Here is a 129,926-nt window from a genome sequence, read left to right on the forward strand (position 1 = left end):
TGCGGGGTGGTTGTTGGGGTGCCCGGGTACCCTATGTTATTTGTAGGGTCAGAGGAAGTTTGGTCCCAATAGCTCAAAGGGTGTAGGAATGTATAGGGAACAGACAAACAAACGGACGTTCAATTTTATATATATAGATAGCCAGCACTTTGTTTTTTGCCTGGAAACATATTGGCACCCAGTATAGTTCTTTCAAAACGAGAGTGATATGGTTTCTTTAGGACAACCCAGAGACCAACCTGGCGGCAGCATTCTGCAACAATTGCAGTTTCCAGACTACCTACAAAAGCAGCCCCACATAGAGTACATTACAGTAGTCGAGCCTGGAGGTGACCAGCATGTGTACCACTGTCTTAAGGTCACACTCTTCCAGGAAAGAGCACAGCTGACGTATTAGCTGAAGCTGATAAAAAGCTCTCCTGTCCACCACCTCCATCTGAGATATCAGAGAGAGACTTGGGTCAAGAAGTACTCCCAAACTGTGAACCTGTTCCTTCTTGGGTAGTGTAACCTCATCTAGAACAGGTAGATCTATCCCATCTCCTGAATTGCGGCTCGCTACAGTGAGCACCTCCATCTTGTTTGGATTCAGCCTCAGTTTGTTTTCTCTCATCCAGCCCATTACTGCCTCCAGGCAGGCACTTAGGGGAGTTATGCCATTAATGGATGATGTTGACACAGAGAAACAGATTTGGGTGTCTTCAGCGTACCCATAGCAACCTGCATCAAATCCCCTGATGATCTCTCCCAACAGTTTCATGTAGATGTTTAAAAAAAAAAACATTGGAGACACAATGGAGCCCTGAGGAACACCATATAAAAACTCTCACTTTGTAGAACAACAGTCTTCAAGCAACACTCTCTAAAATTTGTCCGAGGTATGAGCAAAACCACTGTAAAACAGTGCCTCCTACACCCACCCACCTCAGACGGTCCAGAAAGATACCATGGTCGATGGTATTGAAAGCCACCAAGATATTTTAGCCCTGGAATTTGTTCTTGATGCTGAACTAAATTCTGGAATTGGAATATAATAATACAAGTGAAAAGTCCCTTTGGGCGTGTGTCAAGTTTATTTCCCTCGTGATAAAATGTGAGATTAACTACAAACTATGCACAAACCCATTGTATGTATCAGAGTATAGTGTCTTTTTTTTTTTTTTTTAAGGAAAACTTTGAGTGAGGAATTTAGGGTGGAGAAGCTGCTAGAGGGGCAAATCCATAAAACACCATTAGGGCTGTTATATTAATTTGCTGGTAAAGTGTAGGCAGACATACAGCTGACTTATGAAGCTCTGTGTTTAGGAGCCAGGACCTTCAACTTTCCTTTAGCCCCAGCACTTAAAAATGAATTGCGAAGAGGGTCGGAAGGTTAAACTGGAGAAGAATTGCTGAATGTGCTAGGTAAAGTGACAGGGTGTGAGGGGTTGAAGAGATGGGACTTCTCTCAGAAACCTGTTTTCAGTCCTTTGACCTAACCATACAAGCAGGAGAACCTCTGAGTATGTGCATAACACAGTTCTGCATAACTTGGTAACTACTGCAAGTCCACATCTAGACAGGCTTACATCTAGACAAGCTAGTCTACAAGACAAGGCTACCCGTAAAGGGGAACGCTGCTAATCTCCATTCTTGGCAGAATAGAGAAATATTTGTTTGGGAAGTGTAACAGCAATGGGATAATTTAGAGGGGCCCACCCAAGGCAGCCATTTCAGCTCTTTGGTTCTATTCAGTAGAATGGAAGGAGGCTTCGAAGAGAGTGTGTTTGTTTGAATGGGGCAGGACCAAAGGCAGTAGTATAATCTTTGTCCTTTTATTGCTCCAATAGATTGGCATTGTTCGCTGTTCCTTCCTGTAGATCCGGAGGTCAACAATGAGCCACCCCACCCAAGCATCGAGGGTGATTGCTCACTCACTGGATGTAGTAGATGATGGAGGCTGATGACAAGATTGTGGTGCTGGACAGCGGGAAGGTGGTCGAGGAGGGGACACACGTGCTGAGCCTATTACAGGCTGCTGCAATGGAACTAGTCAGAGTACATTGTGGACGGGGCAAGAACACTGGGCAGCTAATTGGCTAAGACTTTTTGGCTGCCAAATTTTGGATGGGCCATCAAATGCTATTTGGGCTCGGACTGGCCCAGAGGGCATATTCCTGGTGCGCCCCACACACGCCAGGGCGCCCCTGCGGCACTCGGCAGCGGTTAATACTCCCACCCTTAGGTACCCATTCTGCTCATAACCCGGCAGGGGCCCTCCCCCCATACATTCCACCGCCCTCTCAGTGCCCCCAGTCCAGCTGGCTAGAAGATTCAGTACAGGACTTCTTTTTTGGAGGATTAGGGTAAAGGAAAAGTGTGGTGCCACTGCCTAGCGCTCCAAGTAGACATCACTGGGGTTACACGCCATCAGAATAGCCAAAAGACTGTTTTTAAAAAATCTGGGTGTGTTTTTAAATAACATTTTGACTGTGTGTGTGTTTTAAATCACTGGTGTGGCACTGGTGGCTTTTAGTCGGCCACTGATGATGTTTCGTTCCTTATTTTCCCCTTTATATAGATTTCATATTTTATGTATTTAATATTGTAAACTACTTTGTGCAAAATTGATTCAACAAAGAGGCATGGAAACAAATAAACGTTAGACACCATTTTGTGCTATTTGGGTGGATGTAACTGCTCATGGCGGAACAAAGGCCTCAGCTCTGACAGCACTCCAGGACTTGTAAAGCATGTTGGCTTTTTCTAAAGAGGAAGGCCCTGAGTTGCTAAATGGGCATTTCCCTTACTCTGGGGCCACTTTGCACCTGCTTCATGGGCAATGAAACTCACCAGGGGCTTCAGAGGTTCACAAAGGAGGAAACACATGACCTGGCCTCAATCCTCTGGCCAAGAGATGGCAACAAGTGGGCAGATGTGGGGAAAAGGCAGAGATGGTGATCTTCTCCGGGGTGAGGAGGAATTGTGTGCTGCCTCTTCTTAAAATTTATTTATTTAATCCTGCTCTTCCTCCAAGGAGCCCAGAGTGGTGCACATGGTCATTTATCCTCACAACAACCCTGTGAGGTAGGTTAGGATGAGAGAGAAGTGACTAGCCCAGAGTCACCCAGTGAGTTTCACGGATCAGTGGGGATTTGAATCAGATCTCTCTGGTCTTAGTCCAAGGAGTGTTTTTTTTGTTTTGGTTTTTTAAAGTGCTAACTTTCTATGTTTTATAGCTGAGTGCAGGTGTGATAAAATGATCAATGCTGCATGGAGCAGAACTATTTTTATGTAAATTAGCTTGAACATAGTGAAATTGTCAATTACGAGTGGCAGTTGGAGGTTGACAGTTGGGAGTTAGTGGAGAGAGGAGTGGATTTTGGGGTCTGGTGAAAAAGTCTCTAAAGGAGATGCTTTATACAATCAAAGTATTAAAACCAGTCCATGATAAAGAGGGTAAAAAGGATAGTTCTAGGAAGGAATTGGGTTAAAGTTTTAAGTACTGAGTGAAACGCAACCAAGCTCTTTAGAAAGAAACAACATCAATACTGCAACCAAGCAAGTTAACAGCTTTACTTAATAACAGTGTACAAAAACCTCAGAAAGCATCTTTAATAAAATTTTATTCTTGTTAGCCTACTTTCCAGTAGACTTAAGAGATCACCAGGTATGTGTATATATGTGTGTGTGTGTGTGTGTGTGTGTGTGTGTGCACGCGCCCCTGTCCATGTGCCCACCCCCATCAACTTGGCAACAACCGGACCAATATGAACCAAATCAGGTAGAGTTGTAGGGACACCTCAATGGCATAGTTTGTGATGATGTCATCCACCCCGATCCAAGATGGCGGACGTGTAAACTTTTGAGGTGCAAGTGGGCTAACTTGTGAACCGCCTAACCGATTTGAACCAAATTTGCTGCAGCTGTAGGGACACATAGGGATGCCCAAATGGCATGGTGTGTGATGTCATCTACCACAATCCAAAATGGCAGATGTGTGATCATTTGAGGTGCAAATGGGCTAAGTTGTGGACTAACTGATTTGAACCAAAATGGGTACAGGTGTAGTGAGTGATACAAAGGGACACCTCAGTGGTGTAGTTGTGATGATGTCACCCACCCTGATTCAAGATGGCAGAATCGTAAACATTTGAGGCACAAGTGAGCTTGCAAACCGCTTCACTGATTTTTCAATCAAATTTGCTACAGCTGTAGGGACACCTCAACGGTGAAGATTGTGATGATGTCACCCACCCCAGTTCAAGAGGGCTGTCATGTAAACCTTTGATTTGAACAGCTGTAGTGAGTGGCACACAGAGACACCTCAGTGGTGCAGTTTGTAATGACATCCACCCCAAACCAAGATGGCGGACACATGAACATTTGAGGTGCAAGAGAACTAACTTGTGGACCTCGATTTGTACCAACTTTAGTCCAGATGTAGAGATAGTGAAAGTAGGCTGATTAGTTCTTACTAGAACAACTTGTTTTTGTTTGAAAAATTGTTGACTGAATTTATCTAATTCAGAAGAGAGCCAGTGTGGTGTAGTGGTTAGAGTGCCGGACTAGGACCGGGAAGACCCGAGTTCAAATCCCCATTCAGCCATGATACTTGCTGGGTGACTCTGGGCCAGTCACTTCTCTCTCAGCCTGACGTACTTCACAGGGTTGTTATGAGGAGAAACTTAAGTATGTAGTACACTGCTCTGCGCTCCTTGGAGGAAGAGCGGGATATAAAAATGTAAATGTAAAATGTGAATGATTCCTGTCAACAACCTTCCCCACCTCTGCAAAGTCACATTCCAGGATAAGAAACCCTAAGCATTACAAGGGCTTCATCACAAACAAATGGTGGCAGTAGTGACATAGGTGAACAAGCCTAGGTAACCTTAAAATGTGGAAAACATCTGGAAATAAACTCAACACACACAACAGAATCAGACATATACCCACGTGTGAAAATGTAGTAGCTTCACAAGCACGTGCACACACCCACTTCCCTTGCCACCATCTTGTGCTTCCTCATAACTCCCTTTGCCCTACCTTGAGTTGCCTTGCACAGCCCCTTGATGCCACCTTGCATTCACTTGTAGGTTCATGCACCACTCCATTGCTGGCATGGGAATGGCTGATCATACGTCCCCCAGATGTCCCCCGGCACTTTCCCAGGGTTCCCATGTGCTTTTCAGTCAGGCCCATGGGCTTTGGTTCCTGCAGAAAAGGCCCTCCTGGCACCAGGAATGTGATGAACTGCACAGAGATAGCCATGGTGTGGGCATCTGCCTCCTGCAGCAGCAAGGGGGTGCTACAGCTTCATCAGGGTCAATGATCACCCCTAGTATGCAACATTTTCTGGCATTTAAACAGTTTTTAAACTGCTGCATCTCAGCCATTTTACATCAGGTCTGCACCAGATTTGAAGGGAAAGTGTCATCTAGCTGGTGTCTGGAGACTTTCAGGCACATTGGACAGTTTAGATTTTACCACCAAAAGAATATCCAGGGCTTATAATGTTAGAATGTGAAAGCACCGTGTCATCCTAACTATACAGACACTCCAGTGCCATTAGGGAATGCTCTTTGGTAGGCATTTCCTCCACTACAGAAAATCACTCTGAAGTCGTAGGATAAATTTTCCTTTCAGCTGAACAACTGCTGGTTTTGGAGGGTACTGTAGTGTCTACGCCACATAATGGTACAGTGGGAAAGTAACTTGCCTAGGGAGCAAGAGGTTGCCAGTTCGAATCCCTGCTGGTATGTTTCCCAGACTATGGGAAACACCTATATCGGACAGCAGCAATATAGGAAGATGCTGAAAGGCATCATCTCACACTGCACTGGAGATGGCAATGGTAAAACCCACCTGTATTCTACCAAAGACAACCACATGGCTCTGTGGTCACCAGGAGTCGACACCCACTCGACGTCACAACTTTACTTTACTGTAGTGTCTTAAGCCTTGTTTGACAAGAGTCACTACCCATGCATCTCCAAATTGCAGGCCTCAATAACTGGGCACACAATTACCTTCAAACTCACAGAATACCATTCTCACTTTAGTATCACATATATTTTTTTTTTTAAAAACTGACGACACATAGTTACTTGATAAATATTTAATGCTGCATCCGGCAGTTGGCAACACTCCACTTAGCCCAACAAAGCAATCAGAGTTCAAATTGTAAAGGTTTGAAAGTTCTATTTTCATTAAAGTTACTCTATAAATTGCCTGCCAAATAACATAACTGTTTTAAGTCCTCAGACCACAAGGCAGCCCTCCCCCATGTTCAATGTCAGGATTTTTTTAGCCCTTTCAGCTAAAATGAATTCATTTTTTAAAAACAAATCTACAATTAAGTGAAATTTGTGTTCAGTAAAAGTGGTTTGAGCCCACATTGTGATTCTCAGTAAATTGCTACAGCAGTGAATGAAGCAATTTTTGTTCATGTCAGATTTTTACTTCATTTTTTTCCTTTTAAAAAACACAAATGTATTGGGCAGTGAAATAAATTCTTTAGACTCCGTCTCCAAAACTAAGAATTAGCTTCCTAGAAATATCGTGCACATTTCATAGTTCTCCTGTTTCAAATCCCTTCAGAATGGTGTTGAGATCAGATCTTTGCTGCTGCCTCTTGAAATAGTTAACATACAGGCTAATCAAATTCCTTAAATCAGACTGCTCTCTACGTCTCCTGTGTAAAACGTTCTGCCTCAAACATTCTGAATGGAGCTTTTAAAAAAGGCCACATATGGTAATTCATACTCTGCTATATAACCCCCTAGATAGAGAACAAGCCCCCTAATTCTTGGAAGCCTAACTCTTTTAAGGTTTGTAAACCTATGAGCCCACCAGGACATGCCAGTCTGAAGCAGGCCCTGGAAAGGCAGGGGAAGGGGCGCAATTTCCTTCTGGCCCTTCAGAAGCTGATAATGTGTGGTCCTCTCTGGCCTTGGCTCTTTTTCTTCTTTCAGTAACGTAGCATGCTTTAAGGACACTTATTAGTGCCAGTCTTTCTTTCCATTTCTAGAATATAATCTATGTCAAAAGCTGTACATGGGTGGCATAGCCTCTGAGCATACACAGAGCAATTTCTCCAAGCCACAGGCTTCCACTTAACAGTTACTATCTCTTTCTTGCTGTATTCTCGGCAAAGCATGAAAAGGCAGGTTACTGGCATTCTTGTTTTAAATATATTAATAGCTCTTATATCCTTTGGGATGAAGTGGACGATGTTAGGTTCTGTGAACACTCTGTATGCCAGGTGGGGTGCTGGTAGTCCTACATGGCAGGATTTTTACATTTCCCCCCAACTACATTTTAAAGAGGATTTTTCCAGTAGTCTTCCCCCAAACACCATTTTCCAGGGATTGTTCATTATTTATTTTGAAGCAGGTCCCACTGAGTTCAATGGAGCTTACTCCCATGCAAGTGTCCATACAGACTGGATCAATTAACAAAATGCTGCTTGAAAAGGGATTCGCTAGGTGCATACTTCAGTGCAGCATTATCTTTCTCAGCTACGCCCAAAGAATGGAAAGCCCCAAAGAAGTGCAGCGGTACAGTGTTCAAAGGCAGTCTGCCACCACTGTATATGCCCCCACAATATGAGAGACGATGAGGAAGGAGCAAGATGGTAAACAGCCTGGCAGGGCAGATGAGGTGACACGGGGCACAAGCAGTTTTCCCTCTAAAGCTTGCACGCATGTCCGCACAGAAAAGATTTTGGATGTCTGCTCAAGTTAATTTTGGATCCCATTCGGATTGAATCTGGAAGGTCCCACTCTGAATATATGTGTGCGCGCACTGCCTTGATACTGCCGCCCAGAACAAAACACAGATGAAAAAAATTAGAGAATGCTAGGCACAAGACAGTGAGTGTGCGCTTTGGAACAAGGAGGTCCTATATCAGAGGTATAGTGCCTATGAACATGGAGGATCCATCTAGCCAGCATGCATTTGATACACTCTTACAATTCTCTTTCCCAGAGGCCTAATCAGATTTCCCTTTTTTTAAAAGGCTGGAAATTCAGTAATCAAAAAACCTTCACTTTAAAGAGTTGCTTTAAGCTCGTGCCTTAAAAAGTATAGAAGTTGCAAGTTAAAGTGCCCATCAACCTCTGTGCTATATATGGTGATGACTTTACAAATGAGGCTTCCCTTTGCCTTCACTGTTCAGCTGGAGACTGAGGTGAGAAGAGATGCATCCAAGCAGAAATTCAAGAGGTGAACCTTCCCCAATCAGCTGCTAGAAATGCCCCCAATGAATTTCTGCTTCTTGCATCTCGACAAGGCACTGCGTGTCCCCAAAAAGGCTACCTATTTGCCTCATTTGTAAAATCAACATAATATGCAAGACTGTAGGAAGTCTTTACAGCTTACCCAGCATAGAAGAAAGGACCAGCACTTAAATTGCAAGTGCAACACTTCTTGAAGCACAAGTGAGAATGTAAAGCATCTTAACTCTCATCTTACACCAAAGGAACATAGGAACATAGAAAACTGCCATATACTGAGTCAGATTATTGGTTTATCTAGCTCAGTATTGTCTACCCAGACTGGCAGAGCTTCTCCAAGGTTGCAAGCAGGAGTCTCTCTCAGCCCTAACTTGGAGATGCCAGGGAGGGAACTTGGAACCTAGATGCTCTTCCCAGAGCAGCTCCATCCCCTCCAACCTCCATCTTACATCAAGTCTCCCATTCAGATGCAACCAGGGCAGACCCTGCTTAGCTAAGGGGACAAGTCATGCTTGCTACCACAAGACCAGCTCTCCTCTCCTTTCAGATTACTGAACTAAAGATTCTTCCACACTCGAAACATTTATATTGTGTTTCCCCCTACATGGCTTGTTTGTTGGGAAGGAAGGTTTGAATATTGGGAAACAATCTTTCCACACTCCAAATACCTTGATTGACTGATTGACTCAGTGAATCTCATGGCAGTTAAAAGCAAATATCCTCTCTCACAAGTCTGAGTTATTTCACGTAGCAGAAGATTTGAGCTCCTACTGAAGCTCTTTCCATTCTCCAGACCAGGCATCCCCAAACTGCGGCCCTCCAGATGTTGCTGAACTACAACTTCCAGCATACCCAGCCACAAAAAATTGTGTCTAGGGATGCTGGGAGTTGTAGTTCAGCAACATCTGGAGGGCCACAGTTTGGGGATGCCTGCTCCAGACGTTTAAATAGTTTCTCTCATGTGAGAATTCTTTGATAAGTAGTCTTGATGAGGACAGATTTATAATCTGAATTATCATTGGATGTACTCTGACACTTATGACAGGCAGTATAAAATATGCTAAATAAAATTTATTTTAAAAATAACTGAAGCTCTTTCCACCCTCCAGACATTGGAATGGTTTCTCTCCTATGTGCATTCTTAGAAGTAGTGCAAGCTTTGAGCTTGGATAGAAGGTCTTTCCACACATCAGACATGCGTATGATCTCTCTCACCTGTGTGAAGCTTCATGTTTTGTAAGATGTGAACTCTGAGTGAAGGTCTTTCCACACGCCAGACATTTAAATGGTTTCACTCCTGTGTGAATTCTTTGATGTTGGCTAAGATTTGAACGCTGATTAAAGCTCTTTCCACATTCTAAGCATTTAAATGGTTTCTCTCCTGTGTGAATTACTAGATGTACATTAAGCTGTCCACTCTCCCGGAAATGCTTTCCGCACTCCAAGCATTTATAGGGTTTCTCTCCTGTGTGAATTCTTTGATGTACACTGAGGTGTTTCTTCTGGTTGAAATTCTTTCCACACTCCAAGCATTTAAAAGGTTTCTCCCCTGTATGAACTCTTCGATGTTGTGTAAGATTTGAGCTCTGGAAAAAGCTCATTCCACAGTCCAAACATTTATATGGCTTCTCTCCTGTGTGCATTCTTTCATGTTGTATAAGATTTGAGCTCTGGCGAAAGGTCTTGCCACACTCCAAACATTTATATGGTTTCTCTCCTGTGTGAATTCTTTGATGTGTCTTAAGAGCTGAGCGCTGAGTGAAGCCCTTTCCACACTCCAAGCACTTAAATGGCTTATCTCCATTCTTGGTTTTATATTGACGTTTAACTTTTGATTTATCCCCAAAGATTTTCTTACACGAGAGTTGATTCTTTGTTTCATTTCTTACGACTATTATGTCTTGGTCTGGGGTTTCTTCATAGTCACCAGCACGAAGAGCAGAGATTTCATTTCTCCTTTCCTGCTTTACTTCCATTTCCTTTCTTTGCTCTTCACCTTCTGTACATCCCACTCTTTCCGCCAACACTCCCTCATTCTTTCTCTTCCATCCATCACCTGTTGGAAGGAGAGAGTAAAGAAACCTAGTATGAACTGCAGGGAGAAATGGAGCCTCAAATCAGGCAATTAGCCCAAGTAACTGCTATTGCAAATGATGAAGTGGACTTCAGAATAAGCAGTAGATCGTGACACATTCCAAATAGCAGATAGTGACTGGCAACAAATGAAGGCTGGTATGTACACATAGTACAGTGTACTACTATGGAAACCTGGGTTTAGTCCCCACTCAGATGCTAAGTTAAATATGTGGCCTTGTCCAGTCACTATCCATCAAACAAAATGACCACCTAAGGATGTATCCAAAATAAATGGAACTGCTCTGTCACTGTTGAGAACCCTTTGAAGGAAGGGCAGGAAATGAGGGACATAAACCAGAGAAAGCGCAAAAACGCAGCATGCAGAATCTTCCAGGATTAATTTTCAACATATACAGTTGAAGGATCTTGTGATGGGGGCTCAGAACTCCTCTGCAGGAGACAGGGAAGTGGTAAAATGCAATTCGGCTGTCAGAATGGTGGGCAAATCCCTTTAAAATTTAAAATCCCTTTAAAATTTAAAAAGAGGGCTTACACAGCCCCTTTAAAGTGGAGGAGAGCAGGTCAGTACCTGCTCCACTTGGCACCATTGACATCATTCTGGCACGCCATCCAGCTATGCCCATGCACCGGTGAGGTGTCTGTGCATGTGCAGCGGCCATTTTCATCGTCAACATGGTTGCTGACCATGCGGAGGCCAAGTGCATGCCAGCGGCCACCAGCACACGGGCATAGCTGGCGGGAGTGACAGGCATGGCAGCGAGTTACGGACATGCTCTCCTCCGCTTTAAAGGGGCTGTGTAAGTCCTCAATTTTAAAGGGATTTGCCCGCAATTTGGACAGCCAAATGGTTCACCACATCCCTAGCAGGTGACCCTGAAGAGAACCTGCACTGCCAGGCTGTGCAGACAGGATCCAGCTAAATAGCTCAATAGCAGCTTCATATTGTTGCATGGTGAAGAAATCATCAGAGAGTATGGATATTTTCTCCAGAATCTGGAACTCCAGATGTTTCCCAATTATAGTAGATCTTTCAGAGTTGGTACTAGCTTGTCAAAAGGATGCCAAATCAGGCCTCCAAAGGAGCTCATCACAGCCTCCACCATGAGCATCCTGAACCATTCTCAAAACCAAAGCTCTCTCTGAGATCAGCCAATCAGCTGCAAAGAACTATTCCCAAACATAGGGCCTACTCTGGGAATCATGAGCTGGAAGCTGCCAAACAGCTGGTGGGTGATGGCATAGTGCTTGAACCATGAAGCACCAATCATGTGCCAGAATGCAGCAGCTTGGCTTGAAGTGTGACTGGTGAAGCCAACCTTGGAGAAGAATCTAGCCAGGCTCAGGCACAAAAAGGGAAGCACTTTCTTAGAACATTCCACATCCTTCAGAGGCACGAAGGATAATAGACTAACACTGTATTGTGGTTCTGAGGAAGGGCTGCTGGGTAAATATTTCCCCACCAAGTGGAGACCTCCACAATCCTGCCAAAAGAACTGACCAAGAGGGGATGCTGCATAATGAGAAGGAAAGAAGCAGCAGCAATTTCTGGATAAAGAGGGAGCCTTACCCAGGGAGGCCACATTCTGACAAGTCTCCTCTCTGTCTTCTCTGCACAGGGTTCTTTGGTCTGCATTCAGCACAGCCCAATCCTTTTGGGTATAATGCCCAGTCACTTCCTCAAAGGATAGGGGATCCTGAAAGAATAAAATATTTTCAACAGGGATAACAAAACAGACCTTACCCTTTGCAAGATGAGGTCATTCACACAATCAAAATCCGTGTTCTATCCAGGTTTGGGAGATGTGTGTTCTCCCAATTTCTGGTTGTGTAGAAGCAAGGTATGAGAAAAATCTGGGTAGCTTTTCCTCCTACCTTGCTTCCATAAAACCGAAAACTGGGAGCACACACAGCTCCCAAACCTGGGTAGAACACAGTTTTTGATTGTGTGGATCACATCTCTCTCTTAAGGATATCTACGGTAAAGCAGCTAAGGGTTCTCAGGAAGGATTCATGCTGTCACTCTCTTTCTAATGGGGGGCTTTGACAGATGCAAAGGAGAAGAGACAGTTTATTTCAGATTCAGAAAAAGGCAGCCATGCTGCCCCCTTTCCATTCCCTGATGAACCCTCTCTCCTACCTGGTCAGGCTACTATGGAGCCATTTCTTCACCACCACACAAGGAAGACAACCTTGTACACTTCATCTAAGAGATGTGCCTAAAAGGGATATCTCAAAAGTGCTCACATGTAGTCTCCCATCCAAGTGCAAACCAAAGCAGACTCTGCTTAGCAAGGGGGACAATCCATGCTTGCTACCACAAAACAAGCTCTCCTACCACAAGACCAGGTTAAGCATTCTACCATGATGAAACCATCTCACCTGCTGCTCTTCCTGCTTCTCGTCCTCTGCCTGGCTCAGGAGGAAACCTTCTGCCAAAGCCACTGCCTGCGAACAGGTCTCTGCTCCACATTCCCTGACCCAGCTCTCCATGTCTGGGGGTAGGATGGTCAGGAACTGCTCCAGAATCACTAGGTCCAGCATCTCGTTTTTTGTGTGTTGCTCTGGTTTGAGCCACTGATAGCAAAAACTGTGGAGTCGGTTGCAGACCTCTCGGGGCCCCTCAGCTTCCTGGGGGCAGAACTGTTTGAAGGGCTGGTGCTGTATAAAGAAATCAGGGGTCACTTCTGCTAACATCCGCAGTACCTGAAACACCAACAATCATCCCAAACAAGGAACGGGGAGGGGGTATTGGAAGTGGAATGAGACAGCCAAACATGAAGTGGGGTGGAGGAAGGAGGATTGAGAAATGTCCACCTAAGGGGCGTAGCCACCATTGTGAGAATGGGTTCAAAGATCCCGGGCCACCAATGAAGAGGGCCACCAAAGCCCTGTGGCTTGGGCTCTAGAGGAGCCCAGAGTGAACTCCCCCTTCCCACACCCGGGCTGCCAAGAGCCTAGGCGAACTCTTTGTTATTTCAGGCAGCGCTGGCTGCCTGACAGGACCTTTTTCCCATTCTCTCCCTCCGTGCACATGACATCAAGCGCATGAGTGTAACTGGAGGGGGCCGCCGAGCAGGGCTGGACCCAGGCCACTGTTCGGCTGCCTCCATGGCTGATCCACCTATGAAATGGATGCACGACTTCGGACCCCACCTATTCTGGACTACAACTCCCATCATCCCCTGCCATGATGGTCAGGGATGATGGGAGTTGTAGACCAACACTGGCAGGAGGGTCAAAATTGTATAACTCTCACCTACAAGGACTTTGAAGGAAAGCTGGAAGCCTTGAGGAATTCATATTGGCTCACATTTTTTTATTTTATATTTCAGTAATTGGCCTTAAATATTACTCAGCTGCACTTGTTTGCTCTTAACAGTTATGAGATGACTTGAGCATTTACAGAAAGTGTCTAACACAGACACTTTGAATTTCAGAAGAGGAAACTTCCCCAAAATGAGGAGTATGGTGAAAAGGAAGCTGAAAGGGGAGATCAGGAGAGTAACTTCGTTCCAGAATGTGTGGAGTTTACTCAAAACCTCAATACTAGAAGCCCAGTTAGATTGTATACCAAAAAGGAGGAAAGGTACCACTTAGTCCAGGAGGATGCCAGCATGGCTAACAGATAAAGTCACAGAAGTCATAAAGGAGAAGAAGATTTCCTTCTGAAATTGGAAGGCCGGTCCAAATGAAGAGAACAGAAAGGAACACAAACTCTGGAAAAAGAAATGCAAGGTGGCAATAAGGGAGGCAAAAAGAGAGTTTGAGGAACATTTAGCTAAAAGCATCAAGGAGAATAACAAAAACTTCTTTAAATACAGATGCAGGAAACCTGCCAGGGAGGCAGTTGGACCATTAGACAATGAGGGAGTGAAGGGATTATTAAAGTGGATATGGAGATTGCAGAGAAGCTAAATGAGTTCTTTGTGTCTGTCTTCACAGCAGAGGATACTGAGCATATACCTGTTCCTGAAACAGGCTTTTCGGGGATGGAGGCTAAAGAACTGAGTCAGATAGAAGTGACAAGAGATGATGTTCTAAACTGTCTGGAAAAACTGAAAACTAGCAAATCGCCAGGGCCAGATGGCATCTATCCAAGGGTCCTCAAAGAACTCAAATGGGAAATTGCCAACCTCCTTGCTAAAATATATTACTTATCCCTGAAATCGGGCTCTGTACTTGAGGACTGAAAAGTAGTAAATGTAACACTGATTTTCAAAAAGGGATCCAGGGGTTATCCGGGAAATTACAGGCCAGGTAGCTTAACATCCGTTCCAGGCAAATTGATGGAAAGCATCCTCAAGGATAAAATTGTAAAGCCCATAGAAGAACAGGCCCTGCTGGGAGAGAACCAGCATGGCTTCTGCAAAGGTAAATGTTGCCTCACGAATCTTTTGGAGTTCTTTGAGAGTGTCAACACGTTTGTGGATAAGGGTGATCCTGTTGACATGGTATACCTGGACTTCCAAAAAGCTTTTGATAAAGTTCCTCATCAAAGACTCCTGAGAAAACCTATCAGTCACGGGATAAGGGGACAAGTACATATGTGGATTGCTAACTGGTTGAAGGACAGGAAAGAGAGGGTAGGGATAAATGGAGAGTTTTCACAATGGAGGGAAGTAAGAAATGGGGTCCCCCAGGGATCTGTACTGGGACTGGTGCTTTTTAATTTATTCATAAATGATCTAGAAGCAGGGGTAAGCAGCGAGGTGGCCAGATTTTCAGATGATACCAAACTCTATCAGGTCGTGAAATCCAAAACGGATTGTGAGGAGCTCCAAAAGGATCTCTCCAAATTGGGTGAGTGGGCAACAAAATGGCAAATGCAGTTCAGTGTTGGCAAATGTAAAGTGATGCACATTGGGATGAAAAACCCCAAGTATATGTTGATGGGTTGTGAGCTGTCAGTGATTGACTATGGAGGACAGATCTATCAACGGATACTAGTCAAAGGCCTATAGACCACCTCTAGCCTCAAAGGCAGGATGCCTCTGAATACCAGTTGCAGGGGAGTAACAGCAGGAGAGAGGGCATGCCCTCAACTCCTGCCAGCAGCATCTGGTGGGCCACTGTGTGAAACAGGATGCTGGACTAGATTGGCCTTGGGCCTGATCCAGCAGGGATGGTCATATGTTCTTATATCAATTTTTAATCTAGATTAATCAAGAAGTAGAGCTCACTTGTTCGACCAGGATGAAACGACCTCACCTGCTGCTCTTTCTGCTTCTCGTCCTCTGCCTGGCTCAGGAGGAAACCTTCTGCCAGGGCCACTGCCTGCGAACTGGTCTCCGCTCCACATTCTCTGATCCAGCTCTCCACCTCCAGAGGCAGGAATGTCAGGAACTGCTCCAGGATTACCAGGTCCAGGATCTGGTTTTTGGTGAGCTTTTCGGGCTTCAGCCACTGATGGCAAAGTTTGTGCAAGTGGGTGCAGACCTCTCGAGGACCCTCAGCCTCCTGGTAGCAGAACTGCCTAAAGTGCTGGCGCTGTATTTCTGAATTGAGCATTTCCTGATCCAGAGTCTTCTGCATAGTGCCTTCCCAGAATTCCTCTCTGCTTCCTGCCATGATGGTACCTGGACCAGCCAGGTCATGTACATCCATCTCCAGTTCTGTGCTCCAAAGGGAGTCTCCAACAAGGCTGAAGTTCCTCTTGTACAACTCTTCCTTTCAACAGGAACTGTAACAACTGTTGGGTCCACTAAATTCTGCAAAGCCAACACTTTGTTCTGCGAGTGAAGTATAATAGGGTCAAATCAGGGAGGTATTTTACAAAGGAAGAGAAATGATTCCCACTGCTGACAGAGACTTTCCTCTATATCAGGGCTGAACAACTTTGACCCTCCTGCAGATGTGGGACTACAACTCCCATCATCCATATTAGTCACTGTGGTCATAGCTGATGGAAGCTGTAGTCCAACAGTAGCTGACGTTGCATTAAACCTAACCCATCATCCCCAGCTACAGTAGCCACAGTGCCCAAGCCTTACATCCCTGCCCTACAGGAAGGAGATTCCCTTACAAGTCAAAGACTTCTCATCTGGTTGAGGGTTGCACAATGCAGAGACTCTTCCCAACAATCTTTTTTGACTTCCTAGGGCACATGTCCAAAATGGGAACAAGGGCCACATGTCCCAAATACTGGCTTGGTTCTCTAAAATCTCTTGCCTGCCTGCTCCATCCCATACCCCACAACCTTAAGAACATAAGAACAGGCCCAAGGCCTATCTAGTCCAGAATCCTGTTTCCCACAATCCAGACTTATTTGGACTAAGCACCAGGAAACGGTGAGAGGGCATGCTTTGTTTAAAAAATCCATTTCAACAGGAAATCCCCATCACTGCTTCCTCTGTCCTTGAGCCTCCCCCTCCCGCTTATGCACACATAAAGGAAAAGAGGAACAGAGCCCATCACCTTCTCCCCATTTCCTTTTTTACTCTGTCCCTAAAAGGCTCTCAGCCTCAAGCCCAGCAGTACCATAGCTGCTGTGCTCAAGGAGGTAGAGGTCAGGTGGCCAAATTTGCAGATGATACCAAACTATTTTGGGTAGTGAAATCCAAAACGGATTGTGAGCAGCTCCAAAAGGATCTCTCCAAACTAGGGGAGTGGGTGACAAAATGGCAAATGTGGTTCAGTGTTGGCAAGTGTAAGATGATGCACATTGGGACGAAAACCCCCAACTTCAAGTATACACTGATGAGATCTGAGCTGTCAGTGACTGACCAGGAGAGGGATCTTGGGGTCATGGTGGACAGCTCGTTGAAAGTGTTGACTCAATGTGCGGCAGCTGTGAAAAAGGCCAATTCCATAATAGGGATCATTAGGAAGGTGACTGAAAATAAAACCGCTAATATTATAATGCCCTTATACAAAACGATGGTGCGGCCACACCTTGAGTACTGTGTACAATTCTGGTCACCACATCTCAAAAAGGACATTGTAGAACTGGAAAAGGTGCAGAAGGGGGCAACCAAGATGATCAGGGGCCTAGAGCACCTTCCTTCTGAGGCAAGGCAACAACACCTGGGGCTATTTAGTTTAGAAAAAAGATGACTACAGGAGACATGATAGAGGTCTATAAAATCATGCATGGTGTGGAGAAAGTGGATAGAGAGAAATTCTTCTCTCTCACACATAACACTAGAACCAGGGGTCACCCCATGAAATTGATTGCCAGGAAATTTAGGACCAACAAGCAGAAGTACTTTTTCACACAACGCATAATTAACTTGTGAAATTCTCTGCCACAAGGTGTAGTGACAGCTAACAACTTGGATGGCTTTAAGAGGGGCTTGGATAACTTCATGGAGGAGAGGTCTATCAATGGCTACTAATTGGAGGGCTGTGGGCCACCTCCAGCCTCAAGGGCAGGACGCCTGAGTACCAGTTGCAGGGGAGTAACAGCAGGAGAGAGGGCATGCCCTCAACTCCTGCCTGTGGCTTCCAGTGGTATCACTGTGTGAAACAGGATGTTGGACTAGACGGGCCTTGGGCCTGATCCACCATAGCTGTTCTTATGTTCTTATAACCCAGGAAAAGGAAGTGGGTAACTTAGAAATATGTGGCAACAAAGCTGCCACCAAAGAGGCAGAGAGTGTTGGAATAAGAATGCACGGTAAGGCCCCTCCCCATTTCACAAGGTGGAAATGCCACTGCAAGAAGTGATAATTTGCAAAAGGGATGGAATTCTGAAAACAAAGCAAGCACTGTGGGCAAGGGATTCAATCTTAATAGGTCGCTAGCTGCACTCTGCCACACCAGATATAAGGATATAATAAGGATGGAGATAAATGGCTTCAAAAAACGGAAGAGTGCTGCATTTCTTTAGAGAACACGAAGCAGATTATTGACTAACATGGAGGGAGGCGGAGTGCTCAAGTCCTGGATTTTTAAAGCCCTTGGCAGCTCCCCCACCCCACAAAGACTACCCCGCCCCAGTCTGGTCTGCTCCGTCCCCTTTGCCCTCCTCCTTCAGGGACCCCTGCCTCTCTCTCTCCCCCTCCCCGCAGGGCACCCCAGAGTTATACAGATACATCAGCCTCAAGCTGGCTTCAACCCCCCCCCGCCCCATCCAAGGGGTCTCCAAGGTTTTTGCACAGAGACCGACAGAAGCTCGTGTTGGCTTTGGAAGAATCGCGACTGGAATGGATCCGCGGCACAGGCAGCCGCCCTGAGGCGGAAGCGGATGCCGGCGGGGGGGAGGCTTGCTTTTGCTCTTCTCCCCCACCTTTCAGCCCCTTTCGCTTCTGGGCTTAGGACTTCCCCCGGGTCGCCCAACCTGCTCTTTCGCCTGCCTGCCACCCTCCGCCGAGACTCCCCTCCGCACCAAAAGGCGACCTCACTCAGACTCACCCGCTCGCGGGACCCACTTCCCAGACCAGGGGGGCGGGGCAAGAAGAGACTCACCCAATCACATGCCCCGTTTCCTATTTTATCCTCTCTAGGATTCACGGCTCTCTCCCCCTGGTGGGAGTGGACTCGAAGAAGATGCGAAGAAGGGAGGCGTTGTCTTTAGGATCAGCCTCTCTGGAGACGTTGCTCTGGACAGAGATTCAATACGCACAAACGCCTTCCATTTTCAAATGGAATAGTTCCCCGTCTGGAAATGCCCTTCCTTTCTCTCATAATGAGAAGGGAGGCTAACTGTCCGCTGACTGAGTGCAACCACTACTGTCTGTCAGAGTCCAACCCTTTAAAAAAGAAAAGCCACTTTGAGAGAGAGGGCAGTTTATGGCAGAGAATCTGCAGGTGGGGCAAAAACACAAAACAGCGTTCAGCTTTATTCTATGAAATTTCTGGAAATGTGTTGCTATACCCATGCAAACCATCCACGTTGGGAGGGCAGTCTAACCTAAAACTAAGGCCTAGGGAACCACAGCACAGCCATCTTAATATGAAGTCCCATAACTCTCTATGCCTCTTCCACACTGGAAACTAAGGGGTTAATTCCCCCAGCCCTCTCTGCCCAGGGAGGTAGCCTTTAACTCTTAAGGATTAAATCTGCTGCAGCTGTTGGTATCTTACTCTTCCGCGAAGAGAAACATAGACAAGGGGCCCATATAACTCGCTGACACTTCTAGGAAGATAAGGGAAGTGGCAAGGAACAATAGACGGCAGATGTTGGGAAACTGATACAAGTTAAGGGATGGCCAATTGTTTCGTTCTGATGTAAACAAAGGTGGATCTGCACCGATGATAAGCTTTGCATTCCTTCTAAGCCTTTTGTTACACCATGGTAGATGACTAAGCTACCCTCTGTGTATAAATACTTACCTGTAACTGGGGGTCTTTGCTCTCGATTTGGGTGTGCCCCAAAAGCCTTACTTGCTAGCAGTAAACATCCCATAAGCTTTTCCGTGTGTGTGTTATTTGGCGTCGTGCACCACCCAGACAAGAACCAGCTTTCACGGTTATATCAGTGTAGTCATATCCTCCAGATAATATACCAAGATCTGGGGGATGGGAGAAGGACCTTCAGCCATGCTTTAGCCACAGCACCTATCACCATAAAAATGGGGAAGAATTCCTTCTATGTGCTGGATAATGTGGCTGTCCATTGCGGGGGGTGGGTGTGTGGATGGGGGGCATCAAGCTTATCCCAAGTGTTTTCAGTTTAGGACTCATTTTGGTAATATGTGACACAATGAAGAGACTGTCTAAGCCTATGCAGATAGTGCTGCATAACTTGATAACTAGTGTTAGTCTATATTTAATGGACCAGCTTACAAGTAAAGGAAACCTTTTCCTTGGATGTTTGGAGAGAGATCTCTTCAGGAAAGGTGGGGGGAGGGGTGTAACCTAAACAGGCCAATTTCAGCTCTCTTTTATACTATTCTATAACATCTGATAATAGAAGAAGGTGTCTGAGTGAGTCTAAGTCTGAACAGGACTTATAGGAGTGAGGATAATGCTGGTTCTTTCAATTCCTACTAGTCTAACATTGCCCATTGTTTCTTACTGTAGATCCAGAGGTCAGTCATGAGTTCCCAGGTCTGGGTAGCGCTGGTGATCACTCACTTGATACAAATGGTGGAGAACACAGACAAGATTGTGGTGCTGGGAGGATGGAAAGTGATGGAGGAAGGAACAGTTAGTCCTCTGCTAACTACACAAGGGGCACTTTTTAAAGCAGTGGTTCTCTTATGTCTAGCAGTGGAAGTTCAACTGGTCCTATCCAACCCAGTACAGCATCCCTTCAGTGTCTGTTGCTTGTGTCTGTCTTATAAGATTGTGAGCCCCTTTGGGACAGGGTACCAGCAGGGAAATAACTTGCCTAAGGAGCAAGAGGTTGCCAGTTTAAATCCCCGCTGGTACATTTCCCAGACTATGGGAAACACGTATATCAGGCAGCAGCGATATAGGAAGATGCTGAAAGGCATTATCTCACACTGTGTGGGAGATGGCAATGGTAAACCCCTCCTGTATTCTGCAAAGAAAACCACATGGCTCTGTGGTCCGCAGGAGTCAACACCAACTTGACGATGCAACTTTACCTTTACCATCTTATTTCTTTTTCTATGGAAACTGCATTGAGAACTTTTGTTGAGAAATGGTACATAAATATTCGTAGTAGTAGAAGTAGTAAACTTACAATGAGCTGATAGGCTCCCTATTACAGTCTGATACAAAGGAGCCAAGCAGAGTAACTTGTAAAGAAGATGAGCAACTAATTAGCTAGACCTTTTGGCTGCCAAATCTTTCATGGGGCATCAAATGCAGTTGGCAAGAAGTTTCAGTCTAGGACTACTTTTTTGGAGGAACAGAGTAACTGTAAGCAGACTGTACAGTACTTAGCACCCTATGTGTACCATCCAGTTAACAGTAAGTAGTCATCACTGGAGTTAAGGGATATTAGAATGGCTGAAAGACATTATTTTACTTCTGGCTGGGTTTTAATTAATCTTTTGGCTGGTTTTGCAACTCATGTGCAACTACCAGCTTATATACTACTGTTTATTATGTTGTTTTAGGAACATAGGAAGCCGCCATATTGGTCCATCTAGCTCAGTATCATCTACACAGACTGGCAGTAGCTTCTCTAAGGTTATAGGCAGAAGTCCTTTGGAGATGCCAGGGAGGGAATTTGAAACCTTCTCCAGCTGCTCTTCCCAGAGCTGCCACAACCCCTAAAGGGAAATCCCCTAAAGGGAATATCTTACAGTGCTCACACATGTAGTCTCCCATTCAAATACAAACCAGGGCAGACCTTGCTTAACAAAGGGGACAATTCATGCTGGCTACCACAAGACCAGCTCTCCTCTCCTCTTGTGTATTATCTTTTTTCTTTTATATGTACTGTATTTCATGTCTAATACTGTAAACCCCTTTGTGAAAAATTACTTTAGAAAAGCCGTATGGAAACAAATACTAGAAGCCACTGTGTGCTATTTGGGTGGACATACATGATAATGCCTGAAACCCGGCCTCAGCTCTGATAGAACTTCAGGACTTGTTACAGAATTTCAGTGGTGTTTTTTTTAAAAAGAGAGACCCTGAGTTACTAATGGGTATTTCTCTGGCTCTGGGCCACTTTGCACCTGCTCCCTTGGCCTGGCCATGATGTTCTGGGGAGCATGGGGGTGCTAATAGGAGGAGCTTTCATTGGTATTGGAGGGCTGGCTCCTTAGCATTACAGATACAACCCACCCCCTTGTGCCCTATGAGTGGTTCTTTGGCAACCATGTGGCAAAGCAGGTCATCAGCTCTTCTGACTGTTTCTGTCTCTTTGCCCTTGTAGTTGTCCAAGAAGGGTACTTCCCTGGCCCTTCCATACACAATTCCTCTTCATTTAGTCACGGCCAGCTCCTGGTTTTCTTTTAGCATCACCTGTGAGCATGCAGCCTGAGCTGCATCAAAGTCAGACAAGACACCTTGTGGTTGGGGGGGGGACTCCCACACAATTCCTTTATGCCATCTTTTTGGGTAGGTGGATCTGAGGTGTGAGAGGTGCCCAAGATGACAACGATGACGACAGATATTTATATATCGCTTTTCAACAAAAGTTCCCAAAGAGGTTTACATAGATAAATAAAAATAAATAAAGATGGATCCCTGTCACCAAAGGGCTCACAATCTAAAAAGAAACACAAGACAGACACCAGCAGCAGCCACTGGAGGGATGCTGTGCTGGGAATGGATAGAGCCAGTTGCTCCTCCCCTTGCTCTATAAGGGAGAGAAAACAAATCATTCTTCAAACAGGTATGATGAAATCGTCTAAATATCTGAACAAATTTTACCAACAAAAATAAATTTCAGCCATATGAGAGATGCATGTTTTGGACGGTATATAAATACTTTAGATAAATAGATAAATAAATAAGTTAATCTATCCAGTTTTATGGCAACTGATCTTGTTACACTAACAATATAAACCTAACTGTACACATTGGACATTACTACTGTTTATCATGTGGATTCCTTTTTCTTGTATGCTTCGAGTCTTAATCTTCCCCTTTCATCCCCACCACCCGCTTCTCTCTCCCACCAACAGACAATTCCTAACTGATACCCTCGTCTCAGAATTCCATACAGGGTTTCTCATGCTATGCACAAAGCCAACATCACCAGGCAGATGAAAGCTTCAGGGCCTCACTCCTGAGTTAAATGGGGGAGAGAAAGGAAAGATGGTCTTTGGCGGGAGGGCAAAAATATCTTTTGGAAATTGAGGATATGGGTTATTAGGTTTGGTTGGGGGGAGTTCAGTAAAAAGAGAGGGGGGAGCACTCTTCAAATGCTGGGAGGGGATCTGCTCCCCTGAACACCACTATCAATCAAACTTCAGAACTTGAGACCATATCTCAGCCAATTAATTATTCAGTTAACAAATAACTCTTCAGTTTAACATGTTGAATGAAGGGCTTTCAGTCCAAAATGCCAGGAAATTATGGCTGTTAAGGACCACATTATTAACACACACATGGGGGGTGGGGAGCATGGAATGGTTAGTTAAAGCTTCATCACTACCTTGGAGCTGGATGACTGGGCAGCTGGATGAGTTGGGCAGTGTAGTGGACGGTACACCAAAAGAATCCCCAATCTATCCCCAGCCTCAGGACTATGCACTCAATGTAAGTCAACTGTTTCACAGGGGCCCTGGTAAGGGAGGTGGTATTCTTAGGAACAACAGCCACTCCACCCCCTCGCCCACTTCCCCTAGCCTGCTCCATGACCGAGTAGCCTGGTGGGAGAAGCCAAGCCCACACTGGACCACTCGCCTCCCCCAACTCCTTCATCCACGATCAAATCGTGGACAATTCTGGTCTTATTCTGAACTGACCTGGCATTGCAGAGGAGCAAGGCCAGACTCTGTGGATGGTTGGAGCTGCTCCCCGAGGCCTGAGAGATGACAGAGCAGTTGGAAGTGGAAACAGTTACTAAATTACTGATTTCCCTTCTCCTCTAACGGCCAGCTGCTCTGCTAATGCCAGAACTTCTTTTCCCCACCATTACAGTAATAGCAGCCTCAGAACAGCCAGACGCACCCACCACATCATCTCCCTCAAGAGAGCCCAGACACACAGCTGCAAAAAAAGCCTGGCACAACCCGACTCCAAAGGCCCAGTAACAAAAAAACCCTTCAGTTTAAAGATTAGAGTTGCTTTAAGATCGTGTCTTAAAGTATAGAAGTTGCAAGTTAGAGTGCCCATCTTAACCTGTACTATCTATCTATCTATCTATCTATGATGCTGACTTTACAAATGAGGCTCCATGCACCCACACTTTGCCTTCATTCTTCAGATGGAGACTGAGCTGGGAAGAGATGCATCCAAGCAAAATTCAAGAGGTGAATCTTCCCCAATCAGTTGCTAGAAATGCCCCCAATGAATTTCTGCCTCTTGCATCTCAACAAGGCACACCGTGTCCCCAAAAGGCTACCTATTTGCCTCATTTGCTAACAAAGTTGTTTATTAATTATTATTATCTTACACCAAAGCTTTTTAAATAATTGAACTGAAGCTTCTTCCACACTCAAAGCATTTATACTGTATTTCCCCTGCATGGCTTGTTTGTTGGGAAGGAAGATTCGAATACTGAGAAACAATCTTTTCACACTCCAGATATATCTATGGACTGCTTTTATATTAACACCACTCAGTGAATTTCATGGCAGTTAACAGCAAATATCCTCCCTCGTCTGTCTGAATTATATCATGTTGCAGAAGATTTGAGCTCCAACTGAAGCCACTGTGTGAAACAGGATGCTGGACTAGATGGGCCTTGTGCCTGATCCAGAAGGGCTGTTCTTATGTTCTCTTTCCAACCTCCAGACATTTAAATGGTTTCTCTAATGTGAGGATTCTTTGATAAGTAGTCTTGATGAGGACAGATTTATAATCTGAATTATCATTGGATGTAAACCACTCTGGGACTTATGACGGGCAGTACAAAAATATGCTAAATAAAATTAAATAACTGAAGCTCTTTCCACCCTCCGAACATTGGAATGGTGTCTCTCCTATGTGCATTCTTAGAAGTAGGGCAAGCTTTGAGCTCAGACAGAAGCTTTTTCCACACACCAGTCATGTGTATGATCTCTCTCACCTGTGTGAAGCTTCATGTTTTGTAAGATGTGAGCTCTGAGTGAAGGTCTTTCCACACGCCAGACATTTATATGGTTTCACTCCTGTGTGAATTCTTTGATGTTGGCTAAGATTTGCGCGCTGATTAAAGCTCTTTCCACATTCTAAGCATTTAAATGGTTTCTCTCCTGTGTGAATTACTAGATGTACATTAAGCTGTCCGCTCTCCCGGAAATGCTTTCCGCACTCCAAACATTTATAGGGTTTCTCTCCTGTGTGAATTCTTTGATGCACACTGAGGTGTTTCTTCTGGTTGAAATTCTTTCCACACTCTAAGCATTTAAAAGGTTTCTCCCCTGTATGAACTCTTCGATGTCGAGTAAGATTTGAGCTCTGGAAAAAGCTCATTCCACAGTCCAAGCATTTATATGGCTTCTCTCCTGTGTGCATTCTTTCATGTTGTATAAGATTTGATCTCTGACTAAAAGTCTTTCCACAGTCTAAACATTTATATGGTTTCTCTCCTGTGTGAATTCTTTGATGTGTCTTAAGAGCTGAACGCTGAGTGAAGCCCTTTCCACACTCCAAGCACTTAAATGGCTTATCTCCATTCTTGGTTTTATACTGACGTTTAACTTTTGATTTATCCCCAAATATTTTTTCACATGAGAGTTGCTTCCTTGTTTCATTTCTGAAGACTATTCTGTCTTGGCTTGGGGTTTCTTCATAGTCACCAGCACGAAGAGCAGAGATTTCATTTCTCCTCTCCTGCTTTACTTCTATTTCCTTTCTTTGCTCTTCACCTTCTGTACATCCCACTCTTTCCGCCAACACTCCCTCATTCTTTCTCTTCCATCCATCACCTGTTGGAATGGAGAGAGTAAAGAAACCTAGTATGAACTGCAGGGAGAAATGGAGCCTTAAATCAGGCAATCAGCCCAAGTAACTGCTATTGCAAATGACTTCAGAATAAGCAGTAGATCGTGACACATTCCAAATAGCAGATAGTGACTGGCAACAAATGAAGCCTGGTGCAGTGTACAGTGATATGTACACATAATACAGTGAGGTACAATGGAAACCTGGGTTTTGCTCCCCAATCAGATGCGAAATTGAACAGGTGACTGCTCCGTCACTACACAGAACCCTTTGAAGGAATGGCAGGAAATGAGGGAGATAAGTCAGACAAAGCACAAAAAAGCAGCATGCAGAACTTTCCAGGCTTAATTTCCAACACATGTACATAGGAAGCTGCCATATACTGAGTCAGACCATTGGTCCATCTAGCTCAGTATTGTCTACACAGACTGGCAGCCGCATCTCCAAGGTTGCAGGCAGGAGTCTCTCTCAGCCCTGTCTTGGAGATGCCAGGGAGGGAACTTGGAACTTTCTGCATGCAAGTGCTCTTCCCAGAACAGCTCCATTAACTAAGGGGAATATCCAAATGCAAACCAGGCTGGACCCTGCTTAGCAAAAGGGACAATTCATGCTTGCTACCCAAAGACCAGTTCTATAGAATGCCCATCAGAAATAATTCCCCCCAGCATGTTGGTTGGAAAAACAAACCATGTCTATCCACTAGGACCATAGGAAGCTGCCATCTACTGAGTCAGACCATTGGTCCATCTAGCTCAGTATTGTCTTCACAGACTGGCAGCAGCTTCTCCAAGGTTACAGGCAGGAGTCTCTCTCAGCCCTATCTTGGAGAAGCCAAGGAGGGAGCTTGGAACCTTCTGCTCTTCCCAGAGCAGCTTCATCCCCTGAGGGGAATATCTTGCAGTGCTCACACATCAAGTCTCCCATTCATATGCAGCCAGGGCAGACCCTGCTAAGCTATGGGGACAAGTCATGCTTGCTACCACAACTCCAGCTCTTGGATCTTAGTACCAGGGTTCAGAACTCCTCTGCAGGAGATAGGCATGTGCCGAAACTCAATTTGGCTGTCCAAATTACAGGTACATCACTTTAAAACCGAGGGCTTACACAGCCCCTTTAAAGTGGAGAAGAGCTCCTCCACTCGCCACCAGTGCTCCCCCAGCTGTGCCCACATGCCAGTGGGGAGTCTCCCAGCTGCCCCTTTGCAGCACTGGCACACATATAGGCAGAACTGGGGGGGCAGGCAGGGCACGTGCCCTAGGCACCACTGAGGTGCGGGCACCACACCAGTTCCTGCCACCCCCACCCCATTGCCCACCTGCCAAGCCCCAGGGCCCCTCAGCCTGAACTCAGCAGGCCCCAGCAAGCCAGGAAGGAGGCTGGCAGAGCTCCCTGCAGCAGACCAGACCATCCAGCACAGCTTTTGCAAGGTAGGCTGTGAATTCCTTTTTGTGGTTACCCCCCCTCCCCCCAATATAAGGATCTGCTTTGCATAGGGCTTTGATATGGGGGGTGGGGCGAGACTGAGAAGTCTCTGAATATTTAATTTAAAACAGACTGAAAAATGTGCTGGCTTTAAAAACAAAAACAATCTAAGGCCTATAAGTGGCTTGTTTCATGTCATAAAATTACAAAAACTTCTGGAACAAATATTTATTTATTCATTCATTCTTTCATTCATTTATAAATGCACTTATGTTCAAGTTGTTTTGCAACCCAGAAGGTCTGAGTGAGAACTGTGAAGCATGTGTTGTGCTTTTATTTTATTTTTCTTGTGTGTGAACTGCTCTCCAATAACTTGCAGGGACTTCAGGGTAAATCTGGACAACATGTGAATGCAGCACCTCCATTCCAGAGGAGATGTGTGTTAAAGCGCTTTAAAAGCCCCATGTGAAAAACCTCTTGGAATCAAACTTCACTGAATTTGTTCAGAATTCTGAGAAAACAAACATAGGCTCACCCTGCATGGTTGAAAGTCTCCTTTGCTAATCTGCAGCGAGGGGGCCATTTTAATAATTAGCATTGCTAGTGTGTTCTAGGCATTAAAAGTAGCACAAATATATAGTACTCAATGCATATCACTATATACTGTGAAGTGTGCATGTGTGTATTCAGTGAAATGTATTTCCAGGCAGCATACTTATTTTGAAATATCAGATTTAAATCCTTGGGGGCCTGGGATGTGTGGAGGCCCTGGACTTTGAGGGGCTGGGGGCCCATTTTAAAATCTCATCTTGGCCCATTCCAACCTTGCTATGCCCCTGGCGGTCACTACACATGGGTTTCTGCACAACACATGCACAGAAGAAACCTCCATGTAGAAAATGTGTCTCTTGTACATTGACCCTGAATTTTCCATCCATGACTGGGATATTTGAGAGTTAGAGTCAATAATAAAAGAACAGCACACTGCTTGTGACAGGAAGGGGCAAATTACAATGATTTCTTAGTCTGGCAGGGGCTGGTTTTGGCCCTGGCAGAACTTGGCTGACTGTTCCTGTTACAAATGCCTCTGTCTAGTGTGGCAAACTAATGTATCCTCCTCCCTCTTGGTGTCAAAGCAAGCACTGGTGTGGTGAATGCACATATACCCCATCATGAGCCAACAGTCATCATAAGACAAAAGCTGGCAGGAATCATTCACTTGATTTATAGACCCCACCACCACCACCTTCTTCTTCCCCTATTTTGCTAGTGGCTGTTTGTGCAGGTGATCCTCTAGGACAAAGTCATGTTTTTTTTAAAAAGAATGAAATGAGATGAGACAGAGAAAATGACACTTGGAATCCTCGCATAACTCCTGACTGTTGTTCTAAGTCTTTTACAGAGATGGCTCATGTTTTCAGGTTTTGACCAACAACCATGTCCAGATGGTACAGTGTTCCTTTTAACAAGGATTTCCAAATATTGTTGACTACAAGTCCCATCATTCCTGTTTGGACAGGGGCGCAATTTCAGTGCTTGCCCTAGGCGCTATTTTCCCTAGTTACGCCTCTGCACACACATGGCCTCCGCGTGGTCAGCATGCTGACCACGCATGCTGACCACGCAAATGGAGAGACTCTGGAGAGACTCTGACCAGGCAGTGCAGACAGGGTCCAGCTAAAAGCTCAATGGCAGCTTCATATTGTTGCATGGTGAAGAAACCCTCAGAGATTATAGATATTTTCTCCAGAATCTGGGACTCCAATTGTTTCCCCATTATAATAGATCTTCCAGACTTGGTACTAGCTTGTCAAAAGGATGCCAATCAGACCTCCAAAGGAGCTCATCGCAGCCTCCACCCATGACCATCCTGAACCATTCTCAAAACCAAAGCTCTTTCTGAGGAGCATTGGTTCTCATGCAGCCATTCTTTCCAGCTCATTTTCAGCCAATCAGCTGCAAAGAACTATTCTCAAACATAGGGCACACTCTGGGAATCATGATCTGGAAGCCGCCAAACAGCTGGTGGGTGATGGTGTAGTGCTTGAACCAGGAAGCATCAATCATGTGCCAGAATAATGCTGCTGCTGCTTCCCCAGTTTGGCTTTAAGTGTGACTGGGAAAGCCAGTCTTGGAAACGAGTCTAGCAGGGCTCAGGCACAGGGACGGGAGCACTTTCTTAGAATATTCTACATCCTTGAAAGGAAAGAAGGAAACCCCAGTATACAAGACTAATACTGTATTGTGGTTCCGTGGAAGGGCTGCTGGGTAAATATTATAAATATTTAAATACATGTGAAACTCGGAAAATTAGAATATTGTGCAAAAGTCCATTAATTTCAGTAATGCAAATTAAAAGGTGAAACTGATATATGAGACAGACGCATTACATGCAAAGCGAGATAAGTCAAGCCTTAATTTGTTATAATTGTGATGATCATGGCGTACAGCTCATGAAAACCCCAAATCCACAATCCCAGAAAATTAGAATATTACATGGAACCAAGAAGACAAGGATTGTAGAATAGAACAATATCGGACCTCTGAAAAGTATACAGTGTACTGTGCTTGATTGGCCAGCAAACTCGCCTGACCTGACCCCATAGAGAATCTATGGGGCATTGCCAAGAGAAGGATGAGAGACACGAGACCAAACAATGCAGAAGAGCTGAAGGCCGCTATTGAAGCATCCTGGTCTTCCATAACACCTCATCAGTGCCACAGGCTGATAGCATCCATGCCACACCGCATTGAGGCAGTAATTGCTGCAAAAGGGGCCCAAACCAAGTACTGAATACATATGCATGCTTATACTTTTCAGAGGTCCGATATTGTTCTATTCTACAATCCTTGTCTTCTTGGTTCCATGTAATATTCTAATTTTCTGGGATTGTGGATTTGGGGTTTTCATGAGCTGTACGCCATGATCATCACAATTATAACAAATTAAGGCTTGACTTATCTCGCTTTGCATGTAATGCGTCTGTCTCATATATCAGTTTCACCTTTTAATTTGCATTACTGAAATTAATGGACTTTTGCACAATATTCTAATTTTCCGAGTTTCACCTGTATAAGGAAAGAAGGAAACCCCAGTATACAAGACTAATTATTGTATGTGGTTCCGTGGAAGGGCTGCTGGGTAAATATTTCCCCACCCAGCGGAGACCCTCACAATCCTGCCAAAAGAACTGACCAAGAGGGGATGCTGCATAATGAGAAAGAAAGAAGCAGCAGCAACTTCTGGATAAAGAGGGAGCCTTACCCAGGGAGGCCACATTCTGACAAGTCTCCTCTTTGACTTCTCTGTGCAGGGTTCTTTGGTCTGCATCCAGTAGAGCCCAATCCTTTTGGGTGGAATGCCCAGTCACTTCCTCAAAGGAAAGGGGATCCTGAAAGAATAAAATATCTTCAACTTAGGGATAACAAAAGAGTTCATTCACACAATCAAAAACTGTGTTCTACCTAGGTTTGGGAGCTGTGTGCTGTCCCGATTTTCAGTTGTGTGGAAGCAAGGTAGGAGGAAAACCTGGGGAGCTTTTCCTCCTACCTTGCTTCCATACAAACAAAAACTGAGAGCACACACAACTCTCAAACCGGGGTAGAACACAATTTTTGATTGTGTGCATGACCTCTCTCTCTTAAGAATATCTACGGTAAAGCAGCTAAGGGTTCTCAGGAAGGATTCATGCTGTCACTCTCTTTCTAATGGGCGGCTTTGATAGACGCAAAGGGGAAGAGATAGTTTATTTCAGATTCAGAAAAAGGCAGCTATGCTGCCCTCTTTCCATTCTTGCTGATTCCTCCCCTACCTGGTCAGGCTGCATAGAAGCTGTTTCTTCACCACCACACAAGGGAGACAACCTTGTACACTTCACCTAAGAGATATGCCTAAGAAGAATATCTTAAAGTAGCTTAACCCACACAAAGCATCTGTGCGCTAGTACTTGATCGCTCCCCTGACCCCCTACCATAGCTACTTTCACCTGAGCAGCACTCCTGCTCCTCCTCCTTCCTCCCATTGCTTCCATCCCCCTCACCCCTCTTGGTCACTCCTCCATCCCTTTACTCCATCCCCCTCACCCCTCTTGGTTGAGGCTGCAGCGTTGCTGGTGCCTATTGGCCAGGCTGCAGCCTCCTATCCCCAGAGACCTCCCCACCCTCAACCCAAGCCCCGCTCCTGTTCCTCTCCACAGGAGCAGCAGCAGCAGTTGACTGGGCCCTTCCTCGCTGCTGCCACCGCCATAGCCGCTCGTTCCCCTCAGGCCGCTGACCAGCCCAGGCCCGTCCCTTGCCTGCCTGCCTGCCTGCCTGCCTGCCTGCCTGCCTCCGCCAATGGCCTCGGTAGCCCCAAATAGCAGCAGCGGTTGAATGGGCCCTTCCTTGCTGCCGCCACCGCCATAGCCACTCGTTCCCCTCAGGCCGCTGACCAGCCCAGGCCCGTCCCTTGCCTGCCTCCCTCCCTCCGCCAATGGCCTCGGTAGCCCCAAATAGCAGCAGTGGTTGACTGGGCCCTTTCTTGCTGCCGCCACTGCCATAGCCACTCATTCCCCTCAGGCCGCTGACAGGCTCGGGCCGGTCCCTTGGCCTTCCTTCTTTCTCTCTTCCCCTCCCTTCTTTTTCTGTTTCTCCTCCACTCGTTCTTCCCCTCCTTTCTTTTTTCCTTCTTTGCTCTCTCTCTCTCTCTCTCTTCCTGAGTTAACAGATCTTGTTCATCTTGTTTCCTCATCTAATTCACACAAAGGCAGCCTCCTTCTCCTGAAGAGGCTCTTTCCTACCTCACGACCCCTCTCTTCTCAGACCACTGCCCACTATCTTTTTATATATATCGATTCCTCTCCTCTGTGACATAATGGCACAGTGGGGAAATGACTTGCCTAGCAGGCATGAGGTTACTGGTTCGAATCCCCGCTGGTATCGGGCAACAGTGATATAGGAAGATGCTGATATACAGCTGAAATACATCATCTCATACTGCGCGGGAGGAGGCAAGGGTAAACCCACCGTATATTCTACCAAAAGAAAACCACAGGGCTCTTTGGTCACCAGGAGTCGGCACTGACTTGACGGCACATTTTACCTTTGACAATCAAGAACATCTTCCGACCAGTAACAGTGCATTCTTGACCTTAACGAACACAGGCCCCTCCTCCCTATCTGCATATGGAATCCCCACTGCCCAATTACTATGGTGCTTCTGCTCGCAACTCTCGCAAGAGCTGCCACACACGAAATTAGCCATGGGTACGCCTTAGAGAATATATGTAAGTGCTCACATGTAGTCTCCCATCCAAATGCAAACCAAGGCAGACTCTCCTTAGCAAAGGGGACAATCCATGCTTGCTACCACAAAACAAGCTCTCCTACCACAAGACCAGGTTTAGCATTCTACCATGATGAAAACATCTCACCTGCTGCTCTTCCTGCTTCTCGTCCTCTGCCTGGCTCAGGAGGAAACCTTCTGCCAAAGCCACTGCCTGCGAACAGGTCTCTGCTCCACATTCCCTGACCCAGCTCTCCATGTCTGGGGGCAGGATGGTCAGGAACTGCTCCAGAATCACTAGGTCCAGCATCTCGTTTTTTGTGTGTTGCTCTGGTTTGAGCCACTGATAGCAAAAACTGTGGAGTCGGTTGCAGACCTCGCGGGGCCCCTCGGCCTCCTGGGGGCAGAACTGTTTGAAAGGCTGGTGCTGTACAAAGAAATCAGGGGTCACTTCTGCTAACATCCGCAGTACCTGAAACACCAACATCCCAGACAAGGAACAGGGAGGGGGTATTGGAAGAGGAATGAGACAGCCAAACATGAAGAGGGGTCAGGCTCAGACTTGTCCACAGGGCAAAAGGGCATATTCCCAGTGCGCCCCACCCACAGGGCAACCCTGCTCCCTGTTGCACTCGGCAGCAGTTAATACTTCCACCCTAAATTACCCATTGTGCTCAAAACCCAGCGCCCTCACCACATACATTCCTCTGCCCTCTCAGTGCCCCTGGGGGGTGGGGGAGGAAGGAGAACTGAGAAATATCCACCTACGAAAGGAGTGCATGACTTTGGGCCCCACCTATTTTGGACTACAACTCCCATCATCCTCTGCCACAATGGTCAATAGTCAGGGATTATGGGAGTTGTAGACAAACACTGTCAAAATGGTCAACGTTGTACAGCTCTCACCTACAAGGACCATGAAGGAAAGCTGGAAGCCTTGGGGAATTCATCTTTGCTCACATTATTTTTTTTATTTTCTATTTCAGTAATTGGCCTCAAATATTACTCAGTTGTACTTGTATGCTCTTAACAGTTATGAGATGCCTTGAGCATTTACAGAAAGGTGGGTTATCAAATTTTTTAATCTAGATTAATCAAGAAGTAGCGCTCACTTGTTCGACCAGGATGAAACTACCTCACCTGCTGCTCTTTCTGCTTCTCGTCCTCTGCCTGGCTCAGGAGGAAACCTTCTGCCAGGGCCACTGCCTGCGAACTGGTCTCCGCTCCACATTCTCTGATCCAGCTCTCCACCTCCAGAGGCAGGAATGTCAGGAACTGCTCCAGGATTACCAGGTCCAGGATCTGGTTTTTGGTGAGTTTTTCAGGCTTCAGCCACTGATGGCAAAGTTTGTGCAAGTGGGTGCAGACCTCTCGAGGACCCTTAGCCTCCTGGTAGCAGAACTGCCTAAAGTGCTGGCGCTGTATTTCTGAATTGAGCATTTCCTGATCCAGAGTCTTCTGCATAGTGCCTTCCCAGAATTCCTCTCTGCTTCCTGCCATGATGGTACCTGGACCAGCCAGGTCATGTATGCCTGTCTCCACTTCTGTGCTCCAAAGGGAGTCTCTCCAACAAGGCTGAAGTTCCTCTTGTACAACTCTTCCTTTCAACAGGAACTGTAACAACTGTTGGGTCCACTAAATTCTGCAAAGCCAACACTGCGAGTGAAGTATAATAGGGTCAAATCAGGGAGATATTTTACAAAGGAAGAGAAATGATTCCCACTGCTGACAGAGACTTTCCCCTATATCCGGGCTGAACAACTTTGACCCTCCTGCAGATGTGGGACTACAACTCCCATCATCCCTGACTATTGGTCACTGTGGTTGGGGCTGATGGACATTGTAGTCTAACAGCACCTGATATTACACTAACTCTGACTCATCACCCCCAACTTCAGTGGCAAAAGCACCAAAGGCTTGCAATCCTGCCGTCAAGGGAAGGAGGCAAACATTAAAAGAGCAACTAGACTGCAGGGAGGTTTTCTTGGAAGTCACAGATCTCCCGTCTGGTTGAGGGTTGCACAGTGCAGACACTCTTTCCAACAGTCTTTTCTTGATTCCTGGGGCACAAGAGCCACATGCCACAAAATATTGGCTGGGTGCCCAAAATCTCTTGCCTGCCTGCTGTCCACCCCATGTCCCTGGCAAAACATAAGAACAGTCCTGCTGGATCAGGCCCAAGGCCTATCTAGCCCAGCATCCTGTTTCCCACAATCCATCCTTATTCGGACTAAGTACCAAGAAGTGGTGAGAGGGCATGCTTTGTTCTGAAATTTAAAAAATGCAATTCAAGAGGCTTTTCCCATTACTGCTTACGCACACGTAAAGGAAAAGAGAGCCAGACCCCATCACTTTCTCCCCATTTCCTTTTTTATTCTTGGTCCCTTCCCTTTCTGTACATGCACAAAGGGGAGGGGGAAACAGCTAGCTGGTGACTGGCTTAGTCAGCTCAGAGGGCCCAGAGCTGGATTAACCTAGCAGCAAAAGTAGCATTTGCTACAGGCCCCATATTTTCGAGGGCCCCGCACTAAATGCTTGCAAGCTTTTCTCTTTTTCCTATAACTTCCTCTCATGTCTGGAGATCTCTCCTCCTCCTCTCTGCTTCTGCAATCCACCCTAGGCAGGAAAAGAGCCGTTGCAGTCTTAGTGCTCACTGGTCACCCAGCCCTCAAAGCTTCATTCCTGTTGAAGGGAAAGTTCACCTTGCTGCCCAGGTAGTGCTCCAAACAGTGAAAAGCCGGGGCCTGGAGCAGCCCAAAGGAAATAGCCTGTCCATTTCTTGGAAATTTCTTGTCATGCTCGCTTTCCTTACGATGCTGGATGAGATGGTGATGCCCATGTCCCACTACCCCACCCCTGGTACCCTGAAAGGCGCTAATAGTCTTATCCACTGTTTGCACATTAAAATAGTAGTTTTTTAAAAAGCTGATCCAAGTTAAAACCATCTGCTGTTAATATCAGAGCAAGATTTACTCTGGGGATCAATTTGAATAAGAATATTTGTTTTTGTTTTATTCATTCATTCGTTCGTTCATGACTCAGTGAATTACTTTACTATGCAAGTAAATAATTTACTAACTTAATCCGGCCCTGCGGGCCCTCAGCTTCAAGCCCAGCAATACCACAGCTGCTGTGCTCAAGGGAGGAGGTAGAGGTCAGGCATCAACCCAGAAGTGGGTGACTTAAAATTGTGTGGCAACAAAGCTGCCACGGTGACCAAACAAAAAGCCAGAAAGAGTGTTGGAACACAAATGCACAGTAAGGCCACTCCCCGTTGCTCCCCGTTTCACAAGGTGGAAATGCCACTGCAAGGAGTGATCGCAAAGGGGATTGAAGTCTGAAAATAAAGCAAGCTCTGTGGGCAAGGGACTCAAGCCTAAAAAGTCGCTAGCTGCACTCTGCCACACCAGGTATAAAAAGGATGCCGTGGTGATAAATGGCTTCACGAAGTGGAAGAGAGAGTGCTGCATTTCTTTAGGGAACACGAAGCAGGTTATCAAAGTACCGTCAAGTCAAGGCTGTGCGCTCAAGTACTTAGCAGCTCCCCTGCCCCACAAGGGCTATCCCCACCCCACGCCCAATCTTCCTTCATGCCAAGCTCCCAGTCCGATCCACTGCCTCTCTCCCTCCCCTCAGGGCACCCCAGAGTTATGCAAGTACATCAGCCTCAAGCTGGCTTTAATCCCCCCGCCCCATCCAAGGGGCCTCCAAGGTTTTTGCAGAGCGACGGACAGAAGCTCGCGTTGGCTTCGGAGGAATCGCGGCTGCATCACTTGCACAAAAGGATGCCGGGGGGCGGCTTGCTTTTGCTTTTCTCCCCGCACCTTTCAGGCCCTTTTGCTTCCAGGCTCTGCGCTTCCCCCAGGTCGCCTAGCCTGCTCCCTCGCCTCCCGTCCCACCCTCCACGCCAAAGGGCAGTCTCAGACTCACCCGCTCGCGGAAGCCCCTTGCCCAGGCAAGGGGGCGGGGCAAGAAGAGAATCACCAATCACAAGCCCCGTTTCCTATTTTCTCCTCTCTAGGATTCGCGTCTCTCTCTCCCGTGTGGGGCGAGAACGAGATACGAATAAGGGAGGCGTTGTCTTTAGGATCAGCTTCTCCTTGGGAGGACGCTGTTTCATGGGAGTGAATTGTGAGCATGGACAAGCCGTGTAAGCCTGTAGTCGGCGATAAGTCACTTGGAGGCAGTTCCTTGTTTGATCACAGGGTCCCTGCCAGGGATCTCTAAGGACAGCGCTGTCAGAAGGGGGCGGGATGTAGGGCACCCTAAATAGTGGTGTTTTTCTGGCGAGCTGGTCTTGTTACAGCAAGCATGAATTGTCGCCTTTGCTAAGCATTGTTGCTTTTGCTAAGCATTTGAATGGGAGACTACATGTGAGCACTGCAAGGTATTTGGGGGGGGGGGTGCTCTGCTCTGGGAAGAGCAGAAGGTTCCAAGTTCCCTCCGTGGCATCTCTAGGATACATTTTGAAATGTATCCCAGAGATACATTTATCCCAGAACTCCTGCCTGTGGCTTCCGGCGGTATCTGGTGGGCCACTGTGCGAAACAGGATGCTGGACTAGATGGGCCTTGGGCCTGATCCAGCAGGGCTGTTCTTATTCATGCCTGCAAGGTTGGAGAAGCTGCTGCCAGTCTGTGTACATTACTGAACTAGGTGGATCAATGGTCTGACTTAGTAGAAGGCAGCTTCCTATGTTCCTATTCATCCCAACGGAACATCTCTTCATTGGGATGCATATGCTGATGCATGAACAGAATTATGCTTGTCGTCTTTTTTGAAATTTAGAAAGATTCTTTTAGGTGTCCCTCTCTCACTGAGACTGTGACAAACAGACTAGGCATCTGGTATGAAAGCATAGAGGAGCTATCTTTTGTTCTGCTTGGTAAATCTTCAGCAAGAGTTCCATACCTCTGTATTGCTCTGAAACAAAAATAAAGCTGAGGATTATTGCTACAGCCATGCTTAAGAATTTGGAAACATGCTTCTGAGCATATGGTGAGTACTGTTACCTCAGCAGGCAACAATCAACACAATTAGTAAATGTGCACCTTTTAATCAGACTCTTCTGATCCTAACAGGTACAAGGAATGTTTGCAGCTGTTGCCACCAGTTTATGCAGTTTGTGGATTGGAGAGTGGAGAACCTAGCCAAACTTGTTTCCATGGTTATGATTTTGTAGGCTAGTACAGTATCTACTATAAATATTTTATACTGCTTTTCAACAAGTTTCCAAAGCAGTTTATATATATAAATAATAAATAAGATGAATCCCTGTCCCCAAAAGGTTCAAAATCTAAAAAGAAACATAAGATCACGGGAGAGATACTGTGCTGTGGGTGGACAGGGCCAGTATCTCAGACTAGACATCAGCTCTCATGTCCTCATGGCATGAACATCATGGATCACTGAATCTCCTCATTTTGGGGAGCTCAGTTGGAGCTGCCACACCCACAACTATCCCTATAAGCCAACCTACCCCCCACCCCACCTTTCTTCTCAATCCTCTGCCAGCGGCAGCAACTACAATCAGCACAATTGGTGAAACTGAATCCTTAATCTTCTGATTATGTATAAAGAATGATTGCTGCTGTTGCTGCCAACCTACATAGGTAATGAATTGGAGCACGGAGAACTTAGCCAACTCTTGTTTCCATGGCTATGGTTTTTTAGGCTAGTCATCTCAGACTGGACATTAACTCTCATGTCCTCATGGCATGAATATCATGGGCCACTGAATTGTGTTCTGCAGCTCAGTTGGAGCTGCCATACCCACAACTATCCCAATAAACTAAACTGTTTTCCCCCCCTTTAATTGAACAATCTGATTTGTGATCAACTCATACATTTTTCTGTAGCTGCAATACATAAGATACATGGATATTATTTGTGGGAGAGGTGCCCTATTCTTTCTGGCCTGTTTTGTGAATTTCAGGAAATGAGGGCAGGAATCTACCCAGTGCGATTCCCCCAGGCACAACAGGCAACGCAAATGTCCATCATATTCTCCATTGTGAGCTACCCAGAGAACAATTTGTTATGGGGCGGCTAACAAATAAAGGTTATTACTATTAAAAGCAAAACACAAAAGTAAGAAGAGAGGCACTAAACCAAAAAGAGAAGTTAGAATAAAATATATAAGAGTGATAGAAAGAAAAATATCAAAGGTTGGGGGTGGGGTTTAGAGCAAAAGAGGAGGCACCTCAATCGGAGCTATAGATCCTTTGGCGGATAACGAACCGGGGGGGGCGGAGCTACTGCCAATTGTAGCAGAGGATAAGAGCTTTAGAAGCTTCCCAATGGGGCTCCTAAGCAGGTGTGAGAGCCCATCAGTGTGAATGACAGAGACCACAAAGAATCAAAGGTTTTCCCCCCACCCTTAATTGAACAAACTGATCTGTGATCAACTCATACATTTTTCTGTAGCTGCCATACATATGATACAATTCCATTGATACACTGGACATTACCTGCAGTGGAGGTGAGCCAACCAATCTCCTCTGCATTTCTCCTCTCATCTATTTCTGACCCATTGTAGGAATGAGTCAGAACGATTCCCCTGACCCCAAGCTGTTATACAATGAGAAAACTGATTGGCTGTAGAAATCTGCAGGTTTATATACCTTTCTCCTCCAAATTGCAGAGCAGAATCCACGTTCCCCTTCAACCAGTGCAATGCAGTGGTTAAACAGATAATGATGGGAAGATCCCAAAGGATCTTGAATTACTGAACTGAAGCTCCTTCCACACTCAAATCGTTTATATGGTTTTCCCCTGCATGGCTTGGTTGTTGGGAAAGAAAGCTTGAATAACAAAAGACAACCTTCCCACACTCCAAACATTTATATGGTTTCTTTCCTATGAGTTCTCAGATGTGCACTAAGGTGTGGTTGCTGCTTGAAGCTCTTCCCACACTCCAAACATTGAAATGGTTTCTCTCCTGTGTGAATTCTTTGATGTTATACAAGACCTGCTGGAAGCTGCTTCCAGGCTCCAAACATTTAAATGACCTCGCTCCTTTGTGAACTATTAGATGTGTGCTGAGATATGCATTCTTACTGAAACTTTCCACACTCTAATGACATGGGAAAGGGGCTGCATGTGTGGGAAGGCTGCACTGCTTTATGTGCTTTTCTAGTCCCTGTAGCTTTACATGGTATAAGGAGGGTGCTATGGCAGCAACTCTATGCCCGCCATTTCTGACCTTCACCTGAGGGCTATTTTACACCCACATTTTCCCTGCTTTCACCTGGCAGATTTTTTAAGCGCACCTTTCCATCTAGCAAGCTAGCTAGGTGACTGGAACTGTATTCAGAAATAAGGGGCATGCCTGCAGAGCTGTTATGGCTGTTGAAGGTGAAATGGCCAGGCTGTGGAATGATCTCTCTGTCGAAATAAGCCTTTCCAGCTCTGGCTGCCTTTTAAAAGATCTTTAAAACTCACCTCTTTTCTCAGGATTTTTATTTAAAACATTTTAGAATTGTTTTGATTGTTTTTACAGGTGAAACTCGGAAAATTAGAATATCGTGCAAAAGTCCATTAATTTCAGTAATGCAAATTTGCATTACTGAAATTAATGGACTTTTGCACGATATTCTAATTTTCCGAGTTTCACCTGTATATTGTGTTTTTAAACAATGCACTGGAGATACATACAGGTGAAACTCGGAAAATTAGAATATCATGCAAAAGTCCATTAATTTCAGTAATGCAAATTAAAAGGTGAAACTGATATATGAGACAGACGCATTACATGCAAAGCGAGTTAAGTCAAGCCTTAATTTGTTATAATTGTGATGATCATGGCGTACAGCTCATGAAAACCCCAAATCCACAATCCCAGAAAATTAGAATATTACATGGAACCAAGAAGACAAGGATTGAAGAATAGAACAATATTGGACCTCTGAAAAGTATACAGTGTACTGTGCTTGATTGGCCAGCAAACTCGCCTGACCTGACCCCATAGAGAATCTATGGGGCATTGCCAAGAGAAGGATGAGAGACATGAGACCAAACAATGCAGAAGAGCTGAAGGCCGCTAATGAAGCATCCTGGTCTTCCATAACACCTCATCAGTGCCACAGGCTGATAGCATCCATGCCACGCCGCACTGAGGCAGTAATTGCTGCAAAAGGGGCCCAAACCAAGTACTGAATACATATGCATGCTTATACTTTTCAGAGGTCCGATATTGTTCTATTCTTCAATCCTTGTCTTCTTGGTTCCATGTAATATTCTGATTTTCTGAGATTGTGGATTTGGGGTTTTCATGAGCTGTACGCCATGATCATCACAATTATAACAAATTAAGGCTTGACTTAACTCGCTTTGCATGTAATGCGTCTGCCTCATATATCAGTTTCACCTTTTAATTTGCATTACTGAAATTAATGGACTTTTGCACGATATTCTAATTTTCCGAGTTTCACCTGTACATCAGGCAGTCTACGAACTAGATAGATAGACGTTGAGCAAGTGAACTGGTTTTGCTGCCTTGTGCAAAGATGTATTGGTACAAATACTCCACAAAATTGACTAAAAATAATAATAAAGGAAGGGAGGCCCAGGTGCCCAAATAAAATCCCAGAACTAAGCTGGGGCACTCCTAGAAAACAACCCCACCCCCCTCAGAATATGCTGAATATTCTGTATTCTCTCTGAGTGGACAGCCCGTAGTGACTCTGGTTTACATGTATCATACTTCCTCCTCCTATATATCTCCCCATCTGAAAAGCCTCCTAGTTTGAATTGCAGAGGGCAGTGAAGCCTGAAAGCAGGCAATAGCCCACATTACTACTATTGCAAATGATAAAAAGAACTTCGGAACAAGAGGTAGGTCTTCGTCCCGAGATCTTCATTTCAGTAGATCTTTAAGTGTATATCAGTAAATAGAATAACCCCCACTACTGTTGTTGAGAGCCCTGCATGTGTTGCATGCAGAACTTTCCAAGCTTAATCTCCAACCTATGCAGTTGAAAGGTCTTGGGAGCAGCATTTGGAAGTCCTGTGCAGGAGACCCTGGAGCTCAACAGCAACTTTGTGTGGTGAATAAGTCCTCAGACAGGACTGAGATTTCCCTCAGAATTCCTCCCCCCGCCCCCATCCTTTCTTTTCTTTTTATAGTTGACATTTCAGAGTTTATGTATTAGCTTGTCAAAAGAATGGCAATCAGACCTTCAAGGGAGTGCATTACAGGCACCATTCTCAATACAAGAGTTTCTCTGCAAGGCATGGTTCTGCTATAGGCCACCTTTCCTTCCTGCTCATCTTCAAAGTACTATTCTCAAACATAGAGGCCCACTGGCAGCTTGACTTGAAGTGCGACCGGGAAAGCCAGCCTTGGAGAAGAATCTAGTAGAACATTTCACATCCTCAAAAGACAATCCAGGAGGAAGCTCCTAATAGCCAAGTTCCGACAGAAAACTGCCAGGTAAATATTCACTACCCTGTGAAGTGATCCCACAAATGCTGCCAGAAGAACTTACTAAGGGGTTGCCAGATAGTGATTAAGAAACAGTGCAATTTCTAGATAAAAAGGGAGCCTTATAGGGATGTGCACAAACCATGCGCTTTGTTTTGTTAAAAGTTTTGTTTTGTTAAAAGTTTTGTTAAAAGTACCAGTTAATGAATTCATTTTGTGCATTTGCATTGGTCTTAAAACTGTAACTATTTATCCTAAAACCCAATGTAAGGTAGTAAACACTCATTTTGACTGCAGTCTAGGAAAACAAGGCACAAAAAGATAAATTACATTCTAATGTGGTGATACTTTGATACATTGGGTACTTCCTGTCACTTCTGGTCCAACGGGGAGGTATGCTGCTGCCCCGCTGGACCCTTTTGAAGTGTAGTGCTGGCAGGGGAAAGCGGCGGGAGGGATAAAAGCAACCTTCCCTGCCCTTAAAGGTATTCCCCCCCAGCTGCCCCCCCCACCCCCGGTTCTGTGCACATGCCTAGAGCCTTACCCAAAGAGACAACATTCCAACGAACTTCCTCCATGACTTCTCCATGCAGGGCTCTTTGGTTTGGATCCAGCAGACCTCATTCCTCTTCTGTGAAATGCACGGCCACCTCTTCAAAGGACACGAGACCCTGAAAGAAGAAAACAGTTTTTACTAACAGATGGAAAAACAGTTCTTCCCCTTGTAAGCAAATCTCTGGGGATAATTAAGGTGAAGCAGCTAAGGGTTCTCTGGAAGAATTCATACAGACAGCCTTCCTGGTGGGCAGCTTTGACAGAAGCAAAGGGGAAGAGACAGACTATTTCAGGCTCAGAAAAAGTCATCCCACCTACTCCCCGCCCTCTCCTACCTCCTCTGGTTGCATAGAAGCTATTGCTTCACCACCACCCAGGGGAGATGACCTTGTATCTGTTGCCTGTATTATTCCACAACCTATGGGAGAGAAAGGTGATCAGAGGAAGATTTAGCATTTTCATACATTTTAAATATCTGTTTCATGTTGGAGGAAAGAAAGTAAAAATCACTTCTGTCCAAATGACTGCTGGGCAGGATTCAAGGTCCTGATTTGTACATATAAATTTAACATGTTAAATATAAACAGGAGTTCATGGGGGACAGACTGCGGATGAAAGTCTCAAACAGACTTGGGGAACACAGAAGCGCCCCAACAGAGGAAAGGAGACCAAGCAGAAATGTGATGCATTAATTCTTACCCAGCAAGGTGGGATCTCCATCACCCTCCTGAGAGATCACCCTGGATAGCAATCTCTGCCTGATGTTTGACAGAGCCTTCTCTGCCTTAAAGAAAACAGGAGTCACTTCTGCTAACCCACCATGTATCTGAAACAAAAAACATCCCAGGCAGGGAATTAAGACCATGGATTGTAAAAGGAACTGCACTGAGTGGAGGAAGGAGGGATTTGAAATATTGACCTATAAGGACTTTGAGAGCAATCTGGGCAACTGTAGAGTATTCATCTATGCTTACATTACTCTCTATTTTAATAATTCACGTCCACCATTAATGAATTTTACTTATTTGTTGTGGAAGTTTGTTTTTAGTCATTGTTATGCAATGGCTTGAGCTTTAGAAAGTGGGATATTACATTAATAGAACTATCTTAATGTTAACAGAATGAAATTCTCTCACCTGTTGCTTTTGCTGCTTCTTGTTCTCTGCTTGACTCAAGAGGAAACCTTCTGCCAGGACCACCACCTGAGAACTGGTCTTTGCTCCACATTCTCTCACCCATCTCCTTATTTCAGAAGGCAAGATGATCAAGAACTGCTCCAAGATCACCAGATTCAGGATCTGTTTTTTTGTGTGCTGCTCTGGTTTGAGCCACTGACGGCAAAGACTGCAGTGTTGGTTGCAAGTTTCTCGGGGGCCCTCAGCCTCCTGGTAGCAGAAATGCCTGAAGTGCTGGTAGTGTACACCTGAACTGAGTGTGTCCTCATCCAGGATCTTCTTCACAGTCCTTTCCCAGCATTCCTCAGTGCTCCCCATGATGAATGTCTCTATGCCTGCTGAGTCTTCCACTTCTGTCTCTGATTTTGTGCTCCAAAAAAATCCTTCAACGTTAAAGTTTTTGTTCCACTAGAATTTTCCTTTAAGCAGGGAACTGCTGCAGGTGTTGGGCCCACTGAATTCTGCAAAGGCAACACTTTGAATTTTACAAATGAAGGGAGGAGAGCTGGTCTTGTTGTAGCAAGTATGAATTATCCCCTTTGCTAAGCAGGGTCTGCCCTGATTTACATTTGAATGGGAGACTACATGTGAGCACTGTAAGATATTCCTCTTAAGGGATGGGGCTGCTCTAGGAAGAGCAGAAGATTCCAAGTTCCCTCCCTGGCATCCCCAGATAGGGCTGAGAGAGACTTCTGTCTGCAAACTTGGAAAAGCTGCTGCCAGTCTATGTAGACAATACTGAGCTAGATGGACCAGTGGTCTGACTCAGTATAAGGAAGGTGCTTATGTTCCTAAAGTGTCATCTCAGTGTATGGCAGCTGTGAAAAAGGCAAATTCCACACTCAGAATAACTAGGAAGTGGATTGAAAATAAAACTGCCAATACTATAATGCCCTTATACAAATCTATGGTGCAGCCACATTTGGAGTACTGCATACAGTTCTGGTCATTATATCTTTAGAAGGACATTGTAAAACTGGAAAAGGTGCAGAAGAGGGCAACCAAGATAACAAGGGGCCCAGAGCATCTTCCTTATAAGGCAAAACAATGACATCTGGGGATTTAAGTTTAGGGGGGAAAGACGACTAAAGGGAGACATGATAGAGATCTATAAAATTATGCATGGTGTGGAGATAGAAAATTTTGTCCTTCTCACACAACACCAGAACCGGGGGTCATCCCATGAAACTGATTGCCAGAAAATGTAGGACCAACAAAAGAAAGCACTTTTTCACACAGCACATAATTAATCTATGAAATTTGCTGCCATGAGATGTGGTGATGGCTTTAAAAGGGTCTTAGACAAATTCATGACAGATCCATCAATGGCTACTAGTCCTGATGGCTATAGGTCACCTCCAGGCTAAGAGGCAGGATGCCTCTGAATACCAGTTGCAGGGGAGCAACAGCAGGAGAGAGGGCATGCCCACCTCTTGCCTATGGGCTCCTCAGGGGCATCTGGTGGGCCGCTGTGTGTTTGAAATCTATGTAAAAAGCAGAACTCACTTGCTCCAATGAGTCCAGCTCCTCTCTTCTTTCCTTTTCTCTGTCTCTTCGGCAGAGAAGTGAGCCTCCCCTTTGGCATACTACCGTGCTGGCATCTCAGGGTTAAAGTCTGAGAGATGTGAATGCTAGAGAGGCAAAAGTATGAAACCGCGATTGTCCCTGGTGAGATGCTCTTCCGGTCCCACTCCAGAGGACAGTGGCTTTTGTGATCTGGTGAGTCTTGCATGCATTTTTTGTTTGGATGGGAGTCTCAGCGGGGGCGGGGGGGGGACATATGAGCAGTGGGTGGGTTGAAGACCCCACCAGGGGAAGAGTAAACGCCAGAACCTGAATTGGAGGGGAAACTGAAGGGTGAGAAGAGAAATAGAAATCCCGCACCCCGCCCCGCATCGAAGGCAGCCTGTGCAGCTGATCTGCGCTTCTTTCAAAGCCATCCCAAGCTTCCCCCGCACTCTCTGCAAGACGTGGGGGCACCTTGAATTTGGAGAGACTGCAACCAGTTTCAAGCTGCTTTACACGTATAGCTTTGGAGTGCCTTAAGCAGAGAGACAGTGGACCCTGACAGTGTTCCCTGTAAGAGGGATTCCCAGATGTTGACTACAGCTCCCAGCAATCCCAGCTGCAGTGGCCTTTGCCTGAGGATTCTGGGAGTTGTAGTCAACAACATCTGTGAATCCCTTTTACAGGGAACACTGGACCCTGAGGGAGGGTCAAAGGAAGGTGAGCAGATCTGGCTGGGGTATTTCGTGATGGAAGATGGTGAAGGAGCAGCAGCTGTTGTGGAGGGATGCTAAAGGAAAGACTTTTGGCAGAGGAGAGTTGCTGCATTGTGTGACCCTCAGCCAGACAGAAGGACTGGCACGTGAAGGAACCTCCCTACAGTCTAGTTGCTCTTTCAATGTTGCTTCCTTTTTTGTAGGGAAAAAATATCCCCCAGCAGCAGAATTCATCCCTTTCCCTTTGTAAAATACCTCCTTGATTTGACTGCATTATATTTCACATGCAGAACAAAGTTTGGGCTTTTCAGAACTCAGTGGCCTCACCAATTGCAACCGTTCCTGCCGAAAGGAAGAGGTTGGTGGGAGAACAACTTCAGCTTTGTGGGTGGCTTCCTCTGGAGCACAGAATTGTGGGTTGAAATGCAAGACTCAGGTGGTGGCCTGGATACCATCACAGCAGGGAAGATTGAGGAATGCTGGGAAAGAACTGCACAGAAGATCCTGGATGAAAGCATGCTTAATTCAGATGTGCAGTGCCAGCATTTCAGGCAGTTCCGCTACCAGGATCCCAAGGGGCCCCGGGAGGTTTGCAACCGACTCCATAGCCTTTGTCACCGGTGGCTCAAACCAGAGCAACATACAAAAAGACAGATTATGGATCTGGTTATCCTGGAGCAGTTCCTGACCATCCTGCCACCGGAGATTGAGAGCTGGGTCAGAGAATGTGGAGCAGAGAGCAGTTCGCAGGCAGTGGCCCTGGCAGAAGGTTTCCTCCTGAGCCAAGCAGAGGACAGGAAGCAGGAAGAGCAGAAGGTGAGAGAGTTTCATTCTTGCCTAAGATTAATTAGTTTTATTTATTTGGTCTTTATTTATTAGTTTGTTCTTAACATAAAAATTTGATACCCCATCTTTCTGTGAATGCTCAAGGCATCGCATAGCAATAATTAAGAACAAACTAAGACAATAATAGTTAAGGCTGATTACTGAATAATGTGAGTATAGATGAATGGGGATGTCTCCTAAATCTCAAAAAAACATTTTTAGTAGTATTACTTCATTAGGCAGCTCACCATTAAGTCATGCTGCAATTATTTTCATCCTAAGTTAAAAAAGAACCTGTTTAAATATTCATATTTGCCTGACAGAGAAGAACACTATCTTATTGGTTGAGCTGATTATGACATCTGTCCTGCTCAACCTTCTTCATTATCCCTTGCAGTATGTCAATATTAAAGCTTGTTTTATAACTCAAAAACCCCTCCCCTCTCTCCTCCCCCACCTCATCAAACTTCTATATGACATGCCAGTACAGAGGGAATATATTTTTATTTGATTTTTCTCCGCTTTAAAAAGGGTGGTGGGTGGGGGTAAATGTGTGGATAATGGAGTGGGAGCAAAGAATGGCTGGTCAGTCTTCCCTGTCTGTTTATCTTTAGCCCTGGAAACAACTGAGAAGGGCTTTTCTCAGGGCTAGGCAGATAGGATCGACTGAGTTCCAAGCTTGTGTGTGGCTTGTTTTGTGCTGATTCATTAAAATGACTGGGAAAGGATTTGTAAAAGGAAATGTAGGAAATCTACCACACGTAGTTTCTTTCATGATGGCATGCTTCTTCTCTGGCAATGAAGATTACATAGGGGTGGAGATGAGGGCAGTGAAGATTGCAAGATTAGCATTATAACTAGTTCTGTATTTCAACAATCTCCCCTCCCCTCCATCACCTTCTTATATGTATTCTTGTCAGTATAGTAGAAAAAATATTTTCATTTGATTTTTCTCCCCCTATATTTTAAAAAAGGAAGTGGCTGTATGGAGAAGGGAAGGGGAGCAAACAGTGACTGGAGCTTTCCCAGACAGCGACTTTACTTTGGGAGAGTGGGTATGTGTTCACATATCGGCCAGATTTACCCTGAAGTCCGTTTGAAATATCAGACAGCACTCCATACACACTTCAGGTTTCCCCCTGCGTATTGCAGTTATTTTATTTATTTATTTATTTATTTATTTGATTTATATACCGCCCTTCCAAATGGCTCAGTTGAGCCCGATTTATGTCCAGGGTTAATTTTTTGTCTGTTTATTTGGGCAAATTTGAACTCGCGATAAGCCTTGCAGTGAACTTGCACTAAAGCCTGCTGTTTGGGAAAACTCCTGGTTAGTATCCTCTGATCTTTTTATCTTTAACTGTGGAAACAGCTGAAAAGGGCTTCTGTCATTGCTGCTGAAATCTGTCCCCCCACAACCACTGAAGGAGAAATGTCTTGAAAATAAAGGGCAACCATTACACATCAATGGTTAAACTCATGGCCCTGAGGCCTGTTCCCCTATCACATAGGCCTCAACTTCTTAGTCGTGACTGCTTCTGACAGTGGCTTTTTCCTTCATTTGGCTTCATTTGCCCATCCCTTCTCTGCACTGTTGTTCCCTTTTTTAAAAGGGGGGAAATCAGATTAAAATATGCATACAAATAACAAAATTGGAAGATACTAAACATTTTCTGTTGGTTGGTTGTGCCGTTGAGTCGGTGTTGATTCCTGGCGACCACAGAGCCATGTGGTTTTCTTGGTAGAATACAGGAGGGGTTTATACCATTGCCATCTCCCACGCAATATGAGAACCTTTCAGCTCTGTACCAACACTGAAATGGTTCTGACACACAAACAACATGGATTTCTTAGCACATCTATCCATGCTTCCCATTGCCTTTTCTCCATAGGTACATGCGCAATTTTTTTCCAGTGTAGTTACGCTTGTGTGTTATGTTGTTATGCTTGTAGTGGTTCCTGTATTCACTGCCACCATTTATCTTTGTAGTCCTTTCTTGTGAAAGCTATTGCCCTTAATAGCCATGGGGTATTAGAAAGTCCAAGTGTGAGTGTGAGTATGTATGGATGGATGTACTGTTTCACAAAGAAAAAAATAAAACTGAACAAAAGTTGATCCTTCCCAAGACACATACAGTTCAAAGCACAACCATAGTTTACTACGTCTCATTTTGCCAGCCTCAACCTTGGCAGTTAATTTCCAACTGACTCTACTTCCTGGGTTCTGAGATCCATGGAACTCTCCCTGTCAATCCCAGCACCTAGCGACGGTTGCCATGCTCACCTCACTAACCCTCAGACCAAGCAGCATATAAACACTTAAACAATTTTTAACCAGTGAGTTCTTCATGGTGCTCTTGCATAATCATACTATATACCTCTCGTGCCTTCTAGATTTTTCAAAATCATGGTTGATTTGGGTCAGATTATTACAAGATAACTTCACTCACTGATCAGGACTCAAAGACAGACAGACAGTTGTGATGTCATAGCACAGCCAACATGGTTGCTGCCTGTTTTGAGGGACGTGGTCAAATGGAAACTTCCAGCCTTGATTTCAGCTAATAATAATAAAACCCAATGAACAGGTGACTTGTAATCGCTGAGGCACTTCACACAATCAGTGTGAAGCACCAGATGGGGTTTGTGTGGGGAGAGCAGGCTTAGCCCGCTCTTCCCACACACAAACAGTTGCTTGTTGCTGGGTGGCCGCATCAGCTGCCCAGACAACCAGCTGCTCCAGTCAGGCGCTCCCATGCCCGGCCGTGGCTCCGTTTGGAGCTCTGGGGGAGGGGGACCACCACCGTGCAGCACTCCAGCCCCTGGAGCTCAGTGTAAGTGCGTGGTGCTTTCTTGGGATCCCTCTCCCCCCACCCCATTAACCTCCCCCCCACCTTGCTCCGTTAATCTCGTTTAGGGGTAGGGGTTTTTAGGCAGGCTAGCTGGTAGAGAACCACCGGGCTCACCTGTGAGCCCGGTCATTCTCACGATTGCTCAAAATCGGGCTGGGCTCCCATAGCCTGGTTTTGAGCAATCGTGTGAATAGCTTCACTTTCTGGAGACAAGCGAAGGATACAATCTTTTTAGGGAACATCCCCATTTTCTACAGTTGCCCAGATTTCTCTCAAAGTTCTTCTAAGTGGATAATTCCTGACCTCCTTCCCTCTATCCACCCACCTTTGATTTTCCCAGTCTTTTTCTAATCCCTCCTCTGTATTCCTTGCCTGGGATTTTTCTTGGTGTTTCAGGTGCAGAGGCGGTTAGCAGAAGTTAGTCCTGGTTTTTTTGAGGCAGAGAAGGATCTATTAGACACCAGACAAAGGTCACTTTTCAGAGGGCGCTCTCAGGAGGCTGACGGAGATGCCACTTTACTGGGTAAGGATTATTGGATCATGGGTCTGTTTGGTCTTCCTCTTTCTGGTATGCCTAAAATGCATGGGCTGCTTCTGTGTTGCCTTGAGTCTATTCGTGGGAGACTCTTGCATCCATTTTATCCCACATAAACCTGGCAGTCTTCTTATATTCAACAATTTAACACATTTATAAGTCTAAATCAGGGATTCTCATACTCGGGTCCTCAGGTGTTATTGGACTTCAACTCCCATAATCCCCAGCCTCAGTGGCCTTTGCTTGAGGATTATGGGAGCTGAAGTCCAATAACACCTGAGGACCCAAGTTTGAGAATCACTGGTCTAAATCAATACCTTGATTTCTCCCCAGGAATCACTGGAGAGGTTATCTTTTTCTTCCTGCAACAAGAAGCAAGATTGAAAATTTGCACAAAGGGTAAATGACCCTTTGACCACTTTTGTCTCTCCTGTAGGCTGTGGAATAACACTGGCAATGTCAACAGGGTCACCTCCCCTGGATGGTGGTGAAGAAAAGGCTTCTATACAGCCAGATCAGGTAGGAGAGGGAGCATTGAGGAGATGGGCAGGGGGCTACCTGAAATACATCTCTTTCCCCCTTTACTTCTGCCACACCTGCCCACTAGGAAGTAGGGATGTGCCCAAATTGTTTCAGCGCCGCATTAGAGAGGTGCCAAAATGATTTGGGCAGCAGGGGGTGAGCGGTAGCTTTAAGAAGGAGGTCCTTACCTGCTCCGCTGCTGTTCCGGTCATGGCACTATCCTTCACAAATGGCTGTGCATGGACGCATTGCAGTGGCATGAACATGGTCGCGCTCAGCGGCCATGTGTGTGCTGCCACCGTGACACAGCCTCATGTAGCCTTTTGGGAAGGACAGCACCGCAACCAGAACAGCAGCAGGGTGGTGGAGGAGCAGGTAAGGACCTGTGTGCCTCCTTAAAGCTACTGCTCTCCACACACTTCCCCTCCGACCCCGGCTACCACTCTCCACCGCACACCCTGGCTGCCCGAAACAATTCAGGCACATCCCTACTGATGCGAAGGCATCAGTCCTTCACATTCATAGGAAGCGGCCATATACTGAGTCAGACCATTGGTCCATCTAGCTCAGTATGGTCTATACAGACCGGCAGCAGCTTCTCCAAGGTTGCAGGCAGGAATTTTCTCTCAGGCCTATCTTGGAGATGCCAGGGAGGGAACTTGGAACCTAGATGCTCTTCCCAGAGCGGCTCCATCCCCTGAGGGGAATATCTTATAGCGCTCACACTTCTAGTCTCCCATTCATATGTGGACCCTGGTGGACCCTGCTTAGCTAAGGGGACAAGTCATGCTTGCTACCACAAGACCAGCTCTCCTCTCCATTTATCATAAGAACATAAGAACAGCCCTGCTGGATCAGGCCCAAGGCCCATATAGTCCAGCATCCTGTTTCGCACAGTGGCCCACCAGATGCCACTGGAAGCCACAGACAGGAGTTGAGGGCGTGCCCTCTCTCCTGCCATTACTCCCCTGCAACTGGTACTCAGAGGCATCCTGCCTTTGAGGCTGGAGGTGGCCCACAGCCCTCTGACTAGTAGCCATTGATAGACCTCTCCTCCATGAAGTCATCCAGACCCCTCTTAAAGCCATCCAGGTTGTTGGCTGTCACCACATCCTGTGGCAGAGAGTTCCACAAGTGGATCACGCGTTGTTGAAGAAGTACTTCCGTTTGTTGGTCCTAGACCTCCTGGCAATCAACTTCATGGAGTGACCCCTGGTTCTAGTGTTGTGTGAGAGGGAAAAGAATTTCTCTCTCTCCACTTTCTCCACACCATGCATGATTTTATAGACCTCTATCATGTCTCCCCGCAGTCGTCTTTTTTCTAAACTAAAAAGCCCCAGGTGTTGTAGTCTTGCCTCATAAGGTGCTCTAGGCTCCTGATCATCTTGGTTGCCCTCTTCTGTACCTTCTCCAGTTCAACAATGTCCTTTTTAAGATGTGGTGACCAGAATTGTACGCAGTACTCCAAGTGTGGTCGCACCATAGTTTTGTATAAGGGCATTATAATATTAGCCGTTTTATTTTCAATCCCCTTCCTAATGATCCGTAGCATGGAATTGGCCTTTTTCACAGCTGCCGCACATTGAGTCAACACTTTCAACGAGCTGTCCACCACGAGCCCAAGATCTCTCTCCTGGTCAGTCACCGGCAGCTCGGATCCCATCAGCATATACTTGAAGCTGGGGTTTTTCGTCCCAATGTGCATCACTTTACACTTGCTAATATTGAACCGCATTTGCCATTTTGTCACCCATTTCCCCAGTTTGGAGAGATCCTTTTGGAGCTGCTCACAATCCGTTTTGGATTTCTCTACCCGGAAGAGTTTGGTATCATTTGCAAATTTGGCCACATCGCTACTTACCCCTGCTTCTAGATCATTGATATAAATTAAAAAGCACTGGTCCCAGTACAGATCCCTGGGGGACCCCACTTCTTACGTCCCTCCATTGTGAAAACTCTCCATTTATACCTACCCTCTGTTTCCTGTCTTTCAACCAGTTAGCAATCCACACATGTACTTGTCCCCTTATCCCATGACTGCTAAGTTTCCTCAGGAGTCTTTGATGAGGAACTTTGTCAAAAGCTTTTTGGAAGTCCAGGTATACGATGTCAACGGGATCACCTTGATCCACACACTCGTTGACACTCTCAAAGAAGTCCAAAAGGTTGGTGAGGCAAGATTTACCTTTGCGGAAGCCATGCTGGCTCACTCCCAGCAGGGCCTGTTCTTCTAGGTGCTTTACAATTTTATCCTTGAGGATGCTTTCCATCAATTTGCCTGGAACAGACGTTAGGCTAACCGGCCTGTAATTTCCCGGATCGCCCCTGGATCCCTTTTGGATCATTTCCCTGGATCATCCACACAAATGTGCCTGCAACGAGAAAAACTGCTTTGCTATCTGTGAGCTGAATATGTTTTCTTCTTTCAGAGTCCCGTGTCATTTGAGGAGGTGGCTGTGCATTTCACTGAGGAAGAGTGGACTCTGCTGGACCCAAACCAAAGAGCCCTGCACAGAGAAATAATGGAAGAGACTTGTCAGAATGTGGCCTTTCTGGGTAAGGCACCTTCTTTCTCCAGAAATGGCTGCTGCTTCTTTCTTTATCACTACTCAACATCCCCTTTTGGTCAATTCTTTAGGCAGGACTGTGGGGTCTTTCCACTGGGTGAGGGAACACTTGCCAGCAGCCCTTGGTTGGACTTGCATGAGATGGCCTTAGACGTGGATATGAGGGGCTTCCTCTTGGCTTGCCTTTGCCCTTCTCTGTGTCTGAGCACTGCTTGGTTCTTTTCCAAGACTGGCTTTCCCAAATGCAGTTCAAGTCAAGCAGGGAGAGCAAGCAGATGCACTCTGGCACTGGACTTCAAGTGGTAGGCCAACACCCACCGCCTATTTGGGAATTGTGAGGGGATACTTTGGCAGCTGGCAGCTTTGTTCCAGAGGAATGATTTGGAGGTGAATGGATGAAGGTGAGCAGGAGGGGTGGGCTACAGCAGAATCATGCCCCAAAGCATAAACACCTTTAGTATGGAGAATGGGCTGGGATGGCTGTGGTGGTGCCTCTTATGAGAACCTTTGGGGATCTGATTGACACACTTTTCTAAGCTGCCATATACTGAGTCAGACCATTGGTCTATCTAGCTCAGTATTGTCTTCACAGACTGGCAGCGGCTTCTCCAAGGTTGCAGGCAGGAATCTCTCTCAGCCCTATCTTGGAGAAGCCAGGGAGGAAAATTGAAACCTTCTGCTCTTCCCAGAGCAGCTCCATCCCCTGAGGGGAATCTCTTACACAGTGCTCACACTTCTAGTCTCCCATTCATATGCAACCAGGGTGGACCCTGCTTAGCTAAGGGGACAAGTCATGCTTGCTACCACAAGACCAGCTCTCACATAAGCTGTGAAAGACCAGCTATAAAAGAGAAACAAATGGACAATGGTTGGACCACATTCTGAGGAAAATGTCCTCAGACAGGATTGATTTATTCACCATACAAATAAGTGAAGCTGCTGCTGATCCTTTTAGCTGAATATGGTCTGCAGTGACTGGCAGTGGCCTTGCTGCTGGGTCCCATGCACAACACCTCCAGATCCTGCTCCCAATATCCTTATAGTTGGGGCTTAAGCCTGGGACTACCTGCATGCTCCTCCCATGCAGTATGGGGAAGTCTGTGCTAGTATGTCTGTTTTGTTGATTTAATTCTCCTATTCTTCCCGTCCTCCAATGGGTTTTGAGCAGCAATGGTGGAGTTACTCTATTTTCTGAGAAACAACCCTGTGTGGAAAGCTTGGCTAAGAGGTGTAGTGACTGGACAAAGCTGACAATTCAACTTAATGACTGAGTGGCTAAACATGGATTTCCATAGTCCACCACTCTCTACCACACCAGGCTTCATTTAATGCCAATCACTGCGCACTGTTTGAAACGTGTTGAGATCTATCTCTTGTTCCAAAGTCAAGTTTTTCAATTTGAATATCATTTAATTGGGCTTACTGCCTGATCTCAGGCTCTGTATTTTGTCCTGCAATCCATTCATGGTTTCATTCTCTTTCTCTGTATTCCAGCAGGTGATGGGCGGAAGATCAAGAATGAGGAAGAACCATACAGGGCATTAGAGGAAAGAGTGGGATATATAGAGGAAGCAGAACAGAGAAAGGAAACTGAAGTAAAACAGGAAAAGAGGCATGAATCCTCTGCTCTTCATGCTGGTGACTGTGCAGAAACCCCAAACATAGATGTAAAAAATGAAACATGGAAGCATCTTCCATGTGAGAAAAGCTTCAGTTATGAATTGGCAGATAATCTTCATTGGAGAACCAATAACGAGGAGATGCTAATAAAGTGCTTGGAGTGTGAAAAGAGCTTCAGTTGCAGCTCAGCTCTTAGAGAACACCAAAGAATACACACAGGAGAGAAACCATTTAAATGCTTGGAATGTGGAAAGAACTTTAGTCGAAGCTCCAATCTTACACAACATCAACGAATTCATACAGCAGAGAAACCATATAAATGTTTAGAGTGTGGAAAGAGCTTCAGCTGGAACTCAGATCTTAGGAGACATCGAAGAATTCACACAGGAGAGAAACCATTTAAATGCTTGGAGTGTGGAAGGAGCTTCAACCAGAGTAAACACCTCAACGTACATCAAAGAATTCACACAGGAGAGAAACCATATACATGCTTGGAATGTGGAAAGAGCTTTACTCAGAACTCAGATCTTATGCGACATCAGAGAATTCACACAGGCGAGAAACCATCTAAACAGAGGAGGCTGACTTATACGGGCAGGGGGGGCAGCTTCCCTCCTATTCTTCCAGCGCCTTCATTTCCCCCCCAACTTCTGTTTTTCTGTTAAGCAAGTGTGCGATCTCAGTTGTTAATACCAGCAGGATCTGCCTTGCAGATTGCAGCAAAAGGCTCCAATCTGCCCTAGGCAGTAGATACCAGTTAGCATGAGGTCTTACTCTCATTCTGGGCAGAGGAGCCACAAGGAGCCAGACAAGAGGTGGGAGCTAGCCGCTGGGCTCGTCTGCTTCAGGAAAAATAAAAAGAATCATCTTGTTTGGTGTGTGTGAGTGAGCTAGTCTTTCGCCCCTGCTTGAAAAACTGTGTGTGTGTGTGTGTGTCTCTACTCTATTTCAAAGCCATTAAGTCTGTTCAACCAAGTATTTGTGGGTGGGTTGAAGGGCTAGAGAGCTCTTACCCCAGTAGAAGCAGATGATCAGAATCTCTGTTTGGATTACCAAGTCCAGCATTGTTGAAATCAGGAGCTGCAAGCATGGAAATTCTTCTGAGGCCTAGCTGGCCATCCCAACTTACTTTGTACTCCCAGTAAACTGGAAAGCCTCACTGCATCAGCAGTTGTCCTCTAACTGGCCACAAAGGCAGACCCAGCCCTGCCGAAGCAGCTACAGGATCAGAGAGTATACTTTGCAGAATGGCACATCCATGGAAAGCAGCCCCTGTAGCCACAGCTCTCTATTGTTTCCAGGCCTGCTAGGTCCCAGTTGCTGAGTACAAGAGATAAGTGGAGAGGAGAGCTGGTCTTGTGGTAGCAAGCATGACTTGTCCCCATAGCTAAGCAGGGTCTGCCCTGGTTGCATAGGAATGGGAGACTTGATGTGTGAGCACTGCAAGATATTCCCCTCAGGGGATGAAGCCGCTCTGGGAAGAGCAGAAGGTTTCAAGTTCCCTCCCTGGCTTCTCCAAGATAGGGCTGAGAGAGATTCCTGCCTGCAACCTTGGAGAAGCCGCTGCCAGTCTGTGAAGACAATACTGAGCTAGATAGACCAATGGTCTGACTCAGTATATGGCAGTTTCCTGTGTCCCTAAGTGGAGCCCCACAGACAGAAATGCAAGGTAGGAGAGCTCTCTTCTCCTACCTTAGTTAAGAGCAGGGTACAAAAGGAGGGCTATCCTGCTTTGAGCAACCTGGGTTGGAGGGATTTTTGTGAGTTCACGCAATCATGCAAACCAAATCCTACCCTCATGTTGATGATTGTGTGAACAGCCTAGTGTGTGTGTGTGTGTGTGTGTGTGTGTGTGTGTGTGTGTGTGTGTGAGAGAGAGAGAGAGAGAGAGAGAGAGAGAGAGATTCTCCCCCAGAAGTCAGTTGGATGGGTGGGTGGGTACAGTTGGAGACCATGTTTTTCCTTCCCACTTCTGCCTGGAACCATGTGTGTTCACGCATGTGAGCAAAATTCTTCTCCTCTTGGAAAGCACCCCCAGGTCTGTTTCATTTTAAGACTTTTTTTTCCTGTGGCTTTCAAGCACTTGGGGAAGGAGGCAGGTGACTGGCATTTGGAGGAAGCACTTTGTCTTGTAGAGATGCACCACGCAGATTTCATGAGGGACATCACTAGCAAGTACATGGGGAAGGTACATCTTTATATTTTCTGCCTGGATGCACCCGTCTTCAGCCTAATCTCCAGCTGAAAGACCAAGGCAAAGTGTGGGTGCATGGAACCTCATTTGTTAAGTCCGTGTAATAGACAAGATTGAGCAAAGTCTTTAAACCTTATAAGGTGCAGAAGTTAGGATGGGCTGCTTTTAACTAGCTATTTCCACACTTTTTAGAGCATGTTTAAAGCATCTTAACTCATCTTAACTCAAGGTTTTTGATTATTAGAGGGCTCTTACCCATATTGGCTAAGTGGAGTCTTCATTTTCATAGGCAGAATACTTCTGAAATAGAAGCTCCTTGTTGAAAAGCAGTCTGCCACCTCCTTGGGTGTACTTGCAAGGCTCCCTGTCATTTCACCTGCCTTTGCAAGTCTGTTTGCTACCTTGCTGCTGACTCATATTCTGTCAAAATCTGTTTTGCCATCTAGTGTGCCCATGTAAGGCTTCCCCACCACTTTCCTCAGTGGAGAGAGAAAACAAATGCCCATAAAAGTGAAAAGGAGAAGGGAACGTTTCTTTAAATATAGAAGTGTCAGAGTGCCCCTGATCTCTCTTTATCAAATAGCTAGGTTTAGAACCAGCGAGCTTCTCTTCAGAACTTGCCAGGAAGTTACGCCTCCCAGCGCTGGCTTCAGAACCCTCAGTGGCCCAAATTATTGATCTGTGCCCCTAGGTCACTTGTCTCTGTTATTATAGGGACTTTGGTGGCTAGTAACTCAGGAGGTACTAAACAGATTCTTTTTGAAACTACACAAGCATCTGTAGCTAGGGCTGTGAAAGGCCTCTGTCTGAAGCCCTCAAGACTGTGTTAATTGAAGTAGTCCAGTCTGAGCAAGATAGACCAATGGTTTGATGTAATATAAGATGACTTCTTATGTCTCCTAATTAATTATCTTTTGTTCAGAGGCTGTTGCAGAGGAGCAGTGGTGGGAGAGGGGGGGTATGTCTTCATATCTAGCTTTTGGGCTTCCTAAGGGCATCTGGTGGGCTGCTGTGGAAAACAAGATGGTGGACTAAATAGGCCTTGAGCATAATTTAAAAAGGCCGGTTAGGGTTTTTATGTTTATCAAAGCTCAAAATCTGAAACAATGTCTTATCCAATTAAATACCATCTTCCACCAGTAGAACCTTGAATGTGTATCCTACATATGCTTGTTACAAATATTCAATAAATTAATTAATTAAAACAAAAACAACTCTCCATGTATTTCATCACGTATGCTTTCCCTGCCCACGTTTGGGCTCCCTGACCAGTGGCTGCCCTTCATCCTCTGATATAGAAAAGCCTTCAGATGCAGGTCCAATTCTGATAGTCTGTCTCTGTCTTGTTTCTTCCAGCTATCCTGTCTCTAGGTTCTCTTCTCTGTGTTTCAAACTCTCTTCCTCCCCACTTACTAAGCCTTCCTGCCAACAGTTCCTTCACTTCCACACAAAGAAATCATTGCCCACATTCTGGTACAACAACGATACCATAACAGATATTTACATACCACTTCTCAACAAAATTCCCAAAGCAGTTTACATAGAGAAATAAAATAATGTGGTGCTAACACATTCACTTATTATTTCAGTTTAGTGTACAATTTTTCACCTGATGATCACAATGCCATTTACAAATGTAATGAAAGCAATTAGACAACATTACAATCACAGTGAGAGAGGAAAACAAGCTATACACTTAAAATAATGAGATGGATAGATATGCCACATAGAAACAGAAAATCATTTCTATCTCCATGCGCACAGTGTGAGGAGCAATGGTAAAAACCAAAAATTTAACACCCTGGGTCCTGTTAATTTGATCCAAAGGCTCAGGTAAATAATATTTTTAATATTTTAGCCTATGAAAGATCAGCAGAGAGGTAGCAGTACTGGGCTCAACCAGGTAGGTATTCCACTTGTGCTGAATTTGGGAATAGCAACAGAGAAGGCTCTACCCGATGTACTCCACAGTCTCTTGCTTCTTGGCAATTTGGCATGCAGAGCAGAATTTCCCCAGATGGTCTTGTAAGGCAAACAGATTTATTTTGGCCTGAGCAGTCAGTTAGTTAGTTATAAGTTTATTCAGTCATTGACCAGCAAACTGAGCATTTAGAATGCTTGAGAACATTCTCAGATGTCACAACAGCTCAGCCAAGGGGGCTTGCCAAAGACAGGCATTTTACTTTATGAAGAATATACCTATAACTATTCCCAAATATGTATTTGCTTTTAATTCAGTCTGGATGACAAGAGAGTGGCAGGACTCTACGTGGAGGCGATGTTTAGAGGGGAGCCCCAGTCAAAACCACTGCGGACGGCATGCTCAAATGAGCACAAATCATAACTGATCCAGCCTAACTTCTTTTTAAAAAGGTTTTATCTTTAGAGTTGCAAAGGTTTAGCACATTTCTGGTTTATGACTGACATGATGTGCAGCGTCTGCCTCCCTAATTCTGCACTGTGGGACTCCTACAGACTTCAAATGCAGTGTTGCGCAAAAGTTGCACAAAAGTGGCAGTTGCGCAAGCAGCACTTCTTACTGCTTTTCCCATTCCAGACATTTGTGCAACACCAAAGCTGCCTTTGAAGTTTGCAGGAGCCTCACAGTGCAGCGCTACAAAGCTGTAATCCTCTCTAATAAAAGGCTTGGTGTCCATCCGTGGACAACCAAGCGTCTGTCCGTGCCTCCCTTGGCCGTTCTGGGCATGCGCGGAGCGCATGCCCTGAACAGGCCGATGCAGAAACGGACACAGGGACCAGGCAGCCCTCTTGGTTGCTTCGCCCGGCCATGGAAAGGCCAGAAGCGGCCGCCGCGAAGCCAGGGAAGAGGCGGCGAGGGAAATTGGCCGAGGCGGCGGCAGAGCCGCCGCCTCAGCCGGAGGAGACGGAGACCGGCCCGGGGAGACGGAGACCGGGGACGGACCGGAGCATGGATGCGACCGTGAAGGACCCGGCCCGGCCACGGAGCCTGGCAGCGGCCCGTCCGTAGACCGCCCGGCTGGTGATTGGGTCTCTGAAGAAAGGGCAGGGAGGGAGGGAAAGATGGAGGAGGGAGCCCGCCGGGTGGGCAGGAAAGAAAGGCGAGCGGCGGAACTCTCCCCTACTAGCGCCCATTATTTAAACGGTCTTGAAAACACTAGTAATGCATATTATGGCAGCCTATGAAAATACTTCTGAAAATCAGTGGGGAAAGATTAGCTCAAACCTCTGAGAAAGACATATCTCCCACCCCCACTACACTCAGCCCAAGTCATTCTACTGGCTGGAGTCAGGATGCTGGCGCTGGACCTGATATACAGGATGAGGATGTATAACAAAGATGACAGGAGGGGGAGACAAATGTAAAGGAGGGACCCCTGCCAGTTGGGCAACAGCCTGCTCTTCACTCTTCTCCTCCTGCCTCTCCCAAGAAGGAGGTGGGAGGGCAGGGGGCAGAGCCCATCTTCATTTTTTGTCCACTCCAACCTTGCTACGCTCCTGCTGATTCAATTCTGTTATCTTTGCAGGTCAGCCTGTTCCCCTTACTCTGAAATGTTCCCTTTTATTATCTGCAGCATTTCTCCCTGGCCATAGCATCCAGCCACAAATGCCATCCATCTCAAGCAGATGATCGACTAGTTTAGGCAGTTGGTGTTTTTCAGAATCAACCACCGCTGGCTGTAACCTTATGACTGCACACTTGCTTTATACATAGTAGACCAAAACTAGCTGCTGCTTTCTTCCATACTTCCCTTGCTTCCTACTGGACGAATTGCTGGATATGTTTGCAGACATCATGGGATATTTGCAAATAGTGGCTGAGATATAGACTAAGTTACTCAGGGGTACTACACAGGGATTCCTCTAAGGGACTCGAGAGGATTGCTGGTCTTGTGGTAGCAAGCATGACTTGTCCCCTTAACTAAGCAAGGTCCACCCTGGTTGCATATGAATGGGAGACTTGATGTGTGAGCACTGTAAGATATTCCCCTTAGGGGAAGAGCATCTAGGTTCCAAGTTCCCTCCCTGGCATCATCTCCAAGCTAGGGTTGAGTGAGATTCCTGCCTGCAACCTTGGAGAAGCTGCTGCCAGTCTATGTAAACAATACTGAGCTAGATAGACCAATGGTCTGACCCAGTATACGGCAGCTTCCTATGTCCCCTATGACTACTTAATTTGAATAGGGCTTCCCTCAAGTACTTAATTTGAATAGGGCTTCCATCGAGCCAAAATGTTGGCCATTTTAAGTAGCAGCACAAGAGAATGTTGGCAAATGAGCAGCTTCTGTGAGGAAAATGAATGATTTTCTCTTTCCTCTCAGGAGAACTCATTGTTGTGCAGGCAAAGAGGGAGAAGACAGAGGTCAGGGAAACTGTGGAAAGATTGTCCAGGAGGCAGGATGACTAAGTAATGGTGGGCTCAGAAGAAAGTGGACTGAAGGAAGGTGAGGGCCTAAAGGCATGCTGCTTTAATGTATAACAAATTTAGGCTGGTGCCACAAATCTGCTTTTTCTGAGGTAAATAGCTGCTGGCAAGGCCCATTCAGGATCAAGGCTCCCCACAGCTCCTATGTATCCAACTTAGGCCCCCCAGCTGTTTTTGAACTACAACTCCCATAATCCCCAGCCATAGTGGCCAATAGCCAGGGATGATGGGAGTTGTAGGCCAACAACTGCAGGAAAGCTGAAGTTGAGCAGCCCTCCTTTTGTCATCATTGGGTGTGAGGGAAGAGGCTATCCAAATCAGGCCTGCTGTGAGGGGAAAGCCCTCCCCCCTGACTGCCATAGTCCTGATCTAAACCCCAACAGCCAAGCAGAATAAAACTTCATGTTTATCATATCACATATTTTGGTCCTGCGAGAATCAGGGAGTTGGGGAAACCTGCAGGGGCCAGGTGTGGAGTCAAAGCAATGGTGGAAACCCTCATATGCTTTTCAAAGTTTGCAAAGCGGTTTACATAGAAAAATAAATAAATATTAATAAATGTTAAATTTTAACAATTTGTGTTTTTTCCAAGCACCCTTGACTTTTACCCCACTCTTCTCCTATTCCCCATCTGTTGAGATGTCTTAAAATAACCTCTTGTGCTTAAAGCTTATGAAGCACCCATGCTAACTAAATATGCCCCCATATATTTCCTACAATATGAATAATATTTAACATTCTATCCCACATGGCAAGACTTAGAATAGACAAAGAACCTGCTGGGTTTCAACAAGAATTGTTCTTTTATTATTTGCTAACTTGGCAAAGAGGCACCTTTTAAGGTGGTGATTCTCTTTATTTAGCAGGGGGAGAGTCACTGGCCCTCTCCACCCCCAGCACAGTACCTCCAATGACTGTTGCTGGTGTCTATCTTATGTTTCTGTTTAGATTGTGAGCCCTCTGGGGACAGGGATCCATCTTATTTATTTATTATTTCTCTGTGTAAACCGCCCTGAGCCATTTTTGGAAGGGCGGTATAGAAATCGAATAAATAAATAAAAATAATATAATTACATTGTCTCTGGCACTGTGTGGGCTCCTGTCTTTGTTTCTGAGTCACTGGTGACCACCGACCCCCAGCGTCTGCTAACCTGACTTCAGTTACAGGTGGTTTTTTTTGGGGGGGGGGGGAGAGAATTTAAAAGGACTTTTCAAAAAGGATGGGAGGAAGGGACTGGAAAGGCTAAACATCATAACACCTTATCCATTTCCCATGGAGTTGTAATCCAATGAGGCAATTGTATTTCTCCCTTTCTCTTTCAGTCTAACCCACCTCATAGGGCTGCCAGCTGTTGTGAGAATAAAAACGAGCTATTCCTGTTTGCAACACCCTGAGGCTCTACACACGATCCATGCGTAGAGCCTATCTGGGCTTTGCAGGGAGAGCGAGCTTAGCCCACTCTCCCCACAGATGAGCAGGGAGCTCGCCCTGGGTGGCCAGATCAGCCGCCCGCACGACTACTGGCTCTGTTACAGAGCTGGTAAAGGCAGCGGACATCGGGGGCTGCCTGGCCCCTTGAAGTCCCAGCACTCACTCCGCTAACCTCATTTAAGGTGGGGAGAATTAAGTGGGCTAACTGCCGGGAGCCACACAGCTCCCAGTGGTTCTCATGACCTCTCAAAAGCGGGCTGGGCTCCCACAGTCATGTGAATAGCCTCCCTGAGTTTCTTGTAGAAACAAAGCTACATAAATACAATATTTGAGAGAATTTTAGGTGTTTAAAATGCTGTTCTAAGGCTGATCCTTTTATCCTAAACAAAGTAAACCTAAACATATTTCTATCTTGTGCACATTTAAGTATGGGGGAACTCATCAAACCCATGTAGCTCATTCCAATTTGGGTCACGGAGGACAGCTCACTGAAAATGTGTAGCAGTTGTAAAGTAGGCTAGTTCCATATTAGAGCCCATTAGGAAAGAGGCTGAAAATAAAACTGACAATATGGTAATTTCCTTATATAAATCTATGGTGAGACCACACTTTGAACAACATGTCCAGTTCTGGACACTGCACTATCAGAAACATTATTGTAGACCCAGACAGGATCAACCAAAATGGTCAGGGGCAGGGCCACATTATGACATGCTGAGCTATGACAAGCTTTAAAAGGCCCTATAGCACTACAGATATACATATATTTAATCTAACAAAAAGGACAAAGAAAATAGAAATAAACTTTATTTTTCTATATGTAGCTGACAAATATGCAAAGATGCAATATTTTGTTTATTTTGTAATTTCTCTAAAAAATAAAATATACAGATAAAAAAACCTTTTAATGTACAGAAACATAAGAGCAGTTACACAGTTCAGGATTACTAAACTGAAACAGGCACAATATCTGTTTGCATAACACATTACATTTAAAACATTTTCTTTTGTGGGTTTTTTGTACTTATTTTATTCATTCAATCAGTGTTTTGTGTTTGGGCAGTCATTTTGTATTCACAGGCTCCTCATAATGTGAGGCCCTAAGCTGTAGCTTATTTTGCTCGTGCATAAATCCAGCACTGATCAGGGGGTTAGAGCCACTGCCCTATGAAGAGAGACTACAGCATTTGGGCCTTTTTAGTTTAGAAAGGTGGGTAAGGAGAGGGACATGATAGAGGTGTATAAAATTATGCATGGTGTGGTTCAAGTGCATAGAGAGAAGTTATACTCCCTCTCTCATAATATTACAATTTTAGACCCTAGGGTCATCCATTGAAGCTAAATGCTGGGAAATGCAGGATAGAGAAAATAATGTACTTCTTTACACAATGAAGTTATTCACACAATCAAAAACTGTGTTCTACTCAGGTCTGGGAGCTGCGTGTGCTCCCAGTTTTTGGTTGTGTGGAAGCAAGGTAGGAGAAAAAGCTACCCAGATTTTCCTCCTACCTTGCTTCAACCAAATTTGGAGTGTGGCTATGGACCCCACTCACCAAATAAAATATCTCCAGCTGAAAGATGTAGAGGCTATTCTCACGACCAGAGGCGTACCTAGGAAAAACAGCGCCTAGGGCAAGCACTGAAATTGCGCCCCCCCCCCAATATCTGACACCCATCTTTCAGATAACTTCACCATAATATCAGCTCAAAAAGTAAAAGTCAAGCTTATTAATCTTTTAATTAAAAAAATTATTGCACTACCTGAAAATTATAACTGCACCTTACTTGCTTTCACTGATGCAAATTGCTGAAGCAGCACAGATACAGCCTCCTTCAGAGAGCAGGAATCACACCTATCAGCTATTCAGAGAGGTACTGGAGACTGGATGTAGTCCTTACACTCGCTGATCAGCATGTTCATTGCATTCCAAATCCAGAATTGCGTATTAGCAACCTTCCTGCTGCCCCCACCCCCCAGCTGCTATCTGCCAGCAAGCAGTAACATTCACATTTTTTATATCCCGTTCTTCCTCCAAGGAGCCCAGAACAGTGTACAGACTTAAGTTTCTCCGCACAACAACCCTGTGAAGTAGGTTAGGCTAAGAGAGAAGTGACTGGCCCAGAGTCACCCAGCAAGTCTCATGGCTGAATGGGGATTTGAACTCGGGTCTTCCCTGGTCCTAGTCCAGCACTCTAACCATTATCAAGGCAGTGTGTGCACACCTGCATTCAGAGTGGGGCCTTACAGCCTCAGCGCCTCCTCCAAAACACAAGTCAGCCTATATGCACATACAGCTACAACATGCAATAAAACAAACAAAAAACCTACTCCATCTTAAGAGTAAGATACACAAAATGAGCAGGCAGGGCTATTGCTGGGGAATCTCAAGGTTAGGGCACAGAAGAGAGAGAAACTAATAAATTAATTCATAAGGGGTACACTTATGAACAATTCTGGAATGTTAATCAAACTGTCCCCTCCTTTCCCCTTCCAATAAATCAGAGCAAACAACAACATCCATGTGCCCATGAGCTGCTGGAAGGGCAAGCCAGCACAGCTAAGTGCCTACTCCCCTCCCCTCCCCTCCAACAACAGAGCACAGAGCAAAGCCCACCCAAAGAAAGGAAAATTGGATTTGAGCGGGATGGGGAGAGGGTTTGTTTGTTTGTTTTTCTATATACCGCCCAAACTTTCATCTGGGCAGTTAACATAAAAACAATTAAAACACATATAAAAGTTAAAACAATGCAACAATTTAAAAACAGCCATAAAAATTAAAGACAGACAATTTTTTAAAGCTGGGAAAGCTTGGGTGAAAAGATGGGTTTTCAGGTGTTTTTTATAAATTGCCAGAGATGGCAATTTTATTAATAATAAACACATTTCTACTATGGGCTTTGTTTGGTCTTTGCCTAATTCCCTTGGGTTGAGAATAAATGTTGAAGAGAATGAAAGGAACAGAAAAATACATAACAGGTGCTGTCTTTAAATCTAAAATGATCCCTCACTAGTAGCCATCACATGCTGGAAAATCTCAGGCCAGGGGACTGCTTAGTCTGCATTCTCATGACTTAGGACAAGTCAGTTGTGCACCTGACAAATGCTACTTATACAGCCAATTATTTTCACTCTTCATTACTGCATGAATATCAAATGGTTATGTGCCACAACACCTTCCTTATAATGAATCTGACTTAGAACCAAGTTAAATAGAATTTAATGCAATTTCCAATTTTCATAGGTAAGGCCTGAAATTTAACTGGGTAATCCTGAGCAGTTTTATGATCACACATGAGATCTTAGATCCTCACGAAAGGAGCTGTTCCTTACATAAGACATTCCCAGCCCGCTCACACCTATCCTCCTAACTAGAATAAAATAGCTACAGTGAGCCAACATGATCCATTCACCAAATAACTTAAAGAACACACCTTGGATTGAAGAGCTGCTTTCACACAGCTGCCCTCAAATCGAGAGTCCAAAATATCTCCAAGAATAGAAGCTAATAGAAACTTTTTGGAGTCCCAAAAAAGACCAGAAGTAAACAACAAACTGGAACCTCAACCAAAAACCAGGATGCAAACGTATTGTAACATAAAGGTTAAGTTTGTGCCGTCGAGTCGGTGTTTTTGACTCCTGGCAACCACAGAGCCACGTGGTTGTCTTTGGTAGAATACACAGGAGGGGTTCACTATTGCCATCTCCTGTGCAGTGTTTCAGCACCTTTCTATATCGCTGCTACCCAATATAGGAGTTTCCCATATCCTGGGAAACACACCAGTGGGGAGTCGAACCAACAGCCTCCTGCTCTCTAGTTGCTTCCCCACTGTGCCATTAATGGTTCAAGTGACTCCAAATACAAATAGTAACCATACTTTTTTTTATTTATTTAACATATTTTTATACCACCCACTACCAAAGTCTCTAAGCAGTTTACAGCTATAAAAACATATTAAAAGATCAAATTAAAATAACCATGAAAACTATCATATACATACATATAAAACATATGTGATGAGTTTTCTGGATAATGACTCTCTTCTATGGTTTATCAAACATACAACAATTTTGTTAATACTAATACATTAGTCTTACTAATACATAATACATTAGTAATACTAATACTAACACAAAATTTTGTTAATACTAATACATAGAAAAACTCAAGTGAAAAATAGGGACATATAAGATTGCCAGAGTGAAAATTGACCCAGATGAATCTACAGTTCAAAGTAGAAAACATATTTTGCTGAATTCTTCAGCTTAATAAGAAAACTCTTTCAAAATCAAAGAAATCACTCATGGCAAATTTGCACTAGGACCTCCCAACTACCTAAGAACTAAATTCTTCTGCCAACATTGTGCCCATAGATCAGAAAATTGTTTTTAGCTTCCATATTGTATATATTAAGGAATCTCATTCTACAGAACACAAAGGACAAGAAATACAAGGCCAGAAATCCCATACATACTTCAGAGTAAGTTATGTTGTAGTCAGTGCAATTTATTCTCAGGGAAACATGCATAAGTTTGAGCTACACTGACCTGAAAGTCACCAAAGGATCTTCAAACAAAGCCATAGAAATAGCTTAATTAGAATGTATCAGGACTCTTTAGAGCTCTAGGCCACACACCCTTTACATGTGATATGTCACATGATGATATCACATGCAAAGGGGGTGTGGCCTCAAGGTATAAATCGCCGGAGCGAGCTCTTCCGTCTCATTTCAGGGCAGCTTGATGCCTGAAAGTGTCTATTTTCTCTTTCTCTCCCTTTCTGGGAGGAAGAGAAAGAGGAATAGACGCTTTCAGGCAGTAAATGCTCCCTGAAATTAATGCAAAAGTAAGTGCTCATGGAGGCTCCTGGGGGCGTGTGCCCCATCCGGACTCAAAGAGGATGGCAAGGGGTGTGTGTGCGATTTAAAAAACAATTTTTTAAATCAACTGTGGTGGTTGGGGTGGGGCCGGGCATAGCAGGCACTTGGCGCCCCTCTGCAACTGGCGCCCAGGGCATGTGCCCTGCCTGCCCCACCCTGGTTACGCCTCTGCTCACGACCAGGAGAAACTGGGCTAAGGGAGCCTAGCCCAGTTTCTCCTGGTCATGTGCTGCAACGGGAGCCATACGGCTCCTGCCAGCAAATCTCCATAAATGCCCCCCCATGAGGTTAGTGGCGCACACACTCCACAGCGACTCACAAGGAGACCCCCATCAGTGGTCATGGGAGGCATTCTGGGACTTCTGGGGCCAACTGGCCCCCAATCCCCACCGCTCCTACCGGCTCTATGACGAAGCCGGGAACCGTGTGGGCGGCCAATCCGGTCGCCCAGGGCTAAGCGCCTGCTCGTGTGTGGGGAGAGCCTGCTAAGCCCACTCTCTGTGTAGAGCCTCAAAGGCACAGTGTGGGTCCAGGGAACCTCATTTGTAAAGCCTATACTGTACAAAATCTTTGCAGCTTATATAGTGCAGTAGTTAAGATGGGCATATTACTGCATTTCTGTACTTAGAGCATAACTGAAAATATAAAGCAACTTAACTCTTATCTTAAACCAAAGTTTTTTGGATTACTGAACTGAAGCTCCTTCCCTGTGTGGCTTGTTTGCTGGAAAAGATTTGAATACCAAAAGATTTATCTTTCCAGACACCAAACATGTATATCCACCCTTATATATATATCCACAAACATGTATATCGAGCCCCTGGTGGCGCAGTGGTAAAACTGCCGCCCTGTAACCAGAAGGTTACAAGTTCGATCCTGACCAGGGGCTCAAGGTTGACTCAGCCTTCCATCCTTCCGAGGTCGGTAAAATGAGTACCCAGAATGTTGGGGGCAATATGCTAAATCATTGTAAACTGCTTAGAGAGCTCCAGCTATAGAGCGGTATATAAATGTAAGTGCTATTGCTATTGCTATTGCTTACCTGGTAGGCCAATGTGTGAAACTGGATGCTGGACTTAGATAAGCCTTGGGCCTGATCCTGAAGGGCTGTTCTTATGTTCTTACCTTTCTGAATTCTTTCATGTTGTATAAAATTTGAGCTCTGACTGGAACTCCTCTCAGACTCCAGATATTCCATTCATCCATTCATTTGATTTCTATACCGCCCTTCCAAAAATGACTTAGGGTGGTTTACACAGAGAAATAACAAATAAATAAGATGGATTCCTGTCCTCAAAGGGCTCACAGTTTTAAAAGAAACATAAGATAGACACCAGCAACAGTCACTGGAGGTACTGTGCTGGGGGTGGATAGGGCCAGTTACTCTCCCCCTGCTAAATAAAGAGGGAATAAAAATTTAAAGTTTCTTTCCTATGTAAATTCTGGGATATTTCATAAGAGACAGCTGAAGCTGTTCCCACACTCCAATAGGACTGTGCGCCTTGGAAAAAGGTGAATTATAATGTTGAAATTCCAGGCCCCCACTACCAGGACCAAGTATACATCAGAGCCAGTATGACGATGCATTATCAAGCCTTATGGGTAATTGTAGAAGGTATATGTATGGAGTATATTCAATGGATGCAACAGAGATTAAGTTCAAGTCTTTGAAGAAAGTCCTATATTTATTTATAGTCCTTCACGATGAAGCAAATGAGAAAAAAGCTGGTATCTAGACAACTTTTCAAGGACTATTTTGATTACACCCTGGAATATTTGAATATGCCTATCTAAGTTTTACTTTTTAAAAGCTTGAAATAAGGAGTAAAGCTTATTATTCATCTATATATGGGAGACCCACGAAGCTTTCTATGAAACTAACACTCCGTTTGGAGTGATTTTTACTGAAGGAATTTATTTCATTGGGTCCATGCAAAAAGTTCAGCTTCTCCTTCTACATCATTGCATTTTCTAGAGTTCATCTTTATCTATTCATGGCATATTTGTGATAGGCTTCACTGCTTTCAACTCTCCTCCAACATCGGAAGGATTTTTCCACCTAATTATGGACTTTTATTCTTTGGACACTGGAATACTCATCAATACTTATGTATAGCTTCTATATGGTTTTTGGATTATATTGTTTATACTCATATATACTTTTGTTTATATTTAATTATCTTGCAATTTATGTTTCTTATATTAAGTATATTGATAATCCAAATTATTCTTTGTGACTTTAAACTTATAAAATCCATTTTGAGCAAGGTTAATATGTTTTAGTATTAACTACTCTACACTAACTACTCTAAAACGAAAATAATCCGATTTAGTTCTAAACCTAAGAATTTTAGATGGGTAATAAAAGGTCAGCAGATAGAACAGACCCAATATAAATATCTGGGTGTGACATTCCGTTACAATAGCTCATCTACACATGTTAAGATGACTGCCAATACTGCTTCCTCGTCTGTTGTTCTGAGATTTTTTTCTGCACACAGGGAGATTATCACATACCAGCTGCCATTAAATTATTTGAGTACAACCAATTGCTCAAATGTTGTATGGGGCTCAGCTTGGCCCGTTTAAAGATTGTTTGCTTCTTGAAAGGATGCAAATGTCATTCTTAAGATATTTATCTGGTGTATCTAGAAGTACACCCAACTCAGTGATTTGTCAGGAAGCAGGCCTAATTAAAATTGAAGCAAGGTTGTCAGCTATTAATTATTGGCTTAAAATTCACCGCAATCCATTGGGACTGATAATTAAGTACCTATTGATTGATCCACACCCCAGATGGATTCTTACCATTTTGGAGAAACTTACCTCCATGGGTTTAAATCCGCCTGCTCTACTAGAGTTAGGATTAATTGGTGCAAAGAAGGCAGTACGGAGAAGATTTGAAGATATTGAACTGCAATCTGAAAAGGCTCTTTTGCCTAACTATTATTCACCATTAAAAACGAGAGAAGGGTTTGCCCCAGCTTGTTATTTTTACTCTATATCTGTTAATACATATATGTGGGCTTTTTCGAGAGCTCACTTTAATGCGATTCCTTCAGCTCTTGTAGAAGGAAGATATCAGCACCTTCCTTTACAAGATAGAAAATGTCCCTCCGGTGACATAGAAACTAGAGCACATATTTTGCTCCACTGCAAGCTCTATCATGAGGTTAGACAACGATTGATCTCCCCGTTGATACACAGATTGGGAGGGTCATCTGATGAGGCTCTTGTAAAGTTTCTTTTGTCAGATCTGGATGATGCAGTATCTTATGTTACAGCTAAATTCTGTTATATCATCAGTTGTAGAAGATCGATGCGTTTTAAAACTGTATGTTTTATTGTTTATTAGATTTTATGCTGTATGTCTTGGTCCATGACCATAAATTTAATAAAGTAAAGTAAATGTTTTAATATGTTTTATTAGTTTCCCACTATATTTTTCTTCTTTTCACACGGTTTTTTCATGTGTGATATCCCCACTACCAGGAGGCATCAGAGCACAAGGCAAGTGCCCCTAATAGAATGCTGGTGATGGGGGCCCTTTAACTTCCTGCCCACCAGTGGTACAGGGGTGCGTGGGCAGCGCAGTGATGCTCGGGAGCTTGGGGAGGGGAGCGGGCAAGTTCTGAGAGGGACTACACTCCCCAGAAGCCCAAAGTTCTCCCAGCAGCCGTGTGGGCTTCCCAGGCTGCCCAGAGTCACACCCTCCACCCCCAAGCTTCTGGACATCACTGTACCACCCAGCTGCCCCAGTGGCAGCTGGGCGGGAAGTTAAAGGGCCCCCAGCTAGGTGGCCAGATTTGGCTTTTAAAAAGCCAAATTCTGGCTTACAAGTGCACTACCTGGGGCACTTGCCCCACGCTCTGATGTTTCCTGGTGGTTGGAAGCATCAACTCTTTTTTCCGACACACAAAGTCCATCAACTCCTTTTTCGAAAACACACAGTCCTACACTCCAAACATTTATATGGTTTTTCTCCTATGAGTTCTTAGATGTGCACTAAGGTTTGATCGCTGGCTGCAGCTCTTTCCACACTCCAAACATTTAAATGGTCTCTCCCCTGTGTGAATTCTTTGATGTACTAAAAGAGCTGAGCTCTGATTGAAGCTCTTTCCACACTCTGAACACTTAAATGGTTTCTTCCCTGTGTGAATTGTTTGATGTATTAAAAGAGCTGAGCTCTGACTGAAGGTCTTTCCACATTCCAAACATTCAAATGGTCTCTCTCCAGTATGACTTCTTTGATGAACATTAAGGGTTGAGTTGTCACGGAAGCTTTTTCCACATTCCAAACACTTACATGGTTTCTCTCCTGTGTGCATTTTTTGATGTAGTGTAAGATTTGAACTTTGACGGAAGCTCTTTCCACACTCCAAACATTTAAATGGCTTCTCTCCTGTGTGAATTCTTAGATGTACATTGAGGGGTTCACTCCGGTTGAAGCTCCTTCCACACTCCAAGCATTTAAATGGCCTCTCTCCTGTGTGAGTTCTTACATGTACATTGAGGTGTTTATTCTGTCTGAAGCTCTTTCCACATTCCATGCATTTAAATGGCTTCTCTCCTGTGTGAGTTCTTAAATGTACACTGAGGTGTTTGTTCTGTATGAAGCCCTTTCCACACTCCAAACATTTATATGGTTTCTCTCCAGTGTGAATTCTTTGATGCTGTATAAGAATTGAGTTCCACCTGAAGCTTTTCCCACACTCCAAGCATTTATATGGTTTCTGTTCTGTGTGAATTATTTGGTGTTTTGTAAGAGCTGAGCTGTCTCTGAAGCTTTTCTCACACTCCAAGCATTTATATGGTTTCTCTCCTGCGTGAATTCTTTGATGTTGTATAAGAACTGAGTTCCACCGGAAGCTTTTTCCACACTCCAAACACTGAAATGGCCTCTCTTCTGTGTGAATTCCTTGATGTATACTGAGGTATGCATTCGTACTGAAGCTCTTTCCACACTCCAGACATTGATATGGCTTCTCCCCTCTGTGCATTCTCTGATGTACATCAAGGTGTTCACTCTGCTTGAAGCTCTTTCCACACTCCAAGCATTTAACTGGCTTTTCTTCTGTGTGAGTTCTTATATGTACATTGAGGTACTGCTTCCTGCTGAAGCTCTTTCCACACTCCAAACATTTATATGATTTCTCTTCTGTGAGCATTCTTTGCTGTTTTATAAGAGCTGAGCTCTGACTGAAGCTCTTTTCACACTCCAAACGTTTCAATGGCTTCTCCCCATTCTTGATCCCTGAATGACATTTGACTTTCAATTTACAACTGAAGCTATTCCCAGAAAAAAGGTGCTTCCTCTTTCCATTAATTTGGTCTATTTTTAGTTGGAGTGGTGCTTCCTGGCAGTCCCCAGCATGAAGAGTAGAGGATTCATTCCTCTTTTCCTGATGTATTTCAGTTTCCTTTCTCTGCTGTTCTCCCTGTACACATCTCACTTTCCCAGCTAACGCTCTGCATCGTTCTCCCTCATCCTTGCTCTTCCGCTCATCACCTGCTGGAATAGAGAAAGAAAGCTAGGAGTTTTACAAATGATGATTGATAGCATGTGACTGTATATCAGAGGCGTATCTAGGGAAAATAGCGCCTAGGGCAAGCACTGAAATTGCGCCCCCTGTCCAAACATCTGACACCCATCTTTCAGATAACTTTACTATAATATCAGCTGAAAAATATGTCAAGCTCGTTAATCTTTTAAAATTTCAAAAACTATTTAGCAGTGGACGTAGCCAGACCAAAAAAATGCTGGAAAACTACAAATTTCAGTATGCTGGGGCTCATGAAATACCCAAATACTATGTGGAGGTGTACTTGGAAAACTAAACAGAAGTGCCTATCTAATTCTCTACTATGCATTTTAGCATCACTATTACATAAGTTTTAAAAATAAATGGAGAATTTGGCTATTCCCAGATACTCTGAAAATATTTACCTGCAGCCCCTTTGGGTGCTACCTATAGGCCATGGGAGGGGGGGCATCTGCAAAGGTTACCCCTCCCACTGCTGGCCTCTAGGACCTCGCAGAGACCATTTGAGCATGTGCTGTGGCCATTTTTAAAAATAATTGGGTTTTTTTTTTTTTTAAAGGCTGCTGAAAACAAAATGGCCACCGTGCATGCTCAAATGGCCTCTGCGAGGCCTGGCATGGCCTAGGGCCTCACAGAGGCCATTTGAGCATGTGCAGTGGCCATTTTGTTTTTGGTGGCCATTTCTTTTTTTAAAAAAATTAGACTTTGCGCCCCCCCTTTCAAGTGGCACCCAGGGCACGTGCCCTGCCTACCCTACCCTAGATACGCCCCTGCTGTATATTCGTATTGTCTGTGTGCATTTGTATGTTGTGTTGCATACATGTGTTTGTGCATTGTGCATTTGTTACATGTGTTGTGAGTGTGTTGCATTTGTGTCTTGTGTGTGTTTGTGTACTTGTTCTTGAGCGTTTACACTGCATGTCTGAACATCTTTTGGTGTTGTACACATTTTTTTGCATGTGCACATTTCTATGTTGCATATATGTGTTTTTTTCCTGTGTTGCATGTTCATGCTTATCCTGTATGCAGATGGTAGTATTTCTGTGCATTGTGTGTGCGTGTTTGTGTGTGCACATTTTTTGCTGATGTCCGTGGGTGTTTTGCAGTATATGTATTAGGCTTGCACATGTGTGTTTGCGCATTTGTGTGTTTATGTTCTGGGCATGGGTTTCTGCATTTGCATATGTTTATGTATTTATGTTATGTGTGTGCCTGTTTATGTTGTGTGCATGTTTGTGTTGCATGTGTTTGTGTTGTATGCATGCATTTGTGTTTCTGTGTGCATGTATATTGCATGTTTGTGTTACGTGTGTGTGTGGCATGCATGGTTGTGTGTTGTGTGGCTGTGTTTGTGTTTGCATGTGCATGTGTTTCTCTGTGCACATATTTTCAAAATCCTTCCATACACCCTTAAATCCATAAGTACTTCTTCCCCAGAGGGCTCTTACTTCCCACTCAGCTTCCTGCACCTCTATGCTCCATGCCCACCTGTCCCTCCCCAGTTGCCTAAAAGTTCATATTCCATAACTAACAGAATAGACCTTGCACCTGCAACAGAATTCAATGGCTGCCTCTCCCGGCCAGTCTTAGACTACTGGCGAAGTGTGTCAGCATTTCAGCTTCATGTCAAACTGTTTATGCTCTACATAATTTTGCCAGCACTTGCTTCCCATTGGCTTTAATGGGGCAGGAAAACCTTAATAATTTTTGAACCACTGCTCCAGACTTTGCCAAACCATTAAAAGGCACTCAACCTAGACAAATCTGACAGAGTACAGTAGTAATTTTAACTAAAATTTGAAAGAAATATATGCTATGCTGTTCTAAAGATTGGAGAAAAAAGGACCAAGTGTCAATTGGTCAACCGCACAGAGACGTACGTTTTGAGCAGTATAAAAGTATGTTAAATAAATAAATAAATAAATTTCAGCATTTTTAAACTTGCTGTGGCAATTTTTAGCAGATCTCCTTGAAATTAAATGCATGTGTAGACTTCATCAAGTAGATCACACATACCAAGTTTCAAGTTATTAACCCAACAGTTTGAGGCTTATAATGGTGGAATCTTCTTTTTTGGTCTACTTGCCTTCATTATAGGGGCACTCCCACGCCCCTTTATGCGCGAGCACACACAGGCACATTCACCCGTTTATTTGTCCAAGAAAACACCCTGTGGCTATTCAACTTGGTTTTCAGGCTTTTAATTGTGCTTTGCCTTTTTGCTTTGTTGGTCACCTTTAGGCTGCCTGAAGGTGTAGCTACAGCAGAAACCCTAGCAGATGCTATGCAGTGGTTGGAAGCACTGGTATAAGTGCACAAAAACTTTAAGAAACTGAGAATAAAAATAAGAGAAATGTTTTTATTATAACTTTTGCAGAACCATCCACTGTAACATCTGTGGTTGATTTTGGAGAGGGTGGATTGAGGGTTACTTTAGCTTGTTTTCTCCTTTCTTTCTTTTTAAAAATTATTTTAATGGAGTATTTGTAACAATACACCCTTGCACAAGCCAGCAAACCTACTTCAGTTGCTCAGCATTCCACCGTCTATAACCCACCTCTGGGCTGCTTTCTTGGGGTGCAGGTGGGAGCTGCTTTGGTAGCTTTAGCTTTGGGTGTGATCTGGGATATTGGAAAGGGGCTGCTTGTGTTGTGGGGGCTGCACTGCTCTACTTCCTGCTCTAGTACCTGCAGCATTACTGTTTTCTGTATGGTATTAGGAGTGGCATGGTAGCAATTCCATGCCCACCGCCATTTCTGACCTTCACCTGGCAGCCATTTTGCACCCACTTTTGCTGTCTCCACCTGGTGGACATTTTAAGCCAACCTTTCCACCTAGTAAGCTAGCTAGGTGACTGGAAGCAGACTGCACACCATAGGAAAGGGGACTTCAGGGGTGCAGAAGTGAGGGGCACACCCAGCAGAGTTATTAGGCCTGCAGAAGACGGAATGTTGTCCAAATGAATTGGGTTTGCTGCCTTGTGCAAAGATATAGTGGTGCAAAATAATCCATAAAGACAATCTTTAAAAAATAATCAGGGGGCAGTGGGAAGGGCATGGGTAAAAACCCAGAACTAAAGCATGGGCACCCCCAAGAAAACACAGAGATGTTACATCTATTTGAACGACTTAAGTGGGTTTCCTGGTGTGCATTATTACACCAGGATGCTTCAAAAACTGCATAATTTGCATAGTGAACTTCCCCGACTTAATTTCCAACATTTGCAGTTGAAAGATCTTGGTAGCAGCATTTGGGAGTTCTGTGCATGAGAGATGCTGCCAGTCATAGATGCCTAAAGAGATGCTGCCAGTTACTACAGACAATATGCAGCAAAATAGCTCAATAGCAGCTTCCTCCATTTGTATAGTGAATAAATTAATTAGACATTGTTTTAATTGTGTTTTCACAGTTTTAACATTTTAAATTTTAATGTGTTAATCTTTTTATTGGTTTTTATTGTTTTGTAAACCGCCCAGAAAACTCACATTTTGGGCGGTATAAAAATGTGATACATAAATAAATAAAATAAGTAATAAATCCTCAGACTGGAGGACTGGCATTTTCATCTGGATTTGGGATACCTCCCCCAGTTGTCCCTTTTCTTTTCCTATTATAGAGGAGCTTTCAGCATTTATGTATTAACTTCAAAAGACTGTCAAAATCTTGCATTGAAGCAGTCTAATGCAATCTCACATTGTCCTAACAAAAAGATTGCCAAGTACGTCTTCCTCACCCAGTGGAAAGATCCCAAAATTCTGCCAGGTTAACTGACCAAAAGGGGATGCTGGGGAGTGATAAAGAACGAACCAGCAATTTCTAGATAAAAAGAAAGTCTTACCCAGAGAGGTCACATTCCGACGAGTCTCCTCCATGACTTCTCTGTGCAGGTCTCTTTGATTTGGATCCAGCAGAGCCCACTCCTCCTCCGTGAAATGCACAGCCACCTCCTCAAAGGACACAGGGCCCTGAAAGAAGATAACAAAACAGTTCTTCACCTCGTAAGCAAATCTCTGAGGATAATTAAGGAGAAGCAGTAAAGGGTTATCCAGGAGGACTGATGCCATCACAGCATTCCTAGTGGGCAAGCAAAAGGCAAGGGGCAATATTATTTCAGGCTCAGAAAAAGGCACCCAGGCTGCTCCCTACCCATCTCCCCTATGACTCCTCTCCTACCTGATCATCTGGTTGCATAGAAGCTGTTGCTCCACCACAACCTCTCAGGGAAGACAACCTTGTACCCATCGTCAGCATTATTCCACAGCCTATGGAAGAGACAAAGGTGGTCAGAGGATGTTTCTCCCCCCACCACCTTTCATACATTTTCAACATCTGTTTCCTGTGAAGGGGGGGGGAATCACTCCTCTCCTACTGACTGCTGGGCAGGACTCAAAGTGTTGTTTTATAAGTGCTGATTTGCACATATAAATCTGTTAACCTGTAGACTCTAAACATATTTTTATGTTCATGTGGAATAAATTGGGGAGAAGTGTCTCCCACAGACTCACTCAACGGAACACAGAAGCAGCCCAAAAGGGGAAGGGAAACCAAGTAGAAATATGATCATTACCCTGCAAAGTGGCATCTCCGTCACCCTCTTGAGAGATCCCCCTGGAGCGTGTCCTCTGACTGATGTCTGACAGAACCTCCGCTGCCTCAGAGAAAACAGGAGTCCCTTCTACTGACCATCTATGCAACTGAAACAACAAACATCCCAGGCAGAAAATTAGGACCAGGGATTGTAAAAGGAATGGGATGAGTGAAGGGAGGAGAGTTTGGAAATATAAAACTACAAGGACTGTGAGAGAAACCTGGGCAGCTCTGGGAAATTCATCTTTGCTCATGTTGTTCTCTACTTCAGTCATTGTCCTTCATCATTAATTAATTATACTTCCTTGTATTAGTTTTAGTAATTGTTATGCAATGCCTTTAGCTTTCATAGAAAAGAGGGATAAGATTTTTTTTCCATGTAAATGATTCTACTAACATGCTCTCTCACCTGCTGCTCTTCCTGCTTCTTATCCTCTGCCTGGCTCAGAAGGAAACCTTCTGCCAGGGCCACGGCCTGCGAACTGGTCTCTGCTCCACATTCTCTCACCCAGCTCTCTATTTCTGGAGGCAAGACGGTCAAAAACCACTCCAGGATCACCAGATCCAGCATCTGTTTTTTTGTGTGCCACTCTGGTCTGAGCCACTGACGGCAGAGATGGTGGAGTTGGCTGCAAACCTCTCGGGGGCCCTTGCCCTCCTGGTAGCAGAACTGACTGAAGCGCTGGTGTTGCACATCTGAAGTGAGCAGGTCCTCATCTAGGATCTTCTGCACAGTCCCTTCCCAGCATTCCTCACTGCTTCCTGCCATAATGGTCTCTCGGGAAGCCGAGTCTTGCACTTCTGACTCCAATTCTGTACTCTAAAGGGAGCCTCCAAAACAGTCAAAGTTGTTCTTTCACCAGACTCTTTCTTTGGTAGGAACTGCAGTTAATTGGTGGAGGTCACTGAATTCTACAATCCACACTTTCTTCTGAGAATGAAGCATAATATAGAAGTCAGGGGCATATATTAAAAAGGAAAAAATATTGTTCTTGCTATTGACAGAGACCTTTCCCTATTGCAAAGGAGGCAGACATTCAAACAACCACTAAAGATTGGAGAGAGGTTCCTTCACTTATAAGCCACAGATCCTCCACTTGGCCGGAGGGTCACACAATGCAGAAACTCTCTTAAGAAAAAACATGTTGTGTGCCCCTCCCTCACCATCTTCCCTCACACAAAGTTCCTAGCTAGATCTGCCCCCCTCCTTCAGGGATCTCTGCCACTCTCCCTTCTTCCCCATTACTCCCAAGGCACGAAAGTGCTTCAGCAAAAATTAGATAGAGGTAGCAGCAGGTTTTCTTTATATACTTTTGTTTATTCTGTGCAGAGACGTTATCAATGTTCTCTGTCCCACTCCCATCAGAGCCAGAATTTCTATGGTTAAAACCTGACTTGCTTCCACCATGGCTGGCGCTCTGTGTCTAACAGCTGAATGATAGGCAGAAACTCAGTAGAGTCTCCTCCTGCATTTGGAGACTGGAACTGCACCTGTTGAAGTTCTGGCTGTCATGCAGTTGAAGCAGATGTGGAATATACAGATGCTGCTTCCATCTTCACTAGGTAAGGTTGCACTTACTGAATGTCTCCCTGTCATGCAGATGTTAAAAGTCCTGGGCCCTCTGGCTGGCCCTTACAAGGAATTCAGCAGCTCCCTCCCCTTATGAGATACAAAATTAGACAGTGATTAAAGACAAACAGCAACACTGGCAGTTTTGAAGTAAAATTATACAAAGCGAAAGAGGAGGCCACTGTCAGATAAAAGCAGTGACACTACCACTGCTAAGGAGCAGAGCCCTATGTGATGTAGGGGAACAGGCCCAATCTAGTTTAGAGACAGGACTGAAACCATTCAAATGTAATGGTTGGCTTTCATTTTCAAGACATTTCTCGTTCCCTGAAGATGGACAGATTTCACTAGCCCTGACAGAAACCTTTCTCAGCTGTTTCCAGGGTTAAAGACAAAAAGAGCTGGGGACACGGACCAGCAATTGTTTCTGTATTGTTTCTCCTTTTTTTAAAAAAGTGTGTGTGTGGTGGTGGTGTAGAAATCAAATAACATTTTTTTTCTATTACTGGAGGGTGTTTGGGGGGAGGGGAGATTTTTGAGTTATAAAACCAGTTCTATTATTAATTTTGTGGTCTTCCCACCTTTCTACTCTTATCTAATCTTCATTAAAGTAAAGTGTGCTGTCAAGTCGATTTAGACTCCAGGCACCCACAGAGCCCTGTTGTTGTCTTGGTAGAATACAGGAGGGGTTTACCATTGCCTCCTCCCACGCAGTATGAGATGATGCCTTTCAGCATCTTCCTATATCACTGCTGCCCGATATAGGCGTTTCCCCATAGTTTGGAAAACATACCAGTGGGGATTCAAACCAGCAACCTTCTGTTTGTTAGTCCAGCATTTCCCCGCTGCGCCACTTAAGGTGCTAATCATTGCCAGCAAGGAAATATGCATTCATGAAGGTACCTACAAATTATAAAATTTCCTAAATTTCCTTTTACAAATCCTTTCCCAGTCATTTTGATGAATCAGCGCAAAACAAGTCACACACAATCCTAGAACGCAGCCAATCCTCTCTACACACAGTAGGAGAGAGTGGGGAAGCTAAGCAGTACTGATGTTCAGAATCACCACAATCAACAGACGAGTGTTCTTGTTCTACCAGCAAAATGTGACTCTTTAAACATATTTTTATAACAAACTACTTCACACAGGACCAAAACTATTGCAACACTACCTAACGGTGAGCGGTTTAATGCAGTAATACTACAAAAATGCTGTATGATTTTTAGAAGAAATCCCTGTCATGGGGTTTGGGGCAGAAAGCAGAAAAGCAATTTTTTTAAAAGGAAATATTGCTTGGTGGGGCAGAGGAAGGGTGTTCAAATACCTTCAGCCTGAGATGGATGTGCCTCCCAATAGAAGTGAGGAAGTTCTTTTCTGCTGAGATTCGCTTCCTTCTTACTTGGACCAACAACTCTGCAAAGTTTTTGCTTGCTTTAAGCAAGCTTTGAGTTCCTATTCATAAAAAAAAAATTAAAATATTTATACCCTGCCCCTCCAGCACACTACTGCTCTGGGCAGCTTATAACTATTCTACTCTCCGCCACTGATTTCTCTTTCAAACACCTGAAATGTTTATTAATGACTTTGGCCCCACACTCCTCAAGCCAATCCATTTCAGGCTTTTAAGACCTAAGCATCTTTCTCTCGGGTACCAGGGTCCCCCTCTCTTTCAAGTTAGGAGGAATAAGAAATCCTTCCACTTTGGAGGCTGGCAACTTAATGGATGGGGGGGCCCCTCTGTAATGGCTACTCCCCCTTGCAGAATTTGCATTTACCACATGTGGAAGTGAAGGGCATGGCTAGCTCTGCCCACCCCCCAGTCTTTCCAAGGCGGTGGCTGTCATCTTGAGGAGGGTCAGCCTGTATCTGGGAGAGAGCGGAGCGGGGGGGGAGATGACGCCTACGATTCCCAGCCAGACTCTTTTGTTCCAACCTTGCCTGCGCTGCTGCATGAAGTTGGGGAGGAAAAGATGGGGGGCGGGGGCGATTATTATTTCCCCGTCCGTCCTCTCCACACTGCTGACCCCTTGTACCTGCTGCAAAGATAGGATCGTGCTCTCCCTCGCACGCTCTCTCGCCGCATTGCAGGCTTGGCTGAGAATCCCACCCGCCCCCACCGAAAGGAGAGGCCGAAGGGCAAAGTTCCTTTCCTGTAAATCTGCCCAGCAACCACAGCCGAAATTGAAGGGCGTTATTCCTATTGGTCGAATATTTCCCCTCCTCACCCAATTGCGGTTCGTTCTCCAGACGCCTCTAGGTGTGCTTTGATAGCACGAAGGTTAGATAGGAGTGGCCTCAAGCCCACAAGATTAACAGAACAGGTTTTATAAGCCAAAAATCCCACCTCCCGCACAAATCTCCCTCTTATATGACATGGCAGTATACAGGGAAAATATTATTTGATTTCCCCCCCCCCCTGATTTTTTTAAAGGGGAGCTACTATATGCTCTTTTTGTCTTTAGCCCTGGAAACAGTGGAGAAAGCTTTCTGCCAGCGTTGGTGATATCTGTCCCCACTAAAAGTCCCACCCCCCATTCTGGTGATGCCTGTAGTGCAGCCAGAAAAAAGGGCTCCCCACAAACCTTATTTTCCAGTAATCCCTTCAAACTGGCTCTGCATCCAAAAATGAGCCAACATTGCTTTGCACATCCCTGCTTCCCAACTTGTTCCTCTTGTAAGCACTCTGGGGCAGAAACCACTTCTTTGCTTTCTTGTGTACAGTGCCTAGCTCCTAGACAAGTCAGCTGTGGATGAGCTAATTATTTTGCCTAGGAGGGCACAAGTGAAGACCATGCACAGAGTGCAAAACAACAAAAGCTGCTCTCAGCAAAAATACAGACACTTGATGAAAGGAGTGTACAAAATGGTTCTTTTTAGATTTACATTTTAGTGCTTTTGGAGCAAACATCCATCAAATATACTTTAAAAATGGTCATGATACATGACAAGGCCCCTGTATGTGTTTCAGGGTGCAAAATGGTAGATTGACAATTGTACTGAAGTCGTATAAATAAACCTGTGCAACATTTTATCTCCCCCATCCCATTTTTGGCAATGTTCTCCAGGCCACCCTGTTTTAAACATAAGCTTCCCTGAAGGCTTCAGGGAAAGAGGAGTTGGTGGCCTCTCTGGGGAGAGAATACTAGGAGTCGGTAGGCCTCCCTGGGGAGGGGATTTTTTTCTGCTTGGAGGCCAACACAGAGGGGGTCATAGCCTAGCGCTGTGATTTGTGAGGTCCTGGTTTTGGTGCCAGTGTCCCTGAATTAAGGATCTGTGCCTGAGGTCTTGGAGCGTTGCTGCCTGTCTGAGCAAATGTATATGTTTCTTTCATTTTAGCCTCTGTACCCGTGGAGGTCATTGTGGGAGCCATCTTCGGGTTTGTGTGTGGTGGTTGCCATTGTGGTAGCAGCTGGTATCATCTTATGCATCAGTAAGCAGACTGTGGATGTATTTGCTGGGCTACCTACGTGCATACATAGATTTTGGACTGTGAGCCCCTTAGGGCAGGGAACTGCTTTTTCATTCTGTGCAAAGTGCCATGTTGCACAGATGATGCCATATAAATAAGGTACTGATGGCACAGGTTTCTTGACAAAGGAAACAGGTACCTCAAAGCCTGGTGGTACCCAGCCTGCCATATGATATCTTGAACACAGATTGGAAAGTACCTGCAAGACCATCTAACCCTCCCACATATATACTTTATGATCAAGGTTCTCTAAATTCGGTAGCTAAATAATCCTCAATTGAGGAATTCACAAAGTCCAAATATCATTGAGGCTGATATTTGGATTTGGCCAAATGTTCACCAGCATCCTTAACGCACTAAATTGGAATTAATCCCAGTAGCTCTTATGAAAGCTGCATCTTGTATAAATATCATCCTTACATTTAAGAGGCTCTTCTCTGTGAGCCTTCTCTTTTATAGGGGTTTGAATGAGCTCCTGACCCAGATAATTGGCTGGGTTGCCCCTCCCCTCCATCTTGGCAGCCTTCACCATGAGTTTCCATAGCCCACAATATGTGGGTCTTTTTCCTGGAGATGCATTTGTGTTCCCAGCTGCTGCATTCCTTGAGCTGCTGTGTCCTCCACTCCTTTCCATCAAGGGGCAAGGGACATTTCAGTTTTGTGCTCACAAAGCAGTCTCAGACCACCCAACCCACTTCTGAGGCTAATCTGAGATATCCTCCAGAATCCTGGAATGAAGGCTCAGAGGCAATGGAGTTACACTGGAGCAAAGCAGGGGTGGGAGAATGACACCAGGGTAAGTCTCCCAACTCTGGTAGTAACAGTTGCCTGACAGCTTCTGGGATTTCCTTCCCGGAGGGGGTTAGCAACAGAGTGAAGGAGCATCACTTGCAGAGTTTTTAAAATCTGGGAGCCCTGCCTCTCTCTCGAAGGTCTGATATTGGATTATCTCTATAGCTGCCTCAGTCCTCTGACTTTCTGCTTCTGTCACTAGAGAAAGAGCAAGCAGTCTGAAGAGCAGCATCAAGTGAGTCACTCCTTCCGTACTGAACTACTGAAAGTGGAAGAGCAGTATGGCTCCTCTGCTCAGGAAGGAGCAGCATCTGGGGATCTCTGGGCCACCCCTTTTTGCTGCCTGGACTCCAGACTGATGGGAAGGGAAGCCTTGTCATGGCATTTCAAAGCAGTGAAGATGAAGGCCTTCTAGAGCTCTGCATAAATGCCCACAATGCATCCACTCTAGAGCCTCCTTTCTGCCTGTGTGGATAGGCAAGCAGGCTGCTACTTTGCTAATCCTTATGTGGAGGACCCTGCTATCCCACCGGACTAACAAGTGTGGGGAACAGCCCTCTGGTTCTCCTGACTCCATCGCTGCTGCTGCCACCAAGTGGGCTTTTGGGAAGGCGGAGTCCACTGCAACAGCCCTTCCAGGAATTCAAAAAACCCAACCCAAACCTTAGTAGAGTGGAATGGCCTGTAGGTGTGGGGTAGAGACAATCAGCAAACTCTACTATATTCACAAGAAAGTTTTTACTAAAAACAAACGTTCCAATTAAAACTTTACTTTACAGAAAATCACAAAACAATATTCACAGAGCAAGTCAGGGTAACTAACAAGCTGTAGGCTTTTTAACACTGCTCAGTTCTATCAAGGTTTTCCTTCAAAGTCTGTCTTTTCCTCCTCTGGCTGGCTGGGCAGACTTCTTTGTTCAGAGGATAGCACAGGTCTGGGGCTCAATCCAGCCTGGCTACTTCCCCTCTTTCAGTGATTTCAGCTCTTGGTCCTGGCCTATTGGCTGGGCAACTCCAGCAACCACCAGTTCTCTGCTCAGTTCTCTCCCAGGTTTCTTTCTCGTTTTCCTTCCAGCAGACTTTTGCCAGCTCTTTTTTCTGCAAACTCTCTCAGCCTGACTTGACTGGATTCCATGGGAGAAGGGGATTGTACCTCTTCCTTCACACCTTATCATCACACATCTACCAGGCTGCTACTTTGCTAATCCTTATCATCAGATCTGAATGGATAGAAAATGAGCTGCTGGGGTGATAAAGGAGCTGGAGAGACTAGAGCCCCCACTGTACAATGTAAGCATCAACCTTATTTCTGTGCTTCTCTTTGCAGCAAGCGACCAGAGGTAAGTGGGCTGGGGGCTGAGAGAGGGTGGACATTCATCTCAAAGAGGGTGGACTCTTGCCTTGGATTCTGTGGCGAGCATGCCCACATTTTGAAAGGCTTCGGCTTTCCTGTGGGCCAGATCTCAATGCTTTCCTGCGGGTCATACAAATTGGGGCACAGATTGGATGAGGACTCATTTGCATTATCTTCACAAACAAAAAAACCCATATCAACCCCCACTCTAAAGATAACTTTTCACCACACTGGATACCTGCCTTGAACTTTATCGACAAGTCTAAAATAACACACAATCAACCAGAACATTTGAAATCCATCCTCATTTATTAAAAAAGCCAAACAAAAAGACTCATTATGTCTAGTGATGAATGCCAAAGATGGCATACAGCACTAGACAGAATTGATAATGACTGTTCTTGTTGGACAACTTCGTTCTTTTGTACTGTGAAAATACCAAAATACAAGGTGTTTAAAAAAAGAACTGACTGGCATTTAGTCCACCCGTCTTCTGTCTTGATGGAACTCATGCAAGGTTTCCTTCCTTCATTACTTTGAAAGTTGGGTTCTGCTAAGGTCACAAATCAAAGCTGTTTGATCTTCAAGAAAGTATTTCTCTGCTGGTTCAAACTACAGAATGTCCTGATGTGTCTTACATTCTCAAGTGTGCAAACTGGCTCACTTGTTTGAGCAATCAGTGGGAGGCATTTGTTGTCCAGGCACCTCTAAATGTAACACCAGAGCGTTGCTTGTAGCACATTTTTTTGTGCGGCTTGATAATCAGGAGATGATGGCTTCAGCCGTGCCTAGATCATCTTTTGCATGTCTCTGAGCTCTAAGACGCTAAAGCCCCACCACAGACCATTCCATGATTCTGGCTTTTAACTTTCCAACTCTCTCATTTTGCATTCCTGCAGCAAGATCTCTGGTTGGTGTGTGAGAAGGGAGCAGAGAGAACCCACTGAAGGCTTCCTGTGAATGACACCTGCCAAGACCTCCCGCCAGTCCTGGAGCTTTTTCACTCAGGGCTTTTAGTTTGCATCTCCTCCAGAATAGAGCATGTGTGTTACCCCAAAGTCCCTGAGAGCTATCAGGGAGCACTTCACACACAATTTGGGTTTTTCATTGTGCGTTAGAGTGTAGCCTGACTTATATCCGGGGTTAAAAAATTCACTTTTTGTGTTTTTTTTAGGAGGAGGGGGGACTTCAAACTCATGGTAAAGCCTGCTGTCTGAAAATGCTCCTAGACACTCTGCCTAATCTTGCATCTGGCCCAGCACCAACATCTCATCTGCAGCCAGCAGAATGGCTTGGGTTTGGGGCTTTTCCAACTGGTTTTGAGAAGTATTTATATACACCAGAAATGTGCCAAATATTTGAAACTCTAAATAAAGAGAGCCTTTTAAAAGGAATGAGAGGTTCAGCTGTGCAAGTCTGTCCTCTGCTTGGATTGTGCCTTCTGGCCACCACCATACACACACCTTCCTAATAGAAGTTGTGTGTCTCTCTCACATCCATATTAAATTAAAAGCAAATATTTATTCTGGAATTCTGATAGGTCTGGTGGCCAACATGTTACACAAGGCAAGATCGGTATTTCTGACCCACCAGGGCTGTTGTGCATGTGAAAGGCGGCCTTGAGGGGGCTGCAGGAGTGTGCAGTTCAACTGTTTAAAACAGCGTGTGGGCACTTCCACAACTAGCTGTTCCCAATGGAAAGAATGGAAGTAACAGGACACAAGTGCCCATGCCCCGCTTTAAGTATGAGGCAAAAAAGACAAGAAAAAACCGGGGTCCACGGAATGGAAAAGAAAGAAAAATGCAAAACCCGTGAACAAAAAATTATAAATGACCAGCTCTCAACACACATGAAAACAATCAAACATATCTGTATAACATATGTAAAAATACAATGACATAATACAAAATTGAAATGCAGCATACAATGAAAAATAAGAAAACAGTGTATACAGGTATCCAGACAGGGTCCTCTCTTTTTGAGGTTAAAGCCTCAAGGTTCACCTGGATGAACCTTGAGGTTTTAACATGCTTGGATAAGTTCGATTGTATAGAAATGACTTTCTACTTTTATCCTATGCTAATGGGAAACAGCCCCTGATGAAGCTTTTGGCGAAACAGCTCCTTATCCCGGGGTGGCTGTCGTGTGGTTTTTCCCTGGTGTGATTTGTCTTCCATCATCAGTCATTATCAGTAATCACAGAGTATGTTGTTTGCTTTCTTTGAATGAAGGATTCATGACTTGAACTATATGCACTTACAACATCTCACTGAGTACATCATTTCTTCTTTTTGGATTTGAGGACTTATGACCTGTACTGCATGTACTCATCATTTTCTCATTCTGAAGACATCTCGGACGCTGTCTAGATACCTGTATACACTGTTTTCTTATTTTTCCATTGTATGCTGCATTTTGTATTATGTCATTGTATTTTTACATATGTTATACAGATATGTTTGATTGTTTTCATTGTGTTGAGAGCTGGTCATTTATCATTTTTTGTTCACGGGTTTTGCATTTTTCTTTCTCTTCTGCTTTAAGTATCTGCATAACTGCCCACTTCTGCAACATCCTTGGGGCTGGTTTTCACATCTGCAGCAGCCCCAGCAGCTCAGAAACGCCACATTCCCTTGCACAACATGCCAGCCATTATTCATAACATTAAATTCTTTGCCTGCCTCCTCAGATCCTTTTCGCCTTTGGCTGAACTGATGTGACATCAGAGATTGTTCACAAGCGTTCTAGCTTCTTGGGCTGTAATTCAGGGTGCTGCTGAAAACCAATAACGCTCTAAATGGTTTAGACCCTGGATCCCTGACGGGACTGCCTGCTCCAAAAAAAACTCTCGACTACCTTATAAGGTCATCTGGGGAAGTTCTGCTCTGCTTGCTGCCAACTCCCCAAGAAGCAATCATGAGTACATGGGACAGAGCTTTCTGTGCTATTGCCCCAAGAATGTGGAATGCCATCCCAGTTGAGAAAAGGACTGTGACCTCTTGTATTAAAAGTTATTCACCTGTGCTTTGGGGCAAAACACGTAGCCAGCATGGGTAAGTCCAGGGTTTCAGACAGGAATCTTTTCCAGCTCTGCCTGGACATGCTAGAGATTGAAACTGGGACCTCCTGTATCAAAAGGAGGACGGCTCCATCCCCATTGCAAGGGATGTTGGTCCCACATGTAGTATGGGAAACCCCATATGGAACCTTGTAGGAAGTCAGTCAGGAATTATCAATTAGGGTGAGAGAAAGAAATTGTCAGGCTGCAGGGGGAATGGAGGGGAACAATTAAGACTGGAAATTTAGATGGAGTTTTCATGATAGAACAACAGTAGCAATCACTGAAATAGTTAGTGAACATACTGGCACAACACTACCAGTATTGTCAAGATGAGAAGTTGTATCAACATTCTACCATTCTAAGTCTTGAACATTCTGTTGGTCATAAAATCAAACACATCTCTCCAATATGCCTGAACACTGGCAGAAATCAGCTAGGTGACACCACCTCACCTGCCGGTTTGAAGGTGGGGAGGGATATATTTAAGGACGGGGGAGGATGCTCTTACCCCTCCTGCCGCATTTCCCCCGCCAGAGCAACCTTTCAAAACGGTCTAGCAGGATGGCAGCATACTTCCTTGCTGCCCTCCTCTGACTGGAAGTGGCCAGAAGTGCCCAGTGCGCATGTCACATGCACACATAATGTGCACACGTGCAACGGGCACTTCCGGTCTGAGGAGGCACTGAGGGAACAAGGAGCTGGCCTGGTGGACCATTTTAAAAGGCAGTGCTGGCAGGAGAAATGCAGTAGAAGAGAGAAAAGCACTCTCCCCCTTCCTTAAAGATATCTCCCCGCACCTTTAAACCAGCCAAATCACCAGACGTTCGTACTGGTTCAGAGGATCATAAAAGGGCCTCCGAACTGGTTCGTGCACATCTCTAGTTAATACTGGCATCTTAATCAGCAAATTCTACGCATTTTAAAGTATGAGTAAAAATTTCAAACATTTTAACTCTGATCTTAAAACAAAAGTCCTTTGGAATACTGAACTGAGGCTTCTTTCTCACTCAGAGCATTTGCATTTATTTTTTTTGCCCTGTATTACTTGTGTTTTGTGAAGGCAAGTAAAAATGCTTTGTGATGCTCTTTCCAGACTCCAAACATGCATATCTATTAGATTTGTATACCACCACTCAGTGAATGTTGTGGCAGTTGACAACAAATATCCTGTCTCACTTGTCTGAATTCTTTCATGCTGTTTAAGATTTGAGCTCTGAAAGAAACCCTTTCCACACTCAACACATATATACAATCTTTTACCTGTGTAAAATTTCATGTTTTGTAAGGTTTGATCAAAAGATTTCATGTTTTGTAAGGTAAGCATGGAGTGCAGTGATCCATAGAGTCGGACATGACTGAACAGATAGAGAGAGAGAGAAGCTTTGATCTCTGATGAAAGCTCTTTCCACACTCCAAACATTTATATGGTTTGTCTCCTATGTGAATTCTTTGATGTTGTGTAAAGTTTGAGCTCCGGCAAAAGCTCTTTCCACACTCCAAACATTTATATGGTTTCTCTCCCATGGGTTCTTAGATGTACACTAAGGTTTGATCGCTGGCTGAAGCTCTTTCCACACTCCAAGCATTTAAATGGTTTCTCTCCTGTATGAATTCTTTGATGTCGTGTAAGAGTTGAGCACTGACGAAAGTTCTTGCCACACTCCAAGCACTTAAATGGTTTCTCTCCTGTATGAATACTTTGATGGCGTGTAAGAGTTGAGCACTGACGAAAGTTCTTGCCACACTCCAAGCACATGTATGGTTTCTCTTCTCGGTGAATTCTTTGATGTTTTGTAAGTGCTGAGCTGAGACTGAAGCTCTTTCCACACTCCAAGCATTTAAATGGTTTCTCCCCAGTATGAATTATTTGATGTTGTCTAAGATTTGAGCTCCAACTAAAGCGCTTCCCACACTCCAAGCATTCATATGGTTTCTGTCCAGTGTGAACTATTTGATGTACAGAGAGCTGTTTACTCTGGCTGAATGACTTGTGTTCTGTGTGCATTTTTTGATGTTGTGTAAGACTTGAACGCTGAAGAAAACCCTTTCCACAATCCAAGCATTTAAATGGTTTCTCTCCTATATGAATTCTTTGATGCTGTGAAAGATTTGAGCTCTGACGAAAGCTTTTTCCACACTCCAAGCATTTAAATGGTTTCTCTCCTGTATGAATACTTTGATGGCGTGTAAGAGTTGAGCACTGACGAAAGTTCTTTCCACACTCCAAACATCTATATGGTTTCTGTCCTGTATGGATTCTTTGATGCTGTATAAGATTTGAGCTCTGACAAAAGCTCTTTCCACACTCCAAACATTTATATGGCTTCTGTCCTGTGTGCATTATTTGATGTTCTGTAAGAGATGTACTCCTCTTGAAGCTCTTTCCACATACCAAACATTTAAATGGCCTCTCTCCTGTGTGAATTTGTTGATGTACCTTAAGAGCTGACCTGCGACTAAAGCTTTTCCCACAGACCAAACATCTGAATGGCTTCTCGCCTGTGTGAATTCTTTCATGTACCATCAGAGCTGAACTGCAGCTAAAGTTCTTTCCACAGACCAAACATTTGAATGGCTTCTCGCCAGTGTGAATTCTTTGATGAGTAATAAAGTTGGAGTTCCACCTGAAGCTCTTCCCACATTCTATGCATTTAAATGGTTTATCTCCAGTGCAAATTTGTTGATGCTCAGTAAGAGCTGTGCTCTCACTGAAGCTCTTTCCACACTCCAAGCACTCAAATAGCTTCTTCCCATACTTATTTTTCCATCCACCACCTGTTGGAATAAAGGAAGAGAAAAGAATCTCATTTGGATTGCAGGGAGAATTGGAGCTTGAAATCAGGCAATAAGCCCAATGAACTGCTATTGCAAATGATAAAATGGACTTCAGAAGAAGAGGTAGAACTTGAAGTGTTTCAAATAGTGGTTGGCATTAAAATGAAGACTGGTATATGACAAAGAGTGGTGAACTATGGAAACCTAGGTCTAGCTTTCCACCCAGCTGTGAAGCTGAGCAGGTGGCCTTCTCAGTCCTGATCTATCAGACAAACCTACCACTCAGGGTTCTTCCCAAAATAAAGGGGAGCATTTTCCTAGAACATGCCACATCCTCCAAAGGCAAACCAGGAGGAAGCCCCAGAAGGCCATAGAGCTGCTCTTGTGGTTGTGAGCATGAATTTTCCCCTTTGTTAAGGAGGGTCAGCCCTGGATTGCATTTGGAAGGGCGACTATAAGTGAACCCTGTCTGCTCATAATAAGCTAGTCGCCTTAGGAGATGGGCCTGTAGCTCAGTGAGAGAGCACCTGCTTGCATGCAGGGCATCCTAGGTTCACACCTTGGCATCTCTAGGTAGGGCAGGGAGAGACTCCTGCCTGAAACCTTGGAGAACCACTGCCAGTGAGTGCAGACAATTCTGAGCCAGATGGACCAATGGTCTGACTCAGTAGAAGGCAGCTTCCCATGTTCTACATCCAAGTCTAAGACCATTTAGGGTTGCTGTGTAAGTGTTCCCCAACCCAGTCGAGAGACCCCCACAATCCCCCAGAAGAATGGACTAAAAGGGTATTCATAAAGCAGCAGCAGCAGCAGAAATTTCTGGATAAAGAGGGAGCTTTACCCAGAGAGGCAACATTCCGACAAGTCTCCTCCATGACTTCTCTGTGCAGCGCTCTTTGGTCTGCATCCAGCAGAGCCCACTCCTCCTCAGTGAAATGCACAGCCACCTCCTCAAAGGACACGGGGCCCTGAAAGAAGGACATGTTTTCAACACACAGATAACAAAGCGGTTCTTTCACTTGCAAGTAAATCTCTGGCGGTAATTGAGGGGAAGCTACTGTGGCTTCTCTGAGTGAATTCATGACTTCACTGCCTTCTTAGTGGGCAGCTTTGAGGGAAGCAAAAGGGAAGAGATCAGATCCTTTCAGACTCAGAAAAAGGCACCAGGCTCCTTCCTCCCTGCCCATATCCCTTATGAGCCCTCTCCTACCTGATCTGGTTGCATCACAGCTGTTTTTCCAGCACCACGCAGGGTAGACAGCCCTGGAAAGAGCACCTGTATTATTCCACAGCCTATAGGAGAGAGAAAGGTGGTCAGAGGAGGATTGACCCTTAATACGTATTTTCTGTCTCAGTTCTTTCTGGGGGAAGAAAAAGTTCACTCCCCACCCACTGACTCCTGGGCAGAACTCAAGATGATGATTTGGACATATGAATGCATTAACTTGTTCACTCTAAACAGTTCCCCAGGTTCATGTGGGATATACTGAAGACAAGAGTCTCCCACAAACAGACTTGTGGGAACACAAAAACAGCCCAGTGGAGCCCCAACAGAAGTGTAATCCATTAATCCTTACCCAATGAGGTGGCATCTCTGTGTGCATTTTGAGAAATCCTCCGACTGGCGTCCAAAAGAGGCTTCTCCACGTCAGAAAAACCAGCGGTCTCTTCTGCTAACTGCCCCTGCACCTAAAACGCCAAGAAACATTCCAGGCAGAGAATGGAAAGAATGATTAGAAAAGGAATGGAAGAGCTAAAGGCAAAGGAAGGAGGGCTAGGAAATATCCATCTACAAGGGTTTGGAGAGGAAGCTGGGCAAATTTAGGGAATTCATCATTGCACACAATCTTTTCATTTCATTAATTAGCCTTAACTATTAATTGTACTTCTTTGTTCACTTGTTCTTAAATGTTATGTGATGCCTTGAGCATTTACAGAAAGTGTTCATGTCAATGCATAACTAAATAGAATGCATTTTATCTTCTCCCAGGAGGAAATGCTCTCACCTGCTGCTCTTCTTGCTTCTGGTCTTCTGCCTGGCTCAAGACAAATCCTTCTGCCAGGGTCACTGCCTGGGAACTGGTTTCCGCTGCACATTCTCTGACTAGCTCTCCATCTCTGGGGGCAGGATAGTCAGAAACTGCTCCAGGGTCACCAGGTCCAGGATCTGTGTTGCCGTGTGCTTTTCTGGCTTCAGACACCGATGGCAAAGGTTGTGCAGCAGCTGGCTGGAGACTTCCTGGGGCCACTTGGCCTCCTGGTAGCAGAACTGCCTGAAGTGCTGATGCTGTACATGGAAATCAGCTGAGACTTTTGCTAATGCCTCTGCACCTGAAACACAAACAAGCATCCCAGAGAATGAAGAGAGGGGATTAGAAGAAGTAAGGAACAGAAGATGAGGAGTGGGAATTAGGGACATATGCACCCACAAGGACCCAGATATGAATCTGGGAAACCATGGTGGTGGGCACTTCTGTGATTGTGAGGCTAAATCGATCCAGCCTTGCAATCATGGAAGCACCACCATTACTGTTAGGGTGCTTCCCTATTCAGACAAACATTGCTCTAAACATGAGCAGCAGGGAGCACCCCCAAGTTCTTTGATGTTAGAAATTGGTGGGTCATCTTAAATTCAAAGGAATCTTCCTTAAATAATCTGTATTTAGCCTGCATTGCTTAAGTGGGGATCGTTTTACATTCAGAATCTACTTCTATTCAGGTAAATATGGTAAACCCTGCTCCCCACCCTTTTAACAAATGAATGCAATAGGGAGGGAAATTTGTACATGAACTTCCAGAGGCTGAATCCTAAAAGGACCCTGGCAATGCTCCTGGCCAAAACACACCAGATATAACAAAGATGCACTAGTGATTGAGTGCTTTAAAAACAGGAAGAGAGGACTAGATTGCTTTGGAAGACACGAAGAGGGTTGATTATAAAAGGGGGAGCAGGCTGTGGGACTATGCCAGGCCCCATGAGCATAGGTCCAGAAGTTTTTACATATCTAGGAATCACCCTGCCCCACCACAACAGCTGCCTGCCCCCCCATCTTTCCTCACACTAAGCTCTTAGCCAAATATGCTCCCCTCCCTTTGCCTTCCTTCAGGGACCACGGCCTCTTTCTTTAGGATACCCCAAAGCTATGCATGAAAACAGCTTGAAACTGGCTTCAATCTCTCCAAATTCAATGGACTTCCACATCTTGCAGAGAGGAGGAAAGACACTTGTGCTAGCTTTGAAGGTGCCCTGCATGGATCAGCTGCCAAGACTGCCTTGAAATGTCATGTGTCAGCTCATGGGAAGGAGGTGGGTAACTCCCCCCCAACCCCCCCTCACTTCATTTAAACAAAACTCTGTAGCAAAAGGTTGCCAAAAACAAAACAAAAACCCAAACCCCCAAACAAACCAGATGGAAAGATTGAGGGATGACATATTCACAATAAAAACCACTCCCCAACCCACATTTCATATAGGGGAAATGCAGAGTGTAGCTATAATTGAGCGGATGGGTTCAAAGAATGCAGGACCTTCAGCTCCTGAGGGGCCACCCAGTTCCACCACCTCCCTATTTTCTTCATTCTCTCCCTCAGTCCAAGGGGCCACCAGGGAGAGGGGCAAACACACAACCCCCTCTCCCCTAGCGACACCCCTGGGCAAGGCCACTGCAAGCAGGGATTGCAAAAGGGAGGGACATTTGAAAATCATGCCAGTCCTGTGGGCAAGGGACCCAGTCCTAATCAGGACCCCGGCAGTGCTCCCAAAAGGAGAGCCAGAGACAACGGGATGAATGGCTGCAAGTAGTGAAACAGAGTGCGGGATTCCTTGAGAGAGCACGAAATGGTTTAGGTCTCAAGAAGCGGGAGGCTGAGGGCTAGAGCCAGACCCTGTATCTTTCTCAAGTACCTGGCAAGGCCCCTGTGCCTCCCTCCTCAGCTGCCTCTGCCCTCCTGCAGCTTCCTCCAGGCAAAGCCACGAGGCAGCTCTGCTGCTCCCCCCTCTCTCTTGGCCCTTCCCTTAGGGACCCCTTTCTCCCTCCATAAGGCACAGCAGCGACGGGCCATACAGTAACTGAAAACTGGCTTCACCCTCGTCCTCCTCTCCAAGCTCAAGAGGCCTCCACGGTATGCAGCAGAGAGGAAGGAAGAAGGAGCTTGTGATGGCTTTGGAGGAATCCCGGGTGGTTCAGCAGCTGTACAGGCCGCTTCGCCAGGGGCTGAAATGCTCGGGGAGTGGAGAGGGGGCTGCTCTCTTTGCTCCTCTTCCCCCCTTCAATTCCTGGGCTTTATTCTTCCTGAGGTCTTCAAACTACTCGCTGCTCACTTGACCACCACCATCCCCGTGCACACGCAAATGCAGGTCAGACTCACCACCAGATCCCAGCGGCCACTTTCCAATCCCAGGTGGGGGGGGGGAGGAAAGGGCTCCCACCACCAGTCACAGTCCCTATTTCCTACATTTGCCTCTCTAGGATTCATGCCTCTCTCGCTTTAACCCCGAGATGCCATCTCAGAAGAATGCTGAAGGGAGGGAGGCACATACTTTTTCTTCTTTTCTTGTTTCTCGATTTCTCTACAGAAAAGAAAAGCAGCGCGGGTAAATCGACATCAGCAGGAGGGAGGACGGGATCTGGATGCACAACACACTTCAGCGGGATTCTCCTCTGCCGCCACTCGCATGGAAGTTGCTACAAGGACGGGGAGCCCCACCAGTGCCACTTGGGACATGATGCCACGCAGGAGCCCCTCCCTCTGCCTGCATATGGACTGGGAGGGACCTTGTGGAAAACAGCAGGGGGGGGGCTGGCCCCCTCGCCGGGAGATGCCTGTGATGATTGGCAGGTTCTGAGAGGTGGATTCCCCACGCGGGAGGATTTTATTTAAAGGCAGATGGAGCACTGTGCAGTATGTCAGCCACTGTCATAATGAGGAAGTTCCCCAAAATGACCGTGGCTGACATACTGCTCAATGCTCCATTTGCCACTGCCTTGAAATAAACTCCTCCAGTGTGGGGAAGTCCTGAGCCTTGAGAGGATGTAAAAGACAAATCCAGCCAGGTGCACTGTGTGTCTTTGTGGGCGCACCATTGTGCACCCACATAATCCATGCTGCTCCGTGCTGCACACAGATTGCTGGAGGCAGGGACTCATAGTCCTGGACTCCCACAATGCACTGTGCAGCATGGTGCATTGGGGGATTCGCCCAGGAGTGGGGCGCTCTAGGCACCCAACTCTGTGTATGCTCGGGCTGCATGCAGCCTGAGCACACACACAACCCTGTTCCTGGAGTAAAGGGCGCTCATGCTCTTTAACCCAGATTGGGATCGATCCTGCTGCTGCAAATGAGCAGCCCTACCCAAGTAGGGCTTCCCTAATCTGGCTAGAGTTGCTTGTGTGCATACACTTAAAGTGTGTTTGAAGCCTAATTTGCAAAGCCAGCATGATATGCAAGGCTGTGCAAAGTATTTACTGTCCACGCAGCACAGAAGAAATTGACCAAATTATTTTACAATTTCCACACTGAAAGAACAAGAATGACAATTATAACCACCTTAGCTCTCATCTTAAACCCAAGGTATTTTTAATATTTTCGTTGGACTCAAGGTGCTCCTCGGTTTAGGAGGCTTTGGACCAAGATGAATTCTTACTGATGAGTCTGGAAATCATAAATATTATTGGCAATGTGATAATATCAGGAACCCATGTGCAAAGAGGGAAAAACACAAACCAAAGACCATGGGCATGGGAGAGAGTCTGTCAGTGATCTATTAAAACAATTACCAATAATGTCTGATGCAAAATGCAGATATATACTGTACCTCAGGGCTAGGCAGCCTCTGGCACTCCAGCTGTTATTGAATCACAACACTCGTCATCCCCAGCCTCAATGTATTGTGGCTGAGGCTGATGGGAGTTGAAGTTCAACATCAGCTGGAGTGCCCAGGTTACCTACCGCTGCTTTAGCTAGACAAGAAAGACTTGATACACCCTAAAATTCTCAAATTTATTTCGAGATAATCTTTCATAGGCAAGAGCCTACTTCATCAAATCCATCTGATGGACAAAGAAGCTGGGGGAAAGACCTACTTTCAAAGAAATACACGTGGAAAACACACAAAATGATAATTTCCAGTTCAAATCAGCAAGCCTAGCCAGCCAGGAGTTAATACAGAATCATTCTCAAAGTAGACAAAAAGAATCAGCAAAAAATAGGCTGGTGGCCAAAGTTCTGGCTAAATCCAATCAAAAATGAAAAATTCAGCTCCTGCTCAGCCTCTCTCTCTTCTCTGCCTCCAATTTATTTATCTATCTATCACCCAAAACTCACATCTCTAGGCAGTTTAGAGTAAGACAACAAGGAGGAGAGTTGGTCTTGTGGTAGCAAGCATGACTCGTCCCCTTAGCTAAGCAGGGTCCACCCTGGTTGCATATGAATGGGAGACTGCACTGTAAGATATTCTCCTCAGGGGATGGAGCCACTCTGGGAAGAGCATCTAGGTTTCAGGTTCCCTTCCTGGCATCGCCAAGATAGGGCTGAGGGAGATCCCTGCCTGCAGCCTTGGAGTTGCTGTTGCCAGTCTGTGTAGACAATACTGAGCTAGATGGACCAATGGTCTGACTCAGTATATGGCAGCTTCCTATGTTCCTAAATTAAAACAGTAAATCAGTTTAAAACAATGTTAAAATCTATGAGTCTGGGTGAACAAATGTATCTTAAACACCTTTTAAAACGTTTTTAGAGATGGGAAGGGAGGCTCTTATTTCAACAGGGAGCACATTCAAAAGCCTCTGAGCAGCATCAGAGAAGGCCTGTCCCTAAGTAGCCACCAGATGAGCTGGTGGCAAGTCAACTGCATATGGAGCTCCCCAGATGATCTCAATAAGCAATGGGGCTCATAACGAAGCAAGTGTTCTCTTCAGCTCCCTGGACCTAAGCTGTTTGCCCCTCCTGCCTCTTTTCTTGCCAATATAAGTCCCTCCTGCCCTTGTATGAGCCCTTCCACCAGCTCCAACCTCTCTCTCCTTCCCTCATCTCCTGCTTTCCTATTTCTTTACCTCCCCAGCCTCTTCCTCCTTCCCTCCAGTCTCTGCATTTTAATACACTGCCCACTCTGCATAATCGTCCAAGCACTGGGCTTGTTAACAAGAGGGACAGGGCTGAGGTCCAGAGGTTGCTCTGGGGAAGCCAAAGAGATCCAGGCTAAAAACACTGGGAGCCTTGAGTGGCCTAATGGAATTATTCTGGAGAGAACTAATCTGTTTCCCAGTGGAAGGTTTTGATAGCCTCCACTAACTCCACCTTTTCCCAATGTTGCTGAGAGAGGAATCAAAACAGGCCTCAATTCTGGCAAGGAGAATGGAACTGAGACAGACCCCTAGTTGCTGATTGGGCATTTCTCTCTTCTAACCACATCTAGTGGCCACAATGATCCAGATACTTGAATATAATATACATGAAGCCTGCCTTCCCCTGGGTTCTATGGGTATTACTTCTTTCCTATAAAAACACCCATAAAAGCACACTATAAGTAAGAGGTCACATCATGCTGTGGGTGGGACTGGGGAGACAGAGTGACATCTCTTACCCATAAGGTAGTTCACATGATGCCCTGACTCTGGGATACTGGCTGAGTTCCTTTGCTCCCCTTCCTCCTGGCAGCCCTCAGTATCCAGTCTAAAATATACGGAGACTCTTCCTAGAGAAAAACAGGGCAATGAGAATGTGCTGATCCCCAGCACCGTGGTCCCAATTATTATAATATTATTATTATTATCATTAGTATTATTATTATTATATTTATATCCCGCTCTTCCTCCAAGGAGCCCAGGGCGGTGTACTACATACTTGAGTTTCTCTTTCACAACAGCCCTGTGAAGTAGGTTAGGCTGAGAGAGGAGTGACTGGCCCAGAGTCACCCAGCTAGTTTCATGGCTGAATGGGGATTTGAACTCGGGTCTCCCTGGTCCTAGTCCAGCACTCTAACCACTACACCACGCTGGATCCGCCAATGGAAGCTCCACCCCTCACATTGCTTTTTGCAAAAATGTTTGGATATAAGAGATCTAGTTCTAGATCTCTGCCTTTTCCTCTAGTTTTGCCCTTATAAATTACAAAACAGTTGCCTGAGAAGAGAGAGACCCCCTTCCCTGGAAGACTGGGGGAGCCCTTGAGAGGGAAGGGCCGCTGGAGGATCCTTGGAGTTCCCTTCAAAATCAGATCCTCACTTTCTGATTCTCTCTCGGCAGGAAGAGGGCGAGAAGCTGGCTACAGAGCAACACCAAGTGTGACTGACATTCAACACTGGGCAACTCTAAGGTGTGGGCCGGGGGGATAGGTGGACTGGCAGTGGGGGATGTGTCCCAGTCTCATTCGCTCAGCCCTGAAGCTGTAGAGGAGTGGCTAACAAGCCTTGTGGACCACAAGGTCCACAAGTTGTGGTGGATTCCTTCCCATCAGGCTGCTGAATGTGTCCGAAGATTGCGAGGTCCAGGAGACTCCTCTATTCCAAGGGAAGCCTACAGAGAGCCGGGATGAGCACTGAAAGCAGCAGGAGGCGGGAAAGAGGAGGGAGGGAGGGAGGAAGAGATTGCTCCGCAGCTGGTGCCAAGCAGGCTCAGCGGCGCTTGCAGCACTTCGACGCCCCGCTGCTCCTGGGGCCGGGCTACTAAAACGGCGTGCAGCCGCAGTGTCCGAGACCGCGGAGGCTGCTGGCCTCGCTGCGAGGCGCAGAGGCAGCGATAGGAGAAATCAGTGGGCGGAGGAGGAGGAGCAGGGCTGCCCAGCAAAGGCTTCTCCTTCTCTCCAGGTTCCCTGCTAAACTGCGTCTGCTGCGGCGCGGCGGCTCGGAGGAGGGCGCCGCCTCCAGGAGAGAATGCGCAGGGCAGGCGCGTCCCCCAGAAGAGAGCGCAAGGTGGCTGCGAGCACGTTCCGGCCCGGGGGTATAGTTTCTGCAAGCCAGCTCTGGCGGCCGCCCACAGAAGAACCCTCTGAACTCCATCCCGCTTCAGAGCAGCTCAGCAGGCGTAGAAAGCAGGGTGGAGAAGATCCCTGCTATCTCCTCTGCTTATCAGGTTGCTCTATCAGCAAGGCGTGCCTAGGCCAGCCAGGATGGCACAGGAAGAAAGGAGCCAGGCTAAAAAGCCGCACCCTGGAGAACAAAACATTGCTCAAGCATGCCCCTAGACTCTACTGGCAATCACCTTTTCATAAAGCAGAGATTGGCCGGGGCGGGGGCAGGAGATTAAAGGCATTTTGAAAATCTGCTCACCTGCTGCCTCTTCTCCATCCTTCCTACCTGTCGTTTGGCCTTTCTGACGGGTCTTCCCTTCAGCTCAGAATGTCAGCCAGGCCTCCAATCGTCCCTCTCTTTCACCGGAGGTCGCTTCCCCTTCACAAACAGTGTGGGAAAGGAACTACATTTTGATCCGCCATGACTTCTAATATTCTCAGCCCTGGCAGTAGTCAGTTGAGGGGGAACTTTTGCCCCCCTCTGTCGGGACCCGTGATTTGGTCTGGGATATTAAGTGTTAATGTATTTGTTAAAAAATATACAATGAGGGCTATTCACACCCTTGTGCAAAACTAGGTGAAGGGAGCCCAGCCCTGTTTGCATGCGCATGTGAACGTGCATCCGACCCTAGTGGCACTATGGCGACAAACCCACTTGTGGAACCTCCCCTCAAAACTAGAAGCGCCTTTTTTCGGGGGGTCAAAACTGCACACACGTTGGGAGACAATACAGGTCAGCACCAGAGTGCATGAGGAGAGGGAGTTTCACTCTGTACCAATGTCTCAATTTTCCTGCTGCACATTCTCCACCCCCCACCCCAAAGCAGCTATTCCCGCCCCCACAATGCCATCTAGGGTAAAGGTAAAGTGTGCCGTCAAGTTGATTTTGATTCGTGGTGCCCACAGACCCCTGTGGTTTTCTTTAGTAGAATACAGGAGGGGTTTACCATTGCCTCCTCCCACGCAGTATGAAATGATGCCTTTCAGCATCTTCCAATATCGCTGCTGCCCGATATAGGCGTTTCTCATAGTCTGGGAAACATACCAGCAGGGATTCAAACTGGCAACCTTCTGCTTGGTTAGTCAAGCATTTCCCCGCTGCACCTAATGCACATGATAGGTTTCTGCCTTATGATATTATTTTATGTATTATGTGGTGTGGAGGGGTTTTCATCTGAACTGCTGCTATACATACTGTATGGCCCAAATACTAGAAGTATTGGGCCATGGGAAGAACAGGGGTTTGGACTACCCCACTACACACAATAAAGGAACTAATTGGGACGACAGCGGAACATCTGGGAAATGTGTAAGGATGTACACACTCTTGGTGTGCCCCCTTTTTGGTTATGTGGACCAGTCTGAGGAGGCGAAATATTATCCAGACTGCTTCACAAGTTTTTGTCCTGCTTCCCCCAAAAGGTACTGCCTTGGGAGCAGATCATTCTTCCCAAAAGGATGGAGCATTTGGTCCATGTAACTCAGCTCAATGGCTGACATGCTGCCCAGTGAACTGCTCATCCAGAGGGATGCATGTTCACCACTTCCGAGCCAGCCAAGAGCCTGTCCATGTGGCTTCTGAAGGCAGAGGTGCTCCATGCCTCTGAAGTGGTGCATCTCACTGATGCACTGCCACTTCTTAATTTTATTCCATTATTCCATAGCAGCAGCGGTTTGCTACATGGTGTGTCAGCCAGTATTCTATACACTAACTTGGAGGGGCTCCCTGGGTGTCTTTTAGGGCAGTAGCTCAGTGACACAGCACCTGTTCTGCAGCCAGAACATCCTAGGTTCAATCCCTGGCAGCATCTCCAGGTAGGGCTGTAAAGAATCTGTGGCTGGAATCCTGGAAAGCCACTCCTCATCAGTGCAAACAATACTGAACTAGATAGATCCAAAGGTCTGGTGCAAGATGAGTATGTTTTTTATACTCTCAACCCTACAGTAATAAAATATTCTAATCAAACAAAGCAAAAATACAGCTACGTTGAAAAGGGAGCCAGCTGAAATGTCCAGCCAGGATTGTGTGTGTGCATAAGCAGTAGACAGGGGAACCCACTCTAGGGATTAAGGGTGTGCACGGAACCGGCTGGCCTGGTTCAGTTTGAGTCCGGACCGGACCCAAACCGGGCCAGTTCAGTCCGGCACCGCTTCGAATCCCCCCCTCCAGTTCGGTTCAGTCCAGGGGGATTCACGAACTTAAAAAAAAAAATTAATTAATTTAGCCCCTTCGGGGGTGTTGTGGGAGGGGGGGGGTCCATGGAGGTTCCCCCTTCCCCCCGCTGGCCTCCCTTTTTGCCGCCACCGGCCGTTCAGCCAGCTCTACGCAGAGGCCAACCCTATGCAGAGGCCAATTGCTCAGGCGTGGTGGCCTCCAAAATGGCCACAGCGCCGTAGCTAGTGGCAGCAAAAGGGAGGCTAGTGGGGGGAGGGGGAACCTCCGCAGACCCACCACCACCTCCAACAACTCCCGCAAAGGGGGTAAGTTAAAAAAAAATTAAAAAATCTGCAACCCCCCTGAACAGTCGGGGGGTGTTTGGTCCGGGGTCGGACCAAACAGGGGATGTTTCCGTTCGACCCTGAACCGTCGAACCAAACAGGTTCGACGTTGAACACATTCACCATCAAACCTGTTAGCACATCCCTACTAGGGATGTGCAGGAACCTGTTTGGAGGCCCTTTTCCTGGCCTCCGAACAGATCTGAAAGACTGGTGGTTCAAAGGCAGGGGGGATACCTTTAAGGACTGGGGAAGGTGCCGTTTCCCCCACCGGCACTGCAGTGTAAAAGGATCCAGCGGGTTGACAGGGTACCTCCCTGCTTCCCTGTTGTCTCCTCGGACTGGAAGTGACTGGAAGTACCCGGTGAGCAGTGGGAACATGCACATGCGCACCGGGTACTTCCGGTCACTTCTGGTCTGGAAATGAAATTCTTCTCCCTCTCACATAACACTAGAACCAGGGGTCATCCCATGAAATTGATTGCCAGGAAATCTAGGACCAACAAACGGAAGCACTTTTTCACACAACGCATAGTCAACTTGTGGAATTCTCTGCCACAAGATGTGGTGACAGCCAACAACCTGGAAGGCTTTAAGAGGGGTTTGGATAACTTCATGGAGGAGAGGTCTACCATCGGCTACTAGTCGGACGGCTAAAGGCCACCTCCAGTCTCCAAGGCAGGATGCCTCTGAGTACCAGTTGCGGGGGAGTAACAGCAGGAGAGAGGGCATGCCCTCAACTGCTGCCTGTAGGCTCCCAGTGGCACCTGGTGGGCCACTGTGTGTACCACCCCGTTTCCCATTACTGAGGCAATAGAATGTGTTTTATGAAAACTGCAGTGATGCTAGTCAGTGTTCTGTCTAACAGGAATTCCCAGATGTTGTGAACTACAACTCCCATAATTCCCAGCCAAACACCATTGCACCTGGGGATTCTGGGAGTTGTGGTGAACAACATCTGGGAATTCCTGTTATAGGGAACACTGATGTGTTCTTGGCAGGAGTGTTCTTGCAAATTTGGTGTCTGTAGTTTAGAGTTCTGTATCTTTTATGTACCTTTAGTTGGGATGAATCGTTTCTAAAAATGATTTGAGACAGTTTGTATCTGTTAGAACTAATTCTGCTTAGTCAAGGATAAGGTGCCCATAATTCAGGCCTTATCAGCTTTGGCCCCTCAGCTGTTTTTGGATTAAAGTAAAGTAAAGTGTGCCATCAAGACAGTTGTCTTTGGTAGAATACAGGAGGGATTCACCATTGCCTCCTCCCGTGCAGTATGAGATATATGTATACATATATGTACATATCAGGTGGTATAGAAATATGATATGATAGATAGATAGATATGCTGCCTGATGTAGGTATTTCCAATAGCTAGGGATTATGGGAGTTTTAGGCCAACATCTGCAGGAGGGCTGAAGTTGTCACTGCTATTTAGAACAATGGTAAATATCTGTCTTCTCTGCAAATGCATGAGAATCCTATTCCTCCTTTGAGAATTTTCTTGCTATACTTTGTTTATTTTAAAGGTGCTTTCATTATGCCCAAGCATATTTCATCCAAGTAGGGCTTCAAAAATGAAATTGGCCAGATCTTGTAAGGAGGTTCAAGAACAGAAGAAAGCTCTTAGTCAGTGGCTGTCTGCTTCTCAGGGGCATATGGTTAATAAGGCAAAGGGAGAAAAATGTCTCCTGGCCCACAGTCTCTGAAGGGCCCCCAAAGCCAGTCCTTGCTGTGTTGGGAAGAGCGGCCCAGGCCCTTTTCCTCCGGAGCTGCTCTTGAGAGGCTAATCTACTCACTGCCTGCTCGGGGACGGAAGCAATGCAAGACAAAAGCCAGGCCCTGGGGAGCAGCAAAGGGGCTTGCAACGATCTCTAAACTGCGCAGGTGAGCCTCGCAGTTTGTTAAAGATGCCGGCCCAAATGGACGGGACCAGCATAAAGACCATATTATGCCTGTTTTGAAGCAGCTGCACTGGCTGCCAATACGTTTCCAGGCAAAATACAAAGTGCTGGTTATTACCTTTAAAGCCCTGAATGGCTTAAGTCTGAGTTGTCTTAGAGAGGCTAAAGGCAGGCGCATAAACCCCAGAATAAATGTTATACAAAACACCTGTTTGTCTCACATCTCTTAGAAACCAATATCATATTTCCTTAGCCTGTGGCAAATGTCAGCTCCTGTAGCTTAATTTGTCGACAGAATGCAATGACAGTGGAGATATTCTGAAGTAGTAAAATGCTGCAGTTAAAATAACACAAGTTGCTGCCTGTCCTCTTTGAGGAACTTCTTAAACCTTTCATTCTTTTTTTGTGGCACAACTGGTGGACAGATCGTAGGATTATAGTGTTTATAGTGTTTATTGGGGGCGGAAAGGGGGGGGGGCATTTTAAAATTTTGTCTCTTGCCCAGCCAACCTTGCTACGCCCCTGTGCTGCTGCCACATTGGCCCGCGCTCAACTCTCTCTCTTGCTCCCCACCTGGAGGGGAACAAGCACCCTCCTCTCTCTATCCCCGCTCCCCACATCACCGCTGCTGCCCCCGCTGCATTGCCACGCGCGCAGGGGCGTAACTACTATTAGGCAAGGGGAGGCGGCTGCCTGGGGGGCCCCATGCCTCAAGGGGCCCCCCAGAGGCAAGTCACATGACTATATATTGTGAAATGTGTGCGTATCAGCGAGGGGCCCATTTTAAAATTTTGTCTCTGGGCCCACTCCAGCCTTGTTACGCCCCTGCACGCGCACTCTCTCTTGCTCCGTTCCTCCTCCTGTCCCCCAGCCCCAGTGCGTTCTCCCCCCCACCCCCGCTGCACGCCAGCCCCGCTGCTGAAGCCAGCCAGGGCCAGTGGGCTACAGCCCGCTTCTCCTCTCCCGTCCCGCCCGCCCCCTAAGCATGCAACCTGCTCTCTCAGTGGCTGCTGCAAAAAACGTGAAGATCATCACTGCTTTATATTGTGCATTTAGATTACCAAGTAAATGCTTCTAAAGGTTCATTCTAGAGGTCTCCCCCCCGCCCCCATGTGAGTGTTTGGGGAGGAATCATACTTGGCCTAGGGGCGGGGCGGGCACCCAAAATCCCTAGCGCCGGCCCGAACTGCCCAGAAGACTTTCTTATTCTGTCTCGTGGAGGTTAACACTGCCAATTTCTCCAAGCGCCAGCACCTCTCGCCCACTTATTCCTCCCTCTTCCCAAGGGGAGGGAGGACGAGACACGAGATGAAGGCTCTGGCTGCTGAGCAAGTTTGTCTTCTTCCTTCTTTCTCTTTCGCAGCCGAATATTTGGAACCAGGATCGGAAGGAACTGGTGTGGATTTTCCTCTCCTGTTCAAATCTCTTCCCTTCAGCAGCCAAAGCAGCTCTTGCTCCGGATGCCTCTAGTTGCATGTTCCCAGCACGGCGCATTTGTGCGCGGTCTGTGAGCTCGAGATGGGTTTGCTTCGGGACTCGCTTTTGCTCCTGGGGGTAACTGTCTCGCTCCTTGGATCGTGCTGCCTTGGTGAGTTCCTCTGGGGCTAAACTTCCCCCTGTGCTGGGGATGGAGAGCGGAATTTGAACCCGCCCTAATATCTGAGCAGGGAAGGGGGAAGCAGCAGCAGGTCTTTTTTCTGTCGTGCATTTCCTTGGCTTGTAAAATAAGGAGAGGCAGATCTGGGGGAGCTTCATCCAAAAAGGAGCTTGAACTCCTTGCACATCCCTGTTTCCTAACTTGTATGTTTTGTAAGTGCTCTGGGGCAGCCAGGGACTACTTCTTTGTTCTATCCTGGCTCACAGATCTAGCCAAAAAAAAAAAAAAAAAAGGGGGGGGGGGAGAAAAACCCAAAGAAGAAAGAAAACTCCGTGTCAATACAAGTAGATTGCAGGGTTCTCCATCGTTATGCTGGATAACAGCCACTTGCTAACTGGCAAAGAGGGACTTTTTAAAAGTGTTGATTCTCTTTATTTAGCAGGGGGAAGTGTCTATCTTATATTCTTTCTAGATTGCGAGCCCTTGGGGGGGGGAAGGTGCCATCTTTATTTAATGTATGTATTTATGAACCGCTTTGGGAACTTTTGTTGAAAATAGGTGTGTGTGTGTGTATATATATATATATATTCGTAGTAGTAGTAGTTTTCTGAACTGAATGTTGAATCCAGATGGAATTGATTTTGGAGGTTTCCAACAGAGTTTTCATGCTAGTCTGATTTTGAAGCCAGATGCTGTTCCTGTCTTGCAACAACTGCTCTTGTCATCAGCCCAGAATGCTGTGTATGCTGGAGGACCCACACACATAAGTCAGTCTGAGATGCAGCATAAGGGGTCGCTTTCTTCCCTTCCCTGGGTCGCATGTTTGCCTGGATGAGGGTGCAGAAGAGGGCAACCTGGAAAAGGTGCAGAGGAGGGCAACCAAGATGATCAGAGGCCTAGAGCACCTTTCCTATGAGGCAAGGCTACGATACCTGGGGCTTTTTAGTCTAGAAAAAAGACGACTGCAGGGAGAGATGATAGAGGTCTATAAAATCATGCATGGTGTGGAGAAAGTGGATAGAGAGAAAATTTTCTTCTCCCTCTCACACAACACTAGAACCAGGGGTCATCCCATGAAACTGACTGCCAAATAATTTACCGACAAACAGAGGTACTTTATCACACAACATATAATCAAATTGTGGAATTCTCAGCCACAAGATGTAGTGACATCCAACAACCTGGAATGCTTTAAGAGGGGTTTGGATAACTTCATGGAGGAGAGGTCTATCAAGGGCTACCAGTCGGAGGGCTATAGGCCACCTCCAGTCTCACAGGCAGGATGCCTCTGAGTACCAGTTACAGGGGAGTAACAGCAGGAGGGAGGGCATGCCCTCAACTCCTGCCCGTAGGCTTCCAGAGGCATCTGGTGGGCCACTGTGTGAAGCAGGATTCTGGACTAGATGGGCTTTGGGCCTGATCCAGCAGGGCTGTTCTTATGTTCTTATAAGGGGACCAGGGGCGGTGCCACCATTGGGCCAATGGGTTCAAAGAACCCAGGCCGATGCCCAATCAGGGGCTGCATCCCGCGGACCCGACACGCCCCCCGCGTCTGATGTCAGACGCAGGGGTGCTAGTTTAGCTCCCAAGCGGGGCCGCGCAGCCGCTTCAGGAGCTAAACTAAGGCTGGTGCTGCGTTTGTAGCACCAGCCAGGATAGGCTCTTCCCTGCTAAGGCAGGGAAGAGCTGCTCCTGGCTGCGCGTTGCGAATGCAGCACCAGCCTAACTAGCTCCTGAAAGGGCCACGTGGCCCCCACCGGTGGCCCCGCTCCGCCACTGGAGGGGACACTCCCTAAGCAAATGTTGTGTCCATCAGACATACCTTTGTGCTGGGTTCTTTGAGCCCTCAGACGTAATTCCCGTTCTCACCAAGACTTCAGTGCTGCTTCTATAATGTAGAGTTTGTGAGCAGTTATAGGGTCAGTTCTAAGTTCTCTCTGTTCGGCACCTGGGATGCCTTTACAGACATGTCAAACTGGCTGGAGAGGAAGAAGCTGCACTTAATGCAGACAAGACAGGGGTGCTGTTGCTTGGGAATTTAGCTGATTTTGGAATAGGCTTTAACCTGTCCTGAATGGGTTGACACCCCACCCCCCCACCGTATTCACCATCTGGGATCCTGGGCACTCCTCGAGACTAGATTGTTGTGATATGCTTTTTCCCAGGCTGCCCTTTAAGGCTGCATCATGAAGGCCTGCTTCAGGCCTCTGCACGCATGCGGACTGCGGAGGCTCTTTTTGTGATCTCCGTGTGTGTGCAGAGGCCATTTGTGTCACCACACAAATGGTGACGCAAATGGCCTCTGCACACATGCGGAGGTCACAAAAATGGCCTCAGTGTGTGCACAGAGGCCCGAACCAGGCCACAGCTGGCCTGTCATATAGGAGGCTGGCCGGGGTTGGGGAGATTGGTGGTCATACCCCCGACAGATTGGTCCCAAAGTGAACATTGAAGTCCCCCAGCACCAAGAGTCTGGGAGACTCCAATGTGAGTTCTGCAACCAAGTCCGTGAGCTCAGTAAAGGATTCTGTTGGGCAGTGGGGTGATCGGTACACCAACAGAAGTCTCAATCTATCCCTGGTCCCTAAACTCAAGTACACACACATTCCATATGGCCAGATACCTGACAGGAACCCTGGTAAGGGAGATGTTATCCTTATAGACACAGCCACTCCACCTCCCCACCCATGTCTAGGGGCGCACCAAAGTAATTTGGGCACCAGGACCACCCAGCCGTGAGCCCCCCCTGCCCCGCACGAGGCCCCCCGAAATCTCCTTTTGGGGGCCCACCCCGCCAAAGCTCTGCTTTTTAAAGAAAAAGCCTTACCATGGCCGAGGGGTGGCTGCGGGCAGTGGGGGATGGAGCAGTCCTTCTCCCTCTCCCCCCTCCCCCAGTGGCAGCAGCAACCAGGAGAGACGCTGGACCCATCTGTTCGGGCCAGCGTCTTTAAAAAATTGCAACGCGTGCCTGCGCAGAGGAGATTGCAGAGGAGATGACATCACGGGCTTGCGACGATCTCCTCTGCTCAGGAGTGCCTTGAAGTTTCTTAAAGACGCTGGCCCGAACAGATGGGTCCAGCGTCTCTCCTGGTTGTTGCTGCCACCAGGGGAGGGGGGAGAGGGAGAAGGACTGCTCTGCTCCCCTCCCTCCGCAGCCGCCTCTCGGCCATGGTAAGCATTTAAAAACAAAAACAAAAACTAGAACTTTGGCAGGCCCGGGGTGTGGGGCGGCGGCCATAGGCCTCTGGTCCGGGCCATTTGGAGCCCCTCCCCGCCAACCTTGGAGGACCAAACCCGGTCCCCAAGGTCTCGGTGTTAGTGCACCTCTGCCCACATCCCCTCACCTGCTCCTCTACAGAATACTCTGCAGGAAGAAGCTGGGACCAGACTGGTCTACTAGGCTCCCCCAACCAAGTCTCAGTGATTTATTTAAACATTTAACATATTTTAATGTAATGCATCTTGGGTGGAGACTCCAAGTGACCCTCAGTCTCCTGCCTTTTCACGGGTTCAGACTGTCACAGCCAAGTTGGCTTGGCCAAAATATGTAACCAACCAAATATGTAACCTCCTGCAGTGATGCACACCAGGTCGGTCCCTTCATCCACAATCAAATCATGGATGAGTTTGGGTTTATTCTGGACCGACCTGGCATTGCAGAGGAGCAAGGTGAGGCTATGTGGGTTGTCTGCAGTGCTCCCCGAGTTCAAAGAGCTGGCAGGACAATCGGAGGGGAGGACAACCAGAGGGGAAGACAGCTATTAGATTTCTGACTGCCCTTCCCCTGGAACAGCCTGCTGACCTGCCAACGTTACTTCTCTTATTCCCCACCACCACCAGAATAGCTGTCGCACAGTCAGTGAAGGTGATGCTTGTCTCCTCATCTCTAGACAGACCCAAACACATTACTAATTAACTTCAACCAAGTCTCAGTAACAAAGCTGGCAAACCAGCTGTTGCAGCTCCTCAGACAGCCAAACTGAATATAGTGTACCCCAGCCCAGGGGTCTGAATGCATGAATGGGCACTCAGCCAGGTGAGGCTTCAAAGCTATATATATATACACACACACCGCTAAAGGCAAAGAGTATTTAAAAGCTTTTTTTCCCCTTCTGGGATCTCTCTGCAGGGGCTACAAAGGCAAGAAGATTCAAGAGCCAGCAGTGGGACATCTTACAAATGTTTAAAGGTATAATCTGCTTCCTTCCTCCCCACCACCTCCCCCAGGCAGTGTCAGCTGCCAAGTTGACTTTGGCATGTGCACACACACACACACACACACACACACACGCTTCATTTAAACATATATTCTTCATGGTACAGAATATAACTTTAGCAGAAGCAGGGGACAGGTCATACGTAACCTTAGTTTTTAGCACTGTAGGGTGGGCCCTGTTGGAAGGATGGAGGTGGGGCAGTTCAAGACTCTCTACTGCCTGAGGCAAAGGACAACATGACATTCACACACACACACACACACACACACACACACACACGACACCTAACTGCCAGTGTGCTCAGCATACTCAGGCCATAATGCTGAGGCAGAAGCACCTGAGCACTCTCAGTCTATGCCACCAAGCCAGACAATGGTAGCAGGGGCATTTTTAGTAGGGATGTGCACAAATCAGTTTTTTGATTCAATTTTTGCCCAAAACAAATCACCCTTGATTTGTTTTGTGTCCAAATCTACCCGCCCCACACACAAATTTGGGAGTTGTGTAGGTCCCCATGGGTGCTACATACCACCCAGATTTCAAGGCAGTGGGACACTTGCTTGATTTTTAATGGCTTTTAAAAGCTTTTACTGATTTTGAACATTTCCGCCATAAGAAACAATGGGGATTCTAAGTTGCCATATCCTAACCCTAGCATGGATCTCCAGCTTTCATTAAAAACAAAACAAAAAAACCCAACAACTAAGCTCTAGCCCTTGTAGAAGTGGAGTTATGGAGCAAAATGTGCAGTCATTATTTTTCAAGTGTTTGGATTATTTGATTTATAACTTTTCTTCACAATGAATCCCTATGAGGATTCATTACACACCTTGATTTCTTCTGTTCATTTTGACTGTCACTGGACAGTGCCAACTGTCAACTGCCATGTGCCAACTACACCCCCCCCCCAACTGCAAGGCAGTGGGGTACTCATTTTAATTTTTAGGAATATTGAAATGTTTAGATTCTTTGGCATCTAATAACTTTTCTTCATAATGAATCCCTGTGAGGATTCATTATGCACCTTTGTTTCTTCTGTTCATTTTGACTATCATTGGACAGTGCCAACTGTCAACTGCCATGTGTCAACTACACCCCTCCCCCCCACACACACTGGGGTACTCAGTTTATTTTAAAGTTATTTTTGAAGTGTTTAGGTTATTTGGTGTCTTCATTACATACCTTCATTTCTTCTGTTCATTTTGACCCCACTGCTTTGCAGGTGAGGGTGGGGAATTAGTGGCATCCCATGTTGCAACTACTGTACTCCACAACCCAAAAGCCACTGGGTATTCAGTTTATATTTTAGGAATTTTTGAGGTGTTTAGACTCTTTAGTGTGTAATGAATCCTCATAGGGATTCATTATGAAACCTCATAGGGATTCATTATGAAACCTCATAGGGATTCATTATGAAACCTCATAGGGATTCATTATGAGGAAAGGTTATTAGACACCAAAGAGCCTAAACACTTGGGGGGGTGGGGAATCCTAGAACATAAACTGATTGGAGTATAGTTGGCACATGGCAGTTGACAGTTGGCACTGTCAAAAAGACAGTCAAAATGAATAGAAGAAATGAAGGTGTGTCATGATTCCTCACAGGGATTCATTGAAGGGAAGTTATTATATACCAAAGAATCCAAACACTTGAAAAATAGTGACCACACATTTTGCTCCATAACTCCACTTCTACAAGCTACAGCTTAGCTGTTTTTTTAAAAAATGAAAGCTGTGAATCGGGGAATTAATAGGAGGGATCCAAATCTTGAATCGATTCGAATTGAATCAGGCACAATTCGATTTGGACCTGAATCTAGCCAATGGACCACAGGAATGATTTGTTTTGTCTCCAGATCACCTGAATCAGCTAGATTCGGGTACAAATCAATTTGTACCTGAATCAATTTGCACATCCCTAATTTTTAGCTTCTGTTGGGGTCGGGTGGGGGGAAGAAAGAAGAAGTACACTGCCACAGAGCAAGAAGGATGTAATGAAATGAAGTTGGAGAATGCACTTTAAAAGGAGGGTTCAAACTCTTTCTAAGTGCAGCCAGCAGAGTCCAGCCCTGCAGCTGTGGCTGGGAGACCCTTTGCTGGAAGGAATGACCGTTAAAACCCTTGTGAGAGTTCAGTTAGAACTTAAGAGACCCAGAGTGAGGTTGTCTGTTATACAGCCTGGGCGAAGGCTGGGTTTAGGAAGAACCAGGAGAGGTTCTGCAAAGAAAGTAAAAAGTGAATCTGATATATAAGTTCTGGGAGGAAAGTGTGTTGAAAAGAACAGACTCATAAAAGTGTGTACAAACCAGAAATGAATGGAAGTGTACTGTTCTGTAAAAGAACCCTTTCGGTAACCAAGCAAGTGAGCCACCCGACTTATTAACTAGGGAAGCAAGCAAACTTCGGTAACTGTAACTAATAAACCTTTTTTCCATGTTCAATTAACAACTCAGTCTGAGAGTGACTGTTTGTACCCCCACACCCACAACTCTACGTTACCACATCTGGGGACTCATGTGAAGTGAGTTCCTGTGTTACTGGATTTTCAGATAACATAAATGGTGGCAGTGAAAAAAGTTATCGTTGGTAAGACTGGAAATAACATACATAAAGAAATATCAACAAGAACACACACATCTCCCCTCCTCTTGTCACAGAGTGGGAAATGAACAGTGTGCCCTAGTGGGGTGAGGAAGGAGGCCAGTGGCCGCGGGTGGCAGGGAGTTTTATGTTCATAGTCTTAACTTTTAGTTTCTTCTATTTACTATATTAAGTAATTTTATAGAGACTTTTTATTATTTTGTAGGAGTAGCTTATTTGAACTGTTTTTGTCTATTTTGCTGTTATGCTGGTCAAAAACAAAAATAAAGACTATGCTGTGCCTCTGGGATGGTAGCACACCTCACCCTGCACACCTGCCCACACCTGAGGTGACCACCTCATCCTGTCTCTTAGAAGGACCACCCTTGTTGCAGGCCCTCAGTTGCAGATGCCCCCTAACTCTCGCCTCATGCCCTTTGCAGGCTCTTCTACCCACTCCATGACGTATTTCTACACTGGGGTGTCGGAGCCCATCCAGGGCATATCCTGGTTTGCTGGTGCAGGCTACATAGATGACCAGCTCATTGTTTCCTATGAAAACGCCACCAGAAGGATGGTACCCCGAGTCCCCTGGATGGAGAAAGTGGTTGAAGAAGATCCTCAGTACTGGGACGGCATTACCTTCAAGCTGCAGGGTGATGAAGCCTTCTTCAGCAATTACCTGCTGAGACTGCAGAATCTCTACCACCAGAGCACTGGTGAGTGGAAGCTGGGCCGGTTTAAGCTTATACTTACTGCAGGTATTGCAATTGCGGAGGAGGGGGACCCCACCCTTGTTGGGGGGGCCACCTCAGGGCCAGATTAAGGGCATTGCGAGAACCACATTATTCTCCATGAGCCCTTTGAAGTCCATTGTTTATATTATTACTTCTGGTGTTAAGCCGATTGGCTCCTGCAGGGTCTGTTTACATCTTAGGTGCTCTGCAGCGTCTTCCCCAGCTGCTGCTGACTTGGCTCTTCCGCTACCAGTATCCCCTTCCTTAAGCAAAGCCCCCCCAAACAAGGCTGGGGGAGCAGGGGGGCGCTGGCTATTTGAGTGGTAGTAATCTCGAGAAACCCAATAAATGGCAAGTGACTCTGAGTGGTTTCTCCAGAAGCCAACTCTGCTAACATTTTGATGCTTGTTTCCTTCTGAAAAGGAGTTCTTATCCATTACAGTTTATATAATTAATGTGCTATGTTGGATATTTTAATAATTTTTAGGGTGCTTTGTTTGGTCTGATTGTCATTGTTCCTGTTGTACCTGGAGCTCATATAGTACCTGGAGCTTTCCCAGACAGCAGGCTTTTTTACTGCAAGGCTTTACTGCGAATTTGAAGTTGCTCCCCAAAACCGATGCAAAAAGTGGATTCTTTTTTTGCTCCAGATATAAATCAGGTTACGCGCTAATGCTCAATGAAAAACCCGAATCATGTGTGAAGTGCTCCCTGATAGCTCAAAGAGACTTCCAGGTAAATTTGGCTGGTATATGAACGCACACCTCCATTCCGGAGGAGATGCAAACTAAAAGCCGGGTGTGAAAAACTTTCCGGTGTTGTGTTGTTTATGTTGTGTTGTTTATGACCCCTGCTAACTTGGCAAAGAGGCACCTTGTAAAGTGGTGATTCTCTTTATTTAGCAGGGGGAGAGTAACTGGCCCTATCCACCCCCAGCACAGTACTTCCAGTGACTGTTGCTGGTGTCTATCTTATGTTTCTTTTTAGATTGTGAGCCCTTTGGGGACAGGGATCCATCTTATTTATTTATTATTTCTCTCTGTAAACCTCCCTGAGCCATTTTTGGAAGGGCGGTATAGAAATCGAATGAATGAATGAATGAATGAATGTTGAACATAACAAGTGAGTAGGACTTGTGTTATGAGAGAGGTGTATTTGTCCTCTTGTCTTGAGAGAGGGCAGATTTGAACAGTTGCTTTTTCTAATTTCTGTCCTGCGTGTGAGATGTTTTGTTATAATGTTGTAATTTATTACAATGCTAAAATGCATGTTAAGATGCCACACAATGTAGTTGTTTTTGCATTATGATAATAAGCAAGTATGTCCCTATTTTCAGTAATGCAATGCTGGAGGGTTTTGAACACAGGAAGCTGTCTTCCAAGGTATTGGCAAGTTTGTATAGGCGATTTCCATCTTCTAACAATAACAAAAGGCTATTGAAGTAGGAGCATATTGGCAGCAGCCCAGCACTGTTAAGAGTAATAACGCTTTTCCTGGATTGCACCATTACAAGCTAGGGTAGGGTTTCATATTTGAAAATTCTAAGCCTGCTCTCTCCACCTAGCCACATCTGATGAGTCTTACTGATTGTGAGACTTGCCTTAAAGTCTCTGTCTCTGGGATGCAAAACCCTAAGCTGGCTGCTGGCCATGCTCCCATGGCAAGCCTTTCATTTCCCTTGTGAAGAGAAAGAGAATGAGAGAGAAGTATGGAGGGCAGGAGTGGGGGGAGCAAGCGATTCGCTAACATGCAGATGCGTCAGGTTTTCTCAGTAACTGATGTCCATATATTGTATATTGGCACCCTGAACAAGAGAACATTAATGTAGCATTATTTAACTCTTGTTATTGTGTGCATTATTATTTTTTAATATTATTGTTAATAACTTCAATATGGTTAATAAACATACTTTTAAGAACAATAATTATTCTTGGGGGTGTGTGTGTCAGATTGAGTTTCATTGTTAAAAAGGAGGCGAGGGAACTGTCCATCTGATCCCTGTGGACCTGGGAACTACCTAGCAATTCCCCTGGCTATTACATCTGAGTCAAGCACGCTGATTGATCTACCCTTCTCCTGACACTGCCTTCATGTGTCTCTTTCAGGGTTTCACACTGTGCAGAAAATGTATGGCTGTGAGCTGAGCAAAGATGGGCACACCAGAGGATTTCGGGAATACAGCTACGATGGAAAGGACTTCATCACCTTTGACAAGGAGGCCAGCATCTGGAGAGCAGAGTGTGATGAAGCAAACGTCATCAAAAGAGAGTGGGATACTGACAGGACCGATATCCAGCAGGAGAAGTTTTATTTAGAGAATGAATACATTGAAGTGCTGCTGAAACTCCTGGACATTGGGAAGGAGAAGCTGCTGCAGAGGAGAGGTAAGAGCAACCCCAACACAGCATCATTCCAGTGGCTGTTGCTGGTGTCTACTTAGGATTCCCTTTTGGATTTGGATTCTCTTTCCCTTTGCAGACAGAGAACCATCTTATTTATTTATTTATTTTTCTGTGTAAATCACCTTCAAAGCTTCTCTTGAAAAGTGGTATATAAGTATTAGTAGTAGGGGTGGGGGGTGGGGATGTGGGGCAATTTCCTCCATTTCCTTCCCGGACTGAAGAGCCAAGCCACCCTTGATGCAGGTGGGAAAGGTCTGAGGCCGTAACACTTCAGACTACAATTGAGGGAGAAAACATTCAAACTTGGAGATTAGAAAAAACAACTTTCTATGAACAGAAAACTAGCACAGGAGGGCCAGAATTGGGCTAGCACTTTCCTCTCTTATCTTCTCATTTCCCCCTTAGGAACATAGGAAGCTGCCATATACTGAGTCAGACCATTGGTCTATCTAGCTCAGTATTGTCTACACAGACTGGCAGCGGCTTCTCCAAGGTAGCAGGCAGGAATCTCTCTCACCTACCTTAGAGAAGCTGCCAGGGAGGGAACTTGGAACTTTCTGCTCTTCCCAGAGTGGCTCCATCCCCATTAAAGGGAATATCTTCCAGTGCTCACATGTGGTCTCCCATTCAAATGCAGCCAGAGTGGACCCTGCTTAGCTAGGGGGACAAGTCATGCTTGCAACCACAAGATAAGCTCTCCTTAATCTGGATTTAAATGGGGGGAGCATCCAAAAATGTCATGCTTCCGCCATTTAGCATAAAGTGAAGGAGACCCTTCCTCCTATTAGACTGCAGCACCCCCCCTGCCAGCCAGTGGGGAGCTGCTGCATGAACACAGCTCAATTATGTCATTTTTGCAGAGAGTCCAACAGTGAAGGTGACACGCAAGGCAGGCTCTGACAACATGGAAACTCTTGTCTGCCGGGCCCATGGCTTCTACCCCAAGGAGATCGTCATCAACTGGAAGAAGGATGGGGAAGTCTGGATGCAGGACACCTTCCGTGGAATTACCAGCCCCAACTCGGATGGAACTTACTACACCTGGATCAGTGTTGAGGTTGACCCCAAGGACAGAGATCGCTACCGGTGCCATGTGGAACATGATGGCCTGCTGGAGCCTCTGGACCAGGCCTGGGAGGGAGAGACTGCCGGGCCTGCAGGAGTGGATGGTCCTTTGCAAGGTAGAACATGTAGTCCTTGGCAGGGTCTGGATGGTGAATTTTCACCCATGGATATAGCCACCATGAATGGGGAGGGACGGGGCGGATCCAGCGGGAAATTACAGGGGGTGCCACAGGAAATGCTTTTATCATAAAAGAGATAATTTTTCATATAGAATATATAATTAAAAGACATACATTCACAAGACTTTATGCAACACAGTACCTCATCCTCATCACTTCATGGAGGACATGACGATGGTCACAGCTCAGGTGACTTTTAAATGGGGATAAAACAAATTCGGAGAGTGGGCCTGTCCGTGGCTGTGAACCACAATGGCTAAATGGAATAGAGGCAAGCATCTGGGGAGAGCAGTTGCCTTCATGCCCAGCTACAGGTTTCCCAGAAGCATTTCACTTGCCCGTGTTAAGAAACAGTGGACCTTGGGATCCTGCACAGCTCTTCTCTTGACCTTAAGGTGTGAATAGACAGACTCCACTTCTTACCCCTAGGCAGGTGACTGCAAAGCCAAGGGTGCAGCTAGGTAATTTCAGACTTTGGACCTAGTGGCTTAAAGGGACCCCTTTAACTCTCCAGATTGTGTTACACACCTCATTTCCTGCACAGGATCAATTACAATCATTTTAATAAGACTCTGTGCAGTTGTTAAAGTGTTTTTAAACTTTGTTGTTTCCCATGCCAAAAAGACCCAAAGTCTAAAATCAGATACAAGGGAGGCACCAGCAACAGCCACTGGGAGAGACGCTATGCTGGGGAGGGAGCTTTTTAGAGATGAAAAGTCAGCAATTTAATCCAATACCCCAAAGCACATGCAATGTTAAGGAAATTCAAAATGAAGCCCTAATTAGCAGAGGGGTGAAAAGAAAATCAGAAATAAAATGGGAATCTACAACAGGACACACACACACTCTCTTCCCTCACCAATGGCTTTTAGGAAGAAAAAAGTTGACCATAGTAATCCTGTGGGCCCCCCCCCCACCAAAACACATTTTAATATTTTAAAAAGTGAAACAAACTCCTAATCAGTGTGGGGGGAGGGATGTGGAAGCAGGAATTCACAATTGCCCCTCACAAGCCCTTTTTAACAAGAAAAAAAGATTTATAAATATGTTAGACGTATGTAAGACTTTTGAACCTCTCCACCTTGTACCAAACACAGAGCAGGTGAAGGGGAAAAATGGGATCCAAATCTGATAGTTCTCCTGAAGGATTTTTGAAAATACTGAAGTGATGAAAGGCTACTATGTTCTGTGTTGCGTTTTGTTCCCTGCTTCTATACACACACACACTCCACTCCACTCCCCCCCACACACACACTCCTTTGTCTTTTTGTTTTTTGCACATGTAATAAAGCAAGGCAGATCATTCAGAAAGCAATCTAGCAGCAGATACATTCAAATTTAGCTGGGCAGAAGTAGGAGCTTCCTTTAGCTGAGCCAAACAGGAAGACCATGCAAAGATCTGATGGGGACAGGGTGGCTGTCAGGCCAGGAAAGAGAGCAACGCAATACAGTGATTGGAGAGAGATGCTATCTCCCTCTCATTGTTTATTGTTGTGGAGTTGAGCGGGCATGGACAAAGGGAGGAGATGAGAATGAGAGCATCCAGTTCTTGGAGTTAGCAAAGCATGAGAAGCTGCCATTGGTCCATGCAAGAAGTTCCATATTTGCTGCCACTGTGGGTATCCACAATACAAGAGGCAGCATGCCCGGAAGATGAGGCATCTGGGCAAGAGAGAGGAGGGCAGCGTTGGGGCAGGAGGTGTGGCAAGTGTCAGAAGTGGTGCCGGCTCAGCAGCAGCATCAGGGTTGCAGGACTGGAGCCGGGAGGCAGGCTAGTCAGAACTGGGAGAAAACACACAGGAAGGGTAGCAACAGACAGGTGAACTGATGCCTGCTGGGGGCGAGGCAGGATGCTGGCACTCACGCCTCCTGATGGTGCAGTTGCCACCTGAGACCATCATCTTGCCTTTCCTCATGGGGGATCCACTTCTGCTTGGGAGAAAATCTGAAATATTGGGGTGGATACAGAGAAGCCATTGCTTTCTACTCACCAATGGAACCAATTCTTTTTATAACCTCTTCCTGTGAAATAAGAACCCCCACACCAGTGATCCCTGTAAGAGAGATTCCCAGATGTTGTTGACTACAACTCCCATAATTCCTAGCTGCAGTGGCCTTTGGCTGGGGAATATGGGAGTTGTAGTCAACAACATCTGGGAATCCTTCTTACAGGGAATACTGCCCCACACCATCCAATCTCAGTGCAACAAGAACTCTTGCACATCTTTCCACCCAGATGTGGCCCCAACATATGAAGCTGTCCCTAGATCTTAGGGTCAAGGCTGTTCCTTGGATCTCCATCTCTCTGATGCAGCCTGGCTATTTCTGTGACCCCCTCTCACACACACAAACATTCCTGCATTACTTGGGGGTGGGGTGTGTTGTGGGTTGCCCTTCAATCATTTCTTCTTATTTCTCATTTCAGCCTCAGTGTGGCCAGTGTGGATCTTGGGGGTCATGGCTGTTGTGCTGGTCTTTGGGGCCATCTTTTAAATCAGTAAGTTGACTGTGAATGTATTTGTTCGGGGACAGGAGGCAGCCTGTTGTCATCGCTCCCTGAGTATGTGTTGGTGGCTCAGGGTTTCCATGCACATCCCTAGCTGGTGCCCATCAAATTCTGCCCTCAAGTCCCTTCCTCTGGAAATGCTTTTTAGGACATGGGCTGGACAGTGCCCAAAGATAATCCACTATATGCTTTGATGATGGCCCTCTCCAGAATAATGTCCTCATGATAAATTTGCAACATCCAGATTATGGCCCAGAAGTAAGGAGTGTATGTATCTGAGGATTGTTGAGTCTAGCCTCCCCCCGCAAAAAAAAGCCTAAATTTCACCTGAATTCTAAATACAGCTGCTTCATTCTAAGACCTAGTGACTTCTGTGGAATTTGCATCCCGCATGAATGTTATTTCATTTCCTTTAAAAACATCTCTTGAATACAAGAATGCACAGAACAGTTAGTAAGAGGAGACATGGTAATGTGGATGCAATTGCAGTGGAGGGGGGGATTGACTCCTCTTTCCCCCATGAGGTTGTCCATATGATGCCCGGACTCTGAGATGTGGACTGGGCTCCCCTGCCTCCCTCCCTCCTGATGACCTTCAATGTCCAGAGCCAAAGACACTATCTTGGGGGGAAACGGTGCAAGGGGAACAGACTAGGCACTCTTTCGCCCAGCAGCGCCATGGCCCCAACCTGAATCTCCTCCCCACTCACTTCTCTTTACAGAGAAGAGATCACTTCTCTTTACTTGAGAAGAGATCCAATTGCAGATCTCTGTTCTCTAGTTTAACCCTTACAAACTACAACACAATTGTCTGGGAAGCTACTGAGACACCCCGAAGATTGTGTCAGAAAGAGACACAAGGATCACTTCGATTCCCGGCCTCAGTGCAGAGGAAAGGGGCTGGAAGATCTCCTGAGGTCCCTTCAAATTCTGACTTTCTGATTCTCTCTCTGCAGTGAGTGTAACTTGGCTCTTTGACATGTTATTCCAGCAATGGATAACCCTGAGGGTTGGTGGGGGTATGTAGACGGGCTGGGGAAAGGTGTATCCCAGTTTCATGAGCTAAGCCTTAAAACTGTAGAGGAAAGGCTAAGAAGCCTGGTTTGTCCCAGCTTGTAGCTAGTAGGCTTGTGCACACACAAAAATGGTCAGATGCGATCCAGTCCAATTGGAATGAGACCCTTTTGAAACTGCCAGGTATTTGGATCGTATTGGACTTCCGTCGGAAAAATCCAGCTTAAGTAGGTTTTCCCATCGGGATCAATGAGAAACCTCAATAACTCTGGAATGGATGGGCAGGAAGTTCTGAAATTGCCCTTGGTGGTAGTAAGTGATGATATGCTATCTGTGTGGATTTGAAGCAGATTAGTCCACCCCTTTGGTCTTTAATGAATTTTTAAAGAAGTTTTTAAACAGTTTCAAAAGTTGCCATAACTCTTTTGTTTTATGGCAGAAAGTTACAACACATGCAGGATTTGAAGCTCTCACTCTGACCATTGAGCACCCCAGTGTCTTTCAAATGAAGCATTGCTTCAGCAACATCATTTCAGCTTTCAAAGGCCCTTAAAGGCCGCCAATGAGTGTGACAATTCCGACAGGATATCTGACAGAACAGAGATGTACTTTGATAATCCCAACAGGATAGAGGCTCTGTGCTGTCATGTCTGATTAGGCTCAATATAATCTGACACAGGCACTTTTGGATCTGACAGCTGTGTCGGATCCGACATGACTAACACCCCTAATATATAGTCAGGTTGCTGATTGCATTCTCAGATTGTGAGAATCCCTCTGGTCCAAGGAAAGCAGCATTTGTTGGAGAAGAGGGAGGAAGAGATCCCGCTAGGATATCTGTTACTGGAGACCCTGGTGATTGGGCTGGTTTGTTCAACTCTGCATATGCATTTTGGGGGCTACCCTCCTTTGGCGCCCCTGTTCCTTGGTGGCTGTCACTGCTCACTTACCATAGCCCACCGGTTGCCCCCTCCCCCACCTGCTGTTGTCCCCTGCTGGCTCCACCATTCACTGCTTCCCACCACAGCTCCTGCTCACTGCCGCCATCACTGGTTGCCTCCCAGTATACCACCATGATGCGGTATAATGACATCACTGCTCTGGCTCATCAAGGAGGCATAATAGGAGGCAACCAATGACAGTGGCGGGTCGGTGGGGGAGTCAGCAGTGGGTGGGCAAGGGACAATCGGCCGTAAATGGGTGAGTATGGGAGCTATCCCCAACCCCCACCGGCAGCCCAGTTATAGATCTGCCCCTGCTAACAGCTTTCCTTTTCTCCCCTTTGCAGCAAGTGACCGGGAGTCTGACAGGTCCTCTAGAGGTAAGTGGTGGGTGTGGTTGGAGATCTCCCAAGCTGATGCTGAGCTGCATTGCAGGATGGATTTGCAGTATCCTATGGCTAACACTTATTGGCAGTCATGGAGAAGGGATTGGTAGGGATGGAATAAAGAGTGGAAGAGTTTGAGAGGCTGGAGCCCCCACCCTACAATGAAAATAAACAATCGCCCAGCACTAGCTGTTTCTCTTTTCTCCCTTTTGCAGCAGATAACCAGGAGTCTGACAACTCCCTCGGAGGTGAGTGTGTGTGTGTGTGTGCGTGTGCGCGCGCACGCGTGTGTGCGTGCCAGAGAGCAGGGGGTGCGGGGAAGCATCTATCTTGAAGGACTTCTGCCATAGACTTTGTGTGGAATGTACCAAAATGTTAAAGGCCTTTGGCTTTTCTATTGGCCAAATCCCAAGGCTTTCCCAGAAATAATACAAATTGAGACACACATTGGATGAAAACAACTTCTTCCATCTTTGGTCCCATCGAAACTCAGGGAGGGTTTCCTTGCTGTTCTGCTCAGGATGCAAAGAGTGTTCCTGAGGAGGCTTCCTGCCTGCTCACTAAATGTGCAACTTGGCTGGGTTGCTTCAGCCATCAGCTGCTGGAGGTATTTGCTGTGCAGGGACCTCCAAGTGGTGCACCTGAGCTGTGCTTGTATTTTGTGTGTGGCTTGATATGTTGCGGGATGACAGCTTTGGGAGTGGGACTGGATATCCTTTGTGTCTCCTTGAGCTCTGGGGCTGGTGTAGTGTGCACCTCCCCACTAATCCAAGAGTGGGGCTCATGCACTGGTTCCATGCCATTCCAAACCCTGTCCACACTGCTAGCAAGCTGACAGAGATTCTGGGGCAACTAACCATTAATCAGTGCTGAAACCACTATTTCTAGGGGTGTGTAGACCTGGGAGGCTGGGGGGGGGTCGCTTTAAGGCAAAGGAAGGGTGCACTTACCTCCCCCACTGCATTTCCCCCTCCGGCGCTGCTTTTAAAAATGCTGGTGTGGGGCGGCTGTATTCCTTCTTGCCGCCCCGATCGGTGGCGTACCGGAAGTGGCGGGCACACATGTGTGACGCGTGCGCCACTTCCAGTATTACACTGGCTGGGGCAGCAGGCGGGAATATAGTTTTCCTGTGCCAGCATTTTTTAAAGCAGCACCAGAGGGGGGGACGCGGTGGGGGAGGTAAGCACACACAACCCACGCCTTAAAGTGACCCCCGCCCTTGTGTTCGAACCGGTTCGAATGCAGGGGTTCCGAACCTGTTTGGCGTTCTAGAAATAGTACACCGAACAGGTTCATGCACATCCCTAACTCTTTCTGGAGAAGTGTTGCTTCTGCACTGATGCAATTCTTGGATCAATGAGGTGCTAGGCACTATGTAAGCCACTGGCTGTCTTGCCCCCAAGCAAATTGTTCCATCATTTGATTTGTGACTTTCTACACTCCTGCAGAATCATCTTCTGTTGGTGTGTGAAAAGGGAGCAGAGGGAATCTTCTGAAGGCTTCTTGTGAATTTCAGCTGCTAAGACCTTCTGCCAGCCCTGAGCACCCTGTTGTTATACTACCTCATCCTACATCTGGCCCCGCTCCGGCATCCTGTCTCCTGCTAGCAAAATGATTTGTATTTGAGGGAACGTCTTGCTGAGGACTTTGAGCTAATCTTGTTTTTCAGCTGATTTTCAGAACCATTTCTTTTTTCCCCTTTTTTCTTTTTAATTTTTTTAAATTTAATGTTTTTAAACATTTTATAACAATTTATATTTTGCAACAACATGCCCAAATTGCCCCCCACCCTGCCCCCATAGCCCTTCCCCCAAGAAATAAGAGGAAGGAGAAAGAAAGAAAGAGAAACAGAAGAGGGAAAAAGGAAAAGAAGGGAGAATCACTATTGCACTAGAAGATGTGGATAGGTCAGAAGGATTCTTATTCTAAGAAAAGATTATCCCGAATTTCAGACCATTTATCCAATTTATTTACTTTTGAGAGGGCCCATTTTTCATGTGCCGCAAGCTTAAGCAGGTCTTGTACCCAATCCTCGCACCGAGGGGGATTGGGAGATTTCCATAGCCTCAATATCAGCCTCTTGGCAACCAGCAGGCTCTACCAAAGCCATTGTTTAGAGCTGTATTTTAGTCCCCAGGTGGTTGGAATAAACCCCAACACTGCATTTCGATCCTTCAGTGCAGGAGATGGATCCAGCACTAAGTTAATTCGCATAGTGACCTCTCTCAAGAAGCCTTGCACTATGGAACATTCCCAGAACATATGTGTTAACATAGGAACATAGGAAACTGCCATATACTGAGTCAGGCCATTGGTCTATCTAGCTCAGTATTGTCTTCACAGACTGGCAGCGGCTTCTCCAAGGTGGCAGGCAGGAATCTCTCTCAGCTCTGTCTTGGAGAAGCCAGGGAGGGAACTTGAAACCTTCTGTTCTTCCCAGAGCAGTTCCATCCCCTGAGGGGAATATCTTGCAGTGCTCACACATCAAGTCTCCCATTCCGATGCAACCAGGGCAGACCCTGCTTAGCTATGGGGACAAGTCATGCTTGCTACCACAAGACCAGCTCTCCTCTCCATAAATTGGCCTGTGGATTATTGCATATCCAACAGTTACTATCTGAGGACATTTTTAATCGCATAAGGTATATAGAGGAGTCCAGGAGGCCCTGAAAATAATCTGCTGGATGAGGTGCAATTTAAGATCCAATGTACTGCACTGAACACTACTTAAAATTATTTTGCCATTGCTCAGGTGACAGTTTATTAGAAAGTTCCAAGTTCCATTTGTCCCTAAGTAAATCTAACCCAGGGTCTATGTCTCTATGCACACTTGCATATAGGTACTTATTTAGTTTTGGGAGAGAGGCCATCTTAATGGCAAGCCCAAAGATAGCTGGGGTCGCCAAGGCGTCTGGACTGAATTGAGCCGATATGGTATGTCTCAGTTGCATATATTGCCAGGCACATGCCATTGGTAGATGGAACTCCTCTTGCAGGAGTGCAAAGGGTTTGTAGCTATCATTTGCATTTTTCAGCTGTGATAACCGGTAAATCCCTTTATCAATCCAATGTTTCCACAAAATTGGTTGTCTGCCTATCAATATATGTGGGTTACCCCACAGTGTCATATCCATGTGGGCATAGGGATCGAAGTTTAGTTGTCTTGCCAGTTCCTTCCAGGCGTATCGGGCTGCTAGTATAGTAGGGGATTGGTAGTGGGGATGTTTAAGATATCTGGAGCCAAGTGCTTCCCATCCCTCCAAGGGTTTCAGTTCTGCTAGCTCCACTTGAGCCCATTCTGGCCTTTCCCCATCTGTGTTGGCATGCCAATGGATAGCTTGCGCAATTTAAAAAGTGTTATGGTACAATCTAAGATTCACTAGGTTGAAGCCCCCTTTGTCTGCGGCCAACTGGAGTTTATTAAAAGCAACCTGAGGCCTGCCATTACCCCAGAGGAACTTCCTCACAGCTCTGTCAATTTCTCTCAAGTATCTTTGAGGAATAAGTAATGGAAGTCCTCTTAAAGTATAAATACATCTAGGCATAACATTCATTTTTAAAACAGCTATCTTACCCCACAAACTCAGCAGAAGGTCAGCCCAGCGGAGGAAGTCTATCTTAATCTGTGAAAATATTTTATCTAAGTAGTACAAAAGAGACTACTAAGTAGTCTCTAAGTGAAACTACGTAGCTCAACTTAGAGAGCAGGAGGCTGTTGGTTCAAATCCCTGCTGGTATGTTTCCTAGACTATGGGAAACTCCTATATCAGGCAGCAGCGATTAAGGAAGATTTTGAAAGTCATCATCTCATACTGCGCGGGGGGAGGCAATGGTAAACCCCTCCTGTATTCTGCCACGAAAGCCACATGGCTCTGTGGCTCCAGGAGTCGACACTGACTCGACGGCACAACCTCACCTCAGCAGAACTGCAGTGTGGATAAAAGCGGGGACTGGGGAGGAAGAAGCTGAGCTAGGGAAGACGGGATGTAAATACTACAAAGAATAAAATACCTGGATATATGTTTACAAAACAGATGCAGATTTGTGTTGACTTTTAGACACATACACTCCAGTCCTAAGTATGTGTAAATGCAGAAGCAGATTCAAAGGGACTTCTTAAAAGAAAACCTTCCTCTTCCTCAAGCAGACCAGCAGGGGGCTGACTGTGACTCTGATTCTACAAGGAGCACATACACTGCATGTGCTCTGAAAGGAACCAAGCAAATGTTCATTCAGCAGCCAGCTGCACCATAAGAGGATAGAGGATTTAGCTTTTCAAATGTTCTTTTAGGAGCATTTGATTTCTTAGGAAGCAGCGGGACAGGCAAATAACTTTATTCAGTCTCTAGAGGAATGCAGGGCCCAGGACAAAGTGAACTTTAAAAAGAGTCAGCCTGGTGTGGTACAGTTGAGCCTTTCACCACCACCCCCGCCCGGCCCAATTGCCACCCCAGACCTCATGCCATCGCTCCTCCTCCCGTCTGGGGTAAGCGTGGCCCTGGCAAGGTGAAGTGGTGGCGGCGCAGAGATTTCTTCCTGAAGGCATCTCCCCACCATGGATGGCCCCAGACTGGGCAAACACAGAAGCAACTTTGCCCAGAAAGGAGCAAAGGACCGACCAGAGCGGCTACTACATACAACCAAGCAGAGTGTGCTGGACGTTCCTGGCTCGGTTGGAGGGAAGGTGCTGTAGTGAGAGCCACAATCCAGGCAGGAATCTCTCTCCATACCTTGCCGGTCCTTCCGAGCAGCCACTGTCATTTTGCCTTCATGACGGAACACCCCAGAGAGAGGAAGAGATAATGTGGGGCTGGGGCTGGTATGAGGCCTGGGGCAATTGCCTCGGTTTGGATGCCCCTCCCTACAGGCCAGGCATGTCCAGACAGTGTATATATATTCCATCTTCTTTGCTGTTTCCTAGGGGGAGTCTTGCTGGGCTTTCAGGCAACGGAGATGCCCTCATGGATTTTTCTGCCACGAGTGCTCATCAAGCCATGGAAAACTGTTAGGGGGGGGAAAGCACTAGTGAAAAACTAACATGAATTCAGAAGGATTTTTTTCTAGCGTTCTGGCATTATACCACTATTCTGTTAATTACAAGGTTTTGCCCATTATTGGCAACTGCTCTTCCTGCCCTTTTCAGACCACTGGATTTTCTTTTCCTGCAATAGTGTGGAGATGGTTGTGTGTGATGATATAGACTGCATGGTGGCCATGAAGCAGTCTCACCATCGCCAGCAGCACCAGTGGCTCAGAAGTAGGGATGTGCACGGAACCAGCCGGGGGCAGTTCGATGGCGCTGGGGGTGCTGCTTTAAGAGTGGGGGAGGGTGCACTTACATCTCCCTCCACTCTTACCCCGTCGGCACTCCTGTTTTCCAAACTTCATCGGCGCATCAGAGTAACTCCCTGCCACCCCATTGCCCCTGTTGTCCAGTTACAACCAGAAGTATCTGAGGCACCTTCACCCACTGGCACGGGCACGTGCACACTGTGCTGCTGTGTGCACGTGTCCGGCGTGCGACGTGCACGCGCATCAGATACTTCCGGTTGTATCCGGACAACAGGGGCAATGGGGTGGCAGGGAGATACTCTGCCGCCCCAATGAAGTTTGGAAAACAGGAGCTCCAGCAGGGGAAAAGCGGAGGGAGGGGTAAGTGCACCCTCCCCCGATCTTAAAGCAGCACCCCTGGCGCCATCAAACCTGTGGAACCGGCCACCTTTCGAACCGGTTCAGAGGCCCATAATTTAAATCAGATTTGTTTCATTTTTAGCTTAATTTTTAATTTTAATTTTTATTGTATTTTTTTAAACTTTTGTAAACTGCCTTGGGATTGTTTTTAATGAAAGGCGGTATATAAATTTAACAATAAATTCAGTATTTTCCATGACATATTTTTTTACGCTTATGGAGGAATGAGGCCTAAACCTCTTCTTTTTATAAATCGGATTCTGTATGTATTGCTATTCATTGTTTTAAGAAAGCTGTACAGGTTCAAAAGGTCCTGGTTTCTGTTCAGCTGATGAAATGTACTGGTTTGATTTTGGAGGGAAAGCAAGGTTTGATTTTATGGGTCAAGGTTTGAAAATAGAGGGAATTTGAGTTATGTTGATTGGGTATTTTTAAAAATATTGGAGGGAGGTTTGTGTATATTTAGGAGACTGCTTCAGCAGAGTTTAGTGCAGTACAAGTTGGTTACATGTTGGAGAGCTGGAAGGGATGTGTGAATCAATTCGAGTCCATTCTCTCTAATCTTGGTGATTTGAGCGATTCGAAACTGATCACCCCTTAAAAGGGTTAAAAATGGGGTCCAGCTTAGGGGTGCCATAGTCTAGCTTTCCAAATCCAGGTGCCTAATTTGCATATTATGTAAATTGGGTTGAAAATAATTTTTGAGCAGAATAGTGACTGCACGATTTGCTCCATAACTCCGCTTCTAAAAGGACTAGAGCTTAGCTTTGTTTGTTTGTTTAAATTCTCTAGTATCTCTTATTCAGTGGCAAAATTCCACTACATTGCTGGTAGAATTCGGATCACCCTGGTGGGATTGTTTGAATGTATTTCTTGATTGTGCTGCTGTTTTATTTATCTGATTTGCTGGCCAATTGACTGAATAAAGATGACTGACTTCATTTGTTTGTTTAATGAAAGCTGAAATCCGGGCAAATGCAGGTGGGCTAAGCAACCTGGGTGAGATTGCAATCTGGGTAAAACCCGGAATTCCTTGGGGCATGGCAACTCTAGTCCAGCTCTAGCTGGATTCCTATAATTTCCATTATTGCCTCCCTCCCTCCAGACCAAAATTACTTTACTGCATTGCCAACAAATATGATAATATGTAACAACAACTAACCCAACTTCCAGTACGGTATTCTAATTTTCTGGGATTGTGGATTTGGGGTTTTCATGAGCTGTACGCCATGATCATCACAATTATAACAAATTAAGGCTTGACTTATCTCGCTTTGCATGTAATGCGTCTATCTCATATATCAGTTTCACCTTTTAATTTGCATTACTGAAATTAATGGACTTTTGCACGATAGTCTAATTTTCCAAGTTTCACCTGTATAATGTAAAACTGACAGGGAGGAGAGCTGGTCTTGTAGTAGCAAGTATGACTTGTCCCCCTAGCTAAGCAGGGTCTGCCCTGCTTGCATTTGAATGGGAGACCACATGTGAGAACTGTAAGATATTCCTTTCAGGGAATGGAGCCACTTTGGGAAGAGCAGAAGGTTTCAAGTTCCCTCTCTGGCTTCTTCAAGATAGAGCTGAGAGAGACTCCTGCCTGCAACCTTGTAGAAGCCGCTGCCAGTCTGTGTAGACAATACTGAGCTAGATAGACCAATGGTCTGACTCAGTATACAGAAACAAAGAAATCCCCTGTGTCAGACAAAAATATGAATGCCTGAAGAATGCAACTATGTGTGTTCATCTGTGGGACTCTCAAAAAGGTACAAGTTCAAACCAATGATAAGAAAGTGGCCTCCCCTGAAGATGCCAAAAACCATATTGTATGAACTGAAAACTTTTTAATACATAAACCAAAACCTAATTTAAAAATAGTCACAACACTGTAAAAGATAATAAGATAATAATAAACAACAATAAGTAAAGATAAAGGTAATAATAACCAGTAAGCAAAAATGAACAATATGCAATTCACATATATGCATGCATCAGGAGATGGCAAATGAGTTCTTACAAAGTTACTGTATAGACTGATGTCCATCAATGTCCATATTTGCTAATGCAAACCACCATGGAGGGACTGAGAAGATAAACACATGCTGGAATAATAGATGTCTTCAAACAAATCACGCTGTGCTGTGCCGGAATGTCCACTCCACCGATGTGGATGTCCTCAAATGAGACTGCAAGGGGCAATCAATGGAAATGCCAAAAACAGATATCCTCTAATAAGATAACAGATGACAATCAATAGAAGCACCACAAACACTGCCTCAAATGACCTGGCAGATAGCAATCGATAGAAGTGCCAAAAATAGTGCCCAACAGGCACCCGGGTTCTGGACCAGTTTCAAGGTCACCCTCTTCCTCATGGGCAATCATTCATATATCCCTTTATAGCACGGATAATTTTCCACAGAAAAAAAACTTTTTACAGGCAGCGGCTGT

General features: G+C 45.7%; 6 protein-coding genes, 1 long non-coding RNA gene and 1 pseudogene across 13 annotated transcripts; 3 read left to right on the forward strand and 5 right to left on the reverse strand.

The window, feature by feature from the left end:
• Window positions 1–9,272: 9,272 nt before the first annotated feature.
• Window positions 9,273–18,653, reverse strand: LOC128347510 (zinc finger and SCAN domain-containing protein 31-like). Of its 2 annotated transcripts, none has more exons than XM_053302393.1 (5): window positions 18,592–18,653; window positions 15,522–16,042; window positions 12,693–12,971; window positions 11,881–12,007; window positions 9,273–10,272 (listed from the first exon to the last, which is right to left on the reverse strand). In XM_053302393.1, the coding sequence occupies exons 2-5, from the start codon at window positions 15,915–15,917 to the stop codon at window positions 9,428–9,430; spliced, it is 1,647 nt and encodes a 548-aa protein (XP_053158368.1). In that variant the 5' UTR covers window positions 15,918–16,042; window positions 18,592–18,653; the 3' UTR covers window positions 9,273–9,427. The 2 variants fall into 2 exon arrangements, with proteins under 2 accessions (XP_053158368.1, XP_053158369.1); XM_053302394.1 differs by having other exon boundaries at window positions 18,541–18,638.
• A 72-nt stretch (window positions 18,654–18,725) lies between these two features.
• LOC128347508 (zinc finger and SCAN domain-containing protein 31-like) lies at window positions 18,726–36,307 on the reverse strand. Of its 3 annotated transcripts, XR_008317582.1 has the most exons (7): window positions 33,538–36,307; window positions 32,546–32,824; window positions 30,400–30,526; window positions 24,856–25,696; window positions 20,272–20,369; window positions 19,587–19,765; window positions 18,726–19,003 (listed from the first exon to the last, which is right to left on the reverse strand). XR_008317582.1 is itself a non-coding variant. In XM_053302385.1 (5 exons), the coding sequence occupies exons 1-5, from the start codon at window positions 33,895–33,897 to the stop codon at window positions 18,991–18,993; spliced, it is 1,665 nt and encodes a 554-aa protein (XP_053158360.1). In that variant the 5' UTR covers window positions 33,898–36,307; the 3' UTR covers window positions 18,726–18,990. The 3 variants fall into 3 exon arrangements, 1 of the variants encoding a protein (XP_053158360.1); XR_008317581.1 differs by lacking the exon at window positions 19,587–19,765 and having other exon boundaries at window positions 32,546–32,869; XM_053302385.1 differs by lacking the exons at window positions 19,587–19,765; window positions 20,272–20,369 and having other exon boundaries at window positions 32,546–32,869.
• On the reverse strand, window positions 33,928–45,822 carry LOC128347561 (zinc finger and SCAN domain-containing protein 31-like). Its single transcript, XM_053302520.1, has 5 exons — window positions 43,513–45,822; window positions 43,076–43,202; window positions 42,712–42,794; window positions 42,366–42,492; window positions 33,928–34,053 (listed from the first exon to the last, which is right to left on the reverse strand). Exons 1-4 carry the CDS (start codon window positions 43,867–43,869, stop codon window positions 42,442–42,444), a joined length of 618 nt encoding a protein of 205 aa, XP_053158495.1. The 5' UTR covers window positions 43,870–45,822; the 3' UTR covers window positions 33,928–34,053; window positions 42,366–42,441.
• A 374-nt stretch (window positions 45,823–46,196) lies between these two features.
• On the forward strand, window positions 46,197–55,565 carry LOC128347519 (zinc finger protein with KRAB and SCAN domains 8-like). The gene is made up of 5 exons (XM_053302418.1): window positions 46,197–46,589; window positions 49,847–49,973; window positions 50,422–50,504; window positions 52,937–53,063; window positions 54,569–55,565. The coding sequence occupies exons 1-5, from the start codon at window positions 46,197–46,199 to the stop codon at window positions 55,357–55,359; spliced, it is 1,521 nt and encodes a 506-aa protein (XP_053158393.1). The 3' UTR covers window positions 55,360–55,565.
• A 4,725-nt stretch (window positions 55,566–60,290) lies between these two features.
• LOC128347612 (uncharacterized) lies at window positions 60,291–70,801 on the forward strand. Its single transcript, XR_008317613.1, has 3 exons — window positions 60,291–60,394; window positions 61,190–61,312; window positions 69,299–70,801. It is a non-coding gene; the product is annotated as an uncharacterized LOC128347612 (long non-coding RNA).
• Window positions 70,802–71,008: 207 nt separating this feature from the next.
• On the reverse strand, window positions 71,009–81,467 carry LOC128347468 (zinc finger protein ZFP2-like). Of its 4 annotated transcripts, XM_053302204.1 has the most exons (8): window positions 81,340–81,467; window positions 80,631–80,758; window positions 79,313–79,393; window positions 78,143–78,664; window positions 77,714–77,840; window positions 77,320–77,408; window positions 76,985–77,111; window positions 71,009–73,115 (listed from the first exon to the last, which is right to left on the reverse strand). In XM_053302204.1, the coding sequence occupies exons 4-8, from the start codon at window positions 78,500–78,502 to the stop codon at window positions 71,572–71,574; spliced, it is 2,247 nt and encodes a 748-aa protein (XP_053158179.1). In that variant the 5' UTR covers window positions 78,503–78,664; window positions 79,313–79,393; window positions 80,631–80,758; window positions 81,340–81,467; the 3' UTR covers window positions 71,009–71,571. The 4 variants fall into 4 exon arrangements, with proteins under 4 accessions (XP_053158179.1, XP_053158181.1, XP_053158178.1 ...); XM_053302206.1 differs by lacking the exon at window positions 79,313–79,393 and having other exon boundaries at window positions 71,009–73,112; XM_053302203.1 differs by lacking the exon at window positions 79,313–79,393.
• Window positions 81,468–84,286: 2,819 nt separating this feature from the next.
• Window positions 84,287–95,203, reverse strand: LOC128347515 (zinc finger protein OZF-like; annotated as a pseudogene).
• A 10,417-nt stretch (window positions 95,204–105,620) lies between these two features.
• Window positions 105,621–122,106, forward strand: LOC128347537 (major histocompatibility complex class I-related gene protein-like). Its single transcript, XM_053302456.1, has 8 exons — window positions 105,621–105,752; window positions 109,891–109,950; window positions 113,002–113,277; window positions 115,401–115,679; window positions 116,558–116,878; window positions 119,367–119,438; window positions 121,749–121,781; window positions 122,003–122,106. The coding sequence occupies exons 1-6, from the start codon at window positions 105,683–105,685 to the stop codon at window positions 119,432–119,434; spliced, it is 1,074 nt and encodes a 357-aa protein (XP_053158431.1). The 5' UTR covers window positions 105,621–105,682; the 3' UTR covers window positions 119,435–119,438; window positions 121,749–121,781; window positions 122,003–122,106.
• Window positions 122,107–129,926: the final 7,820 nt, after the last annotated feature.

Source organism: Hemicordylus capensis, chromosome 2, assembly GCF_027244095.1.
Source record: "Hemicordylus capensis ecotype Gifberg chromosome 2, rHemCap1.1.pri, whole genome shotgun sequence".
Classification (NCBI taxonomy): domain Eukaryota; kingdom Metazoa; phylum Chordata; class Lepidosauria; order Squamata; family Cordylidae; genus Hemicordylus; species Hemicordylus capensis.

Excerpts from the sequence above, each read along its gene's own strand:
- LOC128347510 (XM_053302393.1), bottom strand. The coding sequence starts at position 15,917 with ATGGATGTACATGACCTGGCTGGTCCAGGTACCATCATGGCAGGAAGC. Across the intron at positions 12,972-15,521 it reads AGAAGCAGAAAGAGCAGCAG|CACCAGCCCTTCAAACAGTT; the intron begins GTGAGGTCGTTT and ends TTCTTTATACAG. Across the intron at positions 12,008-12,692 it reads AGAAGCAGGAAGAGCAGCAG|GATCCCCTATCCTTTGAGGA; the intron begins GTGAGATGGTTT and ends TTATTCTTTCAG.
- LOC128347508 (XM_053302385.1), bottom strand. The coding sequence starts at position 33,897 with ATGGCAGGAAGCAGAGAGGAATTCTGGGAAGGCACTATGCAGAAGACT. Across the intron at positions 32,870-33,537 it reads AGAAGCAGAAAGAGCAGCAG|GTACTGCGGATGTTAGCAGA; the intron begins GTGAGGTAGTTT and ends TTGGTGTTTCAG. Across the intron at positions 30,527-32,545 it reads AGAAGCAGGAAGAGCAGCAG|GATCCCCTTTCCTTTGAGGA; the intron begins GTGAGATGTTTT and ends TTATTCTTTCAG.
- LOC128347561 (XM_053302520.1), bottom strand. The coding sequence starts at position 43,869 with ATGGGGAGCACTGAGGAATGCTGGGAAAGGACTGTGAAGAAGATCCTG. Across the intron at positions 43,203-43,512 it reads AGAAGCAGCAAAAGCAACAG|ATACATGGTGGGTTAGCAGA; the intron begins GTGAGAGAATTT and ends TTTTTGTTTCAG. Across the intron at positions 42,493-42,711 it reads CTTCTATGCAACCAGAGGAG|GGTCTCGTGTCCTTTGAAGA; the intron begins GTAGGAGAGGGC and ends TTCTTCTTTCAG.
- LOC128347519 (XM_053302418.1), top strand. The coding sequence starts at position 46,197 with ATGCAAGACTCAGGTGGTGGCCTGGATACCATCACAGCAGGGAAGATT. Across the intron at positions 49,974-50,421 it reads CGGAGATGCCACTTTACTGG|GCTGTGGAATAACACTGGCA; the intron begins GTAAGGATTATT and ends TCTCTCCTGTAG. Across the intron at positions 53,064-54,568 it reads TCAGAATGTGGCCTTTCTGG|CAGGTGATGGGCGGAAGATC; the intron begins GTAAGGCACCTT and ends TCTGTATTCCAG.
- LOC128347468 (XM_053302203.1), bottom strand. The coding sequence starts at position 78,502 with ATGGCAGGAAGCAGTGAGGAATGCTGGGAAGGGACTGTGCAGAAGATC. Across the intron at positions 77,841-78,142 it reads AGAAGCAGGAAGAGCAGCAG|TTGCATAGATGGTCAGTAGA; the intron begins GTGAGAGAGCAT and ends TTGTTGTTTCAG. Across the intron at positions 73,116-76,984 it reads TCGGAATGTGACCTCTCTGG|CAGGTGATGAGCGGAAGAGC; the intron begins GTAAGACTTTCT and ends TCTCTATTCCAG.
- LOC128347537 (XM_053302456.1), top strand. The coding sequence starts at position 105,683 with ATGGGTTTGCTTCGGGACTCGCTTTTGCTCCTGGGGGTAACTGTCTCG. Across the intron at positions 109,951-113,001 it reads CATCTTACAAATGTTTAAAG|GCTCTTCTACCCACTCCATG; the intron begins GTATAATCTGCT and ends TGCCCTTTGCAG. Across the intron at positions 116,879-119,366 it reads AGTGGATGGTCCTTTGCAAG|CCTCAGTGTGGCCAGTGTGG; the intron begins GTAGAACATGTA and ends TTCTCATTTCAG.